General features: G+C 39.2%; 7 protein-coding genes and 2 long non-coding RNA genes across 9 annotated transcripts in view; 5 read left to right on the top strand and 4 right to left on the bottom strand.

The window, feature by feature from the left end:
- The window catches only part of LOC148102420 (uncharacterized), a 2,505-nt gene extending 999 nt beyond the window's left edge, over positions 1-1,506 (bottom strand). Inside the window, exons 1-3 of the mRNA XM_087841518.1 lie at positions 1,030-1,506; positions 291-359; positions 1-119 (exon numbers count right to left, since the gene is read on the bottom strand). The exon at positions 1-119 is cut by the window's left edge and continues 28 nt beyond it. Of these exons, the coding sequence (XP_087697644.1) occupies positions 1-119; positions 291-359; positions 1,030-1,488 (647 nt within the window). The 5' untranslated portion in view covers positions 1,489-1,506. The remainder of the gene's footprint in view (positions 120-290; positions 360-1,029) is intronic.
- A 1,678-nt stretch (positions 1,507-3,184) lies between these two features.
- Positions 3,185-5,949, top strand: LOC148102419 (uncharacterized). Its single transcript, XR_015719113.1, has 4 exons — positions 3,185-3,580; positions 4,963-5,039; positions 5,445-5,602; positions 5,709-5,949. It is a non-coding gene; the product is annotated as an uncharacterized LOC148102419 (long non-coding RNA).
- A 41,860-nt stretch (positions 5,950-47,809) lies between these two features.
- On the bottom strand, positions 47,810-51,976 carry wdr83os (WD repeat domain 83 opposite strand). The gene is made up of 4 exons (XM_006808938.3): positions 51,819-51,976; positions 51,227-51,332; positions 50,091-50,188; positions 47,810-48,186 (listed from the first exon to the last, which is right to left on the bottom strand). Exons 1-4 carry the CDS (start codon positions 51,866-51,868, stop codon positions 48,120-48,122), a joined length of 321 nt encoding a protein of 106 aa, XP_006809001.1. The 5' UTR covers positions 51,869-51,976; the 3' UTR covers positions 47,810-48,119.
- Positions 51,977-52,091: 115 nt separating this feature from the next.
- On the top strand, positions 52,092-56,063 carry wdr83 (WD repeat domain containing 83). Its single transcript, XM_006808937.3, has 10 exons — positions 52,092-52,219; positions 52,742-52,854; positions 53,099-53,219; positions 53,323-53,428; positions 53,594-53,642; positions 53,802-53,928; positions 54,017-54,084; positions 54,207-54,315; positions 54,762-54,876; positions 55,857-56,063. Exons 2-10 carry the CDS (start codon positions 52,752-52,754, stop codon positions 56,010-56,012), a joined length of 954 nt encoding a protein of 317 aa, XP_006809000.1. The 5' UTR covers positions 52,092-52,219; positions 52,742-52,751; the 3' UTR covers positions 56,013-56,063.
- A 5,309-nt stretch (positions 56,064-61,372) lies between these two features.
- LOC102797428 (transcription factor IIIA-like) lies at positions 61,373-70,370 on the bottom strand. Its single transcript, XM_006808935.3, has 3 exons — positions 68,246-70,370; positions 64,699-64,810; positions 61,373-61,612 (listed from the first exon to the last, which is right to left on the bottom strand). Exon 1 carries the CDS (start codon positions 70,368-70,370, stop codon positions 69,153-69,155), a length of 1,218 nt encoding a protein of 405 aa, XP_006808998.3. The 3' UTR covers positions 61,373-61,612; positions 64,699-64,810; positions 68,246-69,152.
- Positions 70,242-75,354, top strand: yju2b (YJU2 splicing factor homolog B). Its single transcript, XM_006808936.3, has 10 exons — positions 70,242-70,429; positions 71,144-71,193; positions 71,307-71,360; positions 71,450-71,532; positions 72,048-72,103; positions 72,204-72,264; positions 72,432-72,574; positions 72,855-73,027; positions 74,261-74,399; positions 74,530-75,354. The coding sequence occupies exons 2-10, from the start codon at positions 71,191-71,193 to the stop codon at positions 75,021-75,023; spliced, it is 1,206 nt and encodes a 401-aa protein (XP_006808999.1). The 5' UTR covers positions 70,242-70,429; positions 71,144-71,190; the 3' UTR covers positions 75,024-75,354.
- Positions 75,355-77,130: 1,776 nt separating this feature from the next.
- LOC102800051 (complement C3-like) lies at positions 77,131-111,409 on the top strand. Its single transcript, XM_087841506.1, has 44 exons — positions 77,131-77,307; positions 77,397-77,414; positions 77,533-77,568; positions 78,753-78,791; positions 79,088-79,277; positions 79,992-80,157; positions 80,640-80,710; positions 80,951-81,042; positions 81,409-81,491; positions 81,580-81,667; positions 82,588-82,690; positions 83,783-83,897; positions 84,766-84,881; positions 84,983-85,126; positions 85,281-85,493; positions 86,661-86,861; positions 87,148-87,303; positions 87,418-87,547; positions 91,662-91,730; positions 92,050-92,325; positions 92,947-93,292; positions 95,444-95,529; positions 96,453-96,592; positions 96,668-96,877; positions 96,978-97,038; positions 99,246-99,329; positions 99,414-99,617; positions 99,832-99,907; positions 100,160-100,322; positions 102,232-102,345; positions 102,431-102,581; positions 103,169-103,332; positions 103,442-103,597; positions 103,752-103,811; positions 103,943-104,033; positions 106,954-107,005; positions 107,284-107,371; positions 107,786-107,875; positions 108,028-108,133; positions 108,381-108,470; positions 108,565-108,648; positions 109,282-109,362; positions 109,543-109,690; positions 109,844-111,409. The coding sequence occupies exons 1-44, from the start codon at positions 77,228-77,230 to the stop codon at positions 109,983-109,985; spliced, it is 5,373 nt and encodes a 1,790-aa protein (XP_087697632.1). The 5' UTR covers positions 77,131-77,227; the 3' UTR covers positions 109,986-111,409.
- A 2,923-nt stretch (positions 111,410-114,332) lies between these two features.
- On the bottom strand, positions 114,333-125,984 carry LOC148102418 (B-cell receptor CD22-like). Its single transcript, XM_087841483.1, has 15 exons — positions 125,889-125,984; positions 122,780-123,133; positions 122,433-122,660; positions 121,805-122,155; positions 121,471-121,704; positions 121,096-121,356; positions 118,786-119,046; positions 118,228-118,488; positions 117,871-118,131; positions 117,514-117,774; positions 117,078-117,168; positions 116,927-116,987; positions 115,579-115,620; positions 115,149-115,327; positions 114,333-114,905 (listed from the first exon to the last, which is right to left on the bottom strand). Exons 1-15 carry the CDS (start codon positions 125,950-125,952, stop codon positions 114,842-114,844), a joined length of 2,973 nt encoding a protein of 990 aa, XP_087697609.1. The 5' UTR covers positions 125,953-125,984; the 3' UTR covers positions 114,333-114,841.
- A 15,339-nt stretch (positions 125,985-141,323) lies between these two features.
- Positions 141,324-142,938, top strand: LOC148102417 (uncharacterized). The gene is made up of 3 exons (XR_015719108.1): positions 141,324-141,431; positions 142,210-142,367; positions 142,826-142,938. It is a non-coding gene; the product is annotated as an uncharacterized LOC148102417 (long non-coding RNA).
- Positions 142,939-144,179: the final 1,241 nt, after the last annotated feature.

The raw sequence follows: 144,179 nt of genomic DNA, 5'->3' as shown, positions 1-144,179 counted from the left end.
AGCTGTGGCCCATATGCGGTGTGGTTCAGCTTCATGTGGGAGAGGTTAATTTGGTCTCCCACATTAAAACTCTGAATTCCTGCCTCCCTCCAGAGGCAGACAGACATGGTATAACCATCCTGAAATCACAAATATGACAGAATTAAAGATTTATTAATTAAATAATCCAAAATCCAGTAACTAGAAAAAGAAAGCCCACAGCCTCGTACACTCTGCTCATGTATCAGCAATGTCAAATTTGTCACATTAGTTTAACCAATTTCAATATAAAACTGAAATTGCATCATTACCTCCTTTAGCTGGAGATTTCGCAAGGGAACGTGCTGTTTTCCTGACAGCACGTCCTTTACTGCAGAAAACTGAAAAGTAAATTGAAATAAAATATCAGTAATAGTTAGTGTATTGATATGTGATAGGTTTTTATAACTTCAGTAGGATTTTTAGATTATATTATTGCTGTTATTAAGTATTATTCATTGAATTTATCAGAAGCAGTTTATTAGGATGTTTTTCATGATTATGAAACAGCTTGAAGGAAATCTTTCTACAAACAATACATTTGTAACTTAGTTGGATTCTTAAGTGACAGCAACATAAATGAAAAGTTTGCCAGTTTACAAATTCTAGTTGGTGTCCATTATGCCCAATTCAGGGTAATTTTGCCAGTTTCCATTGTATCTGCTTCTATTTTTATTATAAAGTATATATTAAGATGAAGACCTTTGTATAAATTTATATACAAAGGTATATAAAATAATAATTTTTTTTTTTTTTATTATCAAGTAGAGACTGTTCATTAGAATCTAGCCCTTACAATACAAATGTATGTAGACACAATGCAAATTGGCTGCATAAATACCAGAAACGGTCTTAGGAAAATATTTGTAAAAAATTGTGCTTAACAATCTTAAGAGAATTTAGTCTCTGCTTGCCAGCAAAAATTATTTTAAACTGTAAAAAATACACGCAATAATGGGTTATTTGGAAACCTAAAGCCATGTAAATTCTGATGGAACCACAAATACTTACCTCCACCACCTCCCCTTGGACTGTGATGAGCCCGCCATTTGTGGAGCTCATCTTCAGCGGTGTGAGTGGAGCAGGAGGATTCAGAAGATGGTCTGCTTCTGTGACACGATCTTCACTCACAGTTAGGGTGGGTGCCCTAAAAAATTGTGTTCGCGCAGTTATATTTATATTGTATGGTGGGGCCGTGCCCCTTAGTTCGTGCCCTCTCATTACGTAACACCCCCCCTGCTGGATTTTAGAGGAAAACTCCTCGAATAAAGTGACCTTGGTCACTGTCTGGCCATCTGTGATGGCTGCCACTATGTTTTTTTTGGTAATCAGGGGTTTAGCTGTACCATCTTTGAAATCCCAGCTGGTGACCCTCAGCTGGTCGCATGATCTTAACACTTTAAAGTGCAGTGGGGGTGGCCGGAAATACGGCGTCTCGGGGCGGGTGTTAAGAAGCTTCATCAAAGCCATTCTGAAAAAAAGGCAACACAAAAAATATTAAGAAGTTAATACATTTCTGTTACAACCAAGGGTCATATAATATGGTAACACCTGTAGATTTTGTGCAGTCTCTTTGCTTTCTGATGTCAAACAAAACTCAAAAATACCTTTCTGAGGTTCCTGCTTAAAAATGACAGGCCAAAAAACCCAGGCCTGTCTAAAAGTATTTTTCTGATATCAAATACAATGTTGGTTTTAAAATAAAGCTAATAGTTCTAAGAGTTCATTGAATTAATGCAAATATTACAGCAAAGAGAGTTGGTCAAAGTAACTGAAGACTGAACGCATACTCATAGAACCAATGAGATGTTTTTTCTTACCAAATTTTTATTCATTTATTTTTTGTATTTTCTAGCATATAATGTCCTTTGAAAATATGCTGGCAATACACTCCAGAAAATAAGGTCATCACATGAATATTATCTGTGCAAAGATTGATAATTTGTGAATACCTTCTTTGGCTCTAAATTTGTGAACAAGAAATTATTTAACTTTATTTAAATGCCTAAAATATTTGTTGTTTGTTGGAGATTCTCCCCCCCCCCCCAACACACACACACACACACACACACACACACACACACACACACACACACACACACACACACACACACACACACACACACGAACGTAATGCACTTGTATAGTTCCTGTGGCTGTGGCTCTTTCTATTGGTCCCCCTTGTTAATCATTTGAGCCAATAGAATGACAGTCAGTCAGTCACAACCTCTGTAACCGCGCAGATAATGGCCTTTTTTTGATGAGTAATGGCTCTGAGGCATTGTGGGAAATGAAGTTATTCAGAATATGGTTTCCATTAGGTTTTTGTTTAAGTCTTTTAGCTTAACTCCTATTGGTTATTCAGTTTTTGCATAGCTTAATTGAGAAAGTGCTAGAAAGTGTTGTTGCCAGGGCAGAGTGCCAGCCTTAAGCAAATTTAGAGACTCACAGCTCAAACTTAACATCTTAAAGTTTATAAAACTGTTATAGATCTTGAAGATTTGTCAAATTCGTTAAGATCTTAATATTTCATATAAAAAATTAGGACTGAAATTATTTTTCATTAATACATTTAGATCTTTTTTCAATTAAATACCCATGAGACAATAAGTTCATCAACTATGACACCCACTAATACATTACTGTCAATAGTAAATGTGAATTTATCGATAATGAATTTCTCTGCAATAGAAACGTAACATAGGAAAAAGAAAGAAAAGTCAGATTAAATTTTGGTACTTTGACAGTCTTTATATTGACAGCAAGTTAAATGGCAAGATCTTGTGTCTTGCCCTATATTGTATTATACATATTATAAAGGTAGTAAAAGAAAAAAACCCTCAAAATTCAATACTTACGTTATCCGAAGTTGTTAAGAACAGTCCCTCGAAGTCTCTTAGAAAAATCAAGAAAGATCAAATAAGGTTCCCGCCGGTCTTTAAATTGCAACTTGTGACGTAATCTGTTGTCACCCGCCCTGATTGGCTAACTACGATTGTGTTTCGTGATTGGACTGCCTTGTGTTGATTTTATGTTATCACTGTTTTGGGGTTTTTTTTGTTATTGTTTAACTCGTCTAATTTTAATCATGGAATTATCATTACTATTTTATAAGTCTCAAACGTAAAATTTGAGATTTATAAAATCAGTTATAGGGCTTTGGAGTTGACGTCACGCCGCAATGCATTGTGGGAGCATGCCACCATTTTATCAGGCCATGAATCAAAACAAACACACTCGTTTGGAAGGAAGATACAAACCGTACTTAAAAGCAGCTCAAAACAAAAAGAACTTTATAGACTCAGATTGTGTCGGATGCGAAGAGACGGTACCTGCAAAAAATAGCGTGCATTGGAAACGTGGACCCGTATGAAAAAACGGCAGTGGAGCAGAAACCCCGAAGCCTGATATATTTCCGTACCTGTGGAGTCAGCGCATACACAGCGAACCAGTTTTGCAATTATAAATGTCTGGAGGCGCATATCCGATTAACCAATGGTTGGTTACAAGATTTGGCTATTTTTAGACTCCACGTTGTGAATACGTCGTCATTCAAACAAAGGTAAGTCAGCTTGAGTACTGCTAGTAAAATGCGTTTGATTTCCCTCCGAACATTCAGATTAGTGCAGCATAAATTCATTCATGAGGGGAAATTACAGTGAGAACATGTTGAGGCTCTGTTAGAATAGAATAGAATAATCCTTTAATTGTCCCACAAATTTGGAAATTTGGTTGTAACAGCAGCCAAAAAGACAAATATACAAACAAACAGTACACAGGACACGGAACAGAAACATACACAATTTTTCTTACATATTTACATTAAGGACAATGGTTACTATAAACAGAGAGTACTGTACAGTTATTATATTAAATAAAAATAATTACAGGTAAGAGGCAAACCAGGTTGTAGTGCGAATTGGTTAATTAACTAACTTATTGCAGTTACAGCAATAAATTGGGAGTTTGAGTGCCATCAGCTAGCCCTCTTTGTACCTGGTGGATGTCACAGGCCTCTGCCTCTGAATTATTGTATAGCCATTGTGTGTAAGACTGCCTCTCTATGTGCTTTAGTGCAGACAGAGCAGAGGTTCGGGACCCTGTTGTCCTTATTTCTGATCGGTGTTGGTGTGTAGCTGGCAATGTGTTGTCTGGGCTTACACTGTGCGATTTTTTTTTTTTTTTTTTGCCCATTTTGAGCCGATTTTTGAGTCGTGCGACCGTTTTGGCGATGGCCCGATTTTGGCCTTCATCGTGCGTCGTGTAGTATACGTGGGGTAACGAGAAGCGATTAACACCTCACGACCAGCTCCCGATCATCCATCGCTTGGTCCTGAGGATTTCAAACCTGTTTGTAAAACTTTGGAAAGCTCATCCGAGCCTTTTCGATGTGGCCTCACAAAATTATCACGACCACAACAACCGTGAAAATAGTTGGAAAGACATTGCTGCTCAATCACAGCTGCCTGATCAATGTTTTTCATTAGCAATTTAGCAAAGTTGATGGCGGTGGTGTGTGTCTGTGTGAGTGAAAGACAGAGAGGGAGAGCGAGCGACAGAATTTCTGTTATAACCTTCATTTTATGGACGCACAGTTTGAGCACTCAGGTCGCATCAGAGCATCGGGTCGTATAGTGTGAGACCCTGCATCGTGACCTACGAACTTCTAACCCCTGCGAGTCAATCGTACAGTTTGAGCAGGAGCTGAATCGCGCGACTGACAAAATTGCACAGTGTGAGCCTTGCTCTTTCAATCAGAAATGAAGCTGCAGGTTGTCTCTTCACACCTACACCGAGACAGGGCAACAGTGGGACAAACCCAAACAGCACTGAGATTCATATTCAGGCCTGACCCTTTAATGTTCTTTTCTAACCTGCAATAAATAATATGTTATATGCTTGTTTGAGAAGTATTTAAAAAAAAATGTTATTGCTTTTTTTCAGGGGTTGGAACCAGGGCCAGCTATTAAAATGGTCATCACCAGACCAAGGCTCAATCGAGTCATGGAAGGAGGAATCAGGTGAGACAGTAAGCTGCTGTTATATACAATATTAGTGTACAACAGTCAGGTAACATGCTCCAAGCACAATAGAAAGTGCAATGTTTAAATATAATTAATATAATTATATATACATCCTATAGCAGCTATTCACAAAAGTAAAGACAAACAAACATAAACAGTACAACTTGTAAACAGACCAAAAACTGTCAGACGTTGACAATCCAGTTAAAAGTGATGAATAAAGTGCTCTAACTTTAAGTGCTCAGGTGAAAAACTATTGTGTGTGGGGTAGTTTTTAAGTGTATATATTGTTGTTGTTATTATTATTATTATTGATATTATTATTATTGTCATTATTGCACAGATGACTTTCACAGTGCCTCATTTTACCCTCATATTATTATGTGCTATGTGAAATTTCAGCTAACAGAAATAAACTGTACAACAACTTGGCTGGTGACCCACTTCACATCTCCTTGCTAAACACTGGAGAATCATGCAAAGACTTTGATGTAACAGATTGACCTCTAATAGCAACCATGGGCATCAGTGATGAGAAAACCTGTGTTGAGACAGCATTGGTGAGTGTGCTTTCTTACCAGCAGCCCAAATTAGCCACAACATCTGTAAACATTTCCCAAGATCCTCCTCTTTACCTGCCACTGCTACTCTACACTGTGAGTACAGGCTGGACCCCACAGAGTGTGTGCATGTCTGCAGTGAGGATGAACTCTTCCACCTTGAAAGCACAGACGACATGGCAAATAAGATTGAGACAGCAACAGGAGAACAGGCAGCTGACCAGGAGTGGCATCAGCTCCACAGGCCAAGATTACATCTTCATGTTTAAGAGGTTTGTTATATGAGGGGTGAAACTGTGCAGAGAGAATCCTCAAAGGAACGAGACAGACTGCAGACGTGAGCACATGGACAGACATGGAGTTTAACGCAGCTGGAGAAAACTGCAAATTGAAAAACTTTAACTATAGGCCTCATGGCCTCGTTGTCCACCCTGACACTCCCTGGCTTCGTTCCTCACCAGATGGGTTGATCTTTGATCCATCTGCACAGCCACCATTTGGACTGCTTGAGATAAAGTGTCTTTATGTGAGGAATTATGTTCACTTCAGATACCTTCAACTAAGAATGGCACCCTGTCTCTCTGTAAAAGTCACTTGTAACGACTATGTTGACACAAAGTTAACAGCAGCATCAGAGAGAGCGTGGACTGGTGTTACTTTCATGTTCACACACTGATGCATTTCTCTCTTAAAAATAATTTGATTTCTATTGTGTGGTCTTAAAAGAGTACAGGTGATTTAAAGATGGCAAGTTAAATGTTCAGTATGTTGGTCACACCACACACATGCACTCTACAGTTTCTTCTTCTCATCTAATGCAATCTTAATGGTAAATCAACAAGGTGCTTGGTTGCATAATTAGCTGTGCATATGTTGAAATAAATGTAGGTTTTCTTTATTCTTGGCAGGAAAAACATATATCCAAGTGTAAATCAGTGCAATTCATAAATGTGATTATGTAAACATTACTAAAATAGCCAAAGCATAGTTCCAATATTTACATTTGAGGGGCTACAATCACTAAAATCTGAATTTAATTAAAACCATTTTTTACATTTACTTGTTAAAAATTGTTGTTTGTTATCAATAATTAGAGCTCTAATCATTTACATCATATATAATCTACCTGAACCAATATAAAACTATTTACTATAAAAATAGTGCAGTTACAAGCACTGGTCTGAGCGGTGCAGCTTTTTAAAACATTTCGTTGAATTCAATCAGTGGAATAAATACAAGACTACAGCTGCTGCAGAGGTCTCGTAGCTTTAGTATATGAGGTGCCCTATCTACCAGATGAGCAATCTAAATGCCAAGTGAACTGTGCAACTTCACTGACAGTGAAATCTTTAGCCAAAGTTTTAACCAGGGGTTTGTTTTGATAATACTTAGGAAGCAGACGTGTGCACTGCCAGCACCGTTCAGAGGGATAATGGTGTCAAATATTTTGATCGCCTTGATGCTTCTAATGGCTCTCTCCACATGTATCATTAGACGTGAAATCTTCTAAGTGAATAGTGTGTGGTAATAAATCTTATCATTCGATTCAGGGTAGTGTGGGATTTGTACTGATGAAAACATTTTGTCCCGGTATTCAGACATGGGTGTCAGAACACTGAAAATACACTTGGAATCATGGTTCCAATCATCTCAGGAGAAATGCTGAGATGAGATAGTATTTGTGCTTAATACAGTATTTGTGCTTAATACAGTATTTCTGCTTAATACAGTATTTCTGCTAAATTATAGTATTTGTTCTTAATATAATATTTCTGCTAAATTATAGTATTTCTGCTAAATTATAGTATTTCTGCTTTTTATAGGATTTGTGCTTAATATAGTATTTCTACTAAATCATAGTATTTCTGCTAAATTATAGTATTTCTGCTAAATTATAGTATTTCTGCTAAATTATAGTATTTCTACTAAATCATAGTATTTCTGCTTTTTATAGTATTTCTGCTTTTTATAGTATTTCTGCTTAATATAGTATTTGTGCTTAATATAGTATTTCTGCTAAATTATAGTATTTCTGCTTTTTATAGTATTTGTGCTTAATATAGTATTTCTGCTAAATTATAGTATTTCTGCTTAATATAGTATTTGTGCTTAATATAGTATTTCTGCTAAATTATAGTATTTCTGCTTTTTATAGTATTTGTGCTAAAACATAGTATTTCTACTAAATGTAGTATTTATGCTTAATCATACTATTTCTATATATTACTGCCAGGTCCCCAGGCAGCCAATCCTCTGTGATGACTCAGACATTCAAATTTACAAATCAGGGCCTGCACGGCTTCCCAGCCAGCCAATCATATCTGAGGTCTGCCGTTTCTTCTCTTGTCATATCTCCGCGACGGTTGTACAAAGAGCAATGAAAATCGCAGTCAAGGTACACCAAACTCCGCTGACTCACCCAGTACAAGAATTATGCTTCTAGTCCACCTAGTTTTTGAGTTACACGACGTTTTTCGTCTCTCACCACGATCTAATTCTGACTGCTCATCACCCTGTTTTCCAGGCGCCCGCTCTCTTTCCCAGTGGTGCAGTTGGTAGTGACATGGGTCTGCAAGCCAAAGGTCGTTGGTTCGATTCCAACTTGGTCAACATGTTTTTTTCCCTAAAAATTAATACACTATCACAGACCAGTAATTCATATTCATCATTTATTACAATTCTGCAAACTTTTATGATTTTACCAGCTTTTCTAATATGGACCTCACATTCTTGTTAACACTCCATGGCACAAATACTGTTCCCTTTAGGCTCTGTGTATGTGTGTGTGTATCAATATTTCTCCCATTTTAAAGTATTACTCCTCCATAATTGTATTTCTGTTAAAACAAAGTACTTTTACTACATCTTAGTACTTCTGCTCAATCATAGTATTTCTGCTAAATCATAGTATTTTTGCCAAATCATAGTTTTTGTGCTAAACCAGAGTATTTGTGCTAAAACATAGTATTTCTGCCAAATGATAGTATTTCTGCCAAATGATAGTATTTGTGCTAAAACATAGTATTAATTTAAAATTACAATATTCATAGTTCATCACAGTGTCTCTGGTAAATCACAGTATTTCTGCTATGTTGTACTATTTTTCTAAATCATAGTGTTTCTGTAATGTTTAAGTATTTTTGGCTAAATATATTCTTTCTGTTATCTTATACTATTTCTCCTAAATTCTTGTATATTTGAGAAGTTATCATGTTTCTGGTAAGTTACAATATTTCTGCCAAGTTCTGCTATGCTATTGTATTTCTGCCAAGTATTATGTTTCCTCTAAGATATTGCAGTTCTGCTAAGTTATTACTTTTTAGCAAAGTTCCTTTGCTTCTGCAAAGTTTTTACAATTTCTGCAACTTTTCAGCTTTTTCAGCTAGTTTTTGCAGACAGCTTCAGCTTTAAAGCATCCACACTGCATTTTCGCAGGAAATGCAAATTTTTCTAGTTTTTCTAGTTGTGTGGATGCTTTAAGGCATCCACACTATTGAGATCCTGTTTCTCTTTATTCTTTATTATTATTATTATTATTATTATTCTAGTTGCCACTTTTTTTCCCGTTTTTTGGCACTTAACTACTTCCACAATTTTCAGCCGATTTTCACCATTCAAATTTTAAACTATTCTGCTATTTCTGCTAATGATCGCTATGACTTTTGCTATTTTTTGCTATTATACTTTTTAAAATATTAAGCTTTTTTCCTTTAATTTGTCCCATTGAAATGAATGGAAAACTTCCAAAATTCTGCCAAAACTTGCTTCTTTTTGAAACTTAACTACTTCCTCATACTTTCACCTAGAACAACCATTCAAACTTTAAAATGTTCACAATTTATTGCGCTATTCATGTATGATTCAACTTTTTCATATCTGTTACCATTTTCATCTTATCCCTCTTCAAGTTTATAGTTTCATCTTTGTGATTTTTCACAAAATACATGGGTTGTTATGGTTGCTATGCTGTTGGTTCTAAGTGAGCCACTTTAAGTTTCGCAGTCTTCTCTTCATGTCCGAACAACTTCTTGCTACTTGCTCAATTTTCACTCAACTTCCACAAATTATACATCAAAACGTAGGTATTTTTGCTGGCTTTCAGAAAATGTCACTATCATTGTTGTGGGATTTATAGAATTTTGGCAAATCTCCTCAGACCAACAGAAAGTCTCAAAACTCTCCATAGAAAGTCAATGGAGAGTTTGTTCAAAATCACCGCTTGATTTCTGTAATGAGAGGCATATTCGAATCGTCATATCTCCTTAACGGAGCGAAGTTAAGACATGAGGCTTGTCCCGATATATCTTCAGACACTCCTGACGCTCACAATTCAAGAATTATTTTCTCACCTATTACCATTTGGCCATGAATTACGTTTGTTTGAGGGTAGGAAATTCGTGCTTCTCTCAGATTTCTTCAGCTTTCAAACTCTGGAAATGAACCACTTTTTTCTCTCGTCATATCTTTTTAATGGATTTCCACAAAGATCTGAAAATTTCCATGACTGTTCACTAAAGCCTGCTGTCTCTTACAGTGAAAGAATTTCATCGATACTCCAAATAGATTTAGAGTTACAAAGCGTTGTTTGAGGGCAAGTCAAGGCAGTTTTTGGTTCACCTCTACTCAGTTATGGTGCATTACAAGTCAAATATCTTTAATAATTCATATTTTAATGATCAATTGTCAACACTTGAAGATTCCCCCATCTCTTGTGAACAAAACGGTGTAAGAATGACCGTTCTAGCCCCTACGGTTAGGAAATTATGGCCATTTGTTTGGAGGGTAGTCCTCACTATGAGAAATAGACTGCAAAAATCCTGTCTCTGTGCTGCCTGTGTAAAACCGGGTGCACCTGTTTTGGCGGGAAAAAGTACACAGCCTCTCTGATTGGTGGATTCAAATTCAGCAGCTCCCAGGCTGCATGAATGACCTACAAAGTTGCTTCTCTCTCCCTCTGTGTGTGTGTGTGTGTATTTCTGCTTTTTATATTATTTCTGCTTAATATAGTACTTCTGCTGAATCATAGTATTTCTGCTTTTTATAATATTTCTGCTAAATTATAGTATTTCTGCTTAATATAGTATTTCTGCTAAATTATAGTATTTCTGCGAAATTATAGTATTTCTGCTTTTTATAGTATTTGTGCTTAATATAGTATGTCTGCTTAATATAGGATTTCTGCTAAATTATAGTATTTCTGCTTAATATAGTATTTCTGCTTAATTATAGTATTTCTGCTTTTTATAGTATTTCTGCTTAATATAGTATTTCTGCTTAATTATAGTATTTCTGCTAAATTATAGTATTTCTGCTAAATTATAGTATTTGTGCTTAATATAGTATTTCTGCTAAATTATAGTATTTCTGCTTTTTATACTATTTCTGCTTATTATAGTATTTCTGCTAAATCATAGTATTTCTGCTAAATTATAGTATTTCTGCTAAATTATAGTATTTCTGCTTTTTATAGTATTTCTGCTTAATATAGTATTTCTGCTAAATTATAGTATTTCTGCTTTTTATAGGATTTGTGCTTAATATAGTATTTGTGCTTAATATACTATTTCTGCTTTTTATAGTATTTCTGCTAAATTATAGTATTTCTACTTTTTATAGTATTTCTGCTTAATATAGTATTTCTGCTAAATTATAGTATTTCTGCTTTTTATAGTATTTCTGCTAAAACATAGTATTTCTACTAAATGTAGTATTTATGCTTAATCATACTATTTCTACATATTACTGCCAGGTCCCCAGGCAGCCAATCCTCTGTGAGGACTGACTCATTCTAATTTACAAATCAGAGCCTGCATGGCTTCCCAGCCAGCCAATCATATCTGAGGTCTTCCGTTTCTTCTCTCGTCATATCTCAGCCACGGTTGTACAAAGAGCAATGAAAATCGCAGTCAAAGTACACCAAAGTCCGCTGATTCAACCAGTACAAGATTTATGCTTCTAGTCCACCTAGTTTTTGAGTTAAACGACGTTTTGTAACTCAAAAAACTGCGTTTTTTGCCTCTCACCGCGATCTAATTCTGACTGCTCATCACCCTGTTTTCCAGGCGCCCGCTCTCTTTCCCAGTGGCGCAGTTGGTAGTGACATGGGTCTTCAAGCCAAAGATCGTTGGTTCGATTCCACCTTGGTCAACATGTTTTTTTCCCCTACAAATTAATACACTATCACAGACCAGTAATTCATATTCATCATTTATTACAATTCTGCAAACTTTTATCATTTTACCAGCTTTTCTAATATGGACCTCAGATTCTTGTTAACACTCCATGGCACAAATGCTGTTCCCTTTAGTCTCTGTGTATGTGTGTGTGTATCAATATTTCTCCCATTTTAAAGTATTACTCCTCCATAATTGTATTTCTGTTAAATCAAAGTACTTTTACTACATCTTAGTACTTCTGCTCAATCATAGTATTTCTGCTAAATTATAGTATTTCTGCTAAATTATAGTATTTCTGCTTTTTTATAGTATTTCTGCTTTTTATAGTATTTGAGCTTAATATAGTATTTCTGCTTTTAATAGGATTTGTGCTTAATATAGTATTTCTGCTTTTTATAGGATTTGTGCTTAATATAGTATTTCTGCTTTTGATATGATTTGTGCTTCATATAGTATTTCTGCTTTTTATAATATTTCTGTTTTTTATAATATTTCTGCTTTTTATAGTATTTCTGCTTTTTTATAATATTTCTGCTTTTTATAGTATTTCTCCTTTTTATAGTATTTGTGCTTAATATAGTATTTGTGCTTAATATAGTACTTCTGCTAAGTTATAATATTTCTGCTTTTTATGGTATTTGTGCTAAAACATAGTATTTCTATATATTACTGCCAGGTCCCCAGGTAGCCAATCCTCTGTGAGGACTGAGACATTCAAATTTACAAATCAGAGCCTGCACGACTTCCCAGCCAGCCAATCATATCTGAGGGCTCAGGCATTCAAATTTCCATAATGGGGCCTGCACGGCTTCCCAGCCAGCCAATCATATCTGAGGTCTGCCGTTTCTTCTCTCGTCATATCTCAGCGACGGTTGTACAAAGAGCAATGAAAATCGCAGTCAAAGTACACCAAAGTCCACTGATTCACCCAGTATAAGAATTATGCTTCTAGTCCAACTAGTTTTTGAGTTACACGACGTTTTGTAACTCCAAATGACGGCGTTTTTCGACTCGCACCGCAATCTTATTCTGACTGCTCATCACCCTGTTTTCCAGGCTCCCATGCTCTTTCCCAGTAGCGCAGTTGGTAATGACATGGTTCTGGAACCCAAAAGTCGTGGGTTCAATCCCACCTTGGTCAACATGTTTTTTTCCCTACAAATTAATACACTATCACAGGCCAGTAATTCATATTCATCATTTATTACAATTCTGCAAACTTTTATCATTTTACCAGCTTTTCTAATATGGACCTCACATTCTTGTTAACACTCCATGGCACAAATACTGTTCCCTTTAGGCTCTGTGTATGTGCGTGTGTATATCAATATTTCTCCCATTTTAAAGTATTACTACTCCATAATTGTATTTCTGTTGAATCAAAGTACTTTTACTACATCTTAGTACTTCTGCTCAATCATAGTATTTCTACTAAATCATAGTATTTTTGCAAAATCATGTTTTTTGTGCCAAATCATAACATTTGTGTTATGTTATAGTATTACTACTAAGTGGAGGAATTCCTATCATGTTATAGTATATGTGCAGATTACAGTATTTCTGCTAAATCATACTATTTCTACTATATTATATTTTTCTTTCTAAATATAGCATTTCTGCTATATAATTGTTTTTCTGCTATGTTATAATATTTGTGCTAAACCAGAGTATTTGTGCTGAAACATAGTATTTCTGCCAAATGATAGTATTTCTGTCAAATTATAGTATTTGTGCTAAAACATAGTATTAATTTAAAATTACAATATTCATAGTTCATCACAGTGTCTCTGGTAAATCACAGTATTTCTGCTATGTTGTACTATTTTTCTAAATCATAGTATTTCTGTAATGTTTAAGTATTTTTGGCTAAATATATTCTTTCTCTTATCTTATACTATTTCTCCTAAATTCTTGTATATTTGAGAAGTTATCATGTTTCTGGTAAGTTACAATATTTCTGCCAAGTTCTGCTATGCTATTGTATTTCTGCCAAGTATTATGTTTCCTCTAAGATATTGCAGTTCTGCTAAGTTATTACTTTTTAGCAAAGTTCCTTTGCTTCTGCAAAGTTTTTACAATTTCTGCAACTTTTCAGCTTTTTCAGCTAGTTTTTGCAGACAGCTTCAGCTTTAAAGCATCCACACTGCATTTTCGCAGGAAATGCAAATTTTTCTAGTTTTTCTAGTTATTCTAGTTGCCACTTTTTGTACTTTTTTTGGCACTTAACTACTTCCACAATTTTCAGCCGATTTTCACCGTTCAAATTTTAAACTATTCTGCTATTTCTGCTAATTCCAGCTATGACTTTTGCTATTTTTTGCTATTATACTTTTTAAAATATTAAGCTTTTTTCCTTTAATTTGTCCCATTGAAATGAATGGAAAACTTCCACAATTCTGCTAAAACTTGCTTGTTTTTGAAACTTAACTACTTCCTCATACTTTCACCTAGAACAACCATTCAAACTTTAAAATGTTCACAAATTATTGGGCTATTCATGTATTATTCAGCTTTTTCATATCTGTTACCATTTTCATCTTATCCCTCTTCAAGTTTTGAGTTTCATCTTTGTGATTTTTCACAAAATACATGGGTTGTTATGGTTGCTATGCTGTTGGTTCTAAGTGAGCAGCTGTACCTTTGGCAATTTTCTCTTCATGTCCGAACAACTTCTTGCTACTTGCTCAATTTTCACTCAACCTCCACAAATTATACATCAAAACGTAGGTATTTTTGCTGGCGTTCAGAAAATGTCACTATCATTGTTGTGGAATTTATAGAATTTTGGCAAATCTCCTCAGACCAACACAAAGTCTGAAAACTCTCCATAGAAAGTCAATGGAGAGTTTGTTGAAAATCACCGCTGGATTTCTCTAATGAGAGGCATATTCAAATCATCATATCTCCTTAACGAAGCGAAGTTAAAACATGAGGCTTGTCCCAGTATATCTTCAGACACTCCTGATGCTCACAATTCAAGAATCTTTTTCCCACCTATTACCATTTGGCCATGAATTACGTTTGTTTGAGGGTAGGAAATTCGTCCTTCGCTCAGATTTCTTCAGCTTTCAAACTCTGGAAATGAACCACTTTTTTCTCTCGTCATATCTTTTTTTTGGATTTCCACAGAGACCTGAAAATTTCCATGACTATTCACCAATGCCTGCTGTCTCTTACGGTGAAAGAATGATATCGATGCTCCAAACAGATTTAGAGTTACAAAGCGTTGTTTGAGTGCAAGTCAAGGCAGTTTTTGCTTCGCCTCTACTCAGTTATGGTGCATTACAAGTCAAATATCTTTAATAATTCATATTTTAATGATAAATTGTCAACACTTGAAGATTCCCCCATCTCTTCTGAACAAAACGGTGTAAGAATGACCGTTCTAGCCCCTACGGTTAGGAAATTATAGTCATTTGTTTGAGTTTAGTCCTCAATATGAGAAATAGACTGCAAAAATCCTGTCTCTCTGCTGCGTGTGTAAAAACGGCTGCACCTGTTTTGGCGGGAAAAAGCACACAGCCTCTCTGATTGGTGGATTCAAATTTAGCAGCTCCCAGGCTGCTTGACTGACCTAAAAACTTGCTTCTCTCTCTTTCTGTGTTGTGTTATAGTATTTCTAAATGATAGTATTTCTGCTTTTTATAGTATTTCTGCTTTTTATAGGATTTTTGCTTAATATAGTATTTCTGCTTTTTATAGCATTTGTGCTTAATATAGTATTTCTGCTTTTTATAGTATTTCTGCTAAATTATAGTATTTCTGCTTTTTATAGTATTTCTGCTTTTTGTAGTATTTGTGCTTAATATAGTATTTCTGCTTTTTATAGTATTTCTGCTTTTTATAGTATTTCTGCTTTTTATAGTATTTCTGCTTTTTATAGCATTTGTGCTTAATATAGTATTTTCTGTTAAATATAGTATTTTCTGCTAAATTATAGTATTTCTGCTTTTTATAAGATTTGTGCTTAATATAGTATTTCTGCTAAATTATAGTATTTCTGCTTTTTATAGTATTTGAGCTTAATATAGTATTTCTGCTTTTAATAGGATTTGTGCTTAATATAGTATTTCTGCTTTTTATAGTATTTGTGCTTAATATAGTATTTCTGCTTAATATAGTATTTCTGCTTTTTATAGTATTTCTACTAAATGTAGTATTTCTGCTTAATCATGCTATTTCTATATATTACTGCCAGGTCCCCAGGCAGCCAATCCTCTGTGAGGACTCAGACATTCAAATTTACAAATCAGAGCCTGCACGGCTTTCCAGCCAGCCAATCATATCTGAGGGCTGAGGCATTCAAATTTGCATATTGGGGCCTGCAAAAATCCTGTCTCTCTGCTGCGTGTGTAAAAACGGCTGCACGTGTTTTGGCGGGAAAAAGTACACAGCCTCTCTGATTGGTGGATTCAAATTTAGCAGCTCCCAGGCTGCTTGACTGACCTAAAAGCTTGCTTCTCTCTCTTTCTGTGTTGTGTTATAGTATTTCTAAATGATATTATTTCTTTTTTTTTATAATATTTCTGCTTTTTATAGTATTTCTGCTAAATTATAGTATTTCTGCTTTTTATAGTATTACTGCTTTTTGTACTATTTCTGCTTAATATAGTATTTCTGCTTTTTATAGTATTTCTGCTTTTTATTGTATTTCTGCTAAATTATAGTATTTCTGCTTTTTATAGTATTACTGCTTTTTATAGTATTTCTGCTTTTTATAGTATTTCTGCTTAATGTAGTATTTGTGCTTAATATAGTATTTCTGCTAAATTATAGTATTTCTGCTTTTTATAGTATTTGTGCTAAAACATAGTATTTCTACTAATTGTAGTATTTATGCTTAATCATACTATTTCTATATATTACTGCCAGGTCCCCAGGCAGCCAATCCTCTGTGAGGACTGAGACATTTAGCCCTGAAATTTACATATCAGGGTCTGCACGGCTTCCCAGCCAGCCAATCATATCTGAGGTGTGCCGTTTCTTCTCTCGTCATATCTCAGCAACGGTTGTACAAAGAGCAATGAAAATCGCAGTCAAAGTACACCAAAGTCCGCTGATTCACCCAGTACAAGAATTATGCTTCTAGTCCACCTAGTTTTATAACTCCAAAAAACAGCGTTTTTTGCCTCTCACCGTGATCTAATTCTGACTGCTCATCAACCTGTTTTCCAGGAGCCCGGTCTCTTTCCCAGTGGCGCAGTTGGTAATGACACGGTTCTGGAACCCAAAGGTCGTGGGTTCAATCCCACCTTGGTCAACATGTTTTTTTCCCTACAAATTAATACACTATCACAGACCAGTAATTCATAGTCATCATTTATTACAATTCTGCAAACTTTTATCATTTTACCAGCTTTTCTAATATGGACCTCACATTCTTGTTAACACTCCATGGCACAAATACTGTTCCCTTTAGGCTCTGTGTATGTGTGTGTGTATCAATATTTCTCCCATTTTAAAGTATTACTCCTCCATAATTGTATTTCTGTTAAATCAAAGTACTTTTACTACATCTTAGTACTTCTGCTCAATCATAGTATTTCTGCTAAATCATAGTATTTTTGCCAAATCATGGTTTTTGTGCCAAATCATAACATTTGTGTTATGTTATAGTATTACTACTAAGTGGAGGAATTTCTGTCATGTTACAGTATATGTGCTGATTACAGTATTTCTGCTAAATCATAATATTTCTACTATATTATATTTTTCTTTCTAAATATAGCATTTCTGCTATATAATTGTATTTCTGCTATGTTATAATATTTGTGCTAAACCAGAGTATTTGTGCTGAAACTTAGTATTAATTTAAAATTACAATATTCATAGTTCATCACAGTGTCTCTGGTAAATCACAGTATTTCTGCTATGTTGTACTATTTTTCTAAATCATAGTGTTTCTGTAATGTTTAAGTATTTTTGGCTAAAAATATTCTTTCTGTTATCTTATACTATTTCTCCTAAATTCTTGTATATTTGAGAAGTTATCATGTTTCTGGTAAGTTACAATATTTCTGCCAAGTTCTGCTATGCTATTGTATTTCTGCCAAGTATTATGTTTCCTCTAAGATATTGCAGTTCTGCTAAGTTATTACTTTTTAGCAAAGTTCCTTTGCTTCTGCAAAGTTTTTACAATTTCTGCAACTTTTCAGCTTTTTCAGCTAGTTTTTGCAGACAGCTTCAGCTTTAAAGCATCCACACTGCATTTTCGCAGGAAATGCAAATTTTTCTAGTTAGGATAGAGATTCGTGTTGGTGTGTGGGACTGCAGCCTATAGGTTTATATTGTTTCAGGTAATTTGATAGAATACCACAAGAATAATCTAATGAGTAGTGTAATGAATTTCTTTTTCTGGCAAATAATTAAGTAATGTACTGCATTACTATTAAGAATAGCCAGTAATGTGATACCAGTGGCACGGTGGTTAGCACTGTTGCCGCACAGCAAGAAGGTCCTGAGTTCAATTCCAACATCAGGCCGGAGTCTTTCTGTGTGGAGTTTGCATGTTCTCCCCGTGTTTGTGTGGGTTCCCTCCGGGTACTCCGGCTTCCTCCCACCGTCCAAAGACATGCAGCTTGTGGGGATAGGTTAACTGGATAATCTAAATTGCCACTAGGTGTGAATGTGCGAGTGAATGTGAGTGCGAATGGTTGTCTGTCCCTGTGTGTTGGCCCTGCGACAGACTGGCAACCTGTCCAGGGTGTACCCCGCCTCTCGCCCTATGACAGCTGGGATAGGCTCCAGCGACCCCGCGACCCTGAAAAGGATAAGCGGAAGTGGATGGATGGATGGTGATATTTAATACATTTCTTAATGTAACAACTGCAAAACTGGCCAAGAGGTGCTCCCAAAAAACTGTGTCATTGCCTTGGTTACTAGCAGGTTTCCACAGTCCTTCCTCATTTGTGTGCACATGGCAAATCATCTACAAACTAATCAATAAGCAGTTGGTGTATCTGTGAAAGGTGAGGATGCCACACTGATGATTTTCAAAGTACAAGTTACGCCTTAGCGCTGCAGCTATCACATTTCAAAAGGAGCGGCTTTTACATTGAAAGTGAATGTTGTCCATTTCCAGGAGAAGCAACTTCCAAGTGATCGGAGCAATGGCAAGGAGGTTTTTAGTGCAACATCCTCTTTGTGACCAATTTTCATCCAGTTACAACCAGCAACCATTTGCCAATGGTGAATACACGTTTTCCCTAGCGACTGCAGAGTGCAGGAGTCTCTAGGCCTGTGTGACCGAGGCCTCAGCTACATCGAAATGCAGGCAGATTATTAGTATGCTCCTGAAAGAAGAGTGTTCCGCCTGAGCACACCATCTCACACACACACACACGAAATGATTTATGAGTATGTGTTTGTGGTGTTGGGGTGACAGATTTTGGCATGGTGTTGCAGCTTTGGCGTGAGGGCACTGCAAATAGCTGCCACTAAGGAAAAGGCAGAGAAGAGAAATAAGAAGAAATCTAGGAGGAGAGAGACGGGGCTGGAAACATCTCTGTGCTTAATTATACTTTAATTTTGGTGCTTTGAGCTTCACTGTTAAATCACTTGGATTAGCTCTCCCATTTGTTGTCATTTCCTTTTAAACACAAAATCACTAGAAAAATCACAGAATCTGGCAAAGCTAAGTATTGGCAAACAACAAATGGATACAAACACTGTAGCCATGGTTACATAGCTACAGAAAGACTTATCTGTTCTAAACTGATGCTTCACATAATCAAGATAATCTAAGTTAAAGTTGTCTATGGAGATAAAACTCATTGCATTATTAATGTTGATTACTATGTTGATTTATAGGTGATAGACGTTTCACTGTATCCGTTTTTGGGACAAGTCTCTCGTGTTATCCTCGAACGGTCTGCTGTCTTTACACAGCAGCAGGCAGATGATTTTAATTAGCCATAATTAATGTCACCTACAGCAAATGCAGCACCACAGGTGTCTCTGGTTACAGAATTGCTAAAAATATTATTTTCATGTTGAGATGTGCTGCTGCAATGAACTTTCCTGGGCTGGTTGCCTGTTTGATTAATCGATTAAACGACTGCTTCTTAAGAGATAAACAAACATGATATTCCTACATGAAATTAAAACAGAGTTGTGTGTGTAAAGGATGTTTTTCAAAGATATAATAATCTGTGTAAGTATGTTTCTAGACTTTGTTTTCAAAGTTAACAAAACAGCAGAAATGGACTGAAAAGCTTATACAATGCTATAAGTCTTAGCCTAAATGTTGAGGCCTTTTCTAATAATTAGTTAACATATTCATCTAAATGTTTTCTTTCCTATTTATTGATTAATGCATGTGAACCAAACAACCGTGTGGATACTTTTGCTTACATGTCTGCTTTTTATGATGGTCAAAGCAAAACTCACTTCTTATCAAACACTGATCATGATAGCCAGAAATCCTGTCTCCTATACTAATGAGGAACACTACAGACTACTCTTCGTCACGTCCCTCTCATCCTGTTAGAAGGACCAACAAGGAGTGCTTGAAGATGTAGAAATTCTGAATAACAACAGTTTTCTGATTAATAGACTGAGAGGTAATCAGAGCAAATTATGATTGTTCTGAGTAATGATTATTGGTGTAGTGGTTAAAACTCTGGATTCCTGTGACCTGAATTCCAATTCACTGTCGCATATCCATCAGCCATGAAAAGGAAACACTCATGATATGTGGTCTGATCTTCACCTAGGTCACAGTTGTAGACTAAAAACTCACAAACAGCCTGCTGAGTAATCATTCATTGTTTCTCATGAAACGGTAATAAACTGTAATTCAAATTTCTTGGGAGTTCTACACATAATCTTAACTCTAAATGTTCCACATCTTTATAATGTCCATCTTGGTCGGTTCTGATTTTGGAAGTCTTGACATGGGTGTCCAAGTCTTAGTGCCTTTGTGCCAAAAGCAGTCATTTTGGGGGTCATCATAGTGGATGCATCCTCCTCCATCTCACCCTATAGCACCCTTTTCTGTCACACTGATCTTCTGCATGTCCTTGTCTGTGGTTCCTCTTTTTCTCCTGCTTGAAAGCTGTACATTCATCCAGGATATACATTATCAATATGGTGGCCCTGAGAGGCCAAATGGACTGCAACTTAAGAAAACACCAGCAATAAGAAAAATGCTGCAAAAGCACGCAAAACACAACGGAAATAAGAAAAAAGACATTTTTTTTTTATTCCAAAAATAAAAGCTTATCTGATGTTTTAGTTTTTCTTGATAGGTCAGAATATACAACTGTCAACTCTTCCTTCAGGCCCTGCCTTTGTGACTTTTTGCCTTGTGTTTGCAAACCACAGACTTTCTCAACAAGCCGTGACTTTAAACAATGTCAGAGCCTAAACAACATGTACAGTAACTGAGTGCTAGTGACAGCAAACAGTAAGAGGGGTCTGGCCGTGTCTCAGCTGACGTTCAAAGCTGGCTTTGGAGAAAAAACAATGCTTTATTGTGCTGGAAAAATTAAATTAAAATAGCATATCATGAAATATAAATACTGGATAATTAGCTAAACTTAGCCATATGAATAACTTTAAGGCCTCATGATTTGTCTTTACCCTCTGCTTTGTTGACCCACTAAGTTTTCCCTTAGTCAATATAGGTCAGGATTTAGCTCATTTAGCTCATCAATGTCCACTAAACATTTGATAAAAGTGCAAATTAAGACCAAAAAATACAGATATGTGGCATATATATAAACCTTACATGGGTAAAATAGCCTGGTTGGTAAAATTGGTTAGATGTATGACTTATTAATAATTATAATAACTATCCATAGAGATCAAAAGTGTATCTGGCTCTAAATGTGGTTTTTAACATTGTAAAGTTGGACATTTTAACATGGGAGTCTATTGGGACTGACCCCTACAGTTTTTGCCTGAATGTTGAATTCATCTTTCAGCCCCTTGGGATCAATAGGCTTTTGAGGCCCAAGTGACTATTCCAGGAAGTTTCTGGTCTGTGTGTGTGACACAGCTGTGTTAAAATTCAACCATGTGTGTTTCTATTCAGAGCTCACATATATTTTTCTGTCTATTTCTCTGGTTCTCTTGCTGTTGCTGGTTTTTATTCAGTTGAGTAGTGTCATTTGAATGACTTTATCTTTTTTTTGGCAACACATGGAACTCGGTATTGTGCCAATAATGAACTCACTTAACTGAACTGATGCCAAAGACAGCGAGCCAGCAGACAGGTGATGCACCAGAAGCAGTAAACATGCTCTCAGTCACAATTAGAGGGGAGTAATGGCAGAGGATAGACGAGATGATACAGCTGTTGCATTACTTGCCATTCAGGTGTGATCAGCTAGTAGACGTGCGCTACCTCTGAGACTGGCATTAAAAGAGATGGAGTGACAGACACACAGCACCAGAGGGTAACAAAATCTATCCTGCCCATTGGCAATCTTTCCATCCACAGATCTACTGCGTGACAGGGTAAGTGGGGCTTTAACCTGTCATGTCTAATAAAAATCAGCTTCGCCCCCTCAGGCTTCGCTGACACACCTGGTCTGATCTGCAACTGGGTCAGCAGCTGTCTGCCTGCCCATCGTTCTGCCTGTTTGTCTGTCAAAAAACCAAAAAAAACCAAAAGGCAGAATAAGACCCTGTCTGTCACCGCTCTCTGCCTCTATTACAGATCTCAGTACTTGGTTGGCTCAAGGACATGTGATGGAAAAAGGAAACTTTTGCCTTATGGGCGGTAAGAAGGTCAGGTCAGGTAATGATTAGAGTAACTGCTTTGTGGTACTGCGAGTAAAGATCTTTGTCATTTTGCTAATTGTATGATCTTTGGTTTGTGTTGCATTTTTAGCTCTTCCTTTGTCCTGGCGATCATGGGTATTTGGTGTTTTCACTTCACTCCCTTTTTTCTTTCCCATCCTTGTAATTATCTTGATTGAGCTCACTTGTGCCTTGTTACTCCTGTCCCTGGCGTGGGTATCTAATTTGTGTCGTTCCTCAGATGTTTTTAGGTGTCTTTCCCCATATTTCCCTCGTATTGAGATTAATTTCATGTTACAGCTGGGCAGTACTTTTTGTTACTTCTAAATTCTCATTAAAGATCTTTTTTTCTGATTTGAGTGTCATCCTTTCACCAATCCATAAACACGTTCTAACCATTGTGACTAAAGAGTCTGCATGTACACGTGGCAACCCCACTCGCTTTCATTTCACTGATTGCTTCTTCTCTGAAGGTGTTACTCAGTCAAATCAGCTGCTGCAGGATTTGATTGCAAGTAAAACCTGCAGACTCTTTTTTTTTTTTTTTTTTTTTTTTTGCCAGTGACTGCAAGTGAGAGATATGGCACAAGTAGCAAAATTGTAGTGTCAAAGTGCCAGATTTAGTGTAACCCCGAACATCATATAACTGGTTTCTATTTATATTTTAAAAGCATGAATAAAATAAACATAAACCTCTTAATTTATTTCTAGAAAGAAATGCAAAAATTAATATGCACAACTTTGTAAAGAATATGAAATAAACATTTAGATGTTTTGGTACATGATCAGGCTATACTGGGACAGACAAGATATTCTTCATATCTTGCTTAAGACTTTCCTTTCAAACTGTAGACATTTTTTTATATAAACAGTAAAAACAATCAGTTTGTATGTTGGACTTAGAGCTATGTGTCCATCTGGTAACAGATGTTTACATTCTTTCTTGTTGGCCGAATGACCATTTAATGCATTCCCAGGTTTACTAGTCTTCTCCATCCTTAGTGTAAAATATCTAAATTCTAAGGTTTTACACGTCTTTTTTATTATAGTATGTCAGTGCTAATTGCATTAATCAAATCATGTGTTTTAAAATGAAAAGTGTAAATACAACCTCATGATTACGTCAAGTTATTGCTGCTAAAGGTGGTTTCTACAATCTGCTGAGACGTGAGGTGTACTCAGTATTTCCACATCCTGCTTTTGCATTTGATTAAGTTTCCAATAAATAAACAATGATAATATCGAGTACTGTGCAAAATTCTCGAGGCACTCCGTATTTCTTTAAATGTTGCTTCCAAGGACTTTATTTTACTTTTTAAAAAAGTGGTCTTAAACAATAATTCTCCAGGCTTTCTGAAGAGCTTTCAGGCCTTGCTTTTTCATTCCTTTTCAATCCTGTCCTTATACCTGACCAACAATCTTTGGTTGTTTCTTTGTTTAGTCATTTAACACTGACACATGAATCATTCAAGCATTAAAAAGCCTCCTAACCCAAAGGATGATTTGGTGTTGTGGCAGACATGACAGACAGTTTAGGAAAGAACACACTTTAAACTGTATCGTTAGGAATTTTGTTTTTAGCAGTCTGTAGCAAAAACAGATAATTTGTTCACATTTCTTTAGTTGAGTCTACAAAAACTACCAAAGATCAGACAGTCTGACAGGCATAAATAGTATTTTTTCACCAACAAGGTGATTTCCAAAGTGGCTCACCATGGTGGCAGCATACATCATTAGAAATTTGAGGAATCTGGACAAGTGGACAACAAAAGAAGTGGAAGGTCTGAAAGAAACTACCTACATGTCCTTAAGAAATAGGAAAACAGATCCACTAAAGACCTGACACATGACCTTTATTGATGTCTCTGACCCTTCAGTTGATCACTGTTCATTGAAGCCTGATTTTTAATGGTATTAGTGGAAGGAAAACGTCAATAAGCCTTTTTTAAGGAAGAGAAAAAGGAAGAAAAGGCTAATGTATTCCAAATTACACAAGAGCTGGACTAAAAATCGGTGGCAACAAGTCTTATGGAGTGATGACTCCTAATGTGGAATTTCTGGTTCAAATCTTAGTCGACGTGTACAGTGAAGATCAGGAGAGAAGCACAACAGTGAGTGTTTACAGATCAGCTTCATTTTCACTATGACAGTGATCTCAACTACACTGCCAATCCAGTAAAGCCATATCTGGACTGAAAAACACACAGTGGAAAACTATCAGTCATGGACTGAACTCCCCAAAGCCATGACACGAATATCATTGAACTACTGTGGGATCATTTTGACAGAGAACAGCACAGAAGGTAGCCAACATCAAAAGAAGCATGAAGAACTGAGGATTAAAAAACTAATTGAGCTCAGACTGTGTTAAATAATAAAGTTTGGTCCTATTAAGGTCAAGGTCAAAGGTCAAATTTATTTATATAGCACATTTCAAACAAAGTGCTTAACAATATAAAAATGGCATTAAAAGCAACAATGTAATACAATAATAACAATATAAAACAATAATAGGCCAATAAAAGAATGAAAACAATAACTAAAACTATTTAAAATAAGACCAAACCAGATTAATATTGACATTCAAACTCATTAGAATTGTGCAAACTGTTGTTGCCTTGCACGTTGTTTCCCTTTATGATTGCACATATTTCAATATATCGCTGGAACTATTTCCAATTTTCCCAGCAAAATATAAAGAAATGAGGAAAGAATCAGGACTGATACACAATATCGTGTGTTGTTGTTCATCTGAGCTCATATTTACCCAATTTTATGACCTATTAATGACCTGATGATTTTTTATTATGTCCAGATATATGAAACCTTAGAACTGAAAGAGAGTCTATTTTCTTTTTCATGATTGTAGGATTGTATGAATGCTAATCTCATGGTGAAAAACTAATTAAAGTGCCTCACCATCCAGAAGTTATTAACCACACACATAATTATAAATAATTATAGAACTGGGACCTTCACAAGACAGATCCTCAATATGATTAATGCAGTTAGCACTGAGAATAGTAAATATGTATTTTGGATTTTCCATCTCTCTAGATAACATGTGCAGAGTTCTGTGTTAGGCAGGTAATAGATAAGCTGTGTTTTTCACGTGCAGGTGTGCAGAATATTAAAGAAACGTCTCTATGGAAAGCAGGATGAGGGTGGGAGGCAGGCATGGAAAGACATGAACAGAGGGAAACCGTACTAATGTTGGCTGAAGCTGATTAACTGATTCCACACCTCAGTTACCATCAGTGTTATTAGGTACATTATGTTTTAAGCTCTACATTTGTTCCCGGAAACAGGCCATAAAACACTGGGCTCTTAAATTAATGCTTTAGTCAGTCAACATAATAAATTATGGCACATTTACTTATGGTTTGACAGTGTGGACAGCAGGATACTCGGATAGAATATTCTAATTATGGCTGAAAGATTAGTGCCAAATGCAAAAAACAAGGTGTATTTTCAATCAAAAGTCAAAGGTCTTAACCTTTGGACACTAAAAAAGTAAATAATATAAGTCTCGAACAGCAATTTTAGTTACTATTCTTAAAATGTTCTTTTTAACAGAACCCGCAGCTCTGAGTTCAGTGTTGTCATATTTGAGTTTGTAATTCAGTGAAACACAGGCCAGCCAAGACTGATGGGTAAAGTGGTTTTTAAAGCTTGTCACACCAGAATGACAGAAAAAAATGATTATTTTTAGACACATAAGAAAATTACTTATAGTGTAATTGTTTTCCCAGGAGGAACCCTGAAAAAAGTTCAAGATTAACTTAAACGAAGAAAAATGTCCTCCCAGTTCACAACCTATTTTGATCTCAGAACATAAGCTTTACTCACTCCCATTGTTTCCTCCTGGCCTGTGGTGTGTTGTGCAGCTTGTGCGCCTGGTGTGCCAGGATGACATCCCGGTGATCCACCAGTCCTCCCCTCCGGCGAATCAGTGGAACTGTGGGATCATTGTTGCTGGTAACGAGGGACATGGAGTCCCGGCTGGAGAGACGCCCGTAGCTGTCACCTCCACCACTGAAGGGCACTTCGCTGTAATGCTCCACCTGAACGTCATACACAGTATGATAGTATGTGGGGTTGGGGCCCACGCTGCTCCCGCTGATTGGTGGCGGGTGGCAGCGTAGTGGCCGGTGAAGGCCCTGAGAGGAAGAGGAACAGGATGAAGTCTGAGGCCACAACCCCGAACCGCCATGGTCCTGATAGAGGGGGGACAGCATGGAGCTGGAGGCAAAGGGTCGAAAGAAAAGGAAAAGAGAGACAGAAGAGAGACATTCAATAATCAAAAGAACATTCACTATAAAGCTGCAACAGTCAACCCGGAAAATTAAATGCAATATATTTATTTTATCATTTTTCATTGTTCAAAAAAAAATTCAAATCTTTCCAAAAATGCCAAATTAGAGCAGAAACTCCATTGATCAGAAAATCTTGTATGGGCAAGCCTGAGCCTGGTGCTGTCACAAACTGCAGACAACAAGGGGAGTGGAGGGGAAATGCACCAAGCATCTGAGGAGATCTCGTCCCACAGCAGCATAACTAAGGGATGGCTCAGGGCCACTTGATCCAGCCTTACCTGTAACCTGCATCAAAAAGGGAAGCCGAATTTAAAACCAGAAATGTGTCTGTGTCCCAAACGCAACTGCTGGTTCCAATTGAGGACCCCAATACCTTGAAGGCTTTATCCTCCCAGTCACTCTAGTAAATACAAGTAAAACTCCAGTCTGAACTCTACTGGGACAGGATGTTGCTATGAGATTAAAGAGATGAGGGAGAAGATATGAAAGGTCCTTAGAGTTCAAGATTTTACATATAAATAGAGGAATTTATGTGTGTTGTGGAGCCAACAAAGAGAAGCTAATGTGGGAGAAATATGGTCTTTATTGTCACTGATGGTAATCTAGTTACTCTGTTTTTAGGGTAACCTGATAATAAGGCAGTCCAGCTTAAAAGTAACAAGCAATGAACTTTGTGGAGGTTAAAAAAAATCTATCATATGTGTGTATCTATAAGGTACATAGGCAATAGCAGAACAATAAACTATAAATGAAACAATATCAAAACATACTGAATATCAAAACAGATGATTTTTTTGATTATTTAAGGAAACAAACATAATTACCACTAATTATCACGCACTACATTCCTGACCTGCACTGAGTTCAGTAAGAGTACGAGATTAAGAGTTAAGATTTAGATCAAAACAAAGAGTCTCAAGAGAATTATGATGTCTGTGAATGTAGGCATCTGGCACTGTGAGAATATACTGTGGACACTTAAAAAGGAGTAGTAAAAGCTGATTAACAGCATTGCTAAGTAACTGTTTCACTTTCAACAAATACGTGTGATTTGCAGCTATTACGTGATTTGAATATCACAGGAAACTGTTTGGGTTTTTGTTTTGCTACTTTTCAAAACCAATAATTAGACGAGCAAAAGCACTTCATGCAGAGACTGGCCAGCTGTGTGGAGGCGTGAAAGTAGGCAGTATACTACTTGTCATTATCACTGTCATAACCATGAACAAAACTGATTGCAAAATCATGAACCCTTCAAGGACAAAAAAACGTCCAAAATTGAGAGCTGTTTGTACCTGCTATGCAATTCACAGAGAGAACAAAGACGCACACACAATCGACTACTGGGATATGATTGCTTTCTTTTTTTAAATCTTGCTTTTCATGTGGCCATTTAAAATGGGTAGAAACTTGTATTTCTTGGTCAGACAACATGTCACATGTCCAGGCATTTTTCAAACAAAGGCTAAATTTGATAGAATTAATAGAAAACAGAAGAACTAGCAGCTGTGGCCTATTTAAATATTGCTTGTGGTACAGCCAAACACTTCTTATCTTCAGAGCCATAAAAAGAATTAATTAAGAAAGCAACATCAAAATCAAACATTGAATATTTCTCGATATCTTTTTCTAAGTCAAGTTAGTTCTTCTTTAGCTGACTCTACGAGCTGTAACAAAGCTCGACAATCATTCTTTAAATCATGATAAACAACCTGCTGCTCTGCTGCAGGCTCCACCGAATACATTTGCAGCTGCTTTTTTTGTAACTGTGCTCATCAGCTAACATTAGTCCTGAACCCAGAGGTGTGAGGGAACAGTTAAGAGGGTACAGCTCTAACAGCAAAATGAGCAAAACAATTTCAGAGGTTTCAGAAAAGAACACTTGGGTTGGAGAGTACTTTGCACAACAACTATGAAGTATGAGGGCAACAACAGAGTAGAACGCAGTCAGTAATTTAGAAACAGACAATGACAAATACAAAAGTTTTATTGTTTAGTCTGCAGACAGCAGTTACGACACCTACTTTAAGGTCCAATAGCAATTAGCAGGTTGTAAAGATGAGCTGGGCACCTAAAGATGGCGTCTGTATCCCAAAGTATTCTAGAGTCAAATGTGAGGACATCTGCCTGTCAGCTACGGCTTGACCCAAACTTGGTCATACGTTAAGACAATGATCCCGAACACATTAGTAAATCTACAACAGAATGGCTGAAAAAGCATGCAGGTGTTGCTCAACTTGACTGAAAAACTGTGCAAGGACCTTGTGTATAAATATGTATAAATGAGTCAAAGCTCCTTTGCAATGAACTGAGAGTCTGACAAAGTGACACAGAAAAGGATTGTGTGAAGTTCAGTACCGCAAAAAGTCCTGTGGCTCCACATTTTCAGATGACTGTTTGTGATTGGACTTCATTTCTGTGTTCCAGTGTGCTTGGCAAAACTGCAACTGGCTTTGGTTTCGCAGCTCTGTTCTTCACACTCTAGTGCTTGTTTCTAATATTAAGGTTCAGCCAGGGGGGAGTAAAATAATGTTTGTTACCCTCAGCAAAGAAGAAAGGAAAAAGGAAAAAAAATGAAGAATACAAATCTACAGAGTTAGAGGAGAGCATTAATAAAGCAGGCGATCAATAAAAGTGCAGAGGCCAAACCAAAAGTGAGAGGGATGAAGGGATGGGGAGCAATAAGGGTGGGTGAGAGGTTTAAGTAGAAACTCTCTTAATGCGACGCCTGCAATGGCGCTAATTTGGCATTTTCATTTTTTACTACACAGTTGCAAAAAAAGAGAAAAAAATCCCCCCGTTTTTGTGTTTATGTGAGTCTATAAGTGTGTGGATAATGGAAACAGCGTTTTCCCTTACCCATTACCTGCTGACAGTGCATTACGCATTATTTCTTCCTGACATGGTGTAAAGCGAAAACTAATTCACAGAGACAGCAACACACACACACAGATTTACGTTCACACGCTGCAGGTACAAAGATGAGACATACTGCAATGGTAAGGAGTTTGTTTGGTGATTGAGGACGGGTGTGTTTCTCTGTGTGTGTGTGTGTGTGTGTGTGTGTGTGTGTGTATGCTGCAGGGCTTGAATAACACAGGTCTAGTAATATTAGGGGGAGCAGCAGAGAACACACAAAACTGAGGACCATGCACATACCACAGAGCAAGGGCAAGCTAGAACTAACAAGGACACCGAGGATTCACAAAGACATGAGGTACAAGAAGCCATTATAGAGGGAGACAGAGAGGCTGATGGACAGGTAAAGAAGGGGGAAGAGGGTGCACAGATGAGAAACAGTGTGTGTGTGTGTGTTGGGGGGAGGGGGGCAAAAAAGGGAAGAAAACAGTGTGACAGAAGCGAAAAACAGGAAACCAGAAGTCACCCAAAGGCACTGTGGTGACTGTGGTGGAGAGTGTGCTTTAATGAAAGGTACAGAGGCAGCAAAACAGAGTGGGGAGTGGGAGAGATTAGTGGACATGACAGACGAGTGGAGGAATGACTAATTGCTGAGAGGGAAAGACAGAGCAGAGCCATGCAGATGAAGCAAAACTCTTTCTCACTTTCACTCGCCGTGTCCCTCTCTTCCTCCCTCAGGGATTGACAAGCAAAGAGTCGGAAGGTTTTGCATTTCTGGTCTTAGCGGGGAAATACTCCAACTCTCCATACTGTACATATCTAGTACTACACTGCCTAACAGTTACAAGCCGTTTACCCACATGGGAAAAGTAACATTGCTAAAGGACTTCTAGAAGGAGCTGGAAGCTACAACCGCACTCAACTGATGTGATCTTTTACAGATAGCCTTTAATGTGGTAAAGATGTGGTAAAAATCAAAGAAGTGCAGGTCTTATACTCTAAAGCTACAATCCTGGCACTTAACTCTGAATCAGACTGGGGACCAGGTATCTAAGATTAGGCATTTTTCTGCAAAACGGACCTCCTTTTTATTTAGGCAAAAGGCATCTTGGTTGATTGTGGTAATTTGGGCAACCTTTTCTACCATTTGGGTGAATTTCAGTGAAAGCTTAGGCTGGATTACAAGAGATCAGCTCCCACTCTCACCTGAGTATAATAACCAGGTTTAACAATAGCCTCGAATCTCACAATCAGCACAATGACAAGCGAGGACCTCCCGATCAAATGTCATTTGAGAGTGTTATAACTACCTTCTTTCACTGTGCAGATTAATTATCACTTATGCATAAAAAAAACAAAACATGGAGATTTGAAATATGTCTGATAAATTTGACTTCTATAAGTAAACACCGTCTTTTCTATTACATGGTTTGTTGCAGTCTGAGCAAAGCCTAATCCTCCACATGTGACAGTCCGCTGTCGTGTGAACACGCACGGTGACTTTTCTGAATGCCTAAAAAATTAAATAATGAAGCTGTTCTGTTTCGCAGAAATGAAACGGTTCGTTTGGATGAAGGTATTCAGCTAGCTGTTATCACACAGCTAACTGAATACGTTCATCCATCCTGCTCACTGCTGATATGCTGACGTTAGGACGTTAGTTTCCAACAAAAAGCAACAGTCAAATGTGCAGCAAGACTTATCTCACTCAATTAAACATGACTCACCCTGCAAACAACTTGTTTACGTGGGGTAGTTCAAAGTCAGCTGTCATGTTTTTCAGTATTTTGTCTCCTCCTTTAGGGAGCGAAAGTATTACTGATTAGAAGCACAGTTTGCTTTGCCTCGCCACGTAAGCAGGCACAAAGCTCCTGCAGAAACTGAGTAAAAATTAAAGGCATAGATTTGGTGGATTTGAGAAGAATAGAGGAGAAAACAATGCCTCAAAGCTGTTTACCTGACTCTCAGGACTGTCTCTGGCTCTGGAAAGGCAAAGTACAGCATTTGTATCAATACTTTACATCTGGTTTAAATCTATAAACATGGTACAGATTTTCGACCAGATTTATATCCACGTTTTTAGAGACTTAGATGAAGAACAGTTTATCTGGTGTGTAAAGTGATATTTACAACATGGGGGTGTTTATTTCACAACAAGACCAATGTCTATTCATACTACTCTTATCCACTTCAGGGTTGCAGGAGCCTGTCCAGTCTTTTATAATGTAGGGGGGGAGGTGAGGTGCATCCAACCAATTCACACCTACAGCCAAGTGTTAGAATCCCCAATGAACCTAATGCATGGATATGTTTGGAAGAAGCCAGAGAGAACCCACACAAGCACAGGAATATCATGTAAACTCCAAACAGAAAGGCCACAGCCTGGATTTGAACCCTTCTTGCTTTGAGCTAAAAGTGCAAACTATAGAACCACCATGCTTTTATATTATCATTGTACTTAATCTAATTTTTGTTTGTCAGAAAAACAGATAATCTCTGCATGGGAAGCATTCAGTCTACTGACATTAGTGAGTGTCAGTAACAGTGCATGTATATATTCATATTACACACCCTCCATAGAAACTTAAAAAAAAACGTGACGTCAGAGCAGCTAAACAAACCCCAAGTGATTAATTATTGCAAAATTAAATTGTCCCACCACAGGAAATTAAATAACAGCAAGAAGGTAGAGTCACATTGAATTGAAAGGCCATTCAGTTTAACAAAGGCTAGGGCAGGGCAATAATTTAATATCATCATTTATCATATGCCCATAAAAATGTATGACAAAATTCTTATTTGGTTAACAACATTTGTCAGTCGTAAATAGACCAGACAGCCCCATTGCTCAGTCCATCACTCATTCAGCGGGGATAAAAGTGATGCAACTTGCCATTTAGCAGCCTAACACAGTATACAGAGCCTGACTGCTGCTGACCTGCTTCTGCTCCCTCACCAAAAAAACAAAACAAAAAACTGACCTCTGAGGTCACAGCTTCCTGACTGTTGCATCCATTAAGGCGCAGGTGAATGCTAACACGCCCGACTCTTCCTCCTCTCGCATCAGCTATATGAGGCTATTACAAATCGGAAACTGAGCATACACATTCAGTTCCTTTAACTAAGATTAATTACCCGAATGGTGACTCTGACTGTAGCCTTGCTGAGTCTGCGTTAAAGCAAAACACCACAAAACGAAAAATTTGAATCATTAAGTAATACTGGCATGTTGGTTATTTGGGAAAGAAACTTAAAAAACAAAAGGAAGTGTGTTCTCAACTTAGCTGACTATGTGTTTCAGAGGAAGAACGGACACACACCGTCATCTCAGAGCATTACAAATATCATTTATCTATGATCTTTATCAAACCCATTAAGTTGTTTTGTTTATTCTATCAAAATTTCTCTTGCTAGAAAAGTCTGACAAAGATATCTCGAAGACAGTGAAGACGTACATCAAACCAGCATTGTAGTGACATTTGTGATGTTGGTTCAACTTTTATTTTGAAATTCTTTTTAACCATGATTCAATGTCAAGAAAAGGTACAACTACCGATATATGAATAGTGGCAATTGCATCTGTATGTGAGCCTCTGCAGAAGTAATGGTCGCCATGTATGCAATAAGGTTATAATAGTTTATCAAGACAAAACAAAACAATTCACTGTGAAATAGCATTTTAGTCAACTGAAATAAAAAGAAAAAAAGTCATGAAAATGCAAACAAACAACTTTGGTGTGCAATAAAATCCTGTCTTCTCAGCTGCAGAAATCTCCCAGGTGGAAACACAGAGAAGTAAAAGCGCCGAGCTGAATGAAGTTTGGCTGTTTCTTTTTGGTCGCTGGACTGTTAAAGATTCAGTGTACATTCACAGAGCGTCTCTTATCCAGACACCTGGATAACAGAAGGGGGTGGGGGTTTGCCTAAGTGCCAAACACACCGGGCATACAAAAATGACATTAGCAATATTCTATGGCAGTTATACAAGGACAATACCCCAACAAATATCTTTCATCAACTAGAAACCAAATCCTATGATGCCCCCATTTTTTTGGATTGAGTACATCACACTGACTTGCATGCCAATCAGCATGGCGCTACAGAAAACAAAAGCTTAGATGGAATAATTTGGCTAGGGAAAGCTCAATTAAGTTGTAAACTGTCCCAGTGAGTCACCACACTAGTTCTGGACATGAATAAAACCCACTGGCAACGTGCTGAGAGCCATTATTCTGGTGGTGGAGGTTTTAGTTCAGCTTGTAAATTTGAATACTTGAATTCATATAAAGACAAACAGAAAATACATTAAAGTAAATATTTTTTTAATCAAAATACAGATATGGAATATGGTTGCTTTTCACAACTGCTCCTCTGAAACCTGCCCATATTTACTTTGGGTTTAATTTCAGCTGTCATACGAACTACTACATAAGATCCAGAGCATAGTATCTTGTTTGCTTTCCTGAAACCCAGCACACCCATGACAACAGCATTTTATTTACGTCATACTATTATTAAGAAGACCTACCTGGAAGAGAGGACATGCAGACAAATTAAATCCCAAACAATCACTGGGCATTTCGCATTGAGTTGTGAGCATTATGGAGATAAATGTGAACCTGTATGGTAATACAGCTTACAGATAAGCGTGACATTGACAAACAAATAACACATGCAATCAACCCTTTCTAGCTGTTAGTCAAATCTTATTAAAGCCACTAACAGACCTCTAGGATCAGGTGTTTTCTTTGATAATTAAGTGTAGTGTCACATTGAGATCTAACGACCTCTTCAAGGCTTTCAAGAAAAAAAGGTTGTGGATGCATAAACATGCATTATTTGAAATTAATAATTTAAACCAGTGAATTTTGAATAAATCCCCAACAGTGTCACCAGCAGTGTCACCAGCAAAGCACCCCCACAGCATCACACCTCCTCTGCAATGCTTCACAGTGAGAACCATGCATGTAGAGACCATCCATTCACCTTTTCTGCATCGCACAAAGACACGGCAGGTGGACCAGAGATCTCAAATTTGGGCTCATCAGACCAAAGCACAGATTTCCACTGGTTTAATGTCCACTCTTTGCGCTTCTTGGCCCAAACAAATCTTTTCTGTTTGTTGCTTTTCCTTAGTCATGGTTTCTTAGCAGCTGTTTGACCATAAAGGCCTGATTCACACCGTCTGCTCTGAACAGTTGACGTAGAGATGAGTCTGCTACTGGAACTCTGTGTGGCATTTATCTGAGCTCTAACCTCATTAAGAAGGCAAGAAATTCCACAAGTGAACAAGGCGCACTTGTGACGTGAAAACAATTTCAGGTGACGACATCATGAAGCTCAGTGAGAGAAGGCCAAGGGTTTGCAGCGCTGTCAACAATGCAAAGGTCATATTTTGGTCTCGCCTTCACTGTTGTGATTGGTGTGGGGGTAGGGACAGGCTTAGGGCGTTGGGGGGTTCCCCGGGAGCATCTTCCTTGGGGGGCTCAACCCGGGGTAGCGGTCATGGCCAATTAGGGGCTCTGTTGGCTCTTAGGTGACGGTTTCCCCGTGGTTGCGTGCAGCAGGGCTAGGGGAGGGTCTGTGCTGACAGACGGGGGTTACTGACCTGGTAGCCTGGCTGCCCCTGGGTGGGTCCGGGATGGGCGTGAGGTTCTGGGGGCGCTCCGGCTCTGGCCTGGGGCCCTGGCCGGGCCTCGGGGGCTTGGGTCCTGGTTGGTGTGTTGCCGGGGTTGTGGGCGGGTGGGTGTATGGCGGCCCAGCCCTGGCGCAGGGTGCCGCCGGTGCATCGAGCCACCTGGGGGCTCTTCAACTGGTGGTGGTGGTGGTGGGGGGGGGGGGGGGGGGGGGGTTGTCACATCTTGCAGGAGCTTTCCTCTCTTCAGGAACTCTCTCTGCAAGAGGGGGAGATACAGGAGAGGTGGAGGAAGATCTCAGCCTGGGCGTCTATTGTCTTATGTAGTCTGGAAGATGAGTGGATGATGGGGTGGGTGCAGTTTTCTCTGTGGTGGGGTTGGGTGGACTGTTCCGGGCTCTGTGGGGCCGGGCAGCGCTGCTGAACTGGGCCCCGGTTCGGATGGGCCTGGGCCCCCCTTCCCTGGCGGGTCGCAGAGTATGGGGGTGCCTACTGGGGTCAGCGGGGGAGCTGGCCCCAGGGAGGGGTCACTTGCCCCTCCCTTCCTTCCCTCCCCATCTCCAGCTGCCTCCCTCTTCCCGCTCCACCACAACCACCCACACATGCAGGGCCTTGGAGTAGGAGTGTGTCACCAGGGTGCAGAGGAGGTAGGAGTCTTCTCTCACCCTCGTTCTCTGTGGCCTGCTGGAGCGGGGGGGCTAGGAGGAGGAGTTGGCCATTCGACTGGGGTCTGGAATGTGGGGCCTCCCTGCTGCTGCGGCGTCGGGGCGGTCTGCTTCTCCCCACCGCAAGGGAAAAGGGTAGCACCACCTGGGTCTGGGTGCAGTTCCCCCCTCCAGGTGCAAGGGTACCTAGACCCGGTTCATAGAGTACGCTTGGGGAGTGTGATTGTGTGTACAGTGTCTCTTTATGTCTGTCTCCACGTTGGTTGAGTGTTGAGTAATTGCATATGAGAGCATGAGGGTGGGAATGGATGTTTGTATCTGTGTGTGCCTGTATGTCTGTGTCTATATGTCAGGTCGAGTATCAGACGCCACCTCTCTGAGGACATCTCAGGCCCTCCAAGGTTTGGAGGCCTATCTCCCCCCACCACTTCCCCTGCCGGGGGCGGACTCCCTCAGACATCGGTGCGTTGGTGGTTCTTTGTGTCCGGGGATGGGCGTCCAGGTACACACCAGCTCACTCCTTGGCGGCTGCTTATCGGGGCCTGGAGCCTGGGGCTCGCTCGGGCCACTTCGGAGGTGGGGTGCCCCCGGCCTCTCGGCCTGGGGCACGTCACTGCAACTCCCCCTGGCTTCTGCTCCGTGGCTGCTGGGTGACCCCTCATCTGGGACTCTCCTCAGCTCTTTCTGGGATAGTGGCACGGCTGCCCCTCTGTTGGTCTTCCTTGGTCTCTTGTGTTCTGGGGGCCTCTGGATGTCTGGAGCCTGGATCTCCTCCATACCTGCTTCATGCCCTGGAGGACGGGGCTGTGGCCCCCCCACACCCTCTAGCAGATCATTACATGAAGGAACCTTTTAAAAACAAGCGCGTCCATGCTCACAGGTGTACACACGAGTGATCACACACACAAACTACACCCTTTTTGGCTCCTACCTCAAAGCACACTGTGCGCTGTCGATCTTACGTGCTGCACAATAATGTTTAATATTTAGTATTTACTGTTATATTCCCATATATCATCGTGATGTTGTTTATTCTATTACTCTCGTATTCTTCTGCTTGTTTTCTTTTTTCTTTCTCTACAGGTGATTCAGGTGATCGATATATGTATTTTTTTTTTCTGCTTATTCTGTTGGTTTTTGTTTTTTGCCCTTCTCCCCCATCCCTCTTCTCAACTGTTTTTCTTTCCCTCCTTCTTTCTCCCTTTTCTTTCCCCCAGTCAAGTCTGTCCCGTATTCAGCAAGTGAAAATAAAAAAAACAATAAAAGGTGAATCAAATGGACCGTTACGGCAAAGCTGGGATGGTCAATTTGGTAAAGAAAATCCGTTGGGCATCTTTCTTCACCTTTAGACAATAATTCTGATGGCAAAAGAGCCAAACGGGACAGGCAAAAAAACCCAAAAAAAACAAACAAACAAACAAAAAAAACAATGCAAAGGCTGGGTACTTTCAGGAATCTAAACTATAAGAGATATTTAGAGTTATTTATCAATATTTTTCTTTGCTGCATAATTCCAAATATCTTTCTTCATATATTTGATGTCTTCAGAATGTATCTACAATGTAGAAAGTTATAAAAATAAAGAAAAAACATGAATGAGAAGGTGTGTCCAAACTTTTGACTGGTGTGTATGTCAGAAAAAGTCTGCTGTCCACCCCAAAAAACCTGTTTGACAATTAACATACAAGCAAAGATCAAGCCTTTTGGAACAATGTTCTCTGGACAAACAAGGACAGTGGACAAAAAGAAAAAAAATGCATCCATCCATTTCTCATCCATTGAGAGCATTTACTTGAAAGAGGGGTTGAAACCATTGTCAAACTAATATCAGGGTTGTTTCTACTCAAGTTGTTTCTCCTAAATACTTGTCCAATACTTCCCACTAAAGCAAATATGAGGTCAATATGTGTGCACTTACACCATATAAATAAAAGTACTGGGCTTCCGACATCACATCTACAGTAGCTGCTCAGACATAGAAACTGAAGCTCCAGTTCAACAACACTGTAATTTTACATGGTCTGCAACCTCATGGCAGAGTTGCAGTGGTCCTTAAACACATCCACTTTGCAATAATACCACTTTCTAAGAAATTTAATGAGCTGACTTGTCTCAACAGTGGCATCCTGCAGACTGCAGGTTTTACACACCTTTGGCAATGGGATGAAAACATCTGAATTCAAAGATTAAGCATTGCCCCAATTCTTGTATCCATATAATGTACTTTTACCACTGTAGACGACTACAGCCATGGAATCTTTTGTTCATCATCCATACGAACTGTTTTTAAGCGGATGAGACGTTTATTTGTTGAAATACGTATGACCTTTCTACACCAGTTTAGATTTTGTACATTCTTGTTTATCTTTGTTTATCTTTGTTTACTGCATAAACTGCATATTCATTCTGTGGTGTGTTACCATTGTTGACTTTTCTGCCTGGGGTGATGTCACAGACTCTGACATCACCCCAGTTTCGTCTTATGGTAATAAAGCAATAAAGCTCCATTCAGTTAAATAAAGCGGACAGACAGACAGACAGATGGAAAACACTGAGATGGACTGATAGATAAAGAGACAGAGGGTCAAGCAGACATGACCCAGAAGCAACAGGCAGGTGTGCAGGTGTGGCATTAGATCTGGTAAACAAGAATGCAAAAATCACACATTCACACATCTGTCAGAATCCATTTCATTACTACAAAAACAACTTCCATATCTGTGAGTGCTGAGAAGCCCTGCTCTGTGTGCATGTTCAATAACACTTAAATCATGATTATGTTACTCTGATGTAAAGTTTGAGCCAACACATGCCAAAATAGTAAGGAAAAGCAGAGAAGAGGGACTATGTTTGGCTACAGTAGTACTTTGGAGTGATCCGAAAGTAGAGATTTTACATAACTCACTCAAGCGGAAGCAGATTTGACTCAGTATGTTCAATAATAGCCTGGAAAGAAAAAGTCAATGTCTATCATGAGCTCGACTCCTTTAGACTGAGGAATCTGTAGGTTGTATTTTTTTCTTCAGCATCAGTAAGTGAGCTGTTTGTTCTCCGTATATTGCTGCGAAAGGCTTCCAGCACCTTCTGGTGCTTTGTTTGTGTGAAATCTTGAAATAATAATAATAATGGATTGCATTTATATAGCGCTTTTCGGGGCCCTCAAAGCGCTGTGCAATTCCACTATTCATTCACTCTCACATTCACACACAGGTGGAGGCAGCTACAGTTGTAGCCACAGCTGCCCTGGGGCAGACTGACAGAAGCGAGGCTGCCATATCGCACCATCGGCCCCTCTGGCCAACACCAGTAGGCGGTAGGTGAAGTGTCTTGCCAAGGACACAACGACCGAGACTGTCCGAGCCGGGGCTCAAACCAGCAACCTTCCGGTTACAAGATGAACAGCCAACTCTTTGAGCCACGATCGCCCCAAATGAAGTTCGGATTCAATAACAGCATCACAATAAACCGATAAAATTGTTTTTTCTGCAAAATCACTCCAGAGTTTGACATTATTAAATACATTTTAAGTGTTTATTGGGTTCACAGCAACCTAAAAACACCTAAAAAAGGTTAAAAATGTTCTTTGTACCTTGTGCAGTGTATTTTTTAGTTGGTGTGTGAGATAATTTTGGCGTATGCTGTTCTGGGTGCTTCTGCTGTTTTTGAGCAGAACAGCCAAGAGGTGAAAATATGTCAGTGTTGTTTTTAAATTGTTGTTTACTGGACCTAAGTGGCCATAATAGCCATACTAATAATAGCAATGTACCTAGAATAATCTGTACAATTTAAATGATGTCACACTATTAACTGCTTAATTCACCATTTATATTTCATTATTCCTCCTTAGTGTGTCATCAATAAATACAGATATGTTTATCTATCTGTTACTGTTATCAGTGCTACTATATTACTGCTTGTAATAATCACAGTGATAATCATAACTATTATAAATGTCATACCAAGAAGGAGTAATGATATATAAACGATGAATTAAGCATTTGCTAATAACTTACTAGTACCTTATTACTTAATAGTGTGGGATTATTATAGTGTGCTACCAAAAAATCCAACAGAGGAATTGCTTGCTTTCCTAAAATTAACATCACATTAATTTTTAGAGGAAAAACTTCCTCATCTTCCTGTTTAAAGGGAGTTTTTCCTTCCCACTGTCGCCAAAGTGCTTGCTCATAGGGGGTCATATGATTGTTGGGTTTTTCTCTGTATGTGTTATTGTAGGGTCTACCTTACAATATAAAGCACCTTGAGGCGAATGTTGTTGTGATTTGCCACTGTATAAATAAAACTGAATTAAATTGAATTGACTTGAATTAGTGTTTACTCTTTCATGAGCAGCTTACACATAAAACAGGCTTTATTAAGTAGTAAGTAACTCAGAAGCAATGAAAAATGCAAGGGTGTCAGCCACAGCGGACTGTAAATAAACTGCTTTCCCTCCTCTGTGTGTCTTTTATCAACAGTGAGTGAGCAAAAGGCAAACAGTTATTATTGCAGTGAGATGAAGATGCTCCCGGGCCGGTGCAGCTCTCCTCGCTGCCCTCCTTTGAGCCTTGTCTGCCAATCACTTGTCATATCTCATGTGGGACTCTGACAGACATCTGCAGGTTTGATTTTAGCCAAAAGTGGTGGAGTGATTGTGTGGAGAGAAAAAAAACATGGAATCTTTCACACCTATATCTTTTTATGATTTGAAAATTATCTTAGTACATTTTGATATTATTACCCTTATGCTGAAAAATTTGCTCAGTAGTCTTTAAAGCTGGTCCTGATTTCTTTTGACTCACACTGCAGTGTCTCACACAGAAACAAAGGGAAGCCTTGTTCTGTGTGAAGGATATATTCAATCTTAGTTTTTTAATACTATATGAAGCTTTATTTGGAAAATATTACTGACATAATTTGAATCTAATTTGAGATGCTGTCATTTCACCAACTTACTTATGCGTAAGGACATACGCTTGACATATAGAAGTCAAAAAATACACGCAGAAACCTTCCAAAGGCTGAACTGTCACTTAATAATTTACATGAAATTATTTACATAACACTGTAGGCTATTAATCACTCAGCCCACATTTTCAGCAATTACTATACATTGTTCAGTTAAATAAAACATTCTCCAATTAAAACATGGAACAGAAACAAACTCGTCCAAACAGGGTAAATCTAATTAATTTATGCTAATTAATATTCTAGATTTCGGTATAATTGAAATATGTCAACTTTCATTTAAGATGTTTTTTGTTCTGGCAAGTGATGCGTGAAGTTAATCTCACGCATCATTTACTCGATGTTTAAAGTGACCTGATGTTCCCGGAGTCCAAATGTTTTGTTAATGTCCACCCTGAGTTAATGCAGCTGTTCAGCGCGGGTATAAAGCGGCTGACCTACCTGTCAGGTGCTCTGCTCTCCAGGGAATACTAAACCTGCGGACTTCTGGGACTCCAGACCCTCCCACCGGGTGTCCGGTGGTCCCGACCTGTTCACCTCTCGGGCGGAGGCGGCTGGAAACCAGTCGGCGGTGCTGGGAGCGGTGGACCGGGGGAGAAGAAGCAGTAACGTATCCACCAACGGAGGGGAGGAAAACTCCATGTTCACATCCAGAACATCCCGACTAAAGTGACGTCCGCCGGGCAGTGAAAGTCAGTGCAACGCGCACATAAGAGCCCAGATGCGATAATGTTGTTTGAGGACGAACAGTCACCAGGGAAACTGGAGGGCTATGGAGGATATGTTTTTCCAGTCAGTTGTGGTCTGTTCTTCTTAAAAGGACGTTTCGGTCAGTGGGCTGACTGCTCCTCATCCACTACTCCCCCCCACCCCCCATCACCTTCTCTCTCTGTCCTCTCTCCTACTATTCAGATCGACTTCATTTATAGGTTGTAGTGTTTTGACGCACTGAGCATGGCTATAATAGCCTGTGATCTGTAAGTACAGACACTTTATTTGTCTTGCATGATCTTCAAATCTGATCGACTTTTACTTATTTTTTATTTTAATTTGTCTATTTAAATTAAATTACTTTTTTATTGTATTTTTTTCTAACCAGGACTGTCGTTGTCTAATTTGATCTTATAAATTCTTTCATTTTCTTCATCCACACTCTTCATCCCCTTGATGCTCTGATCGAGGTGTTTATGTAATTCCCCCATCAGCTTTTTCTCATATTTGCTTTGCTGAGAGTCGAAGCAGATAGAGTATCTGTGCACAGGGTTGTACATGGTTAAAACCTATGGGGAACTGGCTTTATTTCATTTTATGATTGTTTATGATTATAGGCTATAAAGATACAAATTGCAGATATATGAAAACTATTATTTGCCGTGTTAGTTTATTTCACCTTTAAGTGGTCCTCTGTCTCTATTTTTATGTTTTATGGTCCATTCCCCAGTGTGTCCCTTTAAAATAGAGACAAAGGAGATCACAAAGGAGATCATTTTCAGGCAGATTTATAGGTTAAAGCTACAGGACCTATGTTGGCTTAGTTTCTCTTTTTTTAGAATTCACTGTCAAACTGTGCTGCACATGGAAAACCCGTGCCATTGCACCGGTAACACTGTGCAGCCTACCAATTGAGTTTTCTGTGCATGCTTGCCCCCCGAGTCTTGGCATTATTCCATGCACAAAGAGTGAGTGCGTGACAGGCTGGTGACGCAGAATACCAACTCAGCATCTTCTCACCCACAGTGCTGGTGTTCCCATCTAACAGCCATAAATGCAGTTTAACCTCATTTGAGGACGCAGAAAACCGCCAGAGTAACAGAGTCTCAGTGGGGTTTCACTGAGCTTTACACGCGTTAACACACATGCACTTTAATGCCTGATCACAGCTCACATGGGCTGTGGTACAGAGACTGCTGCACTATAGAATCTGCAAAGGATGCAATCTAATACAGCAAATAAATATATACCGGGCAAATAGGGACACAGTCTGACAGCCAAGGGTAAAATTCCAGGTTGGAATGTTAGAATTACCCTCACAATAAAAATTTAGTCTTTGATGGCTTCATATTACTTAACTTTATCACCCCATGTTACCACTGTAATCATATCATTCAACATATGTAAATAATGACCAATTTTAAATGTAGCCCCTCATTACGTGTCATCAAACTTCATAATCTTTCTTATTTATTGGTTTATACAGTCGTAAACTGTTGATAATTTTTAACCATTATCCCATTTGAAAATCAAGTCTTTAACCTTGTTAACATGTCAGTATTGTCTTTTATGTGCTGGAAGACGTATCAGTGACGTATGGAGTCTATGTCTTGGCTCAGCATGGCACGTTGGAACTGCAGCATGCAAATGACGGGCTCAAAAACCACATTCAGTTGGGACTTGTCAACATGGTAGCACCAGCAGCACATAATTAACTGGCTCATACTGTAGTCAAACATAAGACACTTTACGATCTCTTGCCTGCTGCATTTTGCTGTCACTCACAGCAAGTGCAGAAAAACTTGTGACAACATATGATCACATTTTTTGCTTAGCTGTAACAGCTGCATCCATGCGTTGTTCAGCGTATTCCAGGTAGCGCTAATATTTTAACAAAATTCACAAAAATTTTCTCTTCACTCTATCTGTTTTACCAGCAACCTCTCTGTGTTCAGGACAAATTAAGCACTGGGTTTTCTTCAGCTGATTAAGGAAATACTTACTTTGGCAGAGCGGACTGGTTCCACATCGCCCTATAATCGTTACAATTTGCCCTTCAGTAATAGAGAAAAGAAATGCAAGCAAAGTATATTCAACTAATAACTTTAGAGCTGTTTATACTTTTGGAAGTCATCCAATCTTTTCCCTGCAATTTACTTCACATTCTTCATTCTTGAAAGCAAACAGTTATTGGAAATGACCTGCATTACGACACAGGTTTCTAAGGTGGAATGCACGATTAGCTCATGTCTTCCTGTGTTTGTCAGGCGAATAGCTGCTTAACTAAGCAGAAGAAAGGGTAATGTACTGACTCACTGATACAAAAGCAGTCCAGCAGGGCATGCAGAAATCTTAACATCATCAACACGTCATTTTATGGACCACGTGTTATTCTTATGATAATAATAGTGAGACAATTTTTTTTGCAGTGGTAAAAAAAAAATCAGGGTAGGCCACCTTCCACTTTTTGTGCGTCATTAAAAATATAGTGATTATTCTGTTATTTGATCTTTAAATCATTTTAGGGAAAATGGCAAATATTTAACTATTTCATGTATAAAGTTACTGTGAATTTAATAACACTCACCTAAACTTGTTATTCTCATCAGAGATTTATTCATTTGTGATGCCACTGTGCCCTCTAGTGTTAGACACACACCTGTCCAGCAGTCTTTTTTACAGTCCTCGGATCAGATGAGGCAGAGCAAAACAGTGAGATTAGATTTAATTACAATTGCCTCCAGCCAGTCATCCAATGAACTTAAGATCTCCATTCAGTTAAGTGTGGCAGTTTTCAATATCCAAATTATGCAGCCCATTGATCGGGCGCTGACGATAACTGCTAACTCAGCCAAATTCAATATCCTCCCCATGGATCACAAACGACTGGAGCAGATGGAATGGAAAAACTACAAAACTGGCCTCTTTAAGGGCTTCAAAAAACAATTCAGTTAGCAGTTTGACTCAGGACAGAATCAGGGGAAAATCCAATGGATTCTGCTGTAAATGTGGCAGCAAGCCAAGCAGCTCAAGTGCCCACTTGGCATGGCTGTGGTGGAACCAGGCCTGGGGGGACGTGAGTTATAAGCCACTAAATCAGTCTCACATCCAGCTGACTCTCCAGCTTCTTGTCTGTCATCAGCACACAAAGTGTAGGTGTCTGCATGAGTTGTGCTCAGTGCCCTTGCTGAATGAGACACTGGAGAAGCAAAGACTAAAGGGTGAGTGTGTGTTTGTGTGGAGGCGATTACTGCTCCTCAACAAAGAAGGAAAATTGTACAATCAGAAACGGAAAACTTTGAAGTACACTCTGAGGTAATGTAAAAGATCTTTATAAGCTGTGGACTGTTTTAACTAGTGCTTCTAAACTGTGGAGAGGAGAGTTAATGTAGGAGATTTGTGGATCACCAGAGGAAGAAAACTGAGTTGAACAAGAAGCACACAGATGGTGCAAACCTCGACCAAGGCAGCTCACTCTCGGGGCAGCATTTAAGTATAAGTATATTTACTCTTTTAAAACCTTCTTTAACAAGTTTATAGTGCAGTAAATGATGTTTACTTCAAATACACAATCATTATGTAGCAGTGGGTAATGGATAAAAGGTACTGATTTGTAAAGAAGTGGACATGAATAACTTGGGCTTATTATTTAATAATACTTAAGTATGTTTCTAATACTTTTTTAAAGATGTAACACATTTTGGGGTCAGCTTGAAAGAAAGGCAGATGTCAAATGTAAAAGTGAGATCAGAAGTCAAATCTGACATGATATTTAGATGCAAACTGTAATGTGATATTTAGAATCTCCATATATCATTCCTTATATGCATAAATGTTGTCAAACAATGTCAGTAAGAAACATAGTGTTAAACAGCTCTATATAGCATTATTATCAGTTTGAGATTCAGATAAATCTACTGACATAGATGGAGAGGTCACAGGTCAGTTGTGACATGATATTTTAAATCTTTATATGGTACTTTTATATGTTGACACACCACACAAGAATCTACATTCTGAATTATAAAGCTGTTTGTCCATTTTTGACCAATAAATCATCATAATTTTAATGAACTGTTAATGAATTGACTCCACAGCCCTACAAAGCTTGATCAGAATTCCTTCAAAAGATGCTGTCAAGAACATAACCAAGGTAACAAACGAACACATATATATTCTCCTGCATATATATATATATATATATATATATATATATATATATATACATATATATATATATATATATATATATATATGCAGGAGAATACCTTTGGGTTGTCTGCCTTATTAATAGTAAAGTGACAGGTCTTGAGAGGCTCGGGGGAGTTTTTTCCAGTTTATGAAGGACTGATTAGAATTTTATGGTCCAATAGTCCAATAATTCAAAAATCAAGATCACAAAAGATATTTTTGGCAATAATTTAAAAAAAATTAATGCAGCCTTAATACCATTAGCACATGTTTTGGTAATTGTTCAACACCATACCTCATAAAGAGAAGGGGCGATTGTGAGCATATTTCTTTGGTCACACACGTCTGTACGTGTATATTACATAAGACTTGGGTGCAAATGCATTTGCTGGTGGGAGGAATATAACTGTTCCATTAATTCCAGTTTTTAATATAATTGTATGAGTGCTAAAATTTCTACCTTAATATATATAATATATTAATATTAATCTACCTTAATATTTTCAGTTGCAGTTTCACTTTTATTTGTCCTATGTAAGTTAACATTGGGTCAACATTATAATGAAATGTGTATGACAAGACAAAACAAGTCACTCAGCATCTAAAAATGTCACCAGATAAATAGCAATGCAAGTTTAAAAACCATGAAAAAAGCATAGAAAAATAACATTTAAAAAAGTCCTAATGTGTTGGGTGACTATGATACTTGATAAAGCTGCAGGCCTCACGCACACTCGGCTGGAGATAAATGCCCTTAATGGCTACATCACTTGCCAGTGATGTTGTCTGCCACCTGCACCACTCTGTAGTGATTTCTGACTGTTGGCAAATCAACTCCCATACCAACCTGTCACACAGGCCTTCAACAGGCTCTCGATTGTGCTCCTGTAGAAGGTTGAGGAAATATTGGGGGTTCATACCAAACTTCCTAAGCCTCCTTAGAAAGTTTAAACAACGACATGCCTTTCTCACCACAGTGTCTGTAAAGTGTCTGGTAGCGTTCATGTCAAGGAACTTGAAGTTGCTGACCCTTTCAACCTTAACGCCTCTGATGTTTGGAAGCAATTTCAGAGCAATGATGGTGATGAATGCAGAGCTGTAATCAGTGAAGAGCATTCTTATATACATATTCCCCTTGTTCAGATGGGTGAGCACAGTGTATATTGCCAACATGATGGCATCGTTGATGGGTCTGTTCTTTTGGTAAGGCAAATTGAAGAGGGTCCAACATGTCAGGGATGGAAGAGCAGACATGTTCTTCGTGTTGTCTGGTGCAGGATGGTAGTCCTTAAGACATGAATCCACCGGTTTCTTGGGGACAGGAGTGATGGTGGATTCCTTGAAGTATCTGGGGACCAACAACAGCTTAATGATGGGTTTTAGAACTTATTGATGATGGTTAGACTTTTGGTTAAGAGGGCTGAGAGTTCAGAAAGGCAAACAAACACTTGTGTACCTGACAAGTTTAAAGCAGATGCGGTCAGCAGTTGTGGAAAGGGTGAGTGACATGCAGATCCAAGAATGTTGACTCTGTTCAGACAGATTTAGTTTTGGGTGAAGCGTTTGTATCTCCCACTGGAAACTCTACATCCAAACGTACAGAATTAACTTTCTGGGATTTGCATACCTGGTTGATTAAGCACGCATCAAAACACTGACATACAGTAACATCCAAGTATTCGCAGGAGGATTCAGTAGGACTTAGAATAATTCACTATGATGGTGAAGCTTTGTGGAATAAACCAAACTGTAAATAGGGGAGAGATTAACTTGATAGGAGGTGTCAAAGTCTGTTATTTATTTTGTGACCTGTCAAATGTACCCGAGCGTCACAAAAATGAGATGTTAAAATATTTATTTAAGGCCAAGTAAACAATTTAAATGTCATATAAGCAAATCCTTAACACTTTTCCTCCAGAGTAATAAAAACCAGCAGATCCTTTTAAAACCGTACAACTTTATTGACAACATCAGTTCATGAACAAGCAAAAGACTTAGAAAAGGTTTTAAAACAGAAAAAACAGAGAACCCAAGATATAACAGAAGTCCAAGATATTTTATCTTTCTATCTTGACGTAGAGCTGTCCTTGCTGTCTACCTCTCCTGCTCGTCTGTTTTCTCTCTATTACATTATGCTCTTCTTCATCTCTGTTTATGCTCATAGATGGCCGGGGGGTTTCAGTCAGATGTGCCGTCACCCACTCCTGCATCCACAATTAACTTCTGCTCTCTCCTGAGATTGGCCCTTGGTTACCATGGCGGCGACATTGGCTGTGGGTTCTGGAGGTACGACATCACAACTGCTGAGATGGACAGCCTGAAGACAGCACAGAAAATGGGATCAAACCATCATGAAAACTGTGAAATTTAGGTTTTTAAAGGCATGTTAAAATTTTGCTTTGTAGCACCTTTTTCTGCAAAGGGGAGCTCTTTAAAATGACTCATTGTTACACTGCTTACAAAACAAAAACACACCCCTTGTTGCTTTTAATTGTATTATTTTGCTGAATACTTGGGGTATTATGAAATACTGCAGTTGAGCACAGCAAAGAGTAGAATTTGTGCCTGAACCTTTTGAAGCTTCTGTGGCGTAAATTCACCCACACACGTGGGACCATTTTCATCTGATAACCTCAATGTCATATTTGCCCTCCACTGTCCATTTATCCTGCATAGCCACTTGGCGTTGTTTAATAACACAGGGATACCAGTGTCCTAAATTTGGCCTTGAACGAGCTTCTACACCCACATGGCTGGTGCCTTTAACTCGTCGCCCGACATTATTTGCAGAGCCAAACATTTTGCATTACTAATCTTTGAGTGCATTAGGTTCATTTTTAATACGACGTCATTCAGACAATGGACAAGGTTTTCCTCATTGCAAATCTGTCTGTGAAGCCTGGACAGGTGCCCTACTGTAGTGCTCTTTTATAGGCAAACGTACCTCCTAGAGGGGTCACACATTTAGAAGCTTTTGGACATTAAAGCTGGCATGTCTGGACTTGCAGTTGCAGAAAGACAATAGGTCTAAACTCCAATTTCAAAAATGCAAAATCCTCTCCTATAATCTAAACATTTGTTCATTTTACTTGCCATTATAACTAAGAACTAACAAAAATAGTTTAAGGTTGTTCCAGTTCGAGCCAAAAACTTTTAATTTTATATCAAATGCCTTTAACATCGATAAATATTAAACAATATACAAAGCACTGCCACACATGCATTGTGTAGTGCAGTGGTTCCCAAACTTTTTTTGCTGGGCCCCCCTTCGTTTGCGGTTTATTTCACACCTCAAACATTTAGTAAACAATTAAGCAAATACACCAAATCACCGAAAACTGAGAATTTTTAAAACTCCTTTTTTGCATTTACGTGTGGACGAGGAATACAGAGTTCGTCACGCAACGTCAAAGGTATGTGCCTTTTTTCACGTTAGGCTGTGCGCCACGTTATTGCTTACATGAGATGAATTGCAGAATGGCAGATAGAGGCAAAATACTGTTAATCTGACTATCTTCAGTTTTTACACGCTTACATATACAAACGCAGTTACTGTTCCTCAATTTAGAAAGGCAGAGGCTATTTACGTGTAGTTGTTTTGTTTTTTTTTCCTGTGTAATAATATTCAACATTGCTATCAATACATTTTTCAAAAAATGCCTCTCTGTGCAAAATGGGTTTAAAAACATAAACAACTATGGGACAATGTTTGTACGTGATTTGAACCGAGGGAACAAATCGTGGCAGGATCAGCCTGATATTATTTGTATCCCGCTGTAACTTTACTGTATAAAGAGCTAACATCTCCAAAATGTCAGGAGGAGTTAGTCATTACAACAAGTGTTTGTGAACTAAAAATCAAGAATGTGGAATACTGTTTGTCCGTGATTTGGAGAGCCCAGCGCTGCTCCCGACTCAGGGAAAACCAATTCTGCAGGGAGACCTACCTCGGCACTTGTGCAGGTGAAGCCAAAGGGAAGATTTGCTTCACCATAATTTCTAGTCTTTGGCTTAGAATGAAGTTGGTTTGGAAACATATTCAGTGATGCTTCATCTCCTGCTTTGCGTTTCTGTGGCCGCCCCGTGCTAGCGGTGTCCAAGCGTTTTGTCCCCCCCCCCCCCTTTTCATACCGCACTCCCCCCAGGGGGCGGGCCCCACACTTTGGGAAGGTCTGGTGTAGTGTGTTTATAGTGCATCCACAGATGGGATGGTACACTCACATGAAGCTGCTCATCATCTGTTTGGTGTCCTCTGAGCTTCGGGAGTTTGCAAAGCTGATGAACGAGCAGTAGACTGCAATCCATGCGCACCACTTAAGCTGAAACACAAACACATGAGTCAGCTTTAGACTGTGTTTATGTTCTGACGAGCTTATTAGCTTTTTCACCTTTTTAAAAAAAAGGTGAAGAAGTTGCAAGGCTGAAATCTGCTAAAGAAATAGAGGGGTATCTAACAGCACAGCTCCTAAATTGCTCTTAACTGGTACATGAAGTACATGAGGAACATTATGTGGTCTGGAAGTGCTCGTATCACAGAAAGCATACAGAGATGCTTAACACAGCATAACCCGTGTGGGGGTTATGCTGTGTTGAGCATCTGTTATCCTATTTGGACAGAGGTCCAAATAGGATAACAGCATTCCAGGAAAAATCTAGTCTGAAGCCAAGGGTGGTCCTGAAATCTGTTTTCAAACAAGCCTCTAAATCACTAAATCCTTAGTTACAGTATTGAGTAGAGAATGGAACAGAAAGAACATGAACCACATGGGCTCAAAATAAGACTCCACAGGTTTTATATACTGAGGAGCTGGAAGAGAGTAAAGTGTGTTTAATGCCTGCTCCAACTGACTCAGAAAGCTGCATTCTCACACAGGGATCCTTTGAGTAATGTGTACAAAAGTTCAGAGCTTAAGTGCAAATGTGAAAACAGCAAGAGAGTACATTTTTAGGTGTTGCCACTGTTTGTACCATCTTTAAAACACCAAATGCAATAATTCCCAGCATTTGCCTAAAATGTAAGATGCTCTTTCTAAAATTTTTGACTTGAATCAAAAATTAGTAAAAATGGCCCATTGGTGATTGAAAGAAAGTCAGTTATAAAAATGTTCTCCTTGGACCTTGAATGAATGACTTCAGCTCCATCGTCTTTTTTTTCTCCACTTTGTGGTCACGTCAATAGCTGCTGTTCATCCTTTCATCTAAAAAGGCAGGTTTACCTTTAATCTTCTAAATGGAATGAATGGGACTAAAGCCTATCCTTCCTGGGCAACACATGTTTATGTGGACACACAAACATGCAGAGAACAAAGGAGATGGAAGTCAGAGTTTTGGTGTGGGTGTGTGTGTGTGTAGGTCACCTTGAGCATAAGTCCACACATGCTGAAGATCATGCCGAGCAGGTTCATGTAGTCAGGTGTGGGGTCCTCCAGTGTCGGGTTGGTCTCTGTGCTGGGAGGTTTGTACCTGTCACAACACAAACGTATTTTAACCAAAGACAACTAAAAGGGCAACTTACTGTTTCTTGGTCACTGTTAAAATCTCTGGTCTTAACTTTAAATAAATAAACACACATTTTACAAGTTATTGCCTAATTTATTGGTACTAGTTGTTTTTGATTTGCAGCTGTTATCATTTTCCCTACAACAACTTCTTAGTTAACCATTGTACATCTTTATGAAAGTTGCTACTGACTGACAGCTAACTCAAAAGAGACCCAATGACAATCACAATGGTAAATAACGGTTAAACCAAAATGGGAACAGGTTGGGTTAGTCACGACGACTTTGTGTAATGGAAAAATTAAACAACCAAGAGCAGTGTTTATTAAGTCCTACAGCTAATTCGCCCAGTTAATCCTTTTAGGCTTCACTCATTATAAATGATATAGGTTAGCTAGCTGTTAGCTCTATTCTATAACGTAGAAACGTGTTTACTGAATTAAACGCCCACCTTAAGATTTTATTTTGCCTCCTCGGGTCTGCCATATTGTTGGATGACATAGTATGTTTCAAGGTCTTCCTACAGTAAGCACATGAAAATAAGTTTAAACACCGAAAACCGACAGACAGCTGACCAGCCACTTCAGGAAAGGAGTCGACAGAGAGAGTCGTTTCCGGTGTATTTAACAATAAAAGCTTAACTCAATCCATAGGCCAATATTAAAGCGGTAAATGCTATTTGAGCTTTTATTTTGACGGGAATAAGTGTTCCCATGATGCATTGCGTGTCTGTGCTACAAACATGGAAGAAATGATTTAAAGGAGCCGGTTGTAGCTACAAACTGAGCAGAAGCGTTGCTTTTAATCAAGAATGCAAACATGGCACGTCCCTGAAACTGTGTCTTAGTAAAAGTAAGTGAGCGAAATAAGTTACATAGAAGTAAATAAAGTTGACTGCTTTTAGTCGAGAGGTCTTTTAAGTCATTCATGGAATAAGGAGAAATTGCCAAAATGTATCCGTGATGTAACTTAGTTTAAATACTTCTGTTGGTATGTAGTGCTTTTGTGAAAGCTAATAAAAAAACCTGTCCTTTCTGTATGAATATCATATACTCCGTAATATCATACTCGTAACTAGCTTAAATTTTTGTAGCCGTGTAAACCTCTTGTCTTAAATCTACAGCAGACTACTACTTTCGGAACAGTTTGGGATCGCCACAGCATGTCCTTCATATCATCAGTTTGTCTTCTCTGTGGTCTTCGTCTTTTCCTCACACCTGGCACCTCCACATCCTTTGTTCAATACTATGGTCTAAACCACCTCAGCTCTGGCTCTTTGACTTTGTCTCCAAACTGCTCAACCTTGCTTCTGACTTTCATTCTAGAAGATGTTAATGTGGGTAGCTAAAATGTTTGTGTGTGTGTTTTAAACAGAGGTTAAGTGATGGCATTTCCTCAGCCCAGACCTCAGGCTCCTCAACTTCCTCAACATCTTCTCAGGACCATAGACTGTCAGCAAGGAGCTGTCAGGGCTGTTCGCTTCAACAGTAAGAAAAAGCCCCCCCAAAAAATATCCTCAAATTGAGGCTGTTCAGCTGCTGGCTGAACAGACTGAACAGACTCAATTGCTAAATCTGGTTGTAATGTATATATGCATAATAAAATATTACAAGTTCAGTTCAACTCAATAGAATATGTTCTTTATTTCATTAGTTCAAAGTATGTAAGCTCTATTCCTCAGTTCTGAGTTATCCACTTATATCAGCTTGTCTCTGTGCCATGTCTTTTAAGTTGATGGGAACTACCTGCTGTCTTGTGGCAGTGACAAGTCTTTAAAACTGTGGAGTACGAGCCGAGGCACCTTGTTGAAGACGTACAGTGGTCATGGATATGAGGTTTTGGATGCTGATGGGTGAGAGAATTACCATGGGGTTGTCCACAGGGTTTTAGTCTCAGGAATATAGGATCAGAAGTAATATAAATGAATGACCTTTTCTCGTTGGCTCTTTGCACAGGTCCTACGACAACAGCCAGATTTGCTCATGTAGCTCAGATAAGACGGTGATTCTGTGGGACGTTGCCACTGGCCAGGTCACACGCAAACTCAGGGGTCATGCCGGGGTGGGTCCTTCTCTTTTTAGCTCTGTGTTTCACTTTGGGCATCGTGGTATTTCATTTGAAAAACATCTGCATGTTTTCATGGCGGCTGCACTGTTGTTTGTGCCTGTGTACTTGTTTTATGTAATATTTTTACTGTCTGTCTCCTTTTCAAATTTTCCTTTGCAGAAAGTTAACTGTGTGCAGTTTAATGAGGAGGCAACAGTCATATTGTCTGGTGAGTCTGCTTTATGTCAAAGTCAGTTATCTGTAAATTCTCAAAGTTTCCATGCTTTAATGGAACTATTTTTAGTATTTCTTGTATTTGCTTAGCAAATGTGTAAACTATTACATTTGTATTTACTGCATTTCATTTTTATGTATTCTCATCATTCAGGGTCCATAGACGGGACGGTTCGGTGCTGGGACACCAGATCCAGAAGATATGAGCCAATCCAGGTCCTAGACGAAGCTCGGGACAGCATCAGCAGCCTCAAGGTGGCACAACACGAGCTGCTCACCGGGTCAGCACTTCAGACATAGTTGAAAAAAAAAAACAACCTGCATGTTAAAAGTTTGGCAGCTTATAATAATAATGATCTTGTGTTTTAGGTCGGTGGACGGCAGAGTGAGGCGCTACGACCTGAGAATGGGACAGCTACATGTTGACTTCATCAGCAGTTAGTAATCTAACTCTAAAGTTTAATCTCAGCAGATATTACTGTTACATACTGATTTTTGTAGCAAAACAGTTTCACTGAAAATATAAAACCACTGAAGTGTTTTTATCCTTGCGTTCCAGGTCCTATTACCTGTGTGTGTTTCAGTCAAGATGGTCAGTGCACCCTGAGCTCCAGCTTGGATTCAACACTCAGACTTCTAGACAAGAGCACCGGTGAAATGCTGGGAGAGTGAGTGCTGATTGTTTTCACTAACAGTGTGATGTGCTGCCACTATGGCTTCATAAAGTAAAAGCAATACAAGAAGTATTGTTTTTTTGTTACCTTTTTGTTACTAACTCAAATCTGAAAACTTGTTCCCTGACAAGCTGACTGGTTGCAATATTTTCTTTCCAACAAGTTTCGCTCAGCAGCAACCAGCCATCAGCTTGTCAGAGAACATACATTTGTCCCTCGCGACCGTTGGTTGTGCTCTTGAGTATTGTCCGAATGACATCACTCGAGATACCTCAACATTTAACATAACCTCAGGTCCAAATGACATAAAATGAAATTGAGAAATTTCCCACAGAGCGCAGTTAAATTATAGTGAATCATTACAAGATTCTAATTGGTATGGTTTACTGATGTAAATAAGTTTTTTAACTCGTGTTTTTATCATATATTTGTTTTTATAGGTATACCGGACACAAGATGAAGGGCTACAAATTGGATTGCTGCCTGTCCAGTAAAGACACGCACGTCCTGAGCTGCTCAGAGGACGGACACGTTTACTGCTGGGACCTGGTGGAGGTAACTATGAATTTGATTTTCAAAGGGTACTTAAAGGGCCTCTGCAGAAAACCACTGTTATTAAATGAAGTGAACAACATCTGCATTCTGTCAGTCACTTTTGCATCAATCTGGTTTTACATCTGTAATCATTTGTTAGTATCACAGTTAGCTGTAGTAATCAGGGAAGATAATCAAGTAGCATTTCCAGACACATGTATCGTTTTATAAATTATATCTTAAGCAGGAAAGATACAGAGTGTAAACTAGCTTTGCTACACAAATCTAGTGATGGTTAGCTTGTAGCATTAGCTGATGAATTGAATTTCAAAATAGCCCGCTAAGTTACCAGATCAGCTCTGTGAGTTTTAAGGCTCGAGAAAAATATTTTTTTAGCTGGTATGCTAACTTTTTACTGGAAAAAGACTGCGTAGAGGTGGATTTAATATGCACAACTAGCCTTGCTAATCCTGACTGTACATTTCCAGTGATGGTTAAGTTCCCACTTGGTCATCCAAGTGTCTTATTTTAGCCTTACTGCTAATGCAGATATATTTTGGGATTATAAATTTAGCAGCAGGCTGGCTAATCTCAGCTAACTTGCCAATCTGATTGCCACCAAAATGTTGCCCACTTTTGGAAATGAGAGCACAGGGATGGATTGAAGCACTGAAGTATTGAATAAGAAACACATCTTTTGGATTTTCACAGAAAATGATGGCAAACAATGGTCTAAAAATGTCGTCTTACAAGTTCAGAATCAGTCAGAAACGTTTAATACATGAAAAACATTGCATGTCTTGTTCAAATAATAGGTGAAATGCAAGAGTTAGAGCGTTCTCAGTGCAAACCCCCAGCAGATCATCATCATGTAGAACCTGTGTGATTTTTGTGACAGAACAATGAATAGTGGAGGTATTTGTCAAACCCGCACAAAACTTCTTTACTAAAAGCATACAGTCTAGCATCCAAACTAACATTTTTGCTTGTTTTACTTTCAGGGGTCTTTGTCGTTGAAGCTGCCGGTGGGGAAAGCAGTTGTCCAGTCCCTGTCCTTCCACCCTACAGAGACCCGTCTCCTCACAGCTATGGAGGGGCGTGTCCAAGTGTGGGGCGCAGAGCAAGAGGAGATGGAGGAGGATGTGATAGCCACGTAGAGGGTGAAAACAAGAACCTGCTGTCTGTACATACAGTCTATCTTAGACCTTAGATAGACCTTAGAGAAGCGCACAAACCTGTTCCTCCCACAGCCAGATGTTGTGCCTGGAAACACTGGGTTTGGTGCTGGAGTTATCACTATATTGTTTGTTATGTGAGTCTTACCAGGAGAACCTGTTCTCTGGCATACTAATCAAATGGGATTAGGTGTGCACCCAGTGATGATGGACATGCCTGAGATACCAAGCTTTTTATCAGAGCTAAATGGAAATGTTCCTCCATTTAATTTTATTTCTGTGTTCCACTCAAAAATAAATAAAGTGAAAAAGGTTCAGCTTGAATAAAATCTTAACAAGAAACTGTTTAATTCTTAAAAAGTTCCAAGTATTAGAGTTGTTTTTGTTTGAAGCTGAGTTACATCAGTAAACTAAATTCTTAATTTGTAATCAGTCTGACGAGAAGACAAGTGAATCCTTAACAAACCAGCCAAATCACATAGAGGCAAAAAGTAAAGAAAAAAATACTTGGCTTTGGTTGACGGACATAAACATTGTGATTGTGAATCCACTTCAAATCCACAGGTTAAACAGACAAGCTTGCAAAATGAGTGATTTTTGTATTTGTGCCATTCTTTTTTTTTATATATAAAATCCTTCAATAATAAACATTGTGTAAATTACACCAACGCATTTACTGCATGTGTCTTTTTCAACTAAGAAAACTCCCATAAATACAGATGTGGTCAGCAAGAGTTTATTTTTATCAGAGATTGTGGACATCGTAGATTTGCAATGTAATTTGTAATTGTAAAATAAATATAATGAGAATGACAAAAAAGTATCAAATAAATAAATAACTTATCTTACATACATACATTTTATCTTACATACAAAAAACTGTCCACTGCAATCCGCAGTGATTGTCGAACCACCGGGCATGTCTACGCAGCTTTGTACACGTCAGTTCTGTTATTCAACCCCAACATCGCACCAAAGAGTTTAAATAAATACATATGAGTGTATTTACAAAATGGTCAAGTTGTTGTTGAAGAATTGCGTTGACACTTAAGCTTAGTTTACTTTTTAGATCAGAAAGTATTTACAACAAAAATCAGCAATAATAAAATAGTAAAGCTTTCATTAAAAGACAAAAAACGATCAATGCACTTTTGAACAGGTAACTTCTAATGCCCTATACACACATATTATTAGTGGACATGCCATTAAAACTGAGTCAATGAGAACAGCAACTGCAATCAAACATTTAAGGCAGCTAAGTAGTTTTGATATTTTCACCCAGAAGTCATAAAGAAAACAGCTTATTTTCAGCTTATTGAGTTTCTCATTTCATAAGAACTGATTTCCGCTTCATTAACTGCACGCCACGAAAGAACAAAAGTTCATTCATTTACAGACATTACATGTTCGCCAAGTTCATGTCCCCCTTTTACAGTACCCGTTTACTCTCAGCCATCTAGCCCACGCAGCTGCAGCCGGCAGCTGACAGCTTTTCCACCTTGTGCCATCGGTGCGCGTTATCAAGAAAGGCCACGTCCTCGTGGTGGGTGGGCCTGCAGCAGGGTGCATTGTGCCACAGCTCCCCGGGGACTGGGCTGGAGAGAAGTCCAGTGAGCAGCAGGTTGGTGAGGGTGAGGTCGTGGTTGGAGCGCGTACGGGGACACGTGCCGCTGCAATACTTGAATAAAATAGTCTCATCTGAGTCGTAGCCCAGCCCCAGGTCCCGAACCTGCAGCAGGATGGAGTGGAGGCCGCACTGGGAGTCCAGAGCTGAGCGGCGTGATCGAACTGGGATCGGTACGATGGGATTCAAAAATGGTCCGACTCCAGAAGCTTCCATGTGGCTGTTTTCCACAGCTGAATAACTGCTCTTTTTGTCCTCATCTGGAGAAATGTGTGCAGACGGCGTCTGTCGTTTCAGATCTGGAAAAGACAAAGTCATTTATACAACTGATAAACCCACTTACAACTATATTTACTTTAATTTCCACATCCTCAAAGCGAAAAGTCATCGGTTCCAACCGTCACTTGAGTCTTCACTTACCAATCAGCGATCTCAGCAAGTGGCCTTGTCCCCTCTCGACGCAGAAAAGAATCACCACAAACTTCAACAGGGACCTCATCTCTATGTTCTGGTCTTCGTTTTTCGCTGTCGATCAAAGTGGGGTGGGTTTGTATTTCTGCGAGTGATGCCTAAGATGCAGACGAGTCGCGACCTCCAATATATAGCCCCAGGAGATAAGGGGGGGTGAAGGGATGAGGCAAGGAGGTGTAGCGGGGAGACAGACACTAACCCGTTACTTGCCAACAGACTATCCTACTCACCTGAGCCTGACAGGGAGCGTAGGAGGGCAGGCGGGCGCTTGACCCAGAATTTGTCCTGTTGGGATTATCTAATTGATGTAAATCACTGGTTTATTGTTGAGATTCTCCCAGATGTTTTTCCAGAGGATGCTGGCCCCTAGCAATATGGATTCCCAAAGGCTCAGGGCTTCTTAAAAGCTCCTCAGTGGTGGACAGTGATGTCACTTTGGTAATGCTGAGAGGTATGTGCGACTGTGTGAATCAGTAGATATGCAGACACGCAAATAGTCAAACATTCATAGATAGTAATTTATCCAAACATGAATACAGGGAATAACCAATGGAGGTGATATGAGAAGTGTGAAGGGCTGAGAAATAAAAAAGGCCTACTGACTCATTGTGGAATGTCTCATATTTGGGCCCTCTTATGTTCTGCTTCTTGATTCAATGCAAGAGACGTGAAAATGTGAAACACATTAAGAATAACAAGGGGAGGCTATAATTAGAACATAACAGGGCCTGCTTCAACAGACATTCCACATTGGGTGACTTCTCTTGAGCTGGTCTGTAAATTGAGGGATTTCACCAGCAATGTGTGGCTGACAAGTGGAATATGTAGAATGTGGATTATGTAACAGTTATAGGGCCCAAACAGGCCTATTGGAATTTCATGTTTTCATCAAAGTTCGTATTTGGGGGCAGTTTCTGCCAGCCGCACGCAGGGCGAACGCCCGATTGGTCCTTATTTAGCAAATGATCTTTAACATTCTGAATATATGCAATCAGCTCAAATTCATTTGTAAGTTACCAAACTTTGTGATTTTATTTTGGCCTTTCTCTGTGCTTCTCACTAAAGATATTCTGCTTGGGACATCCATTATTTGAGATGGACTGAGGTGATGTGGAAAGCCTGTCCTCTAACGCTTCGGAAAGTATATATATATATATCATATTCTCTGGGCTAAAGCAAATTTAGCAAATTTAATGAACCCTAAAAAATTGTATCTAAATACAATGATTATTTACATACAGTAAAGTATATAGGAGTATGTTTAGATGTGCCACTTTGAAGTTGTCTTGTTCAGTCCTGCATTTTCGAGCCTTCATTATCTCAAAAATCCAGCATTGAAAAAAAAGTAAATAAACTGGTTCTTGTACAGCACTTTTTACTCTACCTGAGGACTCAAATCACTTTATACATCTTGCCTTATTTACACCCACTCATACAAGCACCTTCTGCTATGCTTTTAAGTGCTTTCTATCTATTATTCATAGACTTTGATACTCGAATGGATGCATTGGAGATAACTTGGGGATGGGATATGTTGTAGTTTCACTAGCAAACCTAGTATCCGTGACATAGAGTAACAGAGACAGGCGTTGTTAATTTGGATGTTTTCTCCGAATTCTGCAAATTTTTTGACTAAACTTTGAAGGGTCGTATCACCTTTTGGGATAAGTGGCTGCTCTAAACAGCAACATCTTATAAAAAGGTCTCCTTTTTATGACACAAGGCTCGTATTGTATCCAAATTGTTTTCTAATACGAACATGGTCATATTTAAACACTTGGTAAATGTTTAATATGAGATTAAGAGAGTTAATGCCATGAAAATCCCAAATGAATGACAACATTATATTTAAAATATCCCGTCAACCTGCACTAAGGAAGTTGTGAGCATTCAGAAATGCTCTGAAAAATATAAGGTGAAGAAAAAGGCCTGTAAGTTTTCATTGTACAGTAAAAATGTGCACAGACCCAATGCACTAAAGTTATTGTGAGCAGGTCAGGAGGAAACATTTTGAGTGCTTTTACACAGAATTAGCAGATAAGGAGTTTACATAATGTCCTTGTGTTTCGATTTTATTACTTCCCGCAGGACAGTCTGTACTCTCTGTTTTTATGTGAGCGTTTAAATGTTTAAAAACAGAATTAAACCAAATCTAGTTTAAATGTGGTGATTTCTACCTATAGAGAAATTAAACGAGAAGAAGACAAAATGATTACTGGTAAACTTGTAACAGTCAGTTCAGGAGGAGCAAAAAATATGATATTATTTTATATTATATATTATTACATTTGCCTGAGTCTTTGATGAATAGACAAGGCTTTTAACCTTTAAGAGCTTATTTAAAAATATACTCATTTTTCATTCAATCGAGAAATTTACTCAGGCTTCAAAGCCTGATCCTTGAAAGAATTATTGAAATTCCTGGCCATAATTTTTGTGGGCCATTATTAGTTCAAGACTTAGGGATGAGTCCTCAGTAATTCATATCAACAGTAGTATAATAGATGAGATCTGGTGCTGTTTAATGCAGTAATAAATACACTTAAAATCTCTTTGGACACACTCATTTTGTCCAAAGGATTGAAGCCAGACCTCTAATATTAAGAAGACTCAGTAAAACTAATGTTCTTTCTGGTGATTGCTGTGTTGTAATTCTTGCTATCAGCACAGCACGATTTGCACGTCTTATCTTTTGTAATTCTTTAGCTCTTATTCTTTTATATATTTATGTATTTTGGTATATATATTTTGGTAAATGTCTGCAAAGTTCAGAAACTGGATTTGGGCATTAAAATGAATTCCTGATCTGGAGAAGAGTGTGTATGACCAACAATCACTGAATTGATGTAGATAAATCAACAGGCTCGCTCACATCTGACACCAGGAGTCTGGAGGACCCTCTCCCCCTCATTATGACCATATTTGTCACACGTGGTAAGTGATGTTCCACTTTTTAGTTACATAATAACACTTGCTGCTTCCATCTTCTGATGAAAACCATTGAATACGATTGAAAAACAAACAATTTCTTTTAAAACCAAAGGTGAAAGGTTAAATCTTTCTCATATGACTAAATTGCCATATGGATTCAGGACTTGGAACAGGACCGGTCAAGTAGAGAAAAACACCACAATACCACAGCTAGACACCACTTAAATGTGTCCAGCCATTCTTGCTTATCTTTTTTGGTCTTATTGTAAATGTATATGTAAGTTTATTGACAGCCTGGACAGAATATTAAGACCTTTATTACAGAAAGCTTCCATTTCCCAGCTATTTGCATAGAAAACCAGAAAACGAAAGGGCAAATGACCCAACACATTCCTTCCACTTCTTAAAGAGACAGGAAGAGACAGGGGAAAGGGGAGGAGGTGGTGGGAGAAATACAATGGAGCAAGAGCAATCCTTTTGGATTACAGGGTGAAGAGCCCGTCTGGAATTCCGCTGTTGTCAAAAGACAGGAATGGAAAGAACGTGGCATCAGTTTCTGTAAATGAACAAAAACAGAAAAGATAGAAATCTGATGCTATTTATCAGACATCATCAAGCACACTGACTGATATTGTTCTAAAGTTAGAAACCCAGCATTTAAAGCAGTATCAAAACCTGTATGTCAAAATTAAACAAAGTAGGTTTTTTATGGCTTGTGCTTTTATTATGTTTTTATTTTGATATGCATTTTATATTACCCCTGTGTATTAGTGGCACTGACCTGTGAGTATATTTGATACTTTGCTAAGGACTTATAATACTCGTGTTACTTCTCTGTCTCTTATGTTAAGCACTTTGGTATACTGCTGGTTTTTAAATGTGCTCTATAAATAAAGATTGTTTGTTGTTGTTAGGTTGATATCACTGTAAGTACTGTGCTTTTTTTTACATATATATATAATTTTGTGGATCCAATTGCTGATGTTTACACATAGTTTCTAATTTAGAAAAATTGCAAAAGAAATGAGTCTTCATCTCTAGCTGTTTTTAATGCACCACAGAGAACCAATGACCCGATGTAGAGCAGAGGTGCTTGAAACATCTCTTTCTTATTTGGTTGAATAAAACTGAGCCCTGCAAACTGTTACGCCCCACTTAAAAACGAAGGCAAACCTTGAATAGTTTTTTCTTTTTTGTTTGCTTGTTTTCATCCCACTGCAAACACCTCTTGCCATTAAGGTCTTTTTCTACTTTGTAGGCGGGCTCTATGCTGTCCTGGAAAACTGAGTACACTTACTGCTTACATAGGAAATAAGATGGTAAGTAATGTGCTGATAATCACATTTACTCGATTAAATGATCTCCAGCAGTGTCAGCAGTTTTTGTCCGTTTGCTGTCCTGGAGCATTCAGGTGCGTTCTAACACAATGCCACAATATTCTCAGGAGTGGACGCCCCAGCAAAGTCACCCCAAGATGTGCAATATCCGAAGAAACTGCAAAATAAACCCCAAGAGCTTCATCTCAGTTCATGAAGGTTCATGACAGAACAATTAGAACAAGACTGAACAAGTATGCCTTATTCAGACAAAACCTTCTTTTTAAAATGAATATGTCAGCATAGCTTTGTTTTGGAGAGTTTCATCTGAACTAACTGAAAGACTTCTTGAACAATGTCCTTTGGACAGACGAGGCCAAAATGGAGATGTCTGGAGATAATGCACGTTCCCACGTTTGGTGAAAACCAAACACAACAGATCAGCACAAACACCTCATACAAACTGTCAGCACAGTGGCATGGTCAGTTGGGTTTATTTTGCAGACACAGGACCTGGGAACCTTGCACTCATCGAGTCAACCATGAACTCCTCTGTATGCCAGAGTATTGTAGAATCAAATGTAAGGTCATCTGTATGACAGGTAAAACTTGGTCAAGTTGTCATTGTCCTGCATGCAGCATGACAACAATGCTAAACACAGGAAATCTACAACAGAATGGCTGAAAACGCTGTCAAAATGGGCCAGTCAAAGTCCAGACCTCACCCTGACTGAAATCCTGTGGTAGGACCCTAAGAGAGTATTACAAATTAATGCCTGTAAATCTCAATGAACTGAAGCAACATTGTAAAAAAGAAATTCCTTCACAATGACGCGAGAGACTGGTTACAGAAAACAGTTATTTGTGCTAAAGGTGGCCCTGCAAGCTACTAAAGGCTGTGTTTCTGACGACTGCACAGAGTCCTGGGAAAACGTTCTTTTTCACCTGAGTGCATGAAATCTTTCCAATAAGCCATGGCCACTGGTCATGTACTGGTGGCCTCTTCAAATCCAAAAACAATGCTTGCCTGTATTTTTCCATTTTCTTTAGACTGGCCTGATTTTGCAGGGGCCACGTTACAGCTTCTTTAACTTCTAGGTTTTTAATAAACTGTCTGGTTCCTGGCCTACTTTTACATTTGCAAAGCATTGTAAATCCCTAAAGTGAAAATCACTGCCCTCCATAACACTTTGCCTCTGCATTCCTACATGCTCAGCACCTTGTTTTGTGTCTCTTGTGAAGCACATGCATACAATCAAAAATATATTTCCTTTAGAGTGTACTGCTTCCTCAGTGTCTGTCCATTCAACAATGAGGAAAATTATCCTACCTGGGTAATGAGAGGCATTAACCATTTGATTGTGATACTCCTACCTCCTTCACTGAGCAAGTGCAGTGGACCTAAAGTCTTCTTCCTGTCATGTATTCTACATTTTCTCCTAATGACACTTGAAATTGCTGTTACCTGTTAATTTTATATGCAAGTCTGCTTTTAGAAAAACTAGAACCAGTCAAATTGTGAGAAATTGTCTCAGTATGTGGGAAAATGTTGCACAGTCCAACACGAAGAAAGACACCTCATTGCCCTACGATACACTCCATGCTGTAGCAAGTTAAAGGATGGACTCAGAGATGCTTTTATGGTTCCTTATTAGTTTTTTAGCCTAAACCAATTGTTAGTACCAAAGTGAGTTTAGTCACCAAGGGTTTTTTTTTTAAAATTGTAACACTTCTTAAATTATACAAATTATACTTTTTTGTGCTTTTTGTATCAACTGACTGAATATACTCACATATTGTGCTTCTAATATATAATTATCCACCATCTAACTACATTTTCAAGTATAAGTTGAAGTGTTTGAGATACAAATACAAGTTTGTATCGCAGTTACCTTTAAACCAGTGCCATCAGCCTATGATCATGTTCAGACAGACACTGGGAAAACTGTGGCCTTGCAAAAACTGATTTGATGAAGTAAAAAGTTCACCATCATACATGTAATGGGGAAAGTTTTTTAATACACTTAGTGTGCAGTGTAGGTTTCAAAACCTACAAACACAACAACCCCCCCGCCCCCCCAAAACAGAGAAACTAATGCTCATCAAAGAAAAAGAGTGTGATTCCATTTCAAAGTAAGAGCGTCTGTATTATATTGTATCTGTGTGTTGATGACTGCAGAGCTATCACAGGGTTTTGCAGTTGTGTCATCCAAGAAGAATTAGTTCTACATGATGAATTTGGCTTTTATCACTCTAATAGTCATGTAGGAAGCTCTTAAAATAGGAACTGATAACAGGACTGATAACATTCATATTCTATGAATACCAATTAGCTGCAGTCTCTGGTGCATTCCTGGAGGAGCTGGTCAGACAGTCAGTCCATATAGGGCTCGTCTGAGCTGAGCAGGTCAGGAATGAAGGGAGCAGCCTTCCTGTAACTGGAAATATTCAGAGAGGATTTAGCCTTGGAATGTCAAACTTGCACGGAGCTTCTCCTATTCATGCCGTAAATCTGTTGGTCCAAGCGCTCTATCGTTTGTCATCAAGGCACAAGAATGCACAGGGCTTCATTCCAGCTAATCTGAGCAGCAGGTGATTTCACACACACACGCACACCTCTCCTGTGATTGAGGATGTGCAAGGTTGTTGGCATCAGCTGAAAACTCCTAGACCATGATGACACAGTGACATTTCACCTGTACGTGATAAGACAGGCAGGCAGTTCCATTATCACTGGCATTAATCTGCTCTTAGATTTTGGAACCTGGCTGCAGATATCTGCTCCTGTCCAAACACTCATCCAGTTTTCCCAAACGTGATGAATGGGGTGAGATAAAGTTCATACTGAACACAGGGTGTAGGATACTGCTGTTTTTCAACATTTTCAGGGTGTCTATCAGTAGCCAAAAGTTCAACTGAAGACCCCTTTGAATACCAACATACCAAAGTTGTCCATATTATTATGCTGTTGTCTGAGTCTGACTCTAAAACACCTTAAAAATACAGAGATCGACTTCAGAGATTTTCTCAATTTATTGTTAATCTCGCTTCTTCTGTTTCTGCAGACTGACATTCAGGTCGGTGAGCAAGATCTTCATGATCCACAAGGCTTTTTCTGTGGCACTTTACCATCTTTGCTATTTTTAAGAGGGTTTTAAGACTTTGAAGTTAGAGAATGTAATCGGTTTTCACATATAAAAAAAAGCTGGAACTGTAGAGCGCCAAAGTTGCATCACGATGCAAAGCCTTTTAAACAAATTAGTACTCAAGGCTTTTTATTATTAGATGTATTTAATATATTTTTAAGACTTCTGGGATTCCTGCACACACCTGAAACTTCTAAAGCAAAACGGAATATAATTCATTTATTGTATTGTATAGACAGGCGTGTCCAGATGTTTTTATTGTTATGTTTAGCCATGTAGTGTTAGGGTGAAAGTTTAGTTTTCATTCCTAAACTCTTTAAAGAACAAAAATGCTAAACATCAAGACATTATTTCCAAATAAATACCACTGTTATCATCACTGCGAAAAATTTAGTGTTTTAGATTATGCTGCAGTTCACAGGGTAAAATTCAAGTACTTTTTAAGCACTTTCAAGGTCCCTTTTCAAGCTTTTTTCCAGCACACCCCCCTTTCCCCCCAAAAAAGTGCATGTTTCAATTCGCATCACCTCTGTAAGACCATGTGAAATTTAAAACAAATCATCCCAGGTGAACTTAAACACCTTTGATCCCCTTTTGTTAAGACAGAAAAACACACAACACAAAAATACTGCAAAAGGACGGTCGCCTTATATACATAGTGTATAAACTCAAAATGCACATTTCACTTAAAAATTAAGATGTGAACAAATCAACTTGTTAGATATTCTTCTCCTGTTGAAAAAAAATCCCAAAAAGAAATAAATAAGTCTTCTCATCAGATATTGATGCTTCTTTCCTGTGTGACAGAAAATAGGAGACAGATGTTTGTTTGTTTTTTAAGTTAATTCCCAATAAAACTGTTCTATTGCTAACTACATTGCTGTCTGTATTATTGCTGAAGTCCTAAATGATCACCTTTAAAGTGTTTGTGCTAATAACACCATGTACAGTCAGACAGGCATGGACAACAGCACTGACTGGGAGGCTTTGAATAGATCACATAGTTCAATTCAACATATAAGACTTTAAGAATGCACAAGCATCTACTTAAAATCTATTGACTTTATCATCTGTCATATTATTATGTACAATTCTAATGTATTTTGTTCATCTCCCTTAAATAAACAGGTAGCCTTAAAGTATGAAATATTCATATACAAACACACATAAATGTGTGTACTGTCTCTGTGGCTGATTGTGCCCCACAGGCCTCAGTGTGAGCTTGAAGACATTTATAATGTTTAAGTAGTTTAATGTGTCGGTGCTGACGACAAACACAGTTTGAATGAAACTTTGGTAGCACAGAAACAAGTGGCTATTCTTTGTGACCATATGGATCACTCATATTACCATTATATCACCCAAAGGCACCAAGTTAATACTCAAAAAAGCTGCAGCAATACACACAAATATAAACAGTACTTGGTGACAACTTTGCTTTTAGCCTCTAACCCTCTGGGGTCCAGGGGATAATTGGCCGTTTCTGACTACTTTTGATTTGGCCTCTATATTTCACCTTTAAAAACTGTTTATCTTGCCAATCTGTTATTTACTCATTTTGACATACTGTAAATGTGTAAATATTGTGCTTAAAACATGAGTAGAAAGTGATATTTTTGACTGTAAAAACCACAAGCATGTTTAATGAATCATTTTCATAACTTGAAATGCAAATAGAAATTGTACATTTTTAAAAAATATGCACAAGTTTTGCAAACAACAAAGTTATATGGTACTATTTACCTAAAAATGCAGCTCAGACGTTTTTTTATATAACCATTTAAAACTACTTACAGAACAATCAGATGTTCTGCATCAAAGAAGAAGGCACTTAAATTATTTATGCAACTCCAAAAAATAGTTTGTGTCCATTATAACACAGATGAGAACAGCACAGGGATAAACCTGCAGGTCTGACAGCAGGTGTGTCACTCAGCGTTTACACTGCAATCTGCCTTTGGTGGCTTTAAGGCAGCAACTGTGACGTTCACCAGTAGAACTGACACACAAAACAAAACAACGAGTACACCACACACTAACTACACTAGAGAACACACTAACTTGAGACTCCAAACATGGTAAACGTCACAAATCTCTCACGTATCAAAACTCTCGCTCTCTCACCGGTCACTCCTAAAACTTCCCCCTCTTCCCAAACAACCAGATGCCACATGTTGCCATATCATTTTATGATTGGTCCACACGGCACATTTTTCCACCAATAGGGAAGGAGTGTTTTTCTTTTTCTTTTTTCACTCACAATCAAAGCATGTTTGCTAGCGCTCTCCTTAGAAAAGGCTGTTTTTACCGTTTCTTCCCGGAGTAAACGCCAGTTTTATTCAGAAAACCCCCCAAAAACATCGGTTTTACGTGACCTATCAACACAATTTAAAACCTGATACATAGTTTGAAATCCGCATGTTCAACCCAAGTTGAAATGGAGACTTTGGGTCCGTCGACCCCAGAGGGTTAATCAGATAGCCTAAGTTGGCTAGTTTATGTATTGGGCTAATGTTTAAAGCTTTCACTTGAGTAAATTAACTCATATTACTGCTAAGTAATGTTAGCTAAGTTCACAGCATATTCCATAATAGCGCTGCCATACTGCATCACACTCAGTGCATTTCAATCATTTCTCCAGCGAGTTTGATAGCAAAAAATTATCATAATTTTAAAAATTAGCATGTGTAACGTACACCTACTGGAAAATTATTTACTAGAACTCACCTATCATGCGACTGGAGAGCGCAAACTCCGCCATTTGTTCCATCAAACACTGATTAAAACAGTAACCTACAGGTATGTTAGCGCACTCCTCCCCGACTGTCCGACGGAGGGGCGGGGTCACAAATTGAAACAGACGGAGGCGCAAGGCAGCCCAGACAGCGAAATTTTGCGACTCATTTTATTTCTCTATCTGATAAGAAATCTATTCAACAAGATAGTTATTTGTGGTGAATGAAATACAGTTACACTTTCAAGCACTTTTAAGCACCACATCTTAAATTTAAGCACTTTTCAAACCTTGAAAATACAACATTAAAAATCAAGCATTTTCAAGGATTTCAAGCACCCGTCCAAACCCTGAGTTCAAAGCATTTGAAGATTGTTTTATTATTAGTCTTAAGACTTGAATTACCAACAGATAAATGTCAACACCAAGCTCTGCATTTTAGTTGTACTAAACTCCTGGACAAGTTATATTATGACCCACTTATTTAAATGAACATATAAGAGCACTCAAGAAAAAAAAGAAATACATTCCACAGGTTGTATTGAAATACTGTCATTATGTAGTAACAAAACACCCATCACATTTTTTCAAGTTTTATACAGTAAACAAAATATATTTTCTTAGATACAAACACCAAACATAATTAACTGAATGGCTCTGGGGAAAAAAAAACATTGTAATGTTTTTCTACAATGAAACACTGCAGCGGACATAACCCAGAGGACAGAAAACCAGGATCAGGTTCCACTTCTTCATTCTGAATTCCGTTTCAGAAAGACTGTAGATTATAATGAACCAACCAACTCCCAACAACCATGTCACAAATAATATATATTATAAATGCTCTGTTAAAAGTGCCTGCTGTCCACACAAAACCGAGGTGCTCCTCTTCATTTGACTCTACACTGATAATGGTGTAGCCAGGGTGTTTGTAAGTCCCTGCCTGTCCACAGCAGGGCTGCACAGCAAGGATGCGTCCTGTAGGAGAGACACCAGCTCAAAGGGGCCAGGCTGGTCAGCTTTCTCTTGTGAAGACTGTCTATGCGCTGCATGTTCGGGTTGCATTTTGTAGACCACTCTCTTTGTTTCACAGTAACCGCTTAACCTCGAAGCAAGAGATCTTTTGGCTCTTGGCTTCTTCAGCTTCTTCCTCTGTGGGTCGTGGACGACGCTGTGACGCTGGAGGCTCTGGTTCATGGCGAACGTCTTCCCACAGCCGGCATGGGTGCAGACAAAGGGTCGGTGCTCCTCGTGGAAGGAGCAGATGTGGCTCTGCAGGTTGAAGGCAGTGGTGAACGACCTGTCACAGGAATCCCTGGGACATTTGAGGACCACTCTCATTTCAGAGTGGATGTGCTGATGCTGCTGCAGAAACCAGGTGTCCCTGAACACTCGGCTACACTGCTCACACTTCAGGGTGACTCTATGCTGCTCCTTCCTGTGCTTCACGTACTCAGTCCAGGTCTTCCCTGTGAAATCACAGCTCTCCTCTTTGCAGGGGTACCCTCTGTGCACCTTCTCGTGACGCTTCAGTTTGCTGGGGAAGCTGAATCGCATCTGGCAGCCTTCGTAAGTGCACTGATAAGGGGGCAGCTGAGTGTGCTGCTCACACATGTGAGATTTGAGCTGTTTGTTCTTCTTGAACTCGAGGCCGCAGCCCTCAAACTTGCAGACGTATTTCCTCGGCTCCAGGCAGTGGATGCGGCCGATGTGTCGGGCCCGGTTTGCGTTGGTGGTGAAGGCCTCCGCGCAGCCGTCCACGGTGCACCGGAAAGGCTTCTCTCCGCTGTGACTGAGCTCGTGCCTCGCTAGGTGGTACTTACTACAGAACGCCTTACCGCAGCCGTCGCGCTCGCACGAGTACGGCTTCACCCCCGTGTGCTTACACAAGTGAGCGTCCAGTTTCCACTGTTTGTTGTAGGCAGCCGAGCAGCCGCTAAACGAACAGATATAACGTTTGTATGACTCCACTTTAGTTTCCATTTCTGCGGCATTGACAGGCGAATTGTTTTTAGCTCGCTCAAAAACACGTTTTTTCTCCCGATACCGGCGCTTCCCAGAGGGCTTTTCGACGTGACGCCACTTCCGATGCCAGGAAATTACGTCTTCATTACCCATCAACCCTCTGATGTTGTTGTTGTGCAGCAGCAGTACAAACGGCAGTTCCAAGGTTGTTTGTGAGTATACCTTAGATTTTCGTCCACGAGTAATCACAGCTGTTGGATCTTTCAAATGTCACTGCAGTGATTTTTTATTTATGGATATTTTTGTGTTCACGTTCTTCTCATTCTGGCTAGTAGCAGGCGCTAACATTAAGTAGCAAGCTAGCTTTTGCTAAGGCTACGTAGCCTTCGGCCAGCTTGCGATAGCTCATCCTTTCCAGAAATTTGTCAAAATATCTTTTTATATAGCGTTTAATGTACACGACACTAGTGTAACAGAAATGCTTTCAGTGTTCACGTGCTCTTTAACAAACTAATTTCGACGTTTTGCGCTTCAAAGACAGTTGGTTTGTTTTGTTATACGTCCGAATCAGAGCTTAATTTAGACTTGAACTGTTTGTTAAAAGATTGCTGGGCTATTTATTTCAACGTGCTTTCGGATGAAATTAGTTTCGCCAGCTTTTGAAATATTAGGTGGCGAGGTGGGGTGTTTTATGCTGTCTGTGGTTTAGAAGATACTCGGGGAGTGAAACTATGATAACATATGCAAAGCTATGTGTTTCTTGCGAAATCAGTATGTTTGTGTGTGATTCATTTCCTAACTTACAGCATACTTTTTCAAATATTCTTAAAAATAATTAAGGAGGGCGCTTAAATTGCTACAATGAAAGGTACATTAACCTTACTGTTACAGTGTGGTGTCAATGACTGACCTTCTTTTTTTGCCAGGTGAAAAGAAGTGAGTTCACTCCTGGGGCAGCGTTCCAGTTGTCACAATGGTAAGCTTTAATTCAGCGATGTTTCCAGGGATGCACACAATTGGAAATACTAGCTAAAGAATAATAGTTTGTATTCTTTATTATTAAAGTCTTTTGCATTGTTTTCTTGACAGGGTGAAAGAAAGGGAACAAACAAGTATTATCCTCCAGATTTTGATCCGGCCAAGGTATGTTAGATCACACAAACTTTTTGGGTGTAAGTTGTTTTAATTTTACTTTTTTGCATGGCTTACATTTTATCATTCGTTATCTTTAGCATGGATCCCTCAATGGCTACCATAAGACGCACGCCCTGCGTGAGAGAGCCCGGAAACTGTCCCAGGGCATCCTCATTATCAGGTTAGTGCACACTTGTAGAGTAGTAATGAACTGAGGCTGGAGATGGGAAATTATTACATTTTCAGTCTTGTATGAGTTACCGTCCTCAAAAATATTTGTGCATTCAAATGACAGACGCCACAGTATAGCTGTGGCTTCATGAATGATATTCTACCACCACCATCACCATGTGATTAAAAATAAGAAAAATGATACATGTACGTGTATACGTGTATTATATAGTTATTAGAGTTTTGTGTGTTTTTGATTAGCATTTATTTTTGTTTGGCTTTTTCTCCAGCTTTAGCTTTTTTCTGTCTAGAATTGTATGGATTTAGTTTTATTGTTTTATAATAACTTATTATTATTTTTGTGTTAAATTACAGAAAATAGGCAGATGGTGAATCTATTAAAATAAAGCATTTTCTTTTAATGGCAGAAACATTGAACAGAACCTGGAGCTTTTGTACATAAGGGTTTTTCTTTAAAACTCACCCAAATTACATGTTTTAATGATCTATTTTGGTTCCATCAAGGTTTGAGATGCCTTACAACATCTGGTGTGATGGCTGCAAAAATCACATTGGCATGGGTAAGTTTGGAATGAATGAATGATAACATTGTATCATTTTCTTTGAGGTACAATCAGTCCTTCTTTTCATTTCCACAACACTGATGTGTTGTTTGCACAGGGGTTCGGTACAATGCGGAGAAGAAGAAAGTGGGGAATTATTACACCACGCCAATTTACAGGTAAACGGGAGGATCAGGTCAGCTGTTAAAAGAAAAAGCTTTTGCTGTTGTGCAAACTTTAAATCAGAACTATAAACATGTGTGCGTTTGTATGCTGCACTTTACAGTATCACAGTAAAATTCATTTTGAAGCTGTCCTCGAATTAAAATCTTGTTTCCTTAACCAGATTTCGGATGAAGTGCCATCTCTGTGTGAACTACATTGAGATGCAGACAGACCCAGCCACTTGTGACTATGTCATAGTAAGCGGGGCTTGCAGGAAGGAGGAGCGCTGGGACATGGCTGAGAATGAACAGATTCTCACTACAGGTAACACAGTTGTGGCTTTTACAAACAAACAAACAAACAAATGGTTTGGTCAGTGCTCTCACCTGCACTGTGTGTAAATATTATGCACAAAATGGGCACCATGATATAATCATTTTTCTGTGTTGGACAGAATCATATAGACAGCACATATCACATCAAAAGACATCTCCACAAATGGTTGTTTGAATATTTGATGTAATCTGATGTCATTTTTTACACAAAAAGGGCTTGTTTGTTGCTACTCGATACAATGTAACTTTCCTTGTTCCTCTTTGGACAGAGCGGGCAGAGAAGGAGAAGCTGGAGACGGATGCCATGTACAAACTGGACCACGGTGGGAAAGACAAGGAGAAGCTAAAAAAGGCTCTGCCGTCTCTGTCAGAGATCCAGGACTATCAGGCCGGGAAGAAGGATGACTTCCAGCTCAACAGCACCCTCCGTAGGAAATTCAGAGTAAGATATTGACATCCTTTTGGCCATTGCAGTAATACTACTTTTCTCATTTGCTTAGACATTCAGACGTAACATTTTCTAAATGGTTCACTCACAGGCCTAAAATTAAGGTCGGTGGCTGGAATAACACCCTTTGCCTGCAGAAAACATTTAGACATTATAAAATATAGTATACCATTGTAAATTATTATTATATTTTCACTCAGTCATTACACATTTCAAAAGAAAAATACAACACATGCCAGTAAAAGTTTAATGTCTGCTAGTGTTAATTTATAATGCATAGAATATAACATGTTTCAAATGAAAAGCTAAATCTTGTTGCCCTCTACAGCTGCACTTTTCATATTTTCTTTTTTGTGTTCTTCATTAATTTTAGTGACGTGTCTGTGAACTGATATTCACATTAAAGACCTAAACTACTGCTAGTGAAAATAAAATATGCATGTAACTGCATTTTCTTCAACACTCTCTGTAATAGTCTTTTACTCATCCTTTTACATACCTTTGTGTTATCACGGGCCTAGACGTCTGTCAGCGACCCCACCAGGCAGCCTCTGAACATCAGGACCAAAATGTTCGTTCTCTGGCTGGTTGTTGAGTAGTTGCTGCGGGTTTCTGGCTGTCACTGTAAAGTTGTCCAGAGAGCGGGTGCTGTACAAAATTTAGTGCTCATAGTTTGCAGGATTGTCTACAAACCCTTGCCCACTGCCCCACAGAACTTGGAAGTACGAGACAAATTGGAAATTGACAGTTTTCATTGTTAAAACAAAATTTGTGGCCCACTGCTGAAGCCAGCATGTTTCAAAGGACACAACTTTTACTGTAAAGGTAAACAAGCTTCATTTCCAGTTTGCATGACACTTTGGGGTGTTTTACTACTGCTAGTTGGCGAATGCTTATACATAAGTCTTCGCCTTTCCTACAAACCACGGCTGACTGTGGCAATCTGCTAGTGACTGAAGTAATCACAGACAGGTTTTCAGTGCAACAGCTTACACTTGTTTGAAGTGTACAGTGTTGCACAGACCAACAGGAGTCAACCTACAGTACTCTCAGCTGGTCAGGGAATACCCATTCCTGTATTTGGTGGTTGCCAGGCAGCTACTACCTAGTCTCTAGGCCTGTGTGACTGGATTTTGTTTTAAAATTTTCCTTCAAGCTCTGGATTTTAATGACAAAATTAAAAGTTTCATACAATGTCTTCCTTTGTCGTGTTGCTTGGCTGTATAGGAAGAGAAGAAAGTTCTGGCTGATCAGGAGGAGAAGGACAATGCGGTGAGGATGAGAACCAACTTATCCATCCCACTGTTACCAGAGAAGGAGGAGGATAAGAAACTGGCAGCACTACTTACCTACCAGACACCTGACTGTAAGCAACATATTTTGTCACAAGTATATAAATTTAAAAAGCGTATAGTGAATTATTTATTGTCTCACTTTGAAAATCTCTGAAATCCTTTAAAATTTCTGCATCATTTTCTCCTCTCATTTCCGATTAGCATATGAGGACAAACAGCAGAGCAAAAGGAAGGAGATCGCCTCTCGTTCATGGTTTAACTCTGCGTCAACACCACCAGGTGGTGCTGCAGGCAGCCTGCTCCATAAGCTTGGACTCCAGGGGAAAGAAATAGCTGTGGCCAAAGCCCTGGGTTCCTCACACAGTCCTTTCATCCGCAAACGGACATCACAATCTGGAAACAAGACTGAACAGTGTGCCACCATCACCCGCAGAAAGTCACACCATGATGTCAGCACAAGCGATGGGGACATTTCATTGGCCACACCCACAGTGGAAACCCCATGTGTAGTATCAGAACAAATGGTTCAGAATGAGACAAATGGTGATGGTTTCAAGGAAGTACATATCAGACCTACAGAGGAAGCAGACAAAAAGCTGACAAATGGAAAGGTGGAGGAGCGGAGTAAATGCTCAGGAGGAGTCACATCTCTGGTGGCAGACTACAGTGACTCGGATTCAGAGTCTGGACAGTGAGACTGAATGATAAATGGGACACTTTGTGTTTTCAGTGAAGAGTCACAAGAAAAATGGAGATAAAAACAAACTGTAGATATTTGTCACAGCTGCAGACGTCTAACATATGCTTCTTTTATCTGCTGAAGTAATAGTGCTGCATTCTTTTTTAAGATCTGTGTGGCCTGCAGATTACAGTGTCATGTGTGAATGTGTTGGAAAAAATGTTTAGAACTTGACCCAGCGTATGGTATTTGGTTATCTAACGTACATGCCTCAGATGCCCAAACATGTGTCCCAGTAATAAAACAGCCAAGAAGCTTGTAAAATTAAATGTAAACTGCTTGATCTAGTATTGCTGTATTTTTTTTTAATTTTAGTTCAGTATGTTGGCTCAAAGTGTTGAAACTATCCATCCACAGTAGAATAACTTGTACCAGATGCAAAGTCACAGGCCTGAGGGGTTTACTGCAAAGGAGCTTCAACACAGACGGTCCTTCTTTGACTTTGGCTGGCTTTACAAATCCCAGCTGAAGATAATCACAGTCACAAGTGTGGTTACCAGCCAGGTTTTCTGATTCAGGCTTTGTGTGCACTGACACAAAAAGGGGCACAAAATGATCTCTATGAGCGCTGCCTACTCGACTTGTTGATGTTATCAGATGGTGATGAAACAGGGATTACAAACAGAACACTGTTGCAATAACATAGGAAATGAATACTTCATTTCCTATCTGAATACTTCAGAAAATAATTGCTCTTAGGATTTAAACTGCAAAGTGGAAAGTAATTATTTTTAGATCATTATTTTATCGCTAATTCTCAGTATTGGAGTTTATTTTTAAAGTGACAGCTGCACATTGGCGCTCTGAAGCTTTAAAGTGGATACATTTCAACATTAAAGGTTAATGTAGGCGCTGTGGTGAAATCCCTGTAGTTTATTGCCAGATTGAAAAGCAATTAATTTTATTGATTTATCTTTGGTGATAAACACCCAGATCAGTTTGCTGCTCTAGTAGCTGCAATTCAAGCAGTGTAAAAAAAAAAAACCCTTAGCAGCAGATTAACACTAAGGTGTCACAGCCTGGCTCAAAGTATGTCAATGAGGTGTGAGACCATACGTAGACTTAGGAGGTTGTTAAATACTTTCATGAAATAAAGAAACTAAAAAAAGTTTGAGTAATTGTCAGCATATGCATGCCATGTCTGAAAGCGTTGGTGTATGAGTGAGCATGTGCCAACACCAAAAACCAAAATGCTTTGTCAGCCAAGCAGCACCCATTAAGAAAAGAAAGGAGGCCCTGGCAGGGCTTCTTTATAGGGTGTCTTAGCCTGACCTGCTCAGGTTTGCATTTCCATAAAACAGAGTTCCTACCAACTTGGACATCTATTGACATTATAAATAAACCTAACACATGTAACATATGCATTTTACAGATTTTTTATTCATAACTAACCTCACTGCCAAGCACATTGATATATACTCAAACCGCTTCCATCTCCAGACTCAGCTGTGTTGGATCCTAGCGGAGGAAGGAATACTGAAGAGGAGCTAGTACAAAGCATATTAATGATACAGCTGTGACAAATGACTGAGGGACACAGGACAAAGCATCTGCCATGACATTATCTTTGATATGCTGAATGCCCAAATTGTCAGGCTGAAAGAAAACCCACCAGATGAGCCTGTGATTTGGGTTCTTCATTCAGTTTAAACCTGATAGGAGTTGATATGTGACATCTGCATGCAGCTTAAATGGGTGCTCCGAATGGGGCCAACATCTGAAACTGGGTCAGGTCCACCCACCAGTCGCTTGAAAAAAACAGACACAGATAACAAGAAAGCCAAGCCAGTGCTGTGTCAGTCACATATAATACAACAACTTTACACATTTTCTTCATTACCACATGCCTGCTGCGTGCACATTCAATTGACAATGAAATGCATGGTTTGTGCTACTGTAACTTCCAGCTGAGCTTCATTCGTCATGTTAGTAAGTAAAATAAGTGAACTAAAAACAAAATGACCCTTTGCCCTGGTTAAGACCTCCCCATCATTCTTTGCCAAACAAGTCTATAGTTTGTTTTATTGATCAGCAGCTACATCCCTCCCCTTTCTATTGACTCTACAGTATCTGATGAGGAAGTATGACAAAGTTTTTGGGTCTCTCAAATTAGGTGACTGACTGGTAGCCATAGTCCACAGAAACTCCAAGACAATCGTCATGGTTCGACTGAAGCTACACAACATTTTATTCCTTGTACTTTTCTGCAACTCAAATGGACAATTTGACCATTCTAGGAGGTAAGAGGCTTTACTTACTCAGGACCTGCTGTGTGTTGGACATTACATCTTTGAGGTTTTGTATAATAATCGTGCTGTGATCTTTACAGGCATCCATGGAGGGACAGGTATGTATGTGTGTGCACAAACATGTTTACACAGGAGGTCTGTGGGCAAGAATCATACAGTACAGACAAGGTTAAGCCTCTGGTAGCTTCAGTTATTGTTTTTGAATCTCATCCCCAGATTTGTACCAATTGACCGATACTGGCATCTTCATGAGTAAGTAACCTTTGATGGATTCGGCCTAACAGAAAGCAAAATATGCATAAACTAAAAAAAGGAATAAGTTAAGAAATTAAGATGTGTTGATTCACTGTTTTTCTTTAACATGTATTTTAAAATATCAAATTCGTATTTGTTACCCTCAATCTTTGGATATGTGCTCTTATTTCCTTATCAAACGTATTCTCATCGTGGTTTTGTGTGGCCTTTTCTGCTATAATGATTAAGAATTTCTTATGTCCCTTTTAAAAATATCATTAAGGCATGCTGTTTCTTATTAATTTTTTTTTACATTTGTTATTGCAACTTGCATGTCATTATCCCCTCTCCGTTTTAATTGTAACCCTGTTAAGCCAGTCTGAAATAATTGACAAAAATTTGCATTGTTTGAGAAGAGTTTATTGAACCTGGTGACATTTAAAAAAGAAGAAGAAATGAAATACCGTATATCAGTTTAAATTTGTATCATATTTGCTGCATGTGGCATATGTTTTGTGCAGTTTATTTATAACATGGTTTCTGCAGATGACCACATGTGCTGACACACACACACACAACTTTTCTCCGTGCCCCTGGTACACTGCGCAGAAACACCTTGCCCCCCCCCCCCACACACACACACACACACATCCCATACACAATTGTAACTGATATGCAATATTACCAAGTACAATTTTTCCTACTATAACAAAGAATTTTATTCTATTTTGTACAGCACTTTATTCTATTGTATAAAGTATTTTATTCTTGTTGTATAGTGTGTTATTTTATTTTTTCTTATCCTATTCTATTGTGCTTTTCTTAACTTTTACTGATCTTAAACTTGTACTTTCTGCCGTGACCAAAATAAAGGTTTATCTTATCTTATCTTATCTTACCTTATCTTATCTTATCTTATCTTATTTCTTAAAATGAATTTTGTACAATTCCTTTTTAATTAGGTTTTTTATTTAAGAAAAAAATCCCGCTGCTGATGCAGACGTCTCAAAATCTCACAAAATCTCATGCAACAAATATGGTACTTGGTATTACATAAGTAAATGTTCCCACACTGAAGATGAATAGAAAAATGCAGCGTCATGAGCCGTACATTGTTATATGTGCAAAATATGTTTTATCCCAGTCTCAGTTAGCAGCACTATGTGATGACTGAAATTAATACGTTTCCTCTTCATTTGTAGGAGAGATAAACCACAGAAAACAATTAATCCTTCACCAAGGTACAGATGTTCACCAAATGCCTTCTCTTAATACACCAGTCAAACCAAATTGTATATTATGTTTACTAAAGTGTGTTCTATCTTTATTTATTTATTTTTTAAATTTTATTACTCTGTTAGATATTCATATTTCATGCTTTGGCTTGTCGGTTCAAAATGAAATTGTTTTTGCTAGAATTATTCACCAGAGTAACATAGGAGTGCTGAAATTGTATAACAGTGGTGCTGCACAATAAAGACTGAACCACTGGTGACAGCAGTATTACTGAAATCCATGTTTTGTTGCTCTCCTCCAGGTTCGTTCTGCTGGCTCCAGATGTGCTGAGGACAGACAGCGATGAGAACATCTACTTACAGGCTGATAGTGTGTCTGACCCCATGGCTGTCTCCATCCTGATCCAGGACGTCAGGGAGGCTGTCACGCTTTTACAGGACTCGGTCACACTAAATCAGGCAAATGGATTCAGCACCCTCAAACCTATACAGGTGACTCAGCAAGCTCATATTTAAGGTTACCCATTCAACTCAAACAGAGGATACGTGCACAAGTGCCATTTATCGGAAGCTACTAACCTACATCTGAAAAATGTGTGAACTATTTGTGATATGATGTTCACTAAATAGCCTCAAACAGTTACAAAAGGAGCAGTGCAAAGTCTTAGATGTTGAATGTTTGTAACATGACTTCTTAAAATAAAAAGAAGTCATTCTCATTGTTTGCATGCTCCTTCGCTCATATTTATTTATTGTTAGCTCATCCAGTCAAAGCACCAGTGAGCTAATGCGATGGTAAGACGTCGCCCCTCCTAAAATTCCCAAGAATTTGTCCCGAGAGTCGGATTTTTGTGGAACGAGATTAATTTGTACAGCTTGCCTTGGATATGAATGTTTGTGAACTTCCTTGACTTCTCAGTTAATTTAGGTTCTCACTACCTTGTGCCGTACAGGCAACCAGTGCCAACATAACTGTCTTTCTGTACTTCACACATTGTAATAACCTGTCAACTGTGATGGATCCTGAGCAAAATCATCTTTGACATTCTGGTTGACAGAATGTAATCCAAACTGTTTCAAACGGAAATAAATGCTAAAGTCAAAGTGAATGAAAGAAATTAGAGATAAAAAACTGATAAAATTCACTGACTGAGAGCAGCTTTTGAGAGTAACTGTCTTCTATATCACAATCACATCTCATCACAGCTTTCCTCTGATTTACTGAATCGCGAAGAAAAGAAGAAGAAATATGTGACTTTGAAAGTGACCTTTGGAGGTTTCCACGTTGAGAAGAGGATAATAATGGTAACCTTTCACTCTGGGTACATCTTTATCCAGACAGACAAACCCATCTACAACCCAGGAGATACCGGTGAGAACAGAGGATATTCATTAAAACTTCAAAGAAAACTTCAAAATAAAGATGCGAACACTTAAAACAACTATAACATGACTAGACGAGATAGTTTTCAGGTTGTATCTCAAAAAGCATATTTGTTAAGGACTATTTTAAGATAAGATAAGATAAGATAAGAAAAGATAACTCTTTATTGTCATTGCACAGTCATGCATAGTACAGTAGTACAATGAAATTGGAAAACTGTCCTACGTCGGCACTACATATAACACAACACGACACGATATGACCCATCACAACGCAACACAAACAACACAACACAGTATATTAACTTAGTATAAAAAAGCAGAATAAGTGTATGTTTTGTACATAAGTGTACATTTTGAGATGATAGTGATAGTGGTTGCTAAAGCGTTTCCAGTAGCAAAGATCATAAATAATAATTTTGTTTGACTGATTTAAAAGAAATGTCCACTTTCTTTTCCTCTCGTCTCCAGTTCGACTTCGAGCCTTTGTGTCTTCTCCAACCTTTAGGGCCATTAACAACTCCATCGCAATAGATATTGAGGTGAACAAACCATTGATTGCAAATATAAAATCTTTTTGTGAATGCTGAAATGTAAAATGGTTGTGCCAAACAATGTTATTAAGACCTAAAACCATCCATGTGACAGTACAAGAGGGACTGTCCTGTAGCTACATAGCTTGGTAGCTTTTGTAGAAACTGGATTCTGGCAGTATTTTGGTGATAACCCTTTCATGTACTGAATGTATCAGCTCAAATGCTGACGTAGTTTCTGTGTTATAGAATCCAGATGGTGTGGTGGTTAAACAGGTCTCCAGGACCAGGGCTGTTGATGGGATCTTTTCGGAAACATTTCCACTCTCTGAATACGTCAAGTAAGTATCGACTCATTTGGTAACTATTTCGTTATATTACAAGCTGTGTGAAAGTTTAACACAGATATTTGATAGATTCTTGGCTTCTAAGTCGTCTTATCAAATTTTTAGGAAGTCATCATTCCAGTATGATTTTTATCTCATGCACATGTTTACTTTAGGCCACCACCTGCACCAGAGTATCTTACAAATGCTGACTGGGTATGTTGCTTAATATGTGCAGTGAGTCAGCGAGACAAACAACATGGCAGAATGTTAGAATCTCAGTTAGGAAAGAGAAGAACAAAAACAAAGACATTTTATTTGACCTTTACATTGTTGGGATGAACAGTGCGCTGGGTGTTGAGCGACATTTATGTCTTATAGTGAAGGAACATGGATTGTTACAGCAAGGTTTGACCACTGGGAGGAGAACACTTTCACCTCTCAGTTTCAGGTGAAGAAATATGGTAGGTGGGATTATTATGCTAATCAAATTAACAATATCTTTCCCTGTGTTTTCTGAATGTCACATTCATTGTAATGTTTCTTTTTTAGTGCTCCCTGCCTTCAATGTTACCTTAACACCCAAGAAATCCTTCCTTAGCTTGGATGACAGTGAACTGGTAGTAAAAGTCTCAGCCAGGTTTGTTTATTACACTTAAACACACCAACAAACTCTCTTACTTGTGACATCCTTTGGCCATATTTAGTCTCTAGCTAAATCCTAGCCTTTCAATGCTATTGAAACCTGTTTATTTGTCTGACTTGTTGAAGCCCCATGTCCCCATTCGTTCCCTTCGGTCAGCTGAGCGGTTGTTGCTTTCGGTCCCAACGTCACGGCTGAAACTTAGAGGACACCAAGTGTTGTCTGTCGCAGCGCCGATGCTTTGGAATAACCTTCCTCTCCATATTAGACAGGCTTCATCAGTGCCAGTTTTTAAGTCCTTATTAAAAACCTATTTTTATTCCCTGGCTTTTAACTCTGTGTGTAACTGACATTTTTATTAATTTTATTGCTATGTCTGGTTTCTGCTTTCTATTATTATATTTATATTTGTATTGTACAGCACTTTGGTCTACCAGGTGTGTTTTTAAAGTGCTATATAAATAAATGATGATGATGATGATGAGATGTTACTTCCATCACAATGAATTTTAGGTTATTTTATTTAATCTTGGGCTGAGTTTAGTATAAACTCTTCTAAACGCTTCCTTAGAAATGATGTCCTACCCTGTAAACAGACTCTAAAATAGTCAAGAATTTAAAAATACAAACGTAATGACATTCTTAGCCGTAAGAACGTTCATGGTCATCATTTTCTGGACTTTGTATTTTCTCTGAAGCAGCACGTTGGGGCTTCAAAATACATATTTAAAGCTCATCTGCAATGCCTTAGTTTTTCTGACCCAGACGTTACGTCCATGTTTTTTTACTGTCTGTCCAAGAGGTCATCAGAGCAACTGCATTTTCTGTGTTGGCTTCATTTGGCTTGGGAACTGTTAGACAGGTTTTATAAACACACCATTGACTGATGGATAACTGTTTTGGGGACTGTGTTTCAGGTACCTGTATGGAGAGCCAGTCCAGGGAACAGCTTATGTTGTGTTTGGAGTCAAGATCAATAAAGAAATGATAAGATTACCTTCAGTGAAGCAGGTGTCAGACGTAAGTTTACCCTAAAAGTTTTACATTACTATGGCTGTAGATTTTGGCCTCTGTATTTCGGATCTATGTCAAAATGTATTTGCTTATTTGCTTCCTTTTACTTATCTATTATTTTTGTTTAGCTCTGGTGTTAAACAACCATATTGGGACAGTAAAAAGAAAAGGTGCAGCCTTTCCCCCCCTTTTTATAAAGAGACACTGTTAGCAGCTACTTCTGTTAATAACACGTAGGCCTTAGTCACACAGGCCTGCAGCATCATATCTGGCAACCACCTGTTGCAAGGATAACATATCTATGCTTTAATCAGGTGTGAGTGGTTGGTGGCATTCACTGTGAAATCAGTTGTTAAAGCCCCAGTAACATGGGCCTGGAGACCAGCCAGTGACCCCTGGGTCTGCTATCTGAAAAATTTCTGTGTGACTGCTTTGGTTGCTGGCAGGTCATGTGAAAGACAATGGCTCACCTGCAAAAACCTACTCACCTAGCAGTAGTGAAACTCTGAACAGAGTAATGCTAACTGGAAGACACAGCTTCTGCTCTGAAGATGGCACTCTCTGTCTTTGGTTTGTGTTGTACTTTTACAAGTTTTACTACGACTCAGAAAGCAAATGGGAAGTATTTGCAGACAACTCAGTGGGGTCACATACTGGTCACTAGGGCTGGGTGACTCAGACCATACCGGCTTATTCCGTTGACCGCAATGCTTAAGTCATTTTTATCTATATGCAAAATAGTTGCAAGTAGTTTTAAAAAGGAAGTTGATGAGAGCCATGGGACTCAAACATACGGTGTGAGTGCAGCTGGAGAAAAAAAATAGTAATTTATAAGAACTTTAACCGCCCCCCCCCCCCCCCCCCCCCCCCCCCAACAAGCAAAGAAACCACCAAAGTCTTTGCTGCAACTAAATTTCAAATATTTCTTTGATGTCTGAAGTTTGTGTACTCTGTGTACAGACAATAGCTTGCTGATGAAGCATCCTTGCCAAAAGCATAGTGGCTGTAAAGAGGTGCTTGAGCCAAGAGTTTATATTAATAATTTTACAGGCTAAATAGCTGCTAAATGTGTTGTCATGACTGTTTCTCTTCGTGCAGCTTGATGGTGGAAGTGTTACACTGAGCATGGAGGAGATCAAAAGTGCTTACCCCAACATTCGATCTTTGATCGGGAACTCTGTGTATGTCAAGGCCTCGGTGCTCACCAAGACAGGTAAACATGAAGTGTGAGCCAGAATTTCAGACAAACTAAAGAAAGTCAACATTTTGAACCACAAATATATAAAACAATAAATAAATAAATTAAAAAATAAACACATTTAAAATGCTGCAAATCTAACACAACAATAAAATGTGCTGTAAATGAGCAGATTAATCTCGTGTGCTTTCTAATGCAACTAACTCAGAATTTTGGACGTGGTGTTAAGTTGGCTTTGTAGCTGCTTTATCTACTCACAGCAGTTGATGATCAGCTTGTCAATTTTGCCTTGCTCCTTTTCTGATAGCTTAGTAAGATCAAACTCTCCGGTGTGTTGTAATTAACCACTGCTCGCCAGGATCAATAATGTCTACTGTGAAACTCCAAACTGACGCAACTTACGCTCTGAATTGTATCAACATGCCCTTTAGCATTCTGGATAAACCAAAGTAATCAAAACCTTTGACTCTCTTTAGCATCATATTATTTGGAAATGTAGATCATGTTGCTGCTGCTGGGAAAAACAGTTAAAATGCTGAAAAGCAAAATCCTGTTTATCTGCTGCAGTACTAACTAACAGCTCAAGCAACAATAACTGAAAATGGACATGAAATGGTTCACCTTTACTGCACCTCCACACTGCACAGAACTCTTTTCTCCAAGAACCTTTTGATTCTGTGTTCCAACATGCATCTATCCTTTCTCTTTCACTAATTCTTATCAGGGGCGTTGGGGGGCTAGAACCAGCTATCATAGAGTGAGAGGTGGGGTACACCCTGGACATGTCACTAGTCTGATGCAGGGCTAGATTCTCTGTTCACAACATTAATTACGTCAGTGATTATTTATATATATATTTTGGATTGTTTGATGATCATTACAGGAAGTGATCTGGTTGAGGCCGAGAAGTCTGGCATTAAAATTGTGGAATCTCCCTACGTCTTATTGTTCCAAAACATACCAAAGTACTTCAAGCCAGGCCTGCCGTTTGACTTCACAGTAAGGGTCATTCTCTGCATTTTCATTCTATTTGAATTAATTATTGAAGTTCAAATAAATATTGTAGTGAGAATCTAAAAAGATAGAGCAATCTTTTCCAGATTCAGGTGAGCCACCACGATGGTTCCATGGCTCGTAACGTCCTGGTTAAGCTGAACTTGCTGGACACGCCATTAGTCGTGTCCTCCGGAACCACCAGAGCTGCCATCAACATGCCCAAGAATAATCAACCACAAACCATCATTGTTAGTATGACTGTGCTACCTCACTGATTCTACCTGTGTGTGTGATCTATTTTTTTATTTAAAGTCACAAAGGCTAATAAGTTAGTTACATTTCTAGCTACTGGTCTCAGTTTAATACTTTTTTCTTTTCTACTTGTTTGTTCCTGTTTTGCAGGCTGAAACAGCACAGGATGGCTTGAGACCAGAGCAGCAGGCAAAGCAACAGTTCACTGTTCAGCCCTACAACACCTATGACCATGAAAAGAACTACCTGCATGTCTCCACAGGAGCTACCACAGTGTCTTTAGGAGAAAGACTGTCCGTGAAGCTCACAGTCAGTCCTGCAGACGAGTCGTTCAGAGGATTCATCAAACATATCACCTACCTGGTGAGCTGACATGTTCTAATACACGTGAACATAAAAAAGAAATGTGGGACAATCAGCTGTCCACAAAAATAAAAAATAAAACGCACAGTCAAAGATAAAACAAATACAAATATCTATCTATCTATCTATCTATCTATCTATCTATCTATCTATCTATCAAGAAAAAATATATCACTACAGCCGTCTTCTTCCGCTTTCAAGCATGAATGGCAAGGTCGGACTTTGATGAAGCCATTCCAAAACCTCTTTTTTTGAGTCTTTGGGGGTGGACTTTATCTGTTTCATATTATAGTCCTTTTGCAAAACCCAAGTGCTCGTGAGCTTCAGGAAATAAACTGATGGTCAGACATTTTCCTTCAGGAAAGTCTTGTATAATTCATGGCTCCATCAAGTCATCCAGGTCCTGAAGCAGCAAAGCAGGCCCAGACCACCACACTACCAACATGACTGTTTGACGCTGTGCTAGCTTTATACCAGATGCAACAGCACTCACATTTTGTCTTGTGAATCCAAATGTGAGATGAACCTTTGTGTTCTTTTTGGTCAGCAGTAGTTTTCTCATTTGAACCGTCCCATGGATGCCATTATCGCTCAGTGTGTTTCTTATTGATGAATCAACACTGAATGTGACTGAAATAAGTGAGACCCGCAGTTCTTTATATGTTGTTCTAGCTTTGTTTGTAACCTCACAGACGAGCCGTTGATGCTGAGTTGTTGAGGCCAACCACTCCTGGGAAGGTTCTTTACTGTTTCAAGTTTTATCCATTTACGGATAATAGCTCTCATTGTGGTTCACTGGAGTCGTAATGCCTTAGAAATGGTTTTGTAACCCTATTCAAACTGATAGAGGCAATAAAAAGTGTGATAACTATGCAAAAATCTAAGAAATTTACAACAGGACAATCTGTCGGATGATGAGTGTAATCAGGATGCACTTGAGCTCAATTCTAAATGGCATGACGAAGGCTGGAATTACCTTTGTATACGTTATATATATATATTTTTTTTATCTTTTAATAATAGAGTGTTGTGTTTAGAAGTTTAAGGTGAAAAATAAATGTAATCCACTTTAAAATAACATGACAAAATAAAAGTGAAAAGTGAAACACTTTGAACACTTCCTCGATACACTAAATATATGTGTGTGTGTGTGTGTGTGATTCTCAGATTCTCAGTAAAGGAAAAATCATACAAGCTGGGCGCATGGATATAACTGGTCAGCTGGTCACCAACATCGGGCTGATGGTAACACCAGACATGATGCCATCGTTTCGTGTTGTGGCGTATTACACTATTCCCTGGATGGGAAGAGAGGAGGTGGTGTCCGACTCCATCTGGATAGATGTGGTGGATTCCTGTCTTGGAGGGGTGAGTCCTCAGCTCTCTCACTCACTCAGAAGGTTTAGCAGCTGGAGGGTTGGTGGTTAAACCCTGCCACCTTCAGTATCCTTGGGCATGACACTGAACCCCCAGTTACTCTGGGTGCGTTCATTAACCATTATTAAACTAGTCTTAAATTATGATTTTATTGCATTCTTAAATGTTTCTGATAACAAGAAAACCAACAAACAAAATTTTTTTTTTCCTTTTCTTTAGTATTTTATGGTTCTGTTTGTGTGTTTTTGGTTTTTTTTGCTTTCATTCTCTGCTGTAGCTCTCAGTGGGGCCAGTGGACGGCGTACCCAGAGACTACCTTCCTGGGAAGATGTTTCGCTTTAAGATAAGAGGTGACCCAGGGGCAAAGGTCAGCCTGGTGGCCGTGGACAACGCTGTGTATCTTCTCAGCAGGGACAGACTCACGCAAAAGAAGGTGTGCTTTTTTGGATTTGGAAAATTTGTGTTTTATAATATTGATAATAGACTGAAAAAGACAATTGCAATGCAGAAGTCCGTTCACCTTTTGTTAATGGAACCCTTTGCTCAGATTTGGGACGTGGTCGAGCACGGTGATATTGGTTGCACACGAGGGGGAGGCCGAGATGCCAAGGGGGTATTTCAAGATGCAGGACTGCTTTACTCCTCCAACAGTGGCTTTCAAACCCCAGATAGGCAAGGTATCTATCAGCATGTTGAAACTTTTTAGTCCCTCTTTACCTTCATAGCAGCTGAAGACCATGTTTCTGCTGCAAATCAGACCTTTCTACATCTACTAAGGCCATTTCTTCTACAATCTGCTCATCAGTTGGGCCTTATGCTGTATATTACAGTGCTGTATATTAGGCATGGGTTAAAAAGTTAGTATACTAAAACTGACTTAAAACTAAGATTTATACAAATCCGGTTCCATAAAAACTTCCATAAAAATGTACATAAAAATTCAGTGCAATGATTTGGAAATCACATAAACCCATATTTTATTCACAATGAAAAATGCAAATCATTGCATTTTTATGTTTATTTTAAACAATGTCACAGTTGTTTTGAAATTAGGTTATAACTAGGGTTGCCAACTCCCTCAGAAATAAATAAGGGACACCTCGTGGCCAGGGCCGGGCGACCCAGTTGTCTTCACCCTTCCCAGTGTGGTGAATTTTTTAGCTCTTTTTTTGTGTGTGAAATTATTTTTTTAACCATTTGACTTGAATTTGATTTAAGTAGATGCGTATTCTTTGTGATATCAACACATGGGAAACAAAAATCATGTAGCCATTTATTTTTAGCTCAAAATGAAAACATTAACACAATAAAACAGGTCTTCCTCTTAAACAGAAGCCTGTCATGCTTAACTTTTCAGAATAAAAGTAAATCTTTCTTTAAAAGAACTCTGTCCTGCTTAACTTAAAATTATATAAATTAATAGAAAACAATAGAAAGAAAAATATTCTTGTAACAGTGCACATTTAGTGCATTTAGTGCAATTGGCTTCAGTAGAGGCATTATTTCAGCTTTTGCTCCCGTTTGTAAACCCACTTGTTCCCATGATTACGCATCATAACTCATCATCATTATTCATCTATGTATTACTTTTATGTATTACTCATCTATTTGTTGTAATCATCTATCCTTGCAGTTGTTTATTACACAAAACAAATTATATTATCACACTTCTGGCCACATAGCGCTGATATTCACTGCACGTGCCCATTTTAACCTTAACCAGAGGGTTTAAAAACAAACAAACCAGTGTTTACCATATCTGCTTCTGCCGTGGCCTGGTGGACAAAAATTGGTTAAGGGTTCCCCCTCATGTTCTTCATGTGCCCACCATTAGAAGCATGCCTATGGAAAAAGTGCGCCGGCACACAATGCAGTGCGTTTTATAGGTGTTATCGTGCACTTTTCCAGCCAGGTGTTTTCCTTTTCCCATTCTTCCCTGTACTTTTGCAGCCTTTTTTTCTTTCTCTGAGAGGAACAAACATTGCTGGTCTAATGCTGGGCTCACACTGTGCGATTTGTGGCCCATTTTGAGCCGATTTTTGAGTCGTGCGACCAATTTGGTGATCGGCCCGATTTTGGCCTTCATCGTGCATCGTGTAGTATACGTGGGGTAACGAGAAGCGATTAACACCTCACAACCAGCTCCCGATCATCAATCGCTCGTGAGGGTGTCACGTCGGTGAAAAAGACGGAGCAGCACGGCTGTGCAGCGTGTGATCTGGACACAAGCGATGGAGGCTTGAGAACTTTGGAAAAGCTCATCCGAGCCTTTTCGATGTGGCATCACCAAATTATCACGACCACAACAACCGTGAAAATAGTTGGATTTACATTGCTGCTCAATCACAGCTGCCTGATCATGTTTTTCATTAGCAATTTAGCAAAGTTGATGGTGGTGTGTGTCTGTGTGAGTGAAAGACAGAGAGGGAGAGCGAGCGACAGATTTTCTGTTATAACCTTCATTTTATGGAGGCACAGTGTGAGCACTCAGGTCGCATCAGAGCATCGGGCGGTATAGTGTGAGACCTGCATCGTGACCTACTAACTTATAACCCATGCGAGCCAATCGTGCAGTTTGAAAATCGCACAGTGTTTGCCCAGCTTCAGGTGTACTGTCGTCTGAGACTTGCACCGCAGTGTCTGCGTTTGTTTCCCTGTTGGCCATGCTTTTTGTTGTGGTCATCTGTTGTCTTCCGGTATTTTCTCCGCAAGCGACCTTTCCTCAACCAATGAGATGAGCGGTAATCTGAATTGTCATACTCGAATTGTCATAAGTGTGCTGTCAGCTCATTGGTCACAAAGCAGGAGCGGGGCTGGGAATTATGTTTTCAAACAAAGCGTTATTTACATTAAAACTTATAGACTACTTTTGATTCTCACTGTATTACGGGACAAAGTGCGTCCCTTTTCAGCTCAATACGGGACGTGTACTTTTGTTTCTAAATACGGGACGATTCCGTTTTTTAAGTGACGGTTGGCAACCCTAGTTATAACTGGCAAGTAGTTTCAGTTTTTTACATTAAGTGTAGCAGGCATCCGTTTATATTTAAGCCAATCTGTCCCCAGTGTTGGGAAGGTTACTTTTAAAATGTATTCCATTACAGAATACAGAATACATGTCCCAAAATGTATTCTGTAACGTATTCCGTTACGTTACTCAATGAGAGTAACGTATTCTGAATACTTTGGATTACTTAATATATTATCATGCTGTTTACAACTACATGAATGTACTATTGCTGTGATTTATTACTGTTACTGAAGGTCCGCGGCTCCGAAGGGACCTCTGGCTAATACGGTGGGTTCTGTGTCGGGCTCGTAGCCGAAAACTAGCTTTACTTTGTTGTCTGGGCAGTGTTGCCAACTTAGCGACTTTGTCGCTATATTTAGCGAGTTTTCAGACCCCCTTAGCTACTTTTTCTGGTGTTATTGGAGACTTATTGATGATGACTTTTTGACGTTTTTGGAGGAAAACACGAACACGGTGTACAGTCGAGTCTTAATAGCTTACTTACAACTGGGCTCGTCAGGCACTCTTTTTGGCTGCAGTGGTTATTATTATATTTACAAGATTCCAGCTCCCGTTTTTGCTTGATGACAGCTCGTACTTTTCCTTTTTCTCCCTCCCTCGCTCACAGACACATAACGTGTATGACAGTCCATTCTCCCTGCAGCACGGACTACACTGCCTATGATGCTACATTCTTTAGAGCTATACCGGTAGCATTCTGCTTATTAGCTTAGCACAACAACAACAAGCAGAGAGAGAGCGGCACCCTGTAACCATGGCAACCGTAACGCTGCCACCTGGAACAACAGAACGTAGCTGTCAAACAAAACCTAAACAGGCCTGCCCCGCGACAATATGAAACAGGGAAGTACCGCCGTGTAATCCATTTATTTCAACAAAGTAACTGTATTCTAAATACCACCTTTTTAAACGGTAACTGTAACGGAATACAGTTACTCATATTTTGTATTTTAAATACGTAACGGCGGTACATGTATTCCGTTACTCCCCAACACTGTCTGTCCCCTTATATGTCTTGATGAATTCAATTAAACCCATACAAAGCAGTAAACCTCAGTGCAGTTGCGTGTCTTATGCTACCTCCACACGTACACGGAGTTTTTTGAAAACGGAGATTTTTCGTTTTCGTTTTAAAAAATAATCCCGTCCACATGTAAATGCAGAAATGAAGGAAAACGCTGCTAGGAACATGCCAAAGCAGCAGGTGGCGCTATATTCCTAACCTGTAGAAATGTTGGCCAATCAGAAGTCTAGAAGCCTCGGTGGGAAATAGTAAACAAAGCTGGGGCATAGAAGCAGAACTGAGTCGTATGTGTGGAGGGACAGTAACTGTGTGTGTATATGTAAGCATTTAAACACTGCAGAGAGTAAAATTAACAGTAACAGTATTGTAGAAATTCATTTCACCGAAACAATAACGTGGCGCACAGTGTGACGTCAAAAAAGGCGCACACCTTTGACGCTGCATTTTCTGCGTTTTCTCAATGCAAAAACGGAGTTTTAGAAAATATCCACCCTGGCCGGAGTTTTTAAAAATCTCCGTTTTCAGTGACCGAAAACGCCGTTTACGTGTGGACGAAAGGTGCAAACGCATAGAAAAATCTGAGTTTTCAAAAATACCCGGTACGTGTGGACGTAGCCTTATTCTTCTCCCCGTGTTACACCACCATGCCAGATGTCTCAACACTTCACAAATCCCACCTTAAACCCTGATTATGTATACAAAGATTAATAGTGTTATTCTACTCTTCTTCCCCCAGCCATGCAGTGTCCAGGCAATGCCAGAAGGCGGCGCTCTGCTGAACTGCTGCGACGTAAAGCACAGCTGGGTGAGTCAGTGCTGTCTGTTTTTTTAGTCAGCTGAGAATTGTGCCTGCAGTTTAACTCTCCTTTCTCTGCTTTTCCACCTTGTAACATTAGTGTAAAATTTATGGCATCAAATAAATAATTAGGTTATGAGAAGGTGAATTTCATTAAATGTTATGGTTAAACAGCAGATGCGGGGCAACATTATCAACAATTTTATTATACGCACTTTTAGACATTTAGAATTTGGCATTTCATTAACACAGAAATTGCAAAATACAGAGTATCATACAACTGGTGCTGACCCTGCTGCTTACCTCTCTTCCACCCCTTTGCCTCCAGAGAGTCACTACAAGGAGAAGCTGCAGTATCGTTGCTGTAAAGATGGCCTCCGGGAGATCCCGATGCCGTACTCTTGCACACGACGCTCCCTCTACATCACTGAAGGATGGGAGTGCATCCGGGCGTTCCGCTATTGCTGCGCCACACTGAGGGACCAGCCGTTTAACACGGAGATTCCTACGACACCGTCACCCACTACAACACCTGTTCCCACCACCACTGCTGCTCACATTATTACGCCACATCGGAGAATACATCTCTCGCGAGAGAACTTCCGTAATTTCTATACTTCATTCTCATCAATTTGGCATTCATATCTTTGATTTTAGCTTGATATGTCAAAGCTTTTTACATTTAATTTAAAATTTAGCAGTATAACAATAAAATAGTTAATCAAAAATAGTTCATATTACGATTTAAAGAGCCACATTTCTAGATTTGGCACTAATCGAAAACTTTGTCCTAAAACAATGTCCTTAAACTCAGTTTAAGGACATTGACCTCTGCTAGCTTACTGGGAGCTGCTTCTTAGGAAAACAGTCTGCTTGACATTTACTGTTTTCCTGTGGAGCGCCAGTTTGCCCTCTTTTACTCGCAGCACTGAAACTCTCTGATCAGGGCAGAAGGCATCTCCTGCTCCAACTACTGAGATCGCCAATAGATTTTTAGAGTTTAGGAACACCTCATGTTCTACAGAAACATTTTATTTATTATGTAAAAAAAAGAAACAAAAAAACATTTCACTAATTTCTCCAATAATAACTATGGGTGAAGTCAACACCAGTAAAAGCTAAACGCTTACACTTTAATCACATCATGATTGTTTGATTAACAATCTGCTGGGTGTTGTCTAAAACACTATGTGCATAACTGTGTGAATATATTCAAATATTACAGACTGGATATATCTTTCACCTGGACAACCTGCACTATCTGGACGACCTGGACTGCCTGGACTGCCTGGACTACCTGGACCACCTGGACCTGAAACTGAAGTATTGCGTTCACTTCCCGGCCAGCCTGGACCAACTGGGCGTGAAGTGTACCTTGAGACAAATGCGAGGAAAACAGAGGACGAAAATGTTGTGCTTAGTTCAATTGCAAAAGAGATCATCGAAGAAGGCGAAGAGGAAGAAGAGTATACAGATGAGGCTGACGTATATCTGCGTTCCAAGTTCTATGAGTCTTGGATGTGGATGGATGTTAACCTGCCCAATCAGGCAGATAGAGACAGCAGAGACGGGTGAGTAAATGATTAGACCAGAGGTTACATCTAATGAAGACAAGTCTGATTGGTTAGTTAGTAACCTGGTTGTTTCAGCTGCAAAGCGGGACATGCAATTAAACCACTGTTGAGTACTTGAGTCATAAACAATGTTGGTCAAATTACTTGAAAATAGTGTACAGCAGACGCTAATGTTTTTGCCACTTTTTACGGAATTAAACTAAAAGTAATGTCAGTACCTCCAAGCTTTAAACGCTGCATGTCAATCTACACACGTCTGTTGCACGTACTCATGTCATTGTCATGAGACATACTCACGAACACAATGACGTTTTAGTAACCATAACGCAGCGTGCTTACCGGAAAGTAATAGTAATCTAATTACTTTTTTGCAATAGTAATCCCTTACTTTACTCGTTCTTTGAAAAAAGTAACGTGTTACTTGTAATGTGTTACTGCCCATCTCTGTTCATTAATACTTTTAACTTTCCACTAGTCCGACATTTAAAGCATCGTCATATACTGCCTTTCTCTCCGACACTTACTTCTCACCCCTTCATCGTGGACACTGGTAACGGCTTTTTCTTTAGTGATAAACCACCTGAATGAAATCTTAAAACTCAAGCACAGAGACAAACACGGATCAGTACCAGCTCTCGGCAAATCCAAAGTTAGCGCATCACAATAATGCAAATATCCACCCTTAGTGTAGCCTTTGTGATTGCTCCCACTTGCATGTAAATCATATTAAACCAAATTTATCACAGTGTGAAAGCATGGTGGAGGAAAATATTAGTCACAGATGCTTTAATATCATGTGGGCTCCAGTGGGAAAAAACTGAACTCAAGTTCAGTGGGTTAATTTGACTGCGGTGTACACTCTACTAGCAGTGTGTGACTCGGTTTGTAAAATATCATGATTCATCGTCACTGATAAAAATAGACAGTAAACCAGCTTTTCTGTGGGTTAGCAGGAACACAGTATTTCATATCCATTGACCTTTAAAGACTTTGATTGTACCTCACAATATAAAGGTCCTTGAGGCGAATACTGTTGTGTTTTGGTGTGATAGAGTGAATCAAATCGAACTGAACTAATAGACTTTTAAACACGTGTTGCTGCAACACTTAAATGTTTGAAAAGTTTACAAGACTTGGCTTTAAATGCTGTCCTTCTGTCAACATCCACAGATTAATGGACTAATTAGGAGGATCATCGCTCACTGATTTCTCTCAATCTGTCTGATAAAAGAAAAAAACGTTTTTTTAAGCGAGCGGGATCGTGCTGTTCGGTCAGTGATAACAGCAGAACAAACAGTTCTAAGTGCAGAAAACACAACATCATTCTGTGTTTCACCATCGTGACCATCGGTGTGTGTGCGTACACTCACAATGTAGTAACACAAATTCCTGCAGTGTATCTGTGTCGTGCTTGCTCTGTGAAAACCATCTGCCAGTGTCTAGAACCAAGTTAATGTTTTATAGATTGTTTGCTGAAACTTCAGAAACCTTCACTGCAGTTTAATAGAGATAAAAGAGAGCGAGAAGTGTCATTTTTAACTGCACGTTATTATGCCATAATCATAAATCGGACTACAGTAAACTGGTAGTTAATGAATTGTTAGCGGCTAGTTATGTTTCAGCTAACAATGATAACTAATATACACAGGTGATTAGTAATATTTAATTCATGTTAATTTATTAGTCAGTGCTTTATTTATTATATACGGCATGTTTGGTGTCATAGGTGGTAAGTTCATAAATAAATTTAAGTCTAATGACATTAGTGGAAAGTAAAATTCAGTGTACTCCATTATTCATTAGTTAATCATTACCAAATGTTATTCTTCTGAAATAAAGACTCAAACTAATGGGATGGATTACCAGTTAGTGATTAAACACTGATTTGTTGTTTGTTAACAGCAAAAAACAAACAAACAAAAAAGAAAAACTTTACTTAAAATTAAATGTTCTGTGTATTAACTGTAAAAGGTTTATTTATTTTTTAAATCTTACTTTAAATATATATTTAGACATCTATACTGTACACATTTTCTGTTGAGTATGCAAAATTTCTACACAGTATAATATAGTATAGCAATTGTCTACTTGTAGTTTTGAGCTTGAATCTATTGGAAGATTAAAAAATAACATGGATCTTATCAACAGGCTGGCCTCGCTGACAATGGGGGACCCTTTACCTGATAGCATCACAGAATGGGGGCTTCTGGCTGTCAGTGCATCACCCCACACAGGTGAGATGACAGCGAACTGGGAATCAAAGTGCTTAACTGGTTAGGGACTCAGTTTTTGGAAACTGATGCAGTCTGGCTTTAATGGGAAACACTTTTAAACTTCCAGATAAAAAACAGTTATTTTGTGTAATCCCAAAAAAGGATGTTATCTAAAAATTATCATTATGTTTGATTATGAACATGGATATACTGTTACAACACTTTTTTGTAATAGTGGTAATAATACACAATATTTATATAGCGTATTTCAAAACACATTGACATAATACTTTACAAAGTGAGATAGTGAAAGAGACAGGAGAGATCTGGAGAGGAGAGATGATAAAATATTATTAAAAAAAACAACATAAAAGAAGAGTCAGTGAGAAATGTATACAAATGTTAACTTAAGAGTGTTTTGGAAGATACTGTGATCAGATTTCCTCTATGAGGTTGTTCCAGACAGTGTGTATTTTATTGGCTCAATCAAGTGTATAAGGAGTTACAGTAGTTTAATCAGGAGGAAATGACAGCAGGTTTTACGCTACCGTGTAAGATTAAAGCATGATTTGTAGGGATGTCTTATATCAATAAGAAATATTGTGTCCTGGCAACAATCAAAAATCAACCCAATTCTTAAATTAACCATTTTAAAAAAAGAAGTTTTGCTTTTCTATGTTTAACTAAAAGTTAACGACAAAGTTTTTCACATTCTGTCAACCACCAATTTCTCAGAGCAAAAGAAAATAATATACTTTCACACTTGGCAACAGAGTGAATGTGCTCTACCTCCATCAGCTCCAGGTGAAAACAAACAGTGGCAAACAATGCTGTACGATTAAGTTTCCAAACTATCCTGGTTTCTATCATCAACCCGAATGATAGAGAAATTGTTAGAATCCTAATCCCTCACAGACGTTTTTCACCATCTTGTGAATCTGCAGGTTTCTGTGTTGCGGAGCCCCACAACTTCAGAGCGTGGAAACGTTTCTTTGTGGAGCTGAAGCTGCCGTTTTCAGTGGCGAGACACGAACAGGTTGAAATAAAAGCTGTGGTCCATAACTACGGCTCTGAGGAACTACATGTAAGATTATTGACTTACTTTTACTCATAAATTACCAGCTTCTTCTTCTGTAACGGCTGATCGCTTTCTGCTCAGGTCAGGGTGGTGCTCATGAAGACTGAAGGCATGTGCAGCATTGCTTTCAAGGACAGACACACACAGGAAGTGACAGTGCCAGCTGGCTCTTCGATAGCTGTGCCCTACACCATTGTGCCGCTGGTGGTGGGAAAACATCCCTTGGAGGTGATGGTGCTCGGGAGAGACATGGCGGGAGGAGACCGTATCCAGAAGCTTTTACGGGTAGTGGTAAGTGACTGCGTGATGAAACTGGCATTTTCTGTGTGCTTAGAATTAATAAGTAACACATATCTTCTTGAATCAAAACCTTTTTTCCTGATACAAACAGCTCGATGGAGTGCAGAAGACCGAAGTTTGGAGTGTGGTGTTGAACCCATCCGCTGAGGGGGGTAAGTAGATGAGTAAGCCGTGAGGTATGATAATGTGTCATCCTCTATTTTATGACCACAGTTCCCAGTGGGGAACAGTTGTGACAAATATGTAAAATGTAAATAATAACAGAATGTAATGACTTGAAAATCTCATAGAAGCATATTCACAATAGAGTTATAATAAGAACATTGAATGTTTAAAATGACACAGTTTAGTACTTCATGGAAAATTAGCTCATTTTGAATTTAATGGCAGAAGCACAGTTCAAAAAAAGTGGGGAAAGTAAGTGGTACTAAACAAAACAGCTGGAGGAACAGCTGGAGACTAACTGGGTTTATTGGTAGCAGCTCGGTAACATGAATAGTTCTAAAACGAACAGTTTAGGAGGGCGGGGTTTCTGAGAAGTAAAGATGGGCAGAGGCTCACCGAGCTCATAAACTGAGTCTAAAAATTGCAGAAAAATTTTGCACTAGTATCCCTCATTTTTTTATCATCAGACAAGCTTTGTCAAGCGACACTGCAGAGGTTCTTGTCCATGCATTTGTGTCCTCACGTATTGATTATTGTAATGCTCTTCTTTCTGTGCTACCAAAGAAAAGTTTCAGAGGTCTACAGATGGTGCAAAATGCAGCTGCTCCCCTTTTAACAAGAACTGGGAAATTTGAGCACATTAGCCCTGTACTGAACTCTCTTCATTGGCTACCTTGTCAGGTTCGAGCAGATTTTAAGGTCCTGCTGCTCACCTACAAGGCTTTAAACGGACTGGCACCTTCATACCTCTCCAACCTTTTACATCTTTACGTTCCATCCTGTGCTCTCCGATCTCAGGACTCTGGCCTTCTAAAGGTTTCTAGAGCCAGAAAAAAGACAACTGGAGAGCTTTTTCTTTTCGTGCCCCGTTTCTGTGGAACAACCTCCCTCAAGATGTTAGGCAGGCATGCCCTGTGGAGGTTTTTAAAACTAAGCTGAAGACACATTTGTTCACCTTATCTTACAAGTCTTAATTCTATGGCTTTTAGTTTTTACATTTTTACTGTTTTTAACTTGTATTGTGTCTTTTACCTATATTGCTATGTATTGCTTTTATTTTTTTTTATCTTTTTAGTTTCAAATAGTTGTACAGCACTTTGTTTGAAAGCGCTTTATAAATAAAGTTATTATTATTATTATTATTATCATACATAACATCATCTAAAAAAAGAATCTCTCTGCGTGCAAGGGGGCAAGGTTGAAAAATTGGGTGCCCTTGATCTTTAGACTCTCAGACACCACTGCAGTAATAACTGTCATGATTCTGTCATGGAAGTCCCCAAACTCACTGTCTGTGAATACATTTAGCTATCCACACATACGAGTTCCTGCCTCATCTTCTCTGTGCCAAACCTCATTCAAAAGAGACTCGATTTCTATAACTGCTTTGATTCTGATTCACAAGGTCCCGATTCGATTTGACTCAGACAGTCAGAAATGTTATAATTCTGATCATTTATCAGGACATATCCATGTTTTTATAACTAGCCTATGTATAAAAACAAAGCTGACACTAGCTGTTTGGTGGTTGTTGAAATAGTTTTGGGAGTGATTTCTGGCAGAATATATTTATATTTAAAAATCGATTCTGGATTTGATGAATCGATATCGATTTGAATCAGGAAAATCGATTCTTTAAACCCACAACTACTTTTAACCAGTTTATAACACACGTGAAACAAAAAATCCAACACCCAGGACCGCTGAACAGCTAGGGTCTGGGATAGACTGAAAAACTCTCCAAAGAGAGGTGCCATCGTTTGGCACTGGGGTTGTTGGTCAGGCCATGTGGATCCCAGCATTGCAGACTGGTGTATGTAGAACGGGAAAACATTCCTCTCCCAAAAGTTCAGCAACTGGTCTCCTCAGTTACCAGACTTTTACAGACTGTAGTTAAAAGAAAAGGGGATGCTACATAGCGATAAATACAGCCCTGTCCTGTGTTGTGTTGCAGCCATCAAATTCAAAGTGAAATAACAATTTTCTTAAAATGGTGCATTTTCACTTTTGATATTTTCTATTATGAATAAAATGTGGTTTTGTGACATTTGCAAATCTTTGCATTCTGTTTTTATTTAGATTTTATGGAACTGGGTCTAAAGTTTACCAAAGTTATGAGGTTTTACATTTATATCTGCTCCCTTTGAGTCTCTTCATTTTTAATTCGGTGTCAATACGTTTGCATCCAAAACAGGAACGCAGACAGTCCGTGTCGGAAAGATTGAACTGGAGTCAGTAGTGCCAAACTCTCAACCTGAGTCATTGATCAATGTCAGAGGTCAGTAACTGTCAGAGTGGTGAGAAGGATCACAAATGAAACCAAGAAGGAGGCTTGTTCATGAAACTTCTTTTTCCCTACTAGGCAGCGTGTTAGCAGACAGCATTGAGAACTCCATCAACGAGGACTCTCTGGGGTCTCTGATCAGGATGCCTGGTGGCTGTGTGGAGCAGAACCTAGCCTCCATTACTCTGCCCCTCATTGCCACCCTCTACTTAGACCGAACTGACAACTGGGAGAGCGTAGGCGTGCAGCGCAGGGCAGAGGCTCTCAAGTACATCAAGAGAGGTGAGACGAAAGCAAAAAGCGAAGAACAAAAAATAAGGATTTACTGTTTTTATTATTTTCTATGGCTTCTACAATAAAAGCTGAGGTTTGCAAAACAAAATCTAAAACCAGTTTGCAAAAAACTTTCTGACTAAGCACAAAAGGCTGGAATATGAACACCTAGTTATTGTCTATGTCTTTGTGGTTAAAACAGGAAATTCTTTTGTGTTTTCAGGCTATGACAATCAGCTGGCATACAGAAGGCGTGACGGCTCTTACCCGCCCTACAGGAGGGAAGGAGCGAGTACCTGGTACTGACGAATCCTTACATTCTTAGAGCTTTCAAGTATTTCAGTTTTAATTACAACACTAAAATATTATTTTTATTAGTGATTTTCCTACTTATATGTGTCACATAACAAAAACAATACATGTTTATTTCAGTTTTACTGTGCGAAACTGTACAGAAGTGAGTCAGTGAGGAAAATCAGTTTGAGATTCATAAATAAATACATTTGTTCTGTTAGATAAATTGTATATATGACATAGATTGTGATTGACAGGATCACAGCATATGTGGTAAAGGTGTTCTCCATGGCTCACTCCATCATGGGCATTGAGAAGCAACAAGTGTGCGACCCTCTGGTCTACCTGGTGACGAACAAACTCAGAGAAAATAAAGGAATATATGTAGAGGACAACCCCGTTTACAGCACTACCATGACGGTGAGACCCACATGCACGTATACAGCCACACACTCACACTGTGAGGTTGGTAATCTATGTGGTTTCCACTCAAAGACAGAAAAGTTTTCATTTCCTGGTCCTTGTATTGTTTCTCCTGTAAATTATCAAAACTAATTATCATAACTACACGTCTTCACGAGCATAACCGCTCAGCCTGAACACATGACTGAAAATCAGATGTGAAAAAGGACAAATTTATTCAGTGCAGCCACAGAAAAGTAGAATTTATGGAGTGCGACAGAATAAATAAATACTTTAATTGCAATAAATGTGTAATAACAAAATAAGCTGTTTCATTGTGATAGCTATTACAGCTAAGTTTATCAAATGTAAACCATTCAGTCAAACTGTAACTTGGAAAATAAACATCAGTCTATTGATCCGTCCGTCCGTCTGTCTTGTGGGCAGTCGTCTAAGCAGAGACGTTCTTTCTTTCAGTCATGACCCAGAGCTCATGACCAGATGGCACAACAGGTTAGATATCCATCCTCCCACAGCGCTCCCTACATGATCCCCTAAGAGACACGGTTGATGCCTTCTCCAGGCATCTCCAAGAAGATGTAGACTGGTTGGCCAGAATCCCTTATCCTTTACAGATTAAAGAGCTGTTCTTGTGATCCATAACCCAGGCAAAAACTATATTGTTCCCTCTGAGATTCAACCACAGCGTGGATTCTCCTATGGAGAACTGGGAGTCAATCCACCAACCTTCTGATTGGTAGATGGCCTGTTGTACCCTCGCTTACAGTGTTAATTGTTGTCTGAATCTGTACTGTTGGTAGGATATATGGGCTCAAATTGTGGTCATAAATATTTTGTACTTGTAAATCAGGTTTTGTATGTATAAAAAGATTTGTGTGTGGCCAAAAAATATGTGTGAAACGCTGCACTCAAGTTTCAAGTTACAAGTACAAATTTTGACCCTATTTTTCTTCCTTTCATCTGATTTGCCAATGTCATGTCAATCACAAATTTAACAATCCAATCGGAGAACAGATGGGTTTGGCTATTGGGGGGGTGCTTTATGGAGCTGCTTTATGCTTTATGGTCCTTTCACATTGTACAAAATATTTATGACCACAATATATGACACGATATATACACGATAGATGGATAAAATACATGCAGGCACATATATGAAGTAAAAACTACACCTTTCAAAATGATTGCTTTATTATTCAATCATAACTTCCAAGACTAACAAAATCAAATCAATAAACTGAAAAGAAAGAGATTATTATGAAAGTAGAATGTAAATACAACAAAAAGGCCCAGTCTTTATAATCCTTTTGTCTGCTGATGATCAACAGAAAGAGCACGCTGTCATGCCATTATTTTCTGATGACATATTTTCTTTCTTTAACTTTAAGCATTTGTACATTTTTAAAATCTAACAAACAACTTTATTTAACTCATTTAAAATAGTTTCCATTATTTTAGACACTTTATTCAGTGATTAAAATTCTAAATAATCAAATACTTGAATTATTCTGATGGTTTTAATACAAAATTACAAGGCATGGGAGAAAGAGATGATGAAGGTCTCAAATACTGAATAACCCCTTAAAGAGTTTCTAGTTCAGAAGGTAGAGCAGGTCCTCTACTAACTGAATGGTTGTTGGTGGACTGTTCCAGTCTGCATGCAATACGCACAGCATCCTTTGGAAAGAAACTGAGTTCCTCTGATGTGTTCATCGGATCATCACTGTTAGATTGTATCATCGACAAATATTAGATAGAAGTTCGTTGGGTAATGATGTCTAAGCTCCTTGAATGCTCAGTAGGAGAGAAAAGTGCTAAAAAGGAACCAGGAAATTTACTTCAGGTGCTTTCTGCCCAAAATCTTTGATAACTGCAATAAAGCCCTTCTCCCTCTCATCACCTCTAGGGCGGTCTCCGTGGCGATGACCCAGAGATAACACTTACCGCCTTTGTCCACATCGCACTAGCTGAGGCCAAGCAGGCAGGGATCACCTGCGTCATTCCTGGTTTGGAGATGGAGGTAAGTTACAAGCAGCAATGTCTCTTTAACACTTGCTGTAATTGTAATTATATTAATCCATCATCTACCCGCTCATGTGGTATAGAATGCCATGGGTAAGACGACACAGTACTTGACCAATGCACTGACTAGAAATGGGAGGAGACCGTACACCGTGGCCATCACCTCTTATGCTCTGGCTCTTGCGGGGGCACCTTACAATGTTCATCAACCGTTACTCGAAGCTGCAGCCCGAGGTATCCTCAATCAGAATGATTATAGTTCTGTTTTTTGATTTGTTTTGTTTTCATGTTTTCATTTGAGTTATTGAGTTATTTGAGCAACTAAAACTTGCTTGAAGTCCTGGTTTATCATCATACAAAGCATCAGTAAAACAAAAAGCCTGGTTCTGCTGGAGGTTTCTGCCTGTTAAAAGGGAGTTTTCCTTCCCACTGTCGCCAAATCACTCCTAGGGGGTCATCTGACTGTTTTCTCTGTATTATTATAAGGTATTCACCTGAAAATAAAACACACCTGAAAGGAACTGTTGTGGTTTAGAGCTACATAAATAAAATACAATATAATTGAATTTAACTAATTTCTGTCTACTAGCAGGATTCTGTTTACTTGCTATATCATTGATATTGTCATATAACACTATTTTTTAATCACGTAAAAGTTTGTACTGATGTTATGGCAGACAGTATGGTATGACATAGCCCTAATCACTGCACGTTTGCTGTACAGACTAAATCTGTGTGCTCTTAAAGCCGGCATTCAAATAGTATCAAAGAGCCACTGAGGATAAGTGTAAAACATCCCTCTAATTCTGTCGCTGCTGCAGGTGGCAGCCACTGGCCTGACAGGGAAAACCACTTCTTCACGTTGGAGGCGACCGGCTATGCCCTGCTGGCTCTTATTAAGTTGGGTCGCATGGAGGAAGCAGCAGCAGCCTTTAAATGGCTGAACAGCCAGCGAAGAAGAGGAGGCGGCTTTGGCTCTACTCAGGTCAGTTAAGGGATATTTATATTTATTTCACTTGTTGATATTATATTTCATGCCCGATTTAATTGTCAGAAGGCTGTCAGTTAGGTTTTTTCATTCTCTTCTCTTCCAGTCCACCATGGTGGTGCTTCAGGCACTGTCAGAGTATATGATCAAGAGACCTCCTCCTGATGACCTCAGTCTGGATGTAGACATCAGGATCACTGGACGCAGAGACATCCGCTACCATTTTAACCCAAGGACAGCCTATGGCGCTCGCTCATCCAAGGTGAGAGACATTAAAAGAGATATAAACAGAATCCAGGCTTGTAGCGGAGTTTCATAACTTTGAACTGTGATGATTTGGGATTTAAGAACATCACTGAGTGTAATAACATCATCATCCAATATTTTTCTTCTTCTGCGGTGCTTTTGTTGCACAGTTGCCTGCTAACCTTGATTTGGAAGTGAGAGCTCAAGGAAACGGACAGGGAATACTTGAGGTATAAATGCACTGAATGATTATTAATAAAACTCATTAGAGATAATTAAATTAAATAGTAGGACAGTTCCTACATTTGGCTGTGTAATCGTTGTTGACTGATCGATTTCTCTTCCTGAAATTTGACCCAAGGTTGTGACCCATTATAACCAGCTGCATGAGGTGGATGAGAAAATGCCCTGCCAGCACTTTGAGCTCAGTGTTGCTGTTGAAGAGTCCCAGGGTAACTCCATTTATATGTCTCAAACACAGCAGATAAAATAAGTGTTGAATGTGTCACCAATGTAACTAAATGTATCTCTGAAGGTGCAATTGACATCTACACATGCAAAGAAATCAAACGATGTTACGCGCTATAATGAGAAATGACACAGGGGAAAAATACTGAACAAAGAGTGGAGGTACTAAAAGGCACCGGCTGAAATCTGTTAGTAATTAGGAACTAATCATGCCACTTATTGCAAATTAATATCAGCTGGTTCAGTCCATGGTCTATAAAAAGGTGTCTCGTTACCAAGGTGTCACACAAGAAACATCTCATGATGGGCTAAAACAATATGAGGCCGTCACAACCTTATTGTTGGAAAACATACTGATGGCATGGGTCACAGAAGAATTTCTAAACTACTGAAGAATGCAGTGAGCACTGCTGGGGCCATAATGTGGAAGTGGGAAGAACACCACTTCACAACAAACCGGCCAGGACCAGATCGTCCCTGCAAGATTTCACACAGAGGAGTGAAAAGAATTCAGAAGAGTTGTCTAAAATCCAAGGAGGACTTACAGAGACCTACAGAAAAAAGAAAATCGGTCGACCACCATGGCCTGTATGAACGCTCACCATGCAACACTCAATTTCTGAAGAAAAAGCAAAACTGACCTTTGACACCATAATACACAATGTTACGAGGTCAAAGGGCACTGCATATTTTCAGAGGAAAAAGAAAGCACCAAAAGCACCATACCAACAATGAAGGTTTGAATTGGGAACATCATGGTGTGGGCAGTTTTTCAGCATACGGCACTGGCATACTTCATGTAATTTCAGGAAGGATGAATGGAAATCGAACACAGACATAGTCTAGGTCTGACCAGCTGTCTCAGCTGTGGGCAAAAGATGACAACTAATACAATTCTGACATAATTTACTAGTGCAGTGATCAAAAAAATGAAGAGATACACAGTCCAGCGTCCCGCTTGCTAAAGGTATAAAACACACAGTTGAAGGCGTGAGCCTGCAATGGCACAAGTCAGTTGCACTTTACATGCCAACTACTTAACTGGGATTAGTAGTTGTCCTTCAAGACCCACCCTGTAAGAAGAAGGCTGGTAATTACTCCAACCTCAGCAACCCAACTCTGCCTTTAGGCTGTGGCATATAGTAGGTCCTGGCCTGCACACAGACACACAATATCACCCCATCTTCGTTAAACAATTCACAGAGCAGCAAACTATCCACCATCAACATATTTAAATCAAGTCATCTTAGTTCTGGCCATATAACATACCTCAGAGACAAAATATCACAGCAGTGTTTGTAGTGTGGGCCTTCAATTAATCCAACCCCATCACAGCCATTGGCTCACAGCAAATGTGACACATAAAACCACACGAAACCAGTGCCAACTTCACACAACAAACAAGGAGATGAATTATACAGGTAACATTAGACCAATATGTTACAGAAACATGCACTATAACACTGTTGATAAAAATCTGCAGCCCTCCACCAGGATTATGATGATGAAATGAGGGTGGATGTTTCAGCAAGGCAATCATCCCAAACACAGCCATGGAAACTCTCAGCTGGTTTCTCAGCCAATCACCTGACCTGAATCCAGCTGAGAAATCTACTGAAAGAGTTCAGAGTTCAGAGAAGGAGCCCACAGAGACCTCAGGATTTGAAGACTGTTTGTGTGGAAAAATGAAACAAATCACACCTGACCACTGCATGTGACTAGGGTGTCCATGTGGGAGGCGTCTTGAAGCTCTCATCACCAACAAAGAATTTTGTTCGAGGCATTAAATACATGTCAGTTGGTGTGTTGGGATGTTACTGACATGTGGCCATAATTTCATGTCAATAGTGCCTTTAGAAATATATTTACTTGGAAAAATGGTGACACATTAAATAATAATAATGATAATAACAATGGATTGCATTTCTATAGCGCTTTTCAAGGCACCCAAAGCACTTTACAATTCCACTATTCATTCATTCTCACATTCACACACTGGTGGAGGCAGCTACAGTTGTAGCCACAGCTGCCCTGGGGCAGAATACTTATTTTACCAGCTGTATTTATGTTCTTGTAAGGTGTTAGGGTTTAAGTTATTATAAGGGTCAAACAATGATGAAATACCTTTCAGCACGTTTCATTTCCTTGATATTTTGAGATAAAACAGGACTTAGTTCAAAAGATACAAATGTAACTTTTCTTAAATAACTGTAAACTACAAGCCTGCCATAACACAAACATGTTATTTGTTTAATGTTTTAATGGAATCTGGAGTGTATGTTATATATGTCAATACTGGCACAGAAAGAATTCAAATTGTGCAGTAGCTTTTAGGTGGGAAAAAGAGAGCTGTTACTGGAGAATCAGCTTTAAACAGTCAGTCATCAACAGATCGAGGTTTCACATAAAAACAAAGAAGGAAATTCCTTTAGGCTGGTGTGTGGTCAGAGTTTGATTTTAAGGTGTACGTGGGCTGGAGAAGATTTTTGAAAATCTCTCTATTCTTAATTTTGGGAATGGCTGAAATACCATTTAAAACACTGATGTGTGTACATTAATACAAACATCATAGGCCCCAAGGAGGACCATTTATGTGGCTTTTTAAAAAATAATTTTAAAACTTTCTACATATGAAAGATCCCCAGTTCAAGACCTGGAGGGGACACAAACCCTACCTTGGGAGGTAAAAGCCAGTGTGCTAGTAAATGGGAGGTTTCAATCATGAACGGCATCTAGTGTGAAATCAAATATCTGATATTTTTTTAAAAAAACAGTAGAAAAGACAGCAACTGTAATATGAAAAACATATACATAAAAAACTATCAATACATATACACACCAAGTATCTTCAGCAAGCTTTATGGATTACGTATTTAATAACACTTTTCCTCCATGTCATAACAGAAAAGCCTCCAGCAGATGTAGAAAAGTCCTATCAGATCACCATCAAAGTGAGGTAAGATACAATTACTTGCTAAATTTTAGAGAATAAGAAAAAAAAGTATGTGTTTTTATATCTTTTACTTCATACAAAGTGTAGCAAACAGCAAAAACAGTCAACTTTTTAATATGGGACGACCACATTTTTAAACAAAAACTGCCAAATGTGTGAGTCTGTCTGACCGTAATAAATTTTCTTTGAACGTTTGGTCCACTGAATGTGAGTTATTGATCCAGGGCTTTCAGATTTAGATTTCATATCCTTTGTCGGTGCTTTCTGTTTTTCTTTCACAGGGCTTTAGGACCCAGAGATGTCAGGATGGTGGTTCTTGACATCAGTTTGCCCACTGGCTTCACCCCAGAAAACTCAGACCTGGAGATGGTAATCAGCCTCTAGGCCAGTGCTTCAAAAATCTGAAACAAAGCTTTCATGGCTAAGAAATGATCCAAGTTTAGTTTTAGCTTTCTTACACAAAGTAAACCTGAATTTATTTTACATCTATTTTATTTTGTTTTATTCAAACTTTTTTCTGTGCGTGTTGTGAAAAAGTTAAGCTGCAAGCTCAATTTTCTTTACTGTAATTTATCAGTATCACACCAAAAAGCACACCTCAGCTCACTTGTTTGACCCCTGCATCACCTGAGGCTGTAATGGGTTTAACATATTTCGGTAATAAATACAGCATTGCATTGTGAATTTACACTTTAAATACAATTTTATAGAACGTTTTCTACACGGCAACATTTTATTTCTGTTTAAATTGAACTAATAAATTCTGAACATGTTTGTCTCTAGTTGTCCAACTCAGTGGATCATTACATCAATAACTTCCAGATAGTAGATAACCTGAGTGACAGGGGATCCCTGATCATCCACCTGTTTAAGGTAACTGTGCTGTAGACCACTGTCTCATTTATTGGATTACAGGAAGAAGTATGTGGAGTTAAAATCTGTCCAGTTTAAGTCAGTTTTATGTACCATTTTTAAGAAGTATGTCTTATAACATTCCCCCTGCTCTGCATTGTTTCTCTTTGTAGGTTTCTCACAAAGAGCCTGAGATCCTAATATTCAGACTCCAGCAGACCTTCAAAGTTGGCCTCCTGCAGCCATCCTCAGTGACTGTTTACGAGTATTACAACCCAGGTTGGGAAATACAGCTGTAGACATAAAAATCAGAGATTCTGCGATACAGTATTATAAGAAATACTTATAAAAGGAACGCCAGTTTAGCTCACTGGGATGAGCAGGTGACCATATGTTGCATGGCTGAGAGCGCCCAACCAAGTGGCCAAGTTGTACTGCATCCTTATATTTTGCATAAAACCAAGATAAATAAATAATAATAATAATATTAAAGCTTTTAGATTTCTCTCCTCTCACTTTGTCACAGACCGCCGCTGCAGTCGTACTTACACCCCGCGTGAGAACAAGGAGCAGCTCAGCCAGATCTGCAGAAACAACGTCTGCCGCTGCACACAGGGTAAAGTATGGGATTTGCAACAATGCATTAAAGGATGTGTGTATTTTTTTTCCACCTCTGCACGTTTGACCTCCTGTGGTTTCAAAACCTCCAGGTGACTGCTGCATCTCCAAAGCGGACAGTGAAAACTTCCTCAGCAAAGAAAGAGAGACGTTTGCCTGCAAGAGCTTACACCATGGTACATGTGCTTTTACACTCTGGCGGCTTTAACATGCATCCCTGCACACTGGAGGTTTACACTTTTGCATGTTCATTGGCTGACTGCCATTCAAATGATTTAAAAATATTCAGATGTAAGTTGTCAAAACTGCCGCTAGATGAAGACATTAAGATTTTAATATTTATAGAAATAAAAGAAGCCACATGAAACGCCCTTATTCAAGCAGTAACAATGACATAAGCCCTGCAGAGCATCAGCTGTTAGAGTAGGAACAAATAATATGTTGTTTGAGTAATAAATGGAAGCATAATGTGAGCATTCACAGAAACTGTAATATTTAAAACATTGTGAAGAAAGTTTAGCTGATGGCACTATTGCTATCCTGTTTTATTTTTCTCTCATTTACCATGTGGACCATGAATCGCTCATATGGCAACTCCCCAGGGCATCATACAGAATTTCAGTTTAGTATCTTACTGGAAAAGGGTGGGAAACTGTCACCGCCCCCTTTTGTTAGTAATGCTATTATTATTTCGTCGTGGAAACAGTTACTATTAATATATGGAAACAGTGCCTCACCCATTTAAGAGTCCGATTAATTTTAGAGTAATTTGCTCATGATGCTCAGGTTTGGTTGCTACTGTGTTTTAGTTTTCCAGGTGAAGGTGCTGAATGTCATCCAGAGTTACTACGACAAATATGAGATGGAGATCACACAAGTTATCAAACTGGGTGAGTCCTGGTAGTGACTGGCTTTCACCTCTCAGTCTTTTCAGTGCGAGCAATGGAGGAATGATGTGGTCCAGTTAACTTTTTCATTATTTGGTGACCCCATTTATGAAGTGCTGCTTGTGCATTCTTGTAACTCAAAGACAAATGAAGGCTTATTATATTTGTTCTTCTCCCACCCAGGTCTGGAGGGTGGAGTTGGAGCGGGTCAGACGAGGATCTTCATGTCTCACGGAGGTTGCAGAGATGGACTAGACTTGAAGCAGGGCTCCCAATACCTCATCATTGGCCCCAAGGAGGACCAGTGGAACGTTGATACTGAAACCAACAAGTGAGCAGAACAGGAAAAATAAATGCTTACAAATAATGTTGTGTTGATTCAAATTGGGAACTATGACAGGACAAGTTTACTATGAGACACTTGGGTGCTCTTACTTGTTAACTTGCCATCTGTCTTTCTTTCTTTTTTCATCTTGTGTGTCAGGTTCATCTACATGTTGGGGAAGGACACCTGGGTGGAGCGCTGGCCTTCACCTGCAGAGTGCAGCCACCCCAGCCTGCAAGCTAAATGCAGGAGTCTAAGCGACACTGCCAACGAACTGTCGGTCAACGCCTGCAGGCTGTAGAGGTGTCAGGGCGGCTGTTGCACACTATTTTGTGGCCAATAAAAAGGAAATAATTTTGTATGCGCAACTTACTGTGTAGCCCTGATAAAGTCTTTCAATCTATATTTAGTTTTCTCTGTGAAAAGGGAAGTGAGAGTCTTGCCAGTTACCATAACTTTGAACAAGAATGAAGAAGTATAAACCGCAGAGAGAGATGTGTAATTATTCTTTGTTTTGCATATTTGTCGCACTTACATGTTTGAGATCAACTTAATTTTGATGCTGGACAAAGAAAATACACGTAATTATAAAATGCATTTTTTAAATTGTGTTTTTATTAAAGGGAAAAAAGGCTATTCAAACCTACCTGACCCTATTTGAAAACATAATTGCCCCATAAACTGTTTTTTCACATTACTGTGGAGGAATTTTTTTGCCTACCCTTCTTTGCAGAATTGTTTAATTTAGCTACACTGGAAGTTTTTACGATCATGAATGGCCAATAAGTCCAATCGAAAGCATTTTAATTGGCTTTAGGTCTGGACTTTCATTATGCCATCACTTTCTGGTCTGCTTTGGGTCATTGCTACATAACCAAACTTAGCTTGTGTTTTCAGGCACAAAATGATGGCTGGATTTTCTGGTAGAAAGCAGCAGAGCAGCCCAGACCATCACACTAACACCACCATGTTTGACTGTTTTTATGATGTTGATTTATAACATGCTTTTAATTTGACACCAGATGTCACAGGATTCAAACCTTCCAAAAAGTTAAACTTTTGTCTCGTCAGTCCACACAATATTTTCCCTGGAGTCAGATGTTTTGGGGCAAATGTGAGACAAGTCATTGTGGCAGTGGTTTTCTGATTGTAACTCTGCCATGGATGCCATTTTTGTTCAGTCTCCTTCTTATTGTTGAACCACGAAATCTGACCATAACAGAGGAAAATGATGTCTGCAGTTCTTCAGATGTTGCTCTGGGGTCTTTCATGATCTCCTGGATGAATAGTCAGTGCACTCATGAAGTCATTTTAGGCTGCAACTCCTGGGAAGTTTCACCACTCTTCCCAGTTTTCTCTGTGTGTAGATAATGGTTCTCTCTGTGGTTCACTTGAGTCCCAAAACCCTAAGCTTTGTAAAGCTTAACAAACCGATAGATATGAATGATTGTATTTTAAATCTGTCCTTGAATTTCTTTAGATTGTTTCTGACCTTCTTTGATCTTGTAACTTCACTTTGTCTGACAGATTCTATTTATATGATTTCTTGATTCAGTGCTCTTCTTGTTGGCTCTGACTTGGTAGATAACCGCATGAATAATGACGTTATTTTCACCTCTAAAGTTGTCTCACTGCTGAACACAGATCAAGATCAATTTATCTTAAAGGACAAGCAAGTGCAGTGTGTGTGTGTGTGTGTGTGTGTGTGTGTGTGTGTGTGTGTGTGTGAGAAAGACTTAAAATGTAAAAAGTCCTTTGAGAGATCAAAGTTGAGTACTGGTCCAACTTTTTTTCTTTTTCAATGGTGGATTGTTTGTATGGCAAACATCTTTAATGACATAAAAAATAAACACATGAGAAACGAGTGGACCAGCTTGAATTATTTAGGAATTTCGGTAATCCACACAGACTCAAACATATAGATATGCTGCAAATATGGTCATATGTACCTCAGCAAGTTCTACCTGGATATTTTCCCACTTTCCTTGGGAAACTTTACTGAGCTCGTGACCCCAGAGAAGGAGCAATTGGTGATTGGAGCAGACTTCAATGGACAGGTAGGGGGAAGGGAACAGGGGAGATGAGGTGGTGTTGGTTAGGTATGATATTAAGGAGACAAATGCAGAAGAATAACAATGTATACTTTACTGATCCCCAATGGGGAAATTACTTTCTCTGCATTTGACCCATTCACTCAGTGGAGCCGTGGGCAGCCAATGGGCAGTGTGTAGGGATGGTACCTTGCTCATGGGTACCTCAGGGTAGGCGCTCAGTGGATTCGAACCCCCAACTTTCCGATCACAGGGACGACCACTCTACCTACTGAGCTATCCCAGCCCTAATGCTGGTGGTTTGAGAAAAGGAATCAAAGCCAGTGGAGACAAGACAAAATACATGTATAAATGAGAGGGAGACGGGTGGAAAGGTGAACGTGCAAGGATCACAAAAGCACTAGTGAAGGTGGATGAATATGAACACCTGGGGTCAGCCATGAAATGAACAGTGCACAAGAGAGATGAAGAAGCGAGTGCAAGCCGGGTGGAGTGGGTGAAGTGGGTGAAGTAATTTGTGACAGATGAATAACAACAAGATTGAAAAGGAAGATTAACAAGATAGTAATGAGACATGCTTGATGTGTGACTTAGAAACATGTCATGTCCGTTGTGGTGAAAGAAGAAAACTGATGCAAGCAGAGCAACATTCTTGACAGGAAGTGATTTGTAACTTGTTTGTGCAACTTTCAATAAGACCACAGACATGATAACATGCACAGGCCTGCAGTAAAACCAGTGACTGTAGAAAACTCCACCGACGCTTATTTTAATACTTTTATCTTCATAATACAAGAATTAATTCCACTGTGGGATGCATCTGATTGCATTTTCATTTGTATTTGTGATTGCTGTTGTGTTTTGATTAGTGTTTGGCTCCTGATGTTATTGTGAACACACACACACACACACACACACACACACTCACACACACATATATATATAAACAGTTTGAATGAAATATTTAATTAAACAAAATCTGTAATGATACATGAAAGAGGCGGTAATGCACAGACACACACCTGCTCAGCAGTCATCATAGAACGGGGCTGGTTCATTTTTGTAATCTACATTAAACCAGCTGTGAATAACAAGGCTAAGTGCTCTTCAGTGTAAATATGGATGGACTGACGTGACACTAAGAGGACAAGAACAATACATCCACTCTCTGCTGCTGTCAGACTTACAGCTGCTTTCTCTGATTTTAGTGACAATACAAGAAGTTAAAAGTAAACAGTGAACAAATGATTACTCACTTCAAACACTCAAAGAGATTAAGATGTTGCTAAATCCTTCCTCTTTACCTCTCTGCAGAATAAACAACGTGCCAGTAAAAGGCAAGAAAAGGCAACTTGTTAAGAGATGCAAGCTTCATAACATTTCTTTTCTTTTTGTACAGGAAACGTCTTGTTAGATTTGTATTTACATAGTTTCACAACTAGAAAAAATGAATCTGTGACTCTATACTTGGCCCTATGCCCTTTAACAATGTGCTGCATTACTAATAGGTGTACTGAAATCTATCTGTTATTCATTTGCATAACACATGGGTTAGACATTAGACTCCCCCCGACTTCTTATTTATCTACTGTTCCAGCTACTTGAACAGGTGTGGTTCCAAACCTTTAGTCAAATCCAGGAAGTGGTCACGTACTGGTGATCATGCAGCCGAACAATGAACAAAAGAAAAAGAAAGAAAAAAAACCCTAAGTCACAGACACAAAAACAACCTCTAGACATGGAAGATAAAAATGAAAAATGACGACAAGTTAAGAAACAAAGTGTGACAAGGAAGTACTGGGGTAAGTGATGATCTGATGGAGCTGAGTATTCAGCAACAAACTATTCAGGACGGTCAACAACAATGACAGAAAACCAACATCCATCCATCCTCTTACCCTTATCAGGGTGCACCCTGAACAGGTCGCCAGCAGGGCTAATACAGAGAGATAAACAACCACTCACACCTATGAGCAATTTCAAATCACCAGTTAACCTAACCCTGCTTACTGCATGTGTTTAGACTGTGGGAGGAAGCCAGAGTACACAGTGCTAACCACTGCACCACCATATACAAAATACAGAAGCTAACAGATGAAGTAAAACTAACATGAGCACGCAAAGGCACATGGTTACAATATAGTACAAGAAATAACACAAGAAATGCTTTGAAACAGAAATATCTGACACAAAAACATGAACTCTGTAACTCAGATGTAAAGATTATTCTATTTGTCAAGCATGTTATAAACAATCAGTGTGAAAAAAAATGCATTTAAAACAACATTCAATCAGAAGTTAACAACAGGAAACAGAAGAGTTCTTTTAAATAATGATGGTTTTACTTTAAGCAAATTACAATTAAACAACTGAGAGCAGGAATGATGCAGACAAAATATATAACAAACAGAACTAAAGTGAATTGTGGAAAATGTGTAAAATATTATTCTGTACTACTATGGAGTGGAAACAGGACGCATCTTCTTTTCCAATAACTCAGTGCTCTTTAACTCAGCATACTGATGTATTACAACAACAATAATATTAATAATATTAATAAATACAAGCTTACCATGTATTAGCTATTACATACAGTGCTGCAGTGCAAAAACATTTCCTATGTCTCATGAAACTAAAAGAAATATACATTTTAGTCAAGTATACATGACTTCCAACAAACGTGTGAGATGAATTTTTTGCCTGATGGTGAATCAGAAGGTGGACATGAAGGTTTGCACTAAATTTTGGCAATAGACAGCAATAGATAACCTGAATGTTTGTACCAAACTTTATGAACCTGAAAAATCTTGAATGGACTTGTTGTTTTTTCCAGTGTCGAACAAGTAGTTACAAAGAAAATGACAAAATAACCTCAACTCCCCAAACATCTGGACACTCTTTTGAAGAAATATCAGTTGAAGTTGAAAGTAGAGGTGCAGTACAAAACTTCAGATGAAATCAGACAATCAAGTCCACAGCGGTTACCCTCAGGGGACAATGAACGCCTGACCAAAATGATATTGTAGAATCATATCTACTGTCCAGTAGCTCTATTAGCAAATGACAATTAAAGAATGGTCCACAGTTCGGCTTCCTTTTGCTTTTATCAGATTTTCTTGACTGTGCTGTACAATTCAGACGGATCCTCCTCTCTGTCCTGGTGTACAGTTCTGGAGGAAAAAGAAATAGGATGGATGAAGGAGGCGTGCTGTAATATGTGTGCCCAAGTTCATGTTTCTAGTGTATAAAGCAGCAGACCAGGTCGGTCAGAGAATCACTAAAGTCCACAGCGGTTACGCTCAGGCTACGAAGTCAGTTGGATGAAATGTTTTTCCCACTGTAAATGTTACGTTCTTGGATTTCCTTACATGGATGCATGCATCTATACAACTGAAATTCTTAGTGCTGGTTACCTCGGGGCAGAACTGAAGTTGACTGCAGCGTACTCTACATGCTCATCCTCCTCCTTCACCTTTTGTCTGCGGGATCCAGCTGATCGGATGTTGTAATAAATGGGATCAGGCTGGTTCGTTGAGAATCGGACACTAGCATAGTTAAGCTCTTCATCTTCCTCTGAGTGACTGGGTGGAGACTGAAAAAACACAGAGTTCAGAAACCTGTTGAACTTTGGCTGATTTCCTTCATTTGCTCTACTTACAGTCATTTTACTTATTTATGTTTATGAATATTTATGTGATAAAGATTGACCAACTTTGGGATAAATAAGCGTACTCATACTCATATTTAAAGTAAGATAAGTAACGTTGCCCAGAGCTCCTCCTCAACAACCCTGACTCTCAGTATAAAGTTCTTTTGCAGTTCAGATCTGGTTTTCAGTCTTACCTCTGTCTTCCCTGTGTGCTGACTTGGAGATGTGCAGGAAACCTGTTCAAGGAAATGTTCAAGGAAATGTTATGGAGCCAGCTAGATTAGACATCCAGATAGGGATGGGTACCGGTATCCAGTGCCATGACGGCACCGGTTCTGACATAAATGGTAGTAACCAGACCAAAAAGCAGCGCACATTTCGGTGCTTTTTTTCCCCTGAAATGTGATACACTTTGGATTCCAGCCAATCATTTTACCTTTCCAAGGATAGTAGGTGGGCCCAGGTACGTACGCTCTTTTAGAGCAGAGCTACAGATTAAAAATGCCCAAGGTGAAGCGGTCAAAGTCTGGCTGTACTTCACAGCAAAAGATGCAAACTCAGCAACCTGCAACAAGTGCTTTAAGGTGATACTGTGATACTGTCAAAGGAGGTAACACCTCGAATCTGATGAAACACCTGGCGACGCATAGCGTTTTTTTAAAAGCCGAGAAATGCGCCGTATTTGATAGCTTGCTGCGAGACCTCACATTGAGCACATCTACTGCGGGTGTGGTGCCTGTTATCGGACCCGGAGTTAGCAACATCCCCCAAAAACCCGAAGAGTAGAGTCCTGGCCCCTAGCCCTGCCAGTGTAGCAGAAATGATGACGGATGATGATGGCAGCAGCAGCCGTTCTTCTCTGCATGTGAAGCTTAATGTTGTTCGTGTGTAATTTACGTTGAGTAGGCTAACCACTTTATTACATTAATGCATGTAAGGTGAACTAGCAAACACCGTCGTAGCTACATGCGGCTGTCTTCTTGTTTGATGGCAGATACTCCCTTCACCCTGGCCAAAAAGGCTAAAATGACCAAAGAAAAAAAGTGGAAAACAGTTAAACATGAGAGGTTTTTGAACAAAGTCTGTGTTCTCCATTCTTTAAGCACCGGCACCGTTTCAAAAGTACCGGTTTGGCACCGGTATCGGATAAAACCTAAACGATACCCATCCCTACATCCAGAGATTCCAAGCTAGTTTTAAATCAGTGTGCGTCTATGGCCACAGACAGCAAGAGGTCTGATACCACTGTGTGGTTTATTAATCTTGATGTAACTCAAATGGGCATTATTCATGTCTCAGTTGCAAAAGTGAAATGACATTTTTAGCAGAAAACTATGATTTACAGAGAATATTGCGAGTACTACAGCCACGTTTGAGTTTATCAAAACATTGTTAAGGATGAGTCTAATTGGGGTGGCTCAACTCTTTTCTTCTGCAGGTGTTTTGGAATTTTAAGCTTCACTTTGACTGTTCAAATTGAATTTTAACGAATAACCAGAATGCAGTTTCACAGGATTTCACACTCAGTTATTAAATGCTCACCTTGTTGTTGTTGTCCTGTCTGTTTCCAGGCACAGGAAATAATGCTGAGGGCTTCTTTTTTCTAGGTCAGGGGGATGAATGAAAAACTTAATTAAAAGTAAGCAATCTGAGCACCAACAAAGGTGATTTTTAATGTGCAGCAGATACTCACACAAGCAGGAAAAAGACCAAGAGGCATATAATAACTAGGAAAACCACAAGAGTTATTCCAGTGACAACTAGTTTTGCCGCCTGTGGGAAATCTGTGATTTAAAAACAAATATAAAAAATAAAAACAAGTATTTATATGCAGCCAGATTACAGATTACAGACAATAATCCTTGCTTTGTTTTCTCTTCTATATAAATGTTGCTGGTTTTTAAGTTGTAATTGATGGACTGCTGGATTTGTTTGTTTGTTTTGTGAGCGTTATTGTTATCTCACCATATTAATAGATTTGTATAAGTTTAACTCCCAGTGATTGTGAATAGTTTGCTATTATTGTTTAGTGTGTCCATGCACTGATTATAAACAATGCCACACACATTATTATATATAGTGGGTTATGACATCTATGAGCAAATGAGTAAGTGAAATACAAAATGTACCTTCCCTGACAGTCAGCTGTAGGGTGGAGTTATGAGTCCCTCTGTTGTTGTGGGCCACACAGTAATAACTCCCACTGTGCTCATGTCTGATGTTGCTGATGGTGAAGTTGTGTCCTGATGTTTTAGGTGAGTCTTCATCCTCCTTGTACCAGGTGTAACTAGCTGCTGGGTTAGCATCACTGCTACAGGTCAGAGTGACTGAACTGCCCTCCACTATCTCAGCAGAGGGACTCACTGACACAGAGGGAAGTCTCGGAGGATCTAGTAAACATTAAATAAAAAACATGCATATAATTACATTCTATTAACATTATCAAGTATTATTTTTAGAGATCTCCACTGAAAAAAAAAACTAACATTGAACATCTATGGATAGAGACGTAGAGTTCTTCTGTCCATACTGATTCTCAGACTTGCAGGAATAATTCCCGCTGTTCTCCAATTTGATGGAGATAAAGTGATAAACATCCTTTTGTCCTGTGGCCAGTACTTTGTTGTCCTTATACCAGGTGTAACTAGCTGCTGGATTAGCATCACTGCTACAGGTCAGAGTGACTGAACTGCCCTCCACTATCTCAGCAGAGGGACTCACTGACACAGAGGGAAGCTTTGGAGGATCTAGCAAACATTAAATAAAAAACATGCATATAATCACATTCTATTAATGTTATCAAGTATTATTTTTTTAGAGATCGGCACTGAAAAAAGACTAACATTGAACATCTATGGATAGAGACGTAGAGTTCTTCTGTCCATACTGATTCGCAGACTTGCAGGAATAATTCCCGCTGTTCTCCAATTTGATGGAGATAAAGTGATAAACATCCTTTTGTCCTGTGGCCAGTACTTTGTTTTCCTTATACCAGGTGTAACTAGCTGCTGGGTTAGCATCACTGCTACAGGTCAGAGTGACTGAACTGCCCTCCACTATCTCAGCAGAGGGACTCACTGACACAGAGGGAAGCTTTGGAGCATCTGTTAATATATAAGAGTTTAATGTAAATTATCAGTGTCTTACACACACACCGTTAATGAAAAAACTAAGTTACATACATAGAAGAGTATATTGATGTGTTATATTTATTAAAAGAAATTCACAGAACAAAAAAAAAATCCTAAATAACCTTTAGTCCACAAAAGTGTGACAAAATTGTGTAAAATATGAATAAAATACAAATACAATATATTGTTTTGCAACTCATCAGAACACAGAAAACATACCACATGTTAAACTAAGACAATGTACTTTAAAAAAATATTTATTTTACTCACATTTCACATCAATAGTTCTGCTTTCAGATCTCTTTTGTCCCAGCTTATTATCAGCTGTACAGTAATACTTTCCAGAGTCAGAGGGCAGGATGGAGCTGAGAACATGTTGGTTTTGGTTACTGAGAGGGTTGATGACATCCTCCTTGTACCAGGTGTAATTAGCTGCTGGGTTAGCATCACTGCTACAGGTCAGAGTGACTGAACTGCCCTCCACTATCTCAGCAGAGGGACTCACTGACACAGAGGGAAGCTTTGGAGCATCTGGAGGAGGAAACATACAACATATAATTACAATATATACAATATATAGTTAGAACCAAATTTTCAAATATTAATAGCTTATATTCTAAAAGGAAAACATTGTAAACTTCCCAATAAGAAACGAATCAGCTTTATTGAGGAGTAAAGGAGTAAGAGAAGTGAACTCACACACTGTTAGAATGGAAAAGCTCTTATCCTTTCACAGCACAGTGAAAACTGTCTGCAGGTTTTTCTTCAGCTAAAAACTTGTTTGATTTCAATATTAGAGGAAACTCAATGAAACCGCTTTGCTTTGAAGAATTGCTTTGTGTATAATGAGAAGCTGCAGTTGATGTTCTCAGTTGGATAAAGTCGTCTGTTATTTAAAGAAATGTCACAAATATTTGTATGAACACACTTTTGAAAGTGGAAATGATCGGATCAAACTATATATCACATTATCGTTGGGGTGGCTGTAGCTCAGGTGGCAGAGCAGGTCAGCCACTAATCAGAAGGTCGGTGGTTCGATCCCAGGCTGCCTCCTGGCTGCATGCCAAATATCCTTGGGCAAGATACTAACCTCATGTTTGCCTACTGGTGGTGGTCAGAGGGCCTGGTGGCGCCTGTGTCCGGCAGCCTCGCCTCTGTCAGTGCGCCCCAGGGCAGCTGTGGCTACAATGTAGCTTGCCATCGCCAGTGTGTGAATGGGTGAATGACTGAATGTAGTGTAAAGCGCTTTGGGGTCCTTAAGGACTAGAAAAGCGCTATACAAATGCAGGCCATTTACTGAGATTTTGATGTAGACATTTGTAATGTTTCTTACATGTGTTCACATTTCTTAGATTATAAAACACATCCTGCCATTTGTCCTCCAATTTTCAACAGTATACAGGTTACTAATTTCTGCATTTCTGCATTAGGCTGGATGGAAAATCCAGCATTCATACCCTACACACTTTTTTTATTAGTGATATGACCAACTAGAAATATTTCTGCCCTTGCTAGTCACCTTAAACACTAGTTTGTGGTCTTCTTATTGTATTAATATATAATGGCAGTTACTTGTTCAAAGATGGCTGCACCATTGACAGATGACTGAGCATCCAAAAAAGAGGGAAGGATGTAAAGGAGTGAGGGAAGGAACCAGGAAAGGAAGCAAATGACAGCCCACTGGCAAAGGCAGTGTTATTCTGCAGCAAGGAGTGGATGCTAGCTTGGAAGAAACCAAAGCTACTTCTGTCTGGACTGCTAAGATTAGCCAAACTCTGCAAACTAATATGCCACCCAATTTTGAATTCAGTGACAGCAGCACATTTTCAAAAAATTTGGAGCAGAGACATTTTTACCTTTTTGAGGGTCTGAATATCACAGGCATCCAATAATAATCTCAGTCAATGCACCTTATGCACACAGATTTCTCTAGATTCTCTCAATATTTGATGACATCATGTACTATAGCTGGTCAGATATCCAGAGTCTTAAAACATAAAATCTTTAATTTTACATCGTGGACGATAATTTTGTAAAATTTCCATAATTTGTAGTCACAAGTTTTTACAGATTGAAGAACCTTTGCCCGTCTTTACTTCTGAGAAACTCTCAGATTTTATTTTTATACCCAAACATGTTGCGAGACTGTTGCCAGTTAACTTGATGCAACATGTTCCTCCAGATGTTTTTAGTAACTCTTAGTTTTCCAGCCTTTTGTTGGCCCCATCCAAATTTTTGGACTTGTGTTACTGTCATCAAACTCAGAATGAACAAATATTTTTTTTCTTTAAATCGTACATTTTCTCAGCTGATATGTTTTCTATGTTCTATTATGAATAGAAAACATAAAATTTGTTTATGAGATTTTCTAATCATGTAATTCTGTTTTTTTTTTTTCTATTTGAATGCATAAAATAGTTCAGCTCACACACTCAACCATTGAAAATAAAAAGAATAACAGCATTTCTAAAAACTGCAAACATGGTGTTCATGATATGTAACTCAAGTTTTTCCATATTCCTGCAGCAGTCTCACAACTCTTCAAAAAGTCTTTACAGCTTATAAATGTATTTTACTCACATTTCACATCAATAGTTCTGCTTTCAGATTTATTTTGTCCCAGCTTATTTTCAGCTGTACAGTAATACTTTCCAGAGTCAGAGGGCAGGATGGAGCTGAAAACATGTTGGTTTTGGTAACTGAGAGGGTTGATGACATCCTCCTTGTACCAGGTGTAACTAGCTGCTGGGTTAGCATCACTGCTACAGGTCAGAGTGACTGAACTGCCCTCCACTATCTCAGCAGAGGGACTCACTGACACAGAGGGAAGCTTTGGAGCATCTGGAGGAGAAATAAGGAGAATGACAACATGGTCATAACAACAGTTTGTTTTCTAAAATAAAAACATCATAACCTTCTGTTTGAGGAGTAAAGGAGTAAGAGTAGTGAACTCACACACTGTTGGAGAAGGAAATGTCTCATATCCTTTCACAGCACAGTAAAGACTGTCTACAGTATCAAATGTGTTCAGGTGTAAATATTGTTTTTCTGATGAAAGTTTGTGTCCATTCCTGTACCAGATGTAGGAAGATTGACCAGGTAGCTGACAGTTGTTGTGACATGTCAGCTCTGTCCAGTTAGAATAAGAGTTTACTGTTGATCTCCTCACATGTACCTGGAGCTGTGGATCTGGGAGCAAACAACAGATATTATATTAAAACAACTCAACATACAGACAGCTGAAAAGCTTATAAATGTGTAAAGTTACTTCCACTGAAAATTATTTTACCTGTGACAGTCAAAGTGACTCCAGGTACACCAGAATATTTCCCTTCTGGATTTTTTGTTATGAATCTGAACTTGTACTCAGCTGAGTCTCTCTCTCTCAGGTCTGAGATTCTCAGAGTGCAGTCGTTGTTTTCACACTGATAATGAACACGATCTCTGTACTCTGACTCTGTTTTCAGATCCACAGGTTCATTATTTTTGACTTTGATAAACCAGAAAACTTTAACAACTTCTGTATTTCTACTGTTTATAGTCGATGGGTATCTGAAGGTGCAGCGTATTTCTGCTGTTGCTCCTTTGAAGGCACAGACCTGAGTAGAAGTGTAAGTCACATCCCAGACATCCTTCACCACTGTGACACAGAGAGAGTTGGATATTAGTCAGAGTCACAACATCCGAGGACAGAAATGAAAACGATGTGATCAGGCCTCAGTATAAGCCCATGAGAAAGGTCTCCTCCCTCCAGTGACCTCAGTGTAGGATAACTATTTATGAGCTCCGACTACACAGGTTGTGTGATCAACAGAAAATACAAGCCAGTAGTGTTACCCTTATGAAAATCTATAAAATCTACAGCTCATTTGCCACACGGCTCCACAACATGGCATTATGTTAAAGCATAAACTCACCCACTGAAGGAGAGCGGGAGTTCTCATTTCCTCTGACAGCACAGGAAATCCTGTTTGTAGGATCCCAGTAGTTTAGATGAAGATTAGATGTTTGTCCTGTGATGATCTGTTCATTCTTGTACCAGATGTAGGAGAGATTATCAGGCAGAGGACAACTGCTCTCACACTTCAGATCTGCTGACTTAGAAACACCACTGACAGCTGATCTGCTCACCTGCACCTGCAGATCTGCCCATTAGTAAATAAAGAACATTAAGCTCAGCTGACAACATACAGATAAAACACACAAACACACTCACAGCAAACACTTGGATTTAAAATAGTAAACGAGTGGACGAACATGTTACCTGTGACAGTCAAAGTGACTCCAGGTGATCCAGTATATTTCCCTCCTGGATCGTTTGTTATGAATCTGAACTTGTACTCAGCTGAGTCGCTCTCTCTCAGGTCTGTGATTCTCAGAGCGCAGTCGTTGTTTTCACACTGATACTGAACTCGACCTGAATACTCTGGATCTGTTTTCAGGTCCACGACTTCCTTATTACTCTCTTTTGTGAGCCAGAATGTCCTCACAACTATGTAAGGATTATATTGTCTGTATGGGTATGTGTAGGTGCAGCGTATCTCCACTGTGGATCCTTTTACAGCACAGATCGGAGTAGAAGTGTAAGTCACTCCCCAGCCATACTGACCCAGAACGACTATAACACAGAGCACATCATAACAAAAAATAAAGTTAGATTAACAAAAATTAAACAGACTCATTTGGATTAGTATTTTTCTGTAGGTTACATTTTCAGCTTCATGTCATGGAAAACAAAGTTTGCAGGTTTTTATTTTCAGCTAAAGATTCATCTGATCTTCACATTAGAAGGCAGGAACTCAGTGAGAGCAGCTGCTTTGTAGACCGAGTGTAATGAGAACCTGCAGTTACTGTTGTTGTTTGGACAGATAAATAGACTCTCACTTAATGTTAGAATAAAACAAACTATAATGACAAATGATTTGCTGATGATAAAGGTAAATGTGTAGAAGTTACAGGCTGCTAGAGATGATTGCATTGACCCACTGTTGCTCTGTGCACAAGGTAAGATGAGTTTGAAATCAATTTAAACATGTTTCAGCCATCGTATGAGAGTGAAGGCAGCATGGAGATGGTTAGCAGTGATGATGGAGACAGGAGAGGACGTGGGAGAGGAGACGCACGTGTAACGGTAACAAACACATAAAAGTAGAAACCTTTGTTGGAATTATTGCTCATGTAGTTTAATGTATTTCAGTCTAAAATCTTCAAAATCAGAAAAAGAAACAAAAAAAACTAAAGCAAAACTAAATTTTGAATAATTGTATAAACTTGTATAAAAGTAAGTTATCGTTGGGTTGAAAGCCTCGTTGGTTTTTGTTTTGTTATTTATTCTGTTGTGTTTAATGATCATTATTTTTTGACCTTGATGGACGATTTCATTTTTAACCAATGGGATTTGTTGTCCCGCCTTTAGCTGTTTCCTGTCTGTTTACACTGGTAAAGCTGCTTAGCGCTACACCCGCTAAAGGTGTTCCTACAATGCTAAAGGAATGTTGTTGCTATTCAGGCTGGATAGCGGCTGAAGCCTGAGGTCTGTTCGATCAGCTGCTACATCTGGAAACCTGTTTTTTGTGAATACACGGTGCTTTGCATTGGTAAGTTTTTTTTTAAATTGGATATCAAGAAACCGAGTCCACAGAGAACTTCCACAGACCTTCTGGAGATCAACAGAAGAATGATGATCTTTCATTGCGATGGATGGTGAGGCACAGCTCACATGGAACTGGATCTTGCAGTCCGATTGTGGCAGAACAAAACGTGCAAAACATATATTGATTGTTGGACTGGTTTCACACCAGTAAAGTGCCCAGATCACCCAACAGGCCTGAACTGGACAACACTGACACTGAAAAGACCCGGGTCTGAATTCATTTTACTTTATTATATTTTTTTGGTATTCGTGCACGCACGCTGTATTCGCTACTGTTGTTGGTTGTAATACAGTTTACAATATTTTAATACAACGAGATGCAGTTTCAACATCTTGTGGTTGTGGTTTCCTTGTGGTTACCCATCCTCTTGGCTCCTACCATTCCTTAAGTTTCTAAAATTGGCAATCTTTTGTTATTTTTCTTACATACTGGTTACACAGGCAGAGTGACATGCCCGTCACTGCAATGATATAGATTCTTACACAGTCAGTATCAGAGTTTTTGTTATTAAAGGGTACATTTTACATAATCAATTATTAACTCAGAAACACTCCAAAACAGGAAGGCACTAATCACTACTGTAGTAGTCTAAGCACTACTGAAGAGCAGGTTAGACCCAAAATAGGCCTAATGGAGTATTTTGGTAGTTTAGTCAAATTGAGTTCCAGCACACACTTAAAACATCCACTGCTGACCAAAATGAAGCACAAAAAAGAGAAATAAAATGGAAAACATAGGAGAATAAGACAGGATTGTAAAAAGAAAGTAAAATAATAAATAAATGAAACAGATAAAAGTAGTTGGACCTCATTCTGATTTAAAGGGTAAAGAATAAAAAATAAAAATGTAGTCTATGGAATTAACAATTTCTTACACAAGTAACTTCTAGGATAAATTACACCCAAACACACTTATATAACAAGAGACACACTGACACATAGAGACACTTCAGCAGAACCACAAAGAAGGACACAGACACAGACACAGAGACATGTTCTCATATGGGGACGTTACATGTTGGCTTTTCTGTGTAACGAGCTAAAAACTTCCATTTCACACATAAAGTTTTGTTTCTAAACTTTTCAGGTTCGAGTGATTAAAAGTAGCTGAAAATGCATCCCAAACAAGAGCTCAGGCCTCAGCAGCTTCAAAGTCAAACGTTAAATGACTCGTTCATTTTACAGAGCAGCTTGAAGTGGCTGTAGTGTCACTATCACTTAGTCAATGGCAGCCATGACGTTACCATTTGTTCTTTATGTAGACAAAGAAAAAAGAAAAGAGGTGAAGTGAGACTGATAGTCTGGGTTTTGTCAGCATGAAAACAAAAAGAGGAACAAACAGTTCACACTGATAAACGTCAGCCATGTTCATCCATTCTGTGAATCTAAGACGACAGATGATTTATAATAATTAGACTAAGTTATTGGGTCTTTCACCCAAACATCATCAGTGTCCAGATTTATGGCACTGGAATAAAACGCAGATAAAATGATTAGACTGCAAAACTCTGAACTGCTGAGTGTTAACAGTGCAAAGACAAACATTCAAGAATGGAGACAGAAGGCTGGAGCTGCAGAGCTGTACGGACAGACGATGTTTCACACAGCATCATTTTACAGATGGAAGAAAAATACATTCACCTGAAAACAAATCAGTGTCTGAATTATATTTTCTGTCACATTTGGTTACTCAAAGTAGAATTACTCACAGCAGACCAACCTGTCACAGTGAGGAGAACAAATCCACTGACTGCTGTTATTACACTCATAGCTGCTCCTCTCATTGCTCTGTGTGAGCCGTTAAAATGCAAGTAGATAACTGACAGTCCTTTCTGTAAAGCAGAAGTCGACTCAGCCCAGTCTTTAAGATACAGAAGTGAAGTGTTAAAAAATGCCACCCTCTCATCTTCCTCCTTATTTGCATACATGGTTAACCACTTCAAGACAGCAAACCTGCAGTTTTACCAGCAGTGACAGCGTGTCTGATATTCTTTACAACGTCTTAGTCATCCAGGAGATGCTCTCTGTGGCAGGAAGCCTTTTTCAATCTGTGAACAAATGTTTTTGATGTGATACAAGTGTGTGAGATGGACTCACAACACTTTACAGAATTAGAGCTGAGCTCAAAATGAGGTCAGAGTTAAAGATGAGTGTGGTCTGAACCACGAGTGCTGAGAAAGGCACACATGAACTGTGAAAGCTAATTCCTGGTTATCTTCTTTGCATATTCATTATAGTTTAAATGTGTGTGTAGGTGCCCGTATGATCAGCTGACTAAACACAGTGTACATAATAACCTTGATAGCATCGAGTAGAGAATAGAGCTCTGCCCGTCTCTTGATATTGGCAGAAGAAGCGTGACGAGACAGGTTCAACTTTTTATTGCAGACAAATTAAACAAATGCACATTTGCAGATTAACAAGTTACACATGAATATTGAAAATGCAAACTGGTTAATACACACGGCAGCTTCAGAAAAGACATCAGAGGGTTGCTCTGTGTGTGTTACATACTACACATATTACACTTGTGGTTGGCAGAGTTGGTTTATTAAGAAAAATGCTGCAAAAAGAAAAACGCTGCAAAAGCACACAGAACACAACAGAAATGTTTCTGGGGAGACAATTGCAAAATTGCAAAAAAATTGCAGAAAATTGCAGCATTTTTCTTTTTGCAGCATTTTTCGTTTTGCAAGTGTTTTCTGAAGTTGCAGTGCGTTTGGCCTCTCAGGGCTATCGTAGTTTTCACTTTAAATAAAGATCAAGTTTGAATCAAAACATCAGCAAAGAAAACAGCCCCACCAAAACTAAAAATTTGTAAGTACCTAATTATAGCTATGCAGTATAGCACCCAGATTTTCAGTATAATGCTGTTTTGCATTGCATTGCTGTTCTAATGCAGTTTTGTTTTCATTTATGTTGGAAGTGATAGCAGAGCTGTACGTTTAAATTTTTCAGAAATCTCTCAGTCAGACCGTGGTATATCATGCTTAGGTGGAAACTAGCGAGCTAACTTCACTTCACGAAGCTCCTGACAATGGTAACAGTAATGCGCCGACAATCCATCAAGCGGTGCGGCTTCGTAGCTTACCAAAGTTGAACTAAAACATTTTTTGACAGATTTTTGAGTGCTGTGTACCACATAAAACCGGTTCGAAGTCAGTAAGCACAATCAGAATTCGTATATAAGATGCACCGGATTATAAGGAGCACTGCTGATTTTTGAGAAAATTAAAGGATTTGAAGTGCGCCTTATAGTGCGGAAAATACGGTACTCATATGACTATGCATGTGACAGATTAAGAATCTTGAATCTTCACCCTTCTAAAGTACAGAAATTACAAATATTCCTGTATACTGTGTCTCTTAACTTGGATCATAATTAATAACCATTATAGATTATGAAAAGGGGTGGAAACAACACCCACCACCGGGGGAGGCGGATCGGAGGAAGGTCTGGTGGGAAATCTGGGAGAAACTAGCCCAAGAGCAGGTCCCAGTAAGTATTTCTCCAGGTTTTTTTTGGTTTTTTATATATATATTTAAAAAAAAAAAAAAGAAAGCTGACACTTGCAAGACTTTATCAAAGGTGTAAACATCACAGCAGATGTCTTTGTGTCAACTGAGGATAAAACACGAAAACATGGAGGAGATTTTCCTGGCAGACAACCTTAAAAATATTCTGCAGTAGAACAAAAACTGGAGAAAAACATGAAGCAACATGTGAGCATTACCTGATGCTGCTGAATTAAAGCAGAGCAAAGTACAGCTAAGCATTATAATTATAAAAAAAACAAAAACAGCGTCCGACAGTGCTGTAAACAACGTTAGACTGGTGGGTAATAAGCCAGAGAATAATGCAGAAAACAGGTTTTTACATGGGAAACTCTTCCTCAGAGAGAGAGAGCTCTGCATGAAGTGTGATTTTATCGTGGTGGAAGAACAACAGCCACAGTAAGAGGGAATAAATGACGATGTTTATGTGAAGCAAAATATTGGGGTCTACTTTATATTCCAGCTCTAAAGTCAATGTCGTCTTCACTCATGAAGACTTTTACTGTCCTGGGGACAGGAGAGAGGAGTCTCGTCAGAGGAGCTATAATTTTATAGCTTTTAAAAGTAGAAACAAATAAGTGTTCATTTGAATTCTTGTCTTAGTGATTGAAAACGGTCTCACTTTCTGCCCTTCACTGTTTGTGTCTAAGGCTAAAAATCAACTTTATCTAAATTAAACGTGACTCTAAATATTACATATTTAGTTGTGTGTGTGTGCGCACACGTATTTTATGTATATAGACTTCTTTTCAATTATCACTCATGATCAGTGTTGGGTAAGTTACTTTAAATTAGTAACTTAGTGACATTACTAGTTACTTCTATCAAAAGTAATTCACTTACTTCAAGTTACTTATTACTTTCAAAGTAACTAGTTACCAGGGAAACTAACTTTGGTTTTACTCAGAATTCTTCTATAATTGTGTTGTTTCCCTAACTGGATACCAGCAAGGATGCCAGTCTTCTAGCTTGCTTACATGTTAGCACTATCCTGCCACAAGTGCACTGTGCCACCTAATGGCCTGAACCTAAAATGCCAGTGTAGTAGTGTGAGTGCAAGTTAATGATGAAATGAATGAAACTAAATTTGAAATTAACAATTTTTTTTAATGTGTCACTTTTTAATCTGTCTGTTTTAATCTATTTCTATAGTTTCAAACCTCTATAAATGCAAACACATCATTTTGGAGTTGATGCAGCAGTGTTATAAATCTAATCATTGTACGTAGTATCACTAGGAAGAAGCGGTGGATCACAAAACACGACATACGGTGTGTTGAAACTTTTGAAAAGTATATTTATTTTTGCCACTGAAATTGGTAGAAAGTTTACTTTTAGCAGTGCCAACATTAAACTGTGCCTCAGACCATTTAGGAGCTGTAGGTATCAAAATAGTGCAAAAATGGTTCAACATGAACACAGTGAGGTTTGTCCATTCTGTGTAAACTCTAAGCTGAACTGCACCAACTGCAGACCTCATGTTCAGTAATGATGGGCAAAAGTATGGGCAAAATACTTAAAAGTATTTTCAGCCTCACAAAGAGAAATAAAATAAATAATAAGTATTTTCAGCCTCATAAATAGTCTAGATTTAACCAAAATAATAATTCATCCAGTCAGGCCAAGTAGATAAATAAAATATGATGGTAGATTAAGTGCTTCAGTGGATTCTAGCCTACGTCACAGCGTCACGTGCGCTTTTTACGCCCAACATGGAAACTGCAGTCGTGGTGCTTTCGGTTGTACTCGGAACTCGGACATTCTGCCTTCTGAGTAGGAAGATGTAGGTAACTCCAGACTGCAGATGAGCTGCATATGTGTTTAGTAGTAATTTGTTTTTATAGAGGGCTAGCAAAACAACCGTTTTCGAGGGCGTTGCCATATTGGAATCCCAACTTCTCTGACGAGGCTAACCAGAACGCCGTTTACTCGAGTGAGACATCATTCCCAGGTTCATGGTCCGATTTCCGAGGTAAAAGGAACGCAACACACGAAGTAACGAATAACGACCCTATCTAAATCCCAGTAAAGATAAATGTGTTCCTGATTTTGGCATAATAACTAGTTACCGTGCTCGTTACCACAATCATAACGTAGTTACTATAACAGGTTCCTTAATAACGCCTTAGTCACTACACTGACTGTTTATAAGGTTGGGGAAACCTGCAGTCAGCTGAGACTGAAGAAGTCACTTGGATGAGCGACGAAACGTTTCTCCCAGTGAAAACTGAGAGAAAGATCAGAATCAGCCTTCTGGGATAAAGTTGTTTCTGTCACGACTGGGGCAGCAGTCGTGTGATGAATAAATGAGGACCCAAGATGCAGACGGTGATGGAGATGCGAGTGGAGGTTTATTTACAGTGAAAATAACAGAAGTGAGGACAGCACTGAACATAAACCTAAACTGGGTGAAACTAACAAACAAACCTGGAACATAAGGTCAGCGGGAGAAACTCAGAGATGGCAGATGAGGACGGCAGAACAGGGAGACGTAGAGAAACATAGGGAATGAACACAGACAACGCGACAAGGAGCACAGGCAGACATGCAGTATAAATACACACACAAGGTAATTAGGAAATGGCAGACAGGCCGGGACACAGCTGGAACTAATGGACATAACGAGACACAAGCCTACAAAGTAAAACAGGAAACACACAGACTGTTTTACACAACCAACTGGGGACACGAACAGAACACAGAGGAGAGACACAGGTAGGGATGATAGAAACGCACAACTCAAACCCCAAGAACAAATACCAAATCAGAATAAACTAGAAAAATGATAATAATAAACTTAAAGCGCTGGGTCACCGACGCAGGACCATGACAGTTTCCATGTCCACAGATTATATGTAGTTGCCACAAATACATGTTGTTTCCATTTCAACCTTTTTAAAAGTAATGTTGAGTCTATAGAAACGTTTGGTCACAATAAATAAATGAATAAATAAAAAGAGAAAAGTCCATAACCCAGAATTTGGACCCACAGTGTCCAGGAAATGACTGATTTTTCATAAAAACCTACAATTGTATCAATTTGGGGTTTTTTTTTTTTGCTCTGAACTCTGATTTTATGGCTGATTTTAAAGACTTAATTCAACTTTCCTACATTTGTCTTTTACAACAGTGAATGTAAATGTCGACACACAGTACCTGACACAGAGAGAACGACGAGAACGACGACAACAAATCCTCTCACTGCTGTATTTAATCTCATAGCTGCTCCTCTCATCTGTCTGTGTGACTTCAGAGACAATAAAACATGTCAGCAGGTAAATAATGTATCCAGGAATCAGACCCATCAAAGAACAGTCCTACTTACAAATGTGAAGGACGTTGTCTAAAGATTTCTTTGCTGTGGTCTGCAGGCAGATAAAGGAAGTGTTTAAATATACCAGCTTCCTTCCTGTTCACAGTAGGACAAATGCAAGTAAACACAAAATTTAAAACTACTATTAATGCACTTTGATTATCTTCACTCGTTCAGTGAAAAAATAAAGATAATGTTGTTCTCAGCATGTGCTCTTTTTTCTTTAACTTGTATGAACTGATTCTTCTGTGGCACTGAAATGAATCAGTGCAAAGAGCATTGGTGGGATTATTACGGTGGCCCCTAGAGACAAAGCACTTGCAAACTCCAAAACACTTGCAAACCCCAAAACACTTGCAAATTCCAAAACACAACGGAAGTGCTCCAGGACGCTAGGGGCAGTGTTGAGCTTTTGTTACCTAGTAACTACACAAGCCAGGAAGTACCAATGACCGGATTTGGGGTCTGTCGCTACCCGATCCGTACCGGAAACCCGATCGGTACCCCGCATGCGCAAATCTTACGTCACTTCCTCTCTTTGCCAACATTGCGACATTCAATATATTTGAATGATACGGTTAGCGCCCAGTTAGCTCCTAGCATTTCTCAGCAGCTCTGCCTCCTTTTCGACTACCGGGACATTTAAACAGTGGATAATCCATTTACAAACAAATTCATGCTTTTCTCCTCAACAGAGAGCGTCCCCGATTGAACAACAGCGCCGTAAAATAAGAAGAATGGCGCCTAATTACAGAGTTAATAATACAGACTTTGTAATATCTCACGTGTAGATTCATCAGCCAGATTAAGTGTTTACTGACAATTGACAGTGATAGCGGACATCATCATCACTATTCCAATCAATCTTCTCCACACAGACAAGCATAAACACACTCGACTATCACTAAATCAAATTTAACACACGTTTGTAATGACGCTAATTCAGTTTACAATAGGGTTCATTCGCTTGGTCAGCAGGTGGCAGTATCCTCGTACACTGGGGAGTAAACTGCCATTAAACGAACAGAAGAAGAAGAAAACCGCTGCACATGCGCGGTACAGATCGGGTAGACCCGATTTGTATGGTCCGACTTTGCACATGCGCAGTAAGTATCGGGGAGTCTTTATCCGTAACTATCTTTTTATTTTTCGTTTTTGTCTTGCTTCATTATTGGAAACATGTTAAGAGATACTTATTATTCTTCACCCGTAACTATCGTAAAACGCTTCGACCGGAAGTAGACACCTTTCACGCATGCGGGGTACCGATCGGGTTTCCGGTACGGATCGGGTAGTGACAGGGTCTGCAGCCTTAAGGGCCGCATTTTATGGCTGATTACGTCACAGCAACACGACGAAGGCTGTCCCAATTCAAAGGCTGCTCGAAATGCGGCCCTCAAATGCGTCCTTCATTTCCCTGAATTTTAAGGATGGGTCGGTGTAGCCTTTATGGCCCAACATATCCCAGACTTCATAGCGCGGCGGTGGTGTGGATAATTTTGCCGAAAAAAAAACGGCGGAAGCGGACGAAGAGTAAACTTTCAGAAGTAAGTACTGAATATTATGTCACTTATTTATGCGCAAATGTTTTTATAATGAAGAACATTAAAACATTACTGTTGGCCACATGTCGGGAAAGTTATGTGACATTAGCGATGTTTGTACTAACTTGGTTTTAAAGCCTTTGCTTCAAAATATACGCCGTTCAATAGTTGACTTTAATCTCACAGGGAATGTGATGATTTTATGGATAATTAAAGTCAGTCATATATCCACAAACACAACAAGCTGAAAGTCAGTGATGCTGCTCGGTTTGCAGTCCTGAATATCACGGCACAAGCAGGATTCACTGCACTGTTAATGTTAGCTTTGTTATATTGCTGCCTCTGTTCGGTGGCGTCGAGCCAAATGGACTTTAACGTGTGTTTGAACGAGCTGACGGTTCACTCGTTAAGCTGAAAGAAAGATGCTTTAATCACAGGAGTCACACATGTGTCCACTGTACCATCTGGGAACTCTTCTTGTTTCGTAATAACACAAACACTAAATCCTCCTTCTCTTGTGCTGTTTTGTAGCAGTGTATACACCTGAGACTGTCACCTGTCTGTCTGTCCTGCACTCTCTCTCTGTTTCTTTCTCTCTGATTGTGGAATAAAAGTATGAACACGTATTTATAAGTTACACTTGTGTTTGAATCCTGCAGCTTATCACACATTTGATTTCCATGTGTGACAACTGCAAGTGTCCAGAGTGAGGACAGACTGAGGGACCCACTGCTGCACATCATCTGTGAGGCTTTGCACCCCTGATGATCCACCAGGACTCAGCAGTGTGTGAGGAAGAGGAGGAGGAAGAGCCAGCAGCAGCTGACAGATGGAGAGAATAGACAGACTGTTCCCTGTTTGTGAAGGACTGCTAGAAAAGTTTAAATAACTAATTGTCTGTCCTGAATCAGTCTTATTAGGTAATGTTCAAATAATTTGATCATTCCAGTGTTTTCAGTGTGGGAGAAAGTACTCAGGGCCTTCAAGTTACACACTATGAAAGGCAGCAACAAGTTTAATGTTCAGAAACCTAAAGTATGTATCAGCAGCAGAATGGAGCTAAAAATAAATGGTTTTTTTCAGTTCTATGAAGCTTTGAGTATTTTGGATTAGCACTGCTGTGTTTGTTGCATCATATTACTGTAATTGTTTATATGCTTTATATATTCTGAGGTAAGTTGATCTATAGTGTTACATCATATTCTATAAGGATGTTATGTGTTTGTATACTTTCTGCTCAGTTTGACCCATTTAGCAGAAGTCAGCCTGTTTAAGGCTCTGATATCTATTCTGTATGACTTAAAGCAGTTATAACATGGTCTGATTTTCTCACCCAATAAAGGAATATTCAATATATCAGTCTACTCTTCATTCTATCAGAAACAGTTATCACAGCTCGTACATTTGCTTTTTATAAATATATGTAAGCATTGAGCCAAATTTAGTAATGCCAACATACTGAAGGAACAACATTTGTCTCTTATATATGATACACCTATATATGCACTGTCAAAGATACCTGTCTTTGAGTGAAGATTTAAGGTGATAAGACATATAAATAACTGCAACTTGAATCTGTATTGAGGCTCAGACACAGAGTTCATGTTCACTGCTGTAATAGCTAATAATGATTAATATAATAACTATAATATTGGCCATATTATATTTACATTACCAAAGTGATATGACTTTAGTCTCATGAACAACATCAGCTAATTGTTATTTACTAACTAATCTTAAATGACTGTTCAGTACAGAAATGAAGCCCAAAAATCATGTTTTACTGTCCTGTGGTCTCAACCTCAGATACTTATCAAACCACACAAAGCTCTTGTAGAAACAAACAAACAAATGAACAAAATATGTTCTCCTTCATTTCATTCAAACCAAGTTGTATGACACGTTTCCAGCGGTTAGTATCATGGTTGCTAGGCAACCTGGGAAGCGCGACGGAGACTAGACCGTCCCATACAGACAAACTTGCCGTTTATTTTGCAAATCGAGCTCAACACTGCCCCTAGCGTCCTGGAGCACTTCCGTTGTGTTTTGGAGTTTGCAAGTGTTTTGGGGTTTGCATGTGTTTTGGATTTTGCAAGTGTTTTGGAGTTTGCAAGTGTTTTGGAGTTTGCAAGTGTTTTGGAGTTTGTACGTGTTTTGGATTTTGCAAGTGTTTTGGAGTTTGCAAGTGTTTTGGAGTTTGCACGTGTTTTGGAGTTTGCAAGTGTTTTGGAGTTTGCATGTGTTTTGGAGTTTGCAAGTGTTTTGGAGTTTGCAGGTGTTTTGGAGTTTGCAAGTATTTTGGAGTTTGCAAGTGTTTTGGAGTTTGCATGTGTTTTGGAGTTTGCAAGTGTTTTGGAGTTTGCAAGTATTTTGGAGTTTGCACGTGTTTTGGATTTTGCAAGTGTTTTGGAGTTTGCAAGTGTTTTGGAGTTTGCATGTGTTTTGGAGTTTGCAAGTATTTTGGAGTTTGCACGTGTTTTGGATTTTGCAAGTGTTTTGGAGTTTGCAAGTGTTTTGGAGTTTGCAAGTATTTTGGAGTTTGCAAGTGTTTTGGAGTTTGTACGTGTTTTGGAGTTTGCAAGTGTTTTGGAGTTTGCAAGAGTTTTGGAGTTTGTACGTGTTTTGGAGTTTGCAAGTGTTTTGGAGTTTGCAAGTGTTTTGGAGTTTGCAAGTGTTTTGGATTTTGTACGTGTTTTGGAGTTTGCAAGTGTTTTGGAGTTTGCATGTGTTTTGGAGTTTGCAAGTGTTTTGGAGTTTGCAAATGTTTTGGAGTTTGTACGTGCTTTGTCTCTAGGGGCCACCGTAGATGATGGATGCAGACAGTGGAGTCCTCAGTACTGAAGCAGCAACACTAAAGTCTCACCACTGGGGGAAACTGAAACCAGTGTCGCCTACATTCAGGACTGAACCAGAGTTTTGATCATTGGAGCTGTTTTACTGAGATACCTTTCTGCTGTGCTCTCCTAGTACAAGAAAGAAATGCAACTATTATAAAATACCAGCTTCCTTCCTGTTCACAGCACTAATATGCAGATGAGCCAACTGAAAATAAACAAAAGTGTCACTAATTTTGTATTTCTTGGTGTGAGAACCAGAGCAGTTTCTTGCTATAAGCAGATGGACAGGAAATGAGTTCAGCTTTGATATATTTGATATCCATTTAATGTCTTCATGTGTTTATGAATGTGTTTCCAGCTGCAGGATTTCAAACATGTGTCTGTGAAAGAATGTTCCAGCATTGTGCCGTGATATATTTCCACCTGTGCAACAAGTCCAGTCGTGAAATTTCCCAACTACTAAATATTCCACAGTCAGCTGTTTGTGGAATTAAAACAAACTGCAAGTGATTGGAAACAACAACAACTCAGCCATGAAGTGGTAGGAAATGTAAAATCATCATATCAGGAAAATTCAGACAACGGATGAGTTTGGGGATGGACTCTTCCTGCTCCAATATAACTGTGCACCAGTGCACAAAACTAGGTTCAAAAAGATATGGATGAGTGGGTTTGCTGTGGAAGTAGAAAATGAAATTAGACTTCTCATCCAAGATCAGAGTCTGACCTCACAAACTCCCATAAACACTCCTAAACCTTGTGAAAAGTCCCCACAGGAGTTAAAGCTGTTCTACAAACAGTGGGCTGACATCACAACAAACCTTGTGGATTAAGAATGGGATTTCACTCAAATACATGAGTATGTGAAGGCAGAAGAGTGAATACTTTTGGCCATATAGTTTATTTTTGCAGATAATTTCCACAGGAGAGTTCATAGAAGAGAGAGTGAGCTTTTACTTGGACATGGTGAGGAGGCATCTATGAGGAAGGGTCACTGGGAGGGTGGGAATGCTGCAGGGGAGTATTCTGATGATTGATTGCAAAGGAATCACCTTAACATTCGACCACTAAAAATAAATTTTCTGTTCAGGAACGCAACTAAATATAATTTGGCCTCTAACCAAAAAAAACAATATCCTTTATTTACCCCCTTTATTTGTAAAACAGTAAAAATGAAGCTTCATGGGCAACAACAATAATTGTATTTTATCATTGATATTATCATTTTCATTAAAGAATTTGTGCATACTGGTGGATTAACCTTTACAGGACCGTAGAAAATGATTTTGGTAATTACCAATACTGTTAATTTAGGTCAGTTGTGGCGTAACCTTAAACTGGGTGATGGTCTTTGTTAGGGCTGCTCAATTATGGCAAAAATGATAATCACGATTATTTTCACTGAAATTGAGATCTCGATTATTTGACGATATTTATTTAACAATAACAATGTATTGAATAATGACTTCAAAGATTGTCAAAAAATAATATAAAATAGTGTGCAAATACTGATAACAGTGCAAATGTTTGCAATATAAAAAATAAATGAAAAATGTAAACATCTATGTTTAGTGAACTTTGCAGTGTTGCTCTGTGGTGCAGCTACGACACCGTAGCAAAGTTTACACACTATGTCTACTTGATCCACGTCTGACTCCGCAAACCCATAATGTTTTCACACCACTGAAGTTTTTTTATCTCTCTTTTCAACCAACGGCAGTCACTCTCCTCTCCAAATAACTTCTGCTTAGCTTTCCGAGCTTTCCTCGGGTCCTCTTAATCAGCGGTCCCCAACCCCTGGGTCTCGGACCGGTACCGGTCTGTGAGTCGTTTGGTACCGGGCTGCGAGAGTTGAGGCTCAGGTGTGAAATGTATAGTTTTCAGGGTTTTTATCGGTTTTCAGCATTATTTTGTTATCGTTTTTATCGTTTACTCGGTTTTCCTGAGTCTTTTCACGTGTGTTATGAATAAATCTTCTTTTTTTCGGTACCGGTACTAGTTTTATTTTGTTGTATTTATCCGCGACACCTTAAAGGCCAGTCCGTGAAAATATTGTCGGGCATAAACCGGTCCGTGGCGCAAAAAAGGTTGGGGACCGCTGCTCTTAATTGTTGTGACACGTGTTCGAAATGCAGAGAGGGGCGCTCGATTTGCCATACGGAGCAGCGTGAGAGTAAAGCACAAGGGAGGGGCTAATAATCGGCTCAGTCGTTTTTAATGATCGTTGAAAGCCCAGATCGTAATCGTGATTAAAATTCGATTAATTGAGCAGCCCTAGTCTTTGTTACACAATGTATTTTATTTCTGTATTAAATTCGTGTGAACAATGACAGAGTAAAACACATACTGGTTGCTGAGTATTACACGGTCAGTGTGAACTAAAACTAGAAGTACATATGCTCGTAATGTGATGAATGTTGATGAACAGCGCTGCAGGTGGATGCTTCTCTGGTGTCCTGGATTGTTGATTACCTGACAGGAAGACCACAATATGTGCGTCTTCCACAGTGTGTGTCTGACAAGGTAATTAGCAACACAAGGGACCGTCCTCTGTCCTTTCCCTGTACACTACAGACTTCAGCCACTGCACAGAGACCTGCCATCTTCAGAAGTTGTCTGATGACTCTGCAGTGGTTGGATGATGAGACAGAGTACCGGGCTTTGGTCAACTCCTTTGTCACGTGGTGTGAGCAGAATCATCTTCAGCTCAACGTGGTAAAGACCAAGGAACTGATCGTGGACTTCAGGAAGACCAGGAAACATTTGACCCCTGTTTCAATCCAGGGCAGGGGTCAGCAACCTTTAAGACCCAAAGAGCCATTTGGACCCGGTTTCCACGCAAAAGAAAACACTGGGAGCCGCAAATACTTTTTGACATCTAAAATGAAGATAACACTGTATATACTGTTTGTTTTTTTTTACCTTTATGCTTTGTGTGAACAACTAAGGTGTGTTGTTTATGAAATCCATGAAGTGCTACAGAGAAAATTAAATTTTATTCATGTAACTAACAATAGGTAGTTAAAAAACAAAAACTGTTGTGAGCCACAACCCTTATATCTCCTTTGGGCTTTTGGAGCCTTGACCTGACTTTTAAAAAATAAAAAAGCACTATGTGCTGCAAAATTAAAAATAGATATTTGCAAAATTCTGCCTAAATATGTATTTTACCTGGTTAATGTGTGTGTCGGGGCGTGGTGTGCAGCGCCGCTGCAGGGGAGGCGGATGCACCTGAGTGGCACCCGCATTCACGCCTCGCCGCCTTAACGTCTGTGCCATCTATGCTGTTGTTGGTATGTGTCGGGCTGTGAGCTGCAAAGCTACAGCCAGCTGTATGCGTACAGCAACCGTGTGTGAAAAGTGGTCAATAAAGACATGCTGAAAACCGTGTTCATGCAGCAGTACAATGGGACTTCTGCTCCCGAACCTCTTGCACAGCGCCTGCAAATCGCGGCTGTACGAAGTCACTTTCATCTTTACGCAGGCAGCTTTACATCTGTCATCTGTGAGACGTGAGTGGTGTTTGTTTTTAACAAAAAAATCACGGTTTTAGTAACGCAGCGTGCTTACGGGAAAGTAACAGTATAATTACCTGTTTTGCAATAATAATCCCTGTAATGATAACAGCAAATCCTTATTTGCCTAGTATCATGTTTTATGTTGTTAATACTCCTAGACTGTAGGGGGAGCTAGAGAGCCAGAGGGAGTTACCTCGGTGTAGACTGTGATGGCGAAGCTTTGTTTACATGTGAACCACAGTTCGATAAAATACCTTCTCTTCAAGTAATGGTGTCATTCTTAAGAACCCACAACAACATAAAGAAACAAGACAATCCCTTACATTACTCGTTACTTGAAAAAAGTAATCGGATTACAGTAACGCGTTACCTGGGTACATCATCTATCAAAAACGTCTTGCAGCCTGCAACCTGTCTGCTCGGATGCAAGCATTTCACTGCATGTTGTACTCAGAAGGAAATTTGAAACAAACAAACAAAAAAGCCAAACTTGCAAACAGTTGTGCCAAAATCTATTTTGACATACTGTCAGGCTGAGTTAGCAAATCAATCCAGATGTTAGTGTAAACAAGTAGAGAAAACGCCTTTTCTTATTTCTTTCTTTCTGCTTTTTTTTTTGTACAAATGCGTTCTCACTCTTTTATTTTAAAAAAACAATAATTTTGAAAAGAGGAAATGTGATTTTCTCTCTAAAGTTAGAGAGAGGATCACATTTGGTGTTGATAATTTCATTTGTTTAGAAGCAATAGTAGTCCCGCCTTCGCTTCGGACCACCATCACCGCATTAGCTAGGTCTTTCACATTTCGAAAGCAAATGAGCTGAACTATCCATCGTTTTGGTGAGTTTTAATGCAGAAAAAAACGTTATAAACAAGTGTTTGCACTGTCCAAAGGCTGACTTGAAAACTTTAATGTGTTAAGTTAACGGAGCATCTTGCTGTGTTCCCGCCCATAGCTTATCTTGGTGAGTTGAGACCACGTGCTTGCTAAAGAAGTATGCTAGTCTCTTGCTAAAATTGGCATCTTGCTAACGATAATTCACGAGTGAGTTTTTATGGTAGATGGCCTGTATTTGTATAGCGCTTTACTTAGTCCCTCTGGACCCCAAAGCGCTTTACACTACATTCAGTCATCCACCCATTCACACACTGGTGATGACAAGTCACATTGTAGCCGCACTGACAGGCGAGGCTGCCGGTGTTCCAGATCTACTGGCGTTTAGATCAACGGGCGTTAATGTGGCAGCGTTTCAGGAGCTGCTATCGACAAACCAGCAAAAAACCGCCAAATGTGTCATCTGTGACACTTCTGAGGTTATCACAAACACACTCTGTCAGTCTTGATGCTCTTGAACAACAAAATGTTTAAAAATGTCGCGAGTTTACCTGGTGATATCCTCATGCGCGACGCGATCGCGAAAACAGCAAACAATTAACACCACGCCGATGTTGTTCACAGGACAGACAGAGTAAACAATCGGGAGACTCTTGTCGTTGTTATCGTTCCCCTTGTACGTTTTATTTCTCCGGTTTCAGCATAAAACCATATGCAAATGTACAGCTATATACACTTATATAAACATATTTGTGTTTATATAACACAAATGTGCTATATAACAACATGGGACTGTTGTTGTGATTTGGTGCTATATTATAGATATATGATAATAATAAAACTGAATTCAGTAGTTTATTGAAATTAGCCTTCACATTTTCTTCTGTTAATAACTGTTGAAGAAGTTATATCTTCTTTTTCTGTTTTTCTTTCTTTGTGGGGGAAGCAGACAAGCCCGACCAAAACCACATCGTGGAAGTCAGCAATAAACCACAACACCAGTATGAAGACTTTACTTGCTACAAACTCTAGATAATCTCTCACATGAATTTTCTACAGTGATGTGTTCTTAAGTCTCAAGCGAGTAAGCTGAGTCTGAACCCTGTCTCCTCTCGTTACACTGAGTGACTCAGAAACCTGTTTCCCCGGCCTGACTCCCTTTTTCCAAACACCACATCTGTATATAGTTTTTTATAGTTGTGTATATAGTTTTTTAGTTGGCGGTGGACCGGCGCCCATTGTGGTGGAAGATCTGGATATGTGTGGGATGAGGTATGAAGTTATTACACCGTCACTTTCATTACCCTGGGCAGCAATGTTTGTTGGAAGTACTTATGTTTTTGTTTTTTTTCTTTTAATGTATTTTTTTCAGGAGCAGCTGACGCAGGGCATTGTGCCTGTAAGATATCCCCCCCTCCTCAGGGGGGCAGGGGGCAGCACAACAAAGTAAACCCCATCCCTCACCCCACCCCAGTCCAAACAAACTTTAGATAATCTCTCACATGGATTTTCATTTCTGCCACCCCCACTATCCCTCCTGGGGGGGGGGGGCATCCCTCACCCCGGCCCAACCCCACATCGACAGCCCAAGAGGACGAAGGAAAGGAAGGCAGCAGGTCCAGAGAGAATCTGCTGCAGGACTGTGCAGAACAGCTTTGTCAGGTGATCCTGTACATCTTACATATTTCTCTCATATTTCCTCTTGTGTCAGTACCAAAGAATATTTCCTAATAGTTATAGTGTGTGTGTGTGTGTGTGTTCTTATATCTTATATATCAGAGAGTGAGTGTGTTTGGACTCGCCTTCTACTTTAATGTTTTTCTTCTTCATGACGATTTACGTTGTAGATTGTAACTGAAAGAATCAAAACTTTGAATGAACACATGTAGTATTATGTAGTAAACAAAGAAAGTGTGAATAACTCAAATAATGTTTATTGTATAGTCTTCAAAATAGCCGCCCTTTGCTTTGATCACTGCTTTGCACACTCTTGACGTTCTCTCGATGAGCTTCATGGGGTCGTCACCTGAAATGATTTTCCAACAGTCTTGAAGGAGTTCCCAGAGATGCTGAGCACTTGTTGGCCCTTTTGCCTTCACTCTGCGTCCATTTCTTCCAAAATCGTCTGGATTGGGTTTAGGTCAGGTGACTGTAGAGGCCAGGCCATCTGACGCAGCGCACCATCACTCTCCTTCTTGGCCACAAAGCTTGTGGGTGTGTTTGGGGTCATTGTGCTGTTGAAAAAGTTATGATGATCCAACTGCAGACAGATCAAAGTTACTGTTTTTGTAGAATTGGAAAGTAAGCAATGTGCTTCCTTTGAGGTAGTACAGCCCGAGTTGTGTGTACAGAAAGTGAGAACATTAAGCTTCTTCCTCATTACCACACTTGACCTTGAACTGTGTCAGTATTGACTCTTTCAATCCTCTCGCTTTGGTAGGTTAGAAGCCCAGAACTAAGGCTGCCAACATCCAGAGACTGGTGACTCCTCGTGTGCTGCAGCGCAAGCGCCGCTGCATGAATCTCAAGAGACAGCGCACCCAGAAGAACAAGGAGGCGGCCTCGGAGTACACCAAGCTGCTGGCCAAGAGGATGAAGGTATGTGTTAATCTAGGCCTTTATTCTTAACCAGCTGTTGAGAATCAAAGATCACACTAGTCTGTTTTTGTCGTGTAGCTGAACACTACATTTATTTCTAGTGGTTCAGATCAATGAAGATAATGTGACAAATACATTTCTGGCAGGTGTGATATTTCCACTAGTGTTGGAGCGGCTGTGTTACATCAAGTGCATTGTGTCTAACAACATATTGTAATTAATTTCCTGACCTTAAATATACTTTTAAGTTATGATTTAATCGTGAGTCACTTGAAATTTAAAGTACCGGACTGTGTTTTTCAGCAGTGTAGTTTTGAGTTGCCTTGCATGATATAGCTGTAATGGCATTCGGCCGATTATGGGTTGAAACCCTTCAAGGAGCACGTGATGGTGAAATGTTAAGGAGACAAAGTTGGACATGTGGGAGCTGTTTGACTGACATGCATTTGTTCTTGTAGACAGGAGGCCAAGGAGAAGCGCCAGGAACAGATCGCCAAGAGGCGCCGCCTTCATTCTCTGAGGGCGTCCGCATCCAAGTCAGAGTCCAGCCAGAAGTGAAACGGAATCAAATAAAGTCATGTTTTGCTGAAACAGTGTTGTGCAGTTGTCAGTTATTTTCTCTTCCACATATCCCCCGATGAAGAGACGCATTAGATGATTTTTGTCAGCCCCTTGTGTATCTACATGAATGTGTATGCAACAAAAACTTTTAGTTAGTGGTGGATAATCTAGAGATACAGCAACAGCCTCAGGTCAGTGGTTGCTATTATGGAGTACTGCAATAGTACTTTTATTTTTTTGATTCTTTGGTATGAGTGAATTCTGGTTCACACTCCGAGCCAGTTGGTGGCGGTAATGCACATCGTTGTTTGAAAACTGCCAAATCACATAAAAGGAGGAGGTAACCAATGAGAGGAAATTGTACAAAAAAATGGTAAATGAATGGTATTTGTATAGCGCTTTACTAGTCCCTAAGGACCCCAAAGCGCTTTACACATCCAGTCATCCACACATTCACACACTGGTGATGCCAAGCTACATTGTAGCCACCCTGGGGCACACTGACAGAGGCGAGGCTGCCGGACACTGGCGCCACCGGGCCCTCTGACCACCACCAGTAGGCAGCGGGTGAAGTGTCTTGCCCAAGGACACAACAGCCGAGACTGTCCGAGCCGGACAGGAATCGGCAACCTTCCGATTACAAGACAAACTGCCAACTCTTGAGCCACGATTGTCCAAGACTAAGAGGGGCAGAGCTTGAGTTTTAGTGATAGGATCTGGTGTAGAAACCCACTCCCTAACAGTAATTTTGACCATGGCCTTGGATTGCAGGACAGAACTGTCTTCTGCTGCTAGTCTGCTGCTGCTGCCTTGGAGGAAAAATAAATCTGTGTACCCTAATTTAAGTGTGGCTGTGTTGGTTTTCCTGATGATCACCATTAAAACTTGTTGCTTTCTTGCATGCAGGCAAGTGACCCACTTAACGTGTTAATGAGCAGTTAAGCAGGTGCACCTAAGTTACCTGATTTTGGTCATTAGGCGTTTTAAAAAGTATTACTGCCATTTGTGGCTTTTTCTGGTGGTAAATTGAATTTATTTGCCACAGACAGTGACTAAATCCAATCTACTCCTAACCCCACTGGCCCTGACGTGAACCTTGGCCTGCATACTTTTAAACTACAGTTAATGGTTATTTTGTCCAAATACAGTAATTACACTGTGTAAGAATTTTTTAAACCACAGCTCCATGGTCCCAAAGTCCAACAACCCTACTGGCAACTTTTAATTGGAAAAGGGAGGAGAAGTCAAATG

Source organism: Neolamprologus brichardi, chromosome 6 (genome assembly GCF_056152115.1).
Source record: "Neolamprologus brichardi isolate AB-2024 chromosome 6, ASM5615211v1, whole genome shotgun sequence".
Classification (NCBI taxonomy): domain Eukaryota; kingdom Metazoa; phylum Chordata; class Actinopteri; order Cichliformes; family Cichlidae; genus Neolamprologus; species Neolamprologus brichardi.
Note: the sequence above shows the minus strand (reverse complement) of the source record. Positions and strands in the feature narration are given on the sequence as shown.

Bases quoted from the DNA above. Each gene is read 5' to 3' on its own strand.
- wdr83os (XM_006808938.3), bottom strand. From the start codon at position 51,868: ATGTCATCCAACAATATGGCAGACCCGAGGAGGCAAAATAAAATCTTA. The intron at 50,189-51,226 runs GTGACCTACACA...TTTGTGTTTCAG, and splicing joins TGTGTGGACTTATGCTCAAG to CTTAAGTGGTGCGCATGGAT. The intron at 48,187-50,090 runs GTGAGTGTACCA...TGCTGTCTTCAG, and splicing joins CAGATGATGAGCAGCTTCAT to GCTGTCCATCTCAGCAGTTG.
- LOC102797428 (XM_006808935.3), bottom strand. From the start codon at position 70,370: ATGGGTAATGAAGACGTAATTTCCTGGCATCGGAAGTGGCGTCACGTC.
- yju2b (XM_006808936.3), top strand. The intron at 72,104-72,203 runs GTAAGTTTGGAA...TTGTTTGCACAG, and splicing joins CAAAAATCACATTGGCATGG to GGGTTCGGTACAATGCGGAG. The intron at 72,575-72,854 runs GTAACACAGTTG...CTCTTTGGACAG, and splicing joins TGAACAGATTCTCACTACAG to AGCGGGCAGAGAAGGAGAAG.
- wdr83 (XM_006808937.3), top strand. From the start codon at position 52,752: ATGGCATTTCCTCAGCCCAGACCTCAGGCTCCTCAACTTCCTCAACAT. The intron at 53,643-53,801 runs GTGAGTCTGCTT...CTCATCATTCAG, and splicing joins GGCAACAGTCATATTGTCTG to GGTCCATAGACGGGACGGTT. The intron at 54,085-54,206 runs GTTAGTAATCTA...CTTGCGTTCCAG, and splicing joins ACATGTTGACTTCATCAGCA to GTCCTATTACCTGTGTGTGT.
- LOC148102418 (XM_087841483.1), bottom strand. From the start codon at position 125,952: ATGAGAGGAGCAGCTATGAGTGTAATAACAGCAGTCAGTGGATTTGTT. The intron at 122,661-122,779 runs GTAACATGTTCG...ACTAATGGGCAG, and splicing joins AGTCACTTTGACTGTCACAG to ATCTGCAGGTGCAGGTGAGC. The intron at 118,489-118,785 runs GTGAGTAAAATA...ATATATTAACAG, and splicing joins CAGAACTATTGATGTGAAAT to ATGCTCCAAAGCTTCCCTCT.
- LOC102800051 (XM_087841506.1), top strand. From the start codon at position 77,228: ATGGTTCGACTGAAGCTACACAACATTTTATTCCTTGTACTTTTCTGC. The intron at 103,598-103,751 runs GTGAGAGACATT...TTTGTTGCACAG, and splicing joins ATGGCGCTCGCTCATCCAAG to TTGCCTGCTAACCTTGATTT. The intron at 108,471-108,564 runs GTAAAGTATGGG...CAAAACCTCCAG, and splicing joins CGTCTGCCGCTGCACACAGG to GTGACTGCTGCATCTCCAAA.